The sequence below is a fragment of the Stigmatopora argus genome, chromosome 5, assembly GCF_051989625.1.
Source record: "Stigmatopora argus isolate UIUO_Sarg chromosome 5, RoL_Sarg_1.0, whole genome shotgun sequence".
NCBI lineage: Eukaryota > Metazoa > Chordata > Actinopteri > Syngnathiformes > Syngnathidae > Stigmatopora > Stigmatopora argus.
In genome coordinates, this window is record NC_135391.1 from 178,062 (window position 1) to 288,098 (window position 110,037).

General features: G+C 43.7%; 4 protein-coding genes and 1 long non-coding RNA gene across 8 annotated transcripts; 3 read left to right on the forward strand and 2 right to left on the reverse strand.

Annotated features, from left to right (window-relative positions):
- The first annotated feature begins 3,377 nt into the window (after positions 1 to 3,377).
- Positions 3,378 to 35,192, forward strand: LOC144073930 (uncharacterized). Its single transcript, XM_077599876.1, has 5 exons — positions 3,378 to 3,439; positions 6,730 to 6,867; positions 17,346 to 17,541; positions 29,279 to 29,408; positions 35,058 to 35,192. The coding sequence occupies exons 2-4, from the start codon at positions 6,748 to 6,750 to the stop codon at positions 29,401 to 29,403; spliced, it is 441 nt and encodes a 146-aa protein (XP_077456002.1). The 5' UTR covers positions 3,378 to 3,439; positions 6,730 to 6,747; the 3' UTR covers positions 29,404 to 29,408; positions 35,058 to 35,192.
- A 1,708-nt stretch (positions 35,193 to 36,900) lies between these two features.
- LOC144074527 (homeobox protein orthopedia-like) lies at positions 36,901 to 48,573 on the forward strand. Of its 2 annotated transcripts, XM_077600999.1 has the most exons (6): positions 36,901 to 37,048; positions 41,170 to 41,361; positions 41,442 to 41,853; positions 42,472 to 42,597; positions 42,900 to 43,354; positions 47,342 to 48,573. In XM_077600999.1, the coding sequence occupies exons 3-6, from the start codon at positions 41,706 to 41,708 to the stop codon at positions 47,903 to 47,905; spliced, it is 1,293 nt and encodes a 430-aa protein (XP_077457125.1). In that variant the 5' UTR covers positions 36,901 to 37,048; positions 41,170 to 41,361; positions 41,442 to 41,705; the 3' UTR covers positions 47,906 to 48,573. The 2 variants fall into 2 exon arrangements, with proteins under 2 accessions (XP_077457125.1, XP_077457126.1); XM_077601000.1 differs by having other exon boundaries at positions 41,170 to 41,853; positions 42,472 to 42,558.
- On the reverse strand, positions 46,642 to 91,075 carry LOC144074529 (uncharacterized). Its single transcript, XR_013300318.1, has 6 exons — positions 91,000 to 91,075; positions 88,300 to 88,434; positions 83,668 to 83,797; positions 82,574 to 82,617; positions 47,151 to 48,995; positions 46,642 to 47,064 (listed from the first exon to the last, which is right to left on the reverse strand). It is a non-coding gene; the product is annotated as an uncharacterized LOC144074529 (long non-coding RNA).
- On the forward strand, positions 87,518 to 89,935 carry LOC144074528 (corticotropin-releasing factor-binding protein-like). 2 transcript variants are annotated; one of them, XM_077601002.1, is made up of 7 exons: positions 87,518 to 87,656; positions 87,717 to 87,819; positions 88,263 to 88,432; positions 88,755 to 88,959; positions 89,049 to 89,203; positions 89,290 to 89,410; positions 89,607 to 89,935. In XM_077601002.1, the coding sequence occupies exons 1-7, from the start codon at positions 87,579 to 87,581 to the stop codon at positions 89,765 to 89,767; spliced, it is 993 nt and encodes a 330-aa protein (XP_077457128.1). In that variant the 5' UTR covers positions 87,518 to 87,578; the 3' UTR covers positions 89,768 to 89,935. The 2 variants fall into 2 exon arrangements, with proteins under 2 accessions (XP_077457128.1, XP_077457127.1); XM_077601001.1 differs by having other exon boundaries at positions 87,545 to 87,819.
- A 558-nt stretch (positions 91,076 to 91,633) lies between the features above and the next one.
- Positions 91,634 to 108,297, reverse strand: LOC144074106 (ras-specific guanine nucleotide-releasing factor 2). 2 transcript variants are annotated; one of them, XM_077600283.1, is made up of 29 exons: positions 107,589 to 108,297; positions 104,499 to 104,605; positions 104,006 to 104,153; positions 103,094 to 103,183; positions 102,895 to 103,031; positions 102,662 to 102,778; positions 102,511 to 102,590; positions 102,238 to 102,431; positions 102,020 to 102,129; positions 101,726 to 101,844; positions 101,328 to 101,488; positions 101,191 to 101,257; positions 100,960 to 101,096; positions 100,750 to 100,832; positions 99,806 to 100,054; positions 99,558 to 99,650; positions 97,704 to 98,068; positions 96,381 to 96,506; positions 96,070 to 96,156; positions 95,889 to 95,995; positions 95,660 to 95,772; positions 95,380 to 95,440; positions 94,635 to 94,738; positions 94,477 to 94,561; positions 93,938 to 94,135; positions 93,797 to 93,876; positions 93,617 to 93,734; positions 93,483 to 93,551; positions 91,634 to 93,366 (listed from the first exon to the last, which is right to left on the reverse strand). In XM_077600283.1, exons 1-29 carry the CDS (start codon positions 107,868 to 107,870, stop codon positions 93,274 to 93,276), a joined length of 3,780 nt encoding a protein of 1,259 aa, XP_077456409.1. In that variant the 5' UTR covers positions 107,871 to 108,297; the 3' UTR covers positions 91,634 to 93,273. The 2 variants fall into 2 exon arrangements, with proteins under 2 accessions (XP_077456409.1, XP_077456410.1); XM_077600284.1 differs by lacking the exon at positions 99,558 to 99,650.
- Positions 108,298 to 110,037: the final 1,740 nt, after the last annotated feature.

Genomic DNA, 110,037 nt, shown 5'->3' on the forward strand with positions numbered 1-110,037 from the left:
GGAGACCGCCGGCCGCGGCTTCCAAATCGAAGCGACTTTGCGCCACAAGTAAAATGTGTTCCCGCGCCACCTCACTCCAAGCAAAAGGCCCAAAATGTTGCCTGGCTGTGAAAAAAAAAGCGTGCTTTGTGAGCGCCGTCGCTGATTGAATTTATCGGCGAATGGATGTCGACTCGGAGCGGGCCAGATTGTTGTTGTCGTGGTCGGGATTGACGGAAAGAGCCGCTGCGGCTGATTGAAAGTGCCTTTTAGCTTGCTCTCGCTGTATATTTCATTTGGCAAAATGAAAGGGGACTTGGGGGAGGGTTTGGGGGGCCCGCCTTTGCCATCCCAGCCCGCCGTTTGCGTTTCCCGCCGCATGAATTGCGCCCCTTTCGGCTATTAATTGAATAATGCAAGGGCCCGTCCTCGCCGTCGTCGTTCGGAGCTCCCCGACGTTGGCCGTAAAAACGCAAGGAAGACGCGCTGGTAAAGCGGGGGCCCTTACACGGCCCCCCTAAAAAGAGGGCGGCTCATTTGGCCCGCCGTCGCTAGCTAGCCGTCTTTCAGTAAGTTCTTCTCCGAGCGGCCGAGTGTTGAGAAAAAAATTTAAAAAGCCAGCTGAGTGCCATTTTTCCAATCCCTATTTAATGGGACGCGTCTCATTCGCTCTTGTCGGCTAAAGGATATTTAGCCGGGCAGCCAGCCCTTCTACAATTCAATTCACCTTCCGCAAAGAGTAAAAAAGGAGCCCATTGGAATGTCCCTTTGTTTCTTTGGGCTGCAAAATTGGCGCAAGTGCGTCCGTGGCGCGTCCCCCAATCGATTTGCCCATTTGGAGGCCCTCTAATTTTTCACACAGTCGTCTCGGCCTCGCCCGATGCCATTTGTTTTTATTATCTGGGTGAATATGTTTGTCCGGGGATATCAATAATGGTAAAGAAAGCCATGACTCACTCGCGGGGAAAAGCGTCGGCGCGCGTCGGCGGCGGTGGCGGCGGCGGCGGAGGGGCCCCGACGCTCGCGACTCTTTGACGGATTTGTCAATGTAATTGCTGGAAAGCCGACGTAAACGCGCCTCGGCTGCTTCTGCGGCGGCGGTGGTGTGTGTGCGTGTGTGTGTGTGTGTGTGTGTGAGCGTGTGCGTGTGCGTGTGTGTGTGTGAGTGTGCGTGTGTGTGTGTGCGTGTGTGTGCGAGCGTGCGCGTGTTGGTGCGTGTTCTCCTATTACAGACAGTAATTACCGTCAGTCACCCTGTGTGTCCATAACAAGGCGGCATAATGCCCTAATCAAGCCTGGATTAATCCAACCCTCCCTCTAATCACTCTAAAAGTGATTTATATTGTTTTTCCTGTTCTGAACAAATGAAATCTGTAGCCCAAATGAATCCTGGCTTTTCATCACCGGAAAGTTAAAAAGCCAGTAAGCGTCACATTCTTGTCATTAAGATCACTTCTGAGGAGACGCACACGTACACACACACGTGCGTACACACACACACGCGCATACACACACACGCACGCACACACACGCACACACCTAGGCCGGCGTCGAAGCAAAATACGGCACGTAATGGAATATTCCATTAAGTCGGCACTCCAATAAGCATTAGTCGTCCGCCGAGAAAGGCTTTCAGACAAAGAAAATGAGGGTCATCAGGAGAATAACTCCAATTTGATGGCAGCGCTTTCCTCCGACGGAGTCGCTCCCGCTTAATCGTTTCCCGCCCCCCCCAAAAAAGCACCGGCTGATCAATTGCATTTGGCCAATTAGTCGCTCTACTTTTGGGGGCTAAATTAAGAGCGCAGGGCCCGGCAAAACGTGGTTGGGTGGGACGGGAAGCCCAAAGCCGCCCCCCTTTGCTATCGATCAATTATCGGGGTGAAAAACATAGGACGTACGTATACGTGATTGGCTGCAATTCATTTGTCAAATAGTGTCTGGGCGCAACGTGGCAATTTCTCGGTCCCGGGGATTCATTTGCGGAGAGCGCGCCTCCTATTTTTGCTTCCTTGCTTCTGGCTCTTCTGGCGCTTCTCGCACGCCTCCCGCTTTGTTGGGCGGCCATTGTTAAACAAATCAATTCCAACACAGGCTCACTTCCCACTGTTTTTTATTAGGAAGAAGCGAGGCCGAACACGAATTGTAACGGAGCCCTGAAATTTCCCCACCGCCGCCGCCGCCGCCGCCGCCGCTGCCGTTCTTCGCCTCTGTGCTCGGAATACAAAGGCGCTCGCGAGACGTGTACTTAACCGATGCAAATTGCGAGGCAATCTGGCCGCGCCGCCGCCGCCGCCGCCTTCCATATTCATTTCCGACGCCACGCCACGCCACTCCGGGCGACCCGCCCGCGTTCGCCCGCCTTCGGCCGGCCGGCAACCGTCCGGGGGTTAAGCCGACGGGAAAAGAAAATGGAGATTGGAGCGTGTCCGCCCGCCGTCTCTCTTTGGGCTTCCTTTTGGGCCTCACCCGTGTGAGAGCACGTTCCCCTCCGCGAGTCCCCCCCGCACCTCCCCAGCTCCAGCCCGCCACTCTCCTGCCCCTCGCCTTCCTTCCCCTGTTCTCTTCATGCTGCGTAATTCTCCCCTCGCAGAGTCTTGTTGCGCGGCGCCATGAATAATGCATGGGACGGGGACGGGGGCGCGTGTGAGAAATCCTCAATCTCACGCTCGGCTCCCGTCGGGCTCCCGCCCGCCCGCCGTTTACGGAGCCGGCGTCTCTATTACGGCCAAAGTGGCTCCGTGGCGTATGGCTTTTCTTTTTGGCCATTTGAGCTGCCATCGGCAGGGGTCCCAAAATCCCCTTCTCGATGGCGGACCCGCTCCCTCATTCATAGCCATTAAATGCCTCTCAAGTGGCCTAATTCCCGCATCCGATGCCAGCGGACTCGATTCCTGTTCACGGTTAGGCTCGGTGGGTAACGGTGGTCCGTGGAAGGCCTCCCCGAAGGCCCGCCCGAGTCCTCACGTGACGCGCGCGGGCATCCCGTCCCGTGGCCGGCGTGTCGGTTTGGAAAAGGTACCCGCCCCCCGGCCGCCGGCTTCTTGCAACGTACTCGTATTTTGACGGCGAAAAGCCCGAAAACAAATCAACGGACGCAAGTGACTGGCTCTCTTTCTCCCTCGGAGGATTTGGTACTTGAACGGGAGCGAGCGTCTACTAAGCGTGAGCGATGCCACGTAGACTGGAGTTTTATGAGGTGCGTACGCGCCGTAAAAGCAGCCGAGAGTTAAAGTGCTTTCCTAGCTAGCACGCTCAAAGCCATGTGTCAGCAGCAGAGCACTAAATCCAGCGGCGGTGCCGATGGCGGCCAATGGCGGACCGAAACCAATCCCCCCCACCCCCGAACGAACGCACGCCTTCTCCTCCTCTGATAGTCCATCATGGCTCCGTTTCAGGTGGCTGGGCCGAGTCCTTGAGGAGATCACGCGTCCATAGCAAGTACAGGACGAGCGCTCGTGTAAGAGCTTTGGAATGATTCCCCAGCTGCCCCTCCTGTGTTGTTTTTTTTTTTTTTCTTTCTCTGTCTCAAAGCCCCGCCACCCCCCCGTCAGACCATCATCCCGTCCTGGTCCGTTTCCTCCAAATGTCTCTACTATCCCAGCTTTCCTCCCGTTTTGTTTGTTTTCGCTTTCCAACTCGTTGGGCCTCGTCAATCATCCCTCGAATGGGTGCTCCGATGCCTCAGTTCGTGCTTAAAAAAAGCAATCCAGTAATCCCTCGCGTCTTCACTTTTCGGAAATTTACCACTTTGCGATTTTTTTCCCCCCACTATTAATTATAATTATTTTTTTAAAGTTCATAAAAATGTGAAAATCCACAAAAGGCACCACGGCGACACCGATCATTTTCAAAGGGTATATATGTGTGTATGCATTTATAAGTATATGTATATGTTGATGTATATATATGTGTATGTATTCACCTCCTAGCCACATGAGGTACAAGTGCATGCTACAGAGGATCACAATTTGTGGCCACTGACTGTTTTTTGGGTCACTTGAACAAACTCTCAATACTTGATGTCCACGGGGGAAATGGATTGGACGTCTGGCAACCCCCGATTTAGGCAAGCGCCCTGAGCAATCGCGTCATCAACATGTTTGGGCTCGCCACCGTAAAGCGGTAATGGCCGTGATGGTGGAATACTATCCCTAGCTTGGCGCCGCTTAAAATGCGTCAGTGTAGCAGGAAAGGAAAGGAAATGAAATGAAAGAAAGGGAAAGGCCTGGCATTTTTAATTCTTTTTTTGCCTTTTGCGAAAGCCCAAATGAATCACGCTAACGACCTGCGCGCCGTGGCGCTCTAAAATGAATACCTTAGCCGTGAAGATATAGGGCAAATAGGTGAGAACGGGGGGGAGCCAATGGGGGGTGGGTTATTTGAGCCGGCCGGCTATTGGCACAGGCGCGCACGTGCAGATCGCGCAGGGAGGGGGTTTCTCTGACGGGCAGGCTATTATCCCCGGCGTGGGCTCCCGTAATTGGCTATCTGGCCTTTTTTACAAATGTGGCTCTGCCCGACTGGCATATCAGCCCCCGTCCGGTCGAGCGTGTAGGGTCAGGGCTTAAACCCCCTAGCTATACGTGGAAGGGTCACCGGCACGTCCGTCACTCGCCCCCTTCACGCGCTAATTTCTACGGCGAGCGAGCGAGCGAGGCCGCTTTTTAACGGCGAGCGGCTGCTATTTTGGCCATTAGTCGGCTAATGGCGTCCGGACTATTCCGACGACGGCGAGCCGATGATGAAAGATTAGCTTAGCGTGGGTGGTCATTAGCGCGGGCTCGCCTTAAGGTCACGTTGTTTGACGAGCCGGACCGTCTCGCCCCCAGCTACGTCTGTGAGACGACATCCGTCGGATAAGGCGTTGTTTTGTGGTTTAAAAAAAATAAAAGGAGTCATTCCAGAAAGGATCGTTCGGCTCCCCTAATGGAGTCTATTTCAACTTGAATTTGAGAAGGCCGACAAGCGCTTGCCTATCACACCCTTGCGCCTTGTTAATCCTTAACCGAGGAATTAACCCTTATTAGCATTCTGGCAATATAGACCAGTCTTTCTTCACGCTCCCCATCTCGTGGCCTCCGCTTCCCCCCCCATCTACCGCAGGGGGCGACGTCTGGGGTCAGCGCTTCTGTCCGTCCTGCCACTTCCTTCCGCGTGGCATTCAGATTAGGGTGACCCCGGGGCGGCGCAATCAGCCGGCGGGCAAACCACCGTTAAAATGTCTCAAATGGCTACTTTTAGACCAAATTGCTGTTGTAAAAACAAAGTTAGCAGAACTGGCATTCGGAAGTGGCTGGAGTTTTGATGTCAAACAAAAACAATAAAATCCATTCCATGCCTTAAACTCCAAATTGAAAGTAAACGGGAGCTCTGTTAGAGTGACACTAAAGTGCTTTTTTTTTTTTTTGGTCTGGGTGTTCTTTGTCGTAACCTTGGCTGGCGGATTTGCATAGAAAGTGTCTAGAATGCCATTTTTCCAGCTATTACAGTGGCTCCTTTTCCGCTCTCATTTCAGACGTGGCGGACGGGATCCCATTTAAACCATCAATATTTAAATTTCCATCTCTAGGCCGTCCGCGGGAGAATTGCGCGGGCGCCGAGCTAGCGCCGCTATTTCGCAAATACAGTGTTTACCGGATTCCCGTGCCTCACGGTTCCGGACCGGAGGGTTCGATACCGGGCCCGTCGGGCCGCTCGCGTTCACGTAGAGCAGGGGTAGGGAACCTATGGCTCGGGAGCCACATGAGGCTCTTTGGATGGGTGCATCTGGCTCTTTGCTAACCTGTGAGCTAAAATATGGAAATTGCTGGTGACAGAACTGAGATATTACATCTAGAACTGATTTAATCTTCATTTTTTTGCAGTATACTCTTATGGAATGCATCCTCTCATTGATTAGCAACAGCATAAGAATCTTTTAAAAATATTCATTTTTTTCCACTTTAAAAGTGATGAAATTACAAAAAAATAATGGAAAAGGCACTCGTTTAGATGTATGTATTTTGACTTTTAAATTTGTAGTATGGCTCATCAAGGAATAACATTGGAAAATATGAATTGTTTGTGGCTCTCTTCGTCAAAAAGGTTCCCGACCCCTGACGTAGAGGTTTTTCTTTTTTCTTTTTTTTTTTTTGCTGTCGGACCGTCGCGGCTCGGATTGAAATGGTCCGAACGTCGCGACGGGAACGGACGGACGCCCGTCCGTCCCTCGCCGGACGCCGCGTCCACTCTTATTGCGCGCGACCTCTGTCTCGGCGCCTCGCCGTCTCGGATAACATTTTGACATTCCGCTCTCCTCCCCGAGACGAGGGCGAACGGGGGGCCCAATGATAAGGCTTCACTCACAATTAGCGGGCCGCGGCCGAGAGGCGAGAGGGGGAAATTGAACTGTCAGGGAGGAGAAGAGAGAGAAGAGAGAGAAGAAGAGAGAGGAGGGAGGAGAGGGAGGAGTGGGGGGGAGGGGGTGACCCCATCCGGCAAAATGGAGCCCGTCATAATTTGTTCATTTGCTGCCCATCAGCTTCTACCTTCCTCGCGTAACGCCGCCACGCCACGCTATGCTATATGCGCTGACCTTCCTGGCTAGCTTTTAGCCACTCGTCCCTGGCTTCGCACACTCCAGTGCTCTTGTTCATATCCCCCCAACCTCCCACCTCCCCTCCTCCCGCTTAGCGTCACCCCAGCGAGGCCTCCCTCCGTATTTCACAGCATGTACCCATTTGACGGCGTCTTATCTTTGTTTTTTAGGATCGATATCGACACCAGATGGATCCATTGGCGAGCGAGAGCGCCCAATGCAACCCCGAGAGCCAGCAAAAGGGAAAAATGAGAGTGGACGAGACCTCGGCTTACGGACGGATGGACGGACGGACGAAAGGACGCCTGGTAATGTTCATATTAAAGAAGCAGAGAGGCTTTTAGCACCTGTGTATTTAAATGTCAACTGCTGATGGGCCTTAATGTGATAATACGGCTGAGCGCAATTAGCTTGCGAGAAACAGGCGGCTTATTCTGGTCCACAATGATGAACACAAACTCCATCTCATTTTTTCTTTCCTACGTACGTTGATGTAATTACTCCACAAAAGCATTATGTCTGTAGGAAAAGGCAAAAAAGGGTTAAATGTAGGTTAAAAATGCCACCCTTGAACAGGCCTTCATTCGCAACGCTAAAAACTCGTACTGGGTGCAAGATCTGTCCCCGTGAAAAAGGTTTTAATGTTTGGAAATCAGTCCTGGTGTTCTCGTCCGTCTTTTATTCGAGTTACAGGTGCCAAAACGTATCAAATCGGCATTCGGTAATTTGTAGAGCGAGAAAAATACAATGGACACATTGAACTAGTCTGAGGATCATCATCATTTTGGCCAATGTCGACTTTGAGAAGCCAATTAAAGGTAGTAAGGACTTCCTGTGATGATCCGCTATTACATACGGGTGTCCATCTTGTCGTCGTACTGCTGCTCTTATCAAACGCAATTGACACCACTTGTAGTGCAGAGCAAACTTTTTTATTTTTTGGTCCCCCCAACCATCTTTCATATTCCGTGAGCATCGAGTGGCGCATTTCGACTTTGGTGCAACGCCGTTAATTGTATTTTGACTTCTTGCGCCTCTCCACCGTTGGTTTTGGCTAGCGGCGTTCGGGACGGGCCGCAATGGATTTGGGTTCTATCTATTGAAGCCATCTCTCCCATCTTCCTCCCTCTCGCCCGACAAAGTGAGTCAATTGCTATATGTCAGCAGAAGCGCGCCTGCATCAGTGTGTGCGTGTGTGTGTGTCCGTGCGTGTGTGTGTGTCCGTGCGTGCGTGCGTATGTACGTACGTGCGTGTGCTGGTGCGTGCGCGTGTGTGACAGCGAGGATACAGGTGTTGTTAGCAAGCTTTGAAGGTGACTGCTGGTCTCATCCATCAAAGGGGCTTTCCTCCGGCTGATCCCTAATGGATCCCCTCAATCAGAGGCGCTCACTGTCAGCCGCAGTCCACACAAAATGAGAAATCAGGCAAGTGGTCAAGGTTGGGGACTCGTAGAAAAGGGGACAAAGCGATAAAGAGCCGTCCGCTCGCCCGCTCGTGTCCGACGTGTCCATTAGCGCCCACGCCGGGCGGGGCCGCGCCTTTCCCGTCACCGCGCCGGCGCCGTCGGAGCGTCTGCCTGGCCACGCCGCGCCACGCCGCGCCGTCCCAATCTGGATGGAGTGCCGGCCCGCCCGCCCGCGCTTAGCCTCTCCCGTTAACTATTCCCGATAAATCAGCGTGGCCCGATAATGGGTAACAGACTGCGCCGAGCGTAGCCGAGCTTTTGATTGGCCGGGGCGCAATTTACAACGACGGCACAAATGGAAATGCTAAATGGGCGCCGCCTTGCCCGCACTCTTAAAAAATACTCCCGACTTAATGCGGCTATTGGCCGTTAACGCACTCCGCGTTGCCGTGGGTGAGCCATTAAAGTGGATGAAGGGAGTGCATTTTGAAAGGGAAGCGTCCTCCTCCCATTCATCGGCTCCTCGCCAGGCTAAATGGCGGGCGGCGGCCCCGACGTCCCTCGGCCGGGCGTCGCTCCCCCGCCAGCTAATGTATAGTGAAAGCGCCTCGCGGCTGATTGTCGGCGGCTCGCCGTTAAAAGCCCGACCCCTTTGTCGCTGCTGGCGGCGTTAATTGATTTGAGCCAACCCGAATCATCCGCCGCTTTCCTTTTGGAAAGCAAAGTCGGGCGGAGGGAGGGAGGCGGGCCGGTGTGAGGACGGCCGGCGTGAGGACGGCCGGCGCCAGGACGGCGTGCCATCTTCTGTTTCCCGGGCCGCGGCGCCCGCTGCCCGCTGTCCGTTCGGATCATATCCCATTGATTTTATGCAGATGATCACCTTTGTGCGTAGGCAGGCTTGATGGCGGTGGTAATTTACAGAAGAAAATCAATTACCCCTCTCGTCTGCAGGAGTAATTGTTTATTATTTTCCTATTAGACTGTGTTGATCAATGTTATGGAACCATTGCCCATGAATACCATCAACATAAATAGATTTGCCTCCGACATTAGTACTAGTTTACCTTTAATGGCTTATGCAATGTCAAAGCAATGCCATTGGGTTGCATCCAGGAGACACCTGCTGTGTGTGTGTGTTTGTGTGTTTTGTGTGTGTTTGTGTGTGTATGCATGCGTGCTGCCTCCTCTTTGCCTTTGTCTTCCGTCTCTGATAGCGACCTGTCCGTCCGTCCATCGAGCAGCACGCTAAGGAATCCCTTTGTCTTACATCTCATCTTTAGGCTTGCTTCATCTCAACGTGACGACAATATAGTACAGGGGTAGGGAACCTATGGCTCGGGAGCCATATGTGGCTCTTTCCATGGGTGCATATGGCTCTCCACTAACCTGTGAGGTAAAATAGGTAAATCACTGGTGAGAAAGCTGAGTCCCGAACGCACGAATAGAGCGTCACTGTGGCGTTGACACTACCTCTAGCACCACTTTAATCATAATTCAGTATTTTATGACTCTTCTCCATGCATGATATCATTGCTACTGATTTATTAGCGGCATAACAATGTTGTCAAGAGAATTTGGATAGTTTTTGTACTTCAAAAGTGGTGAAATGACCCAAAAATAAATCACACATTTTCATGTATTTTTACTTTTCAATTCAGAGTATGGCTCTCAAGGAATAACATTAGAAAATAGGAATTGTTTATGGCTCTCTCTGTCAAAAAGGTTCCCGACCCCTGATATAGCACATCGCTAGCTGTACCCACGCCATTGTGATGACAAGTAGGCTTTTTTGTGTTGTGGCAATGACGACATGGCCTATGTCCGATTATTATTATTATTATTATTATTATTATTATTGCTGTAATTGAGAACAAAAAGCACACACACCACACACAAAACAGAAGATTTGACAATGCTAGGTATCCGTTCTCCGTCAACTGTGTATGTCGTGCTTGGACAATCTAAAGTGGTGGTTGTTAGGAAGGTGATTTTCCATTTTGGCTCAGAGTTTTTCAAAAATTGGTCAGGGAATCTTACAACCCGACATAGCACCAGATCCCGTTGGTACACGGCCAAATTGGATTCTTGGGCCAACCATGAACCCGCCGGTATGTCTTTTAAGGCTCGCCGGCTGTTGTCACCTTGGTTGGGTTGCCCGTCTCGCGTGTTTTTGTTGTTGTTGTTGTTTTTTTTCCCCTGAATGTACCGCGAATGGTCCGCCGACGACCGGTCCCTCGTGCTCTGTCTGCAGAATTTCTCCGTGTCGAAGTACAGATTGATCTGGACGCAAACTAATGGCTATAACTCACTGAAGTAATTGTCCCGGCCCGCATAAGCGAGCCGGCGGTCCATCGAGCGGTCCGCCGATCGATAATCTGATCAGGTGAAGGTGGGAGAACGCAGTGGGGAGGCGAAGGAAGAGGGGAGGGAGGGAGGGAGGGAGGGAGGTAGCCGTCGGACGGATGGATGGATGCTTTGTAATGTGGAAAAATCAATTTGCGTCTCTCTGGATATGCCTTCAACTCTGTCCTCCACCATGCTGTCTTACTACAAAATGTCTCTCTTTTTTTTTGCTCCAAGGAGAACTATTTGAAGCGCGGGACGTACGGGGGCCACGCGTTCCATGAAATGCCGCATTACCGCATTAAGACGCACTTAAATCTCATGATACTTATATGATGACAATAAAGTATTCAATTGGATACACGTGACACTGAAAAGGAATTGATGCGCTTTGACAGTTTTTGCTCCCGTCTCTCGCAACTTTAACTCCTAGACTTGAGAAAATGAGGGAACATGCTGCCAAGTTTGGGTGAGAAAATGTCATCTCAGAAATGGTTCAAAGAATTGTCCAACCCGTTACCTTTACCAAACACATTTGGCAACAGATTCAACTTGAGTCCCCTTTTTCGTAGTAATAGTAGTTTTTACACACGTGAGGTTATTTTTGCGCAATACGCTAGGACAGGGGTCGGGAACCTTTTTGACAAAGAGAACCATAAACAATTCATATTTTCAAACATTATTCCTTGAGAGCCATAATAAGAATTTAAAAGTCAAAATACATGAAATGTGTGCAATTTATTAATCATTTCACCACTTTGGAAGTAAAAAAAAGTCTGAATTCTTTTGAGTACATTTTTTCACAGTTGCTAATCAATGAGTATCAATCAGAGTATGCATGCAGAAGAGTCTAATGAAGAAAAATTATGATTAAAAAGGTGCTAGAGATGGTGTCGGCGCCACATTGCCGGTGTGACGCTCCCATTGGTGTGTTCGGGACTTAGGTCTCTCACCAGTAGTTCCCATATTTTACCACAGGTTAGCGGAGAGCCATATACACCCATCAATAGAGCCACATATGGCTCCCGAGCCATAGGTTCCCTACCCCTGCGCTAGGAAGTACACTAATCGTTGGAATTGAAGACCCTGCGCTCACTCGTGCGAGGGGAACGTACACGGCATTTTTCTAATATAAATTTGTGTGCGGAAGAAATGATAGCTCTTGACGCAAGCTTATGTTTTCTAGCTAGTTCCTGGGAAAAGTGGCGCTCCCCAATCTAGACTTCGAATCCAGTCACAGAATTGATATAGTCAGGGGCGGTTTCTGTTATGAGCCATGTGGGCGAGTGCCCGGGGCTCCATCTATTTGGGGGCGCTTGAGAATGATATGACCGGCTGTCTAAATAATAATCTCAGATTTCCAGCCGTGTCGCCAAATTAGCCCCGTCCACTTCTGTATCATCCAGATATGAATCGATGGTGGATGGGGAGGAAAGCGCTGTACCCAACACAAATTTGCTGTTTTTTTTCTGGGAAGAGCAGGTACGGTCCACGATCCCCCCCTCGGCCCGCTTTTTGCCCCCCAAATACCCCGCCCCCGGCCCCCGCCCGCTTGGGCAGGCATCGCGATGAGCGCAGTTCCGGAGCGCCGGCCCTCCTTTCAGCATTCCCATTTGAGCCCCGCCCCCTTATGCTCCCTCGGTCCAATCTCCCCTTAACCTTCTCTTTCTTCTCTGCTTTTACCCCCTCTCATCCTCTTCCTCTCGCCGTGGTGGTTGATTGGGTGTCTGAGTGCTTGTGGCAGCTGTGTGTTGTGTGTAATAGAGCAGAGAGGCTAGCTTGAATGTGGCGGGGGGGCCGGGGAGGGAGGGGGGCGAATTTGTTTACGTGAGAGATGCATAGATGGAGATGGGTCTCCAGACGCCGTCGACGCCGCCTCGCTCTCGCGCTGGCTGTCGTGGCGCATTGGGGTCCTGACAGGAGATCTGAGATGGCCAAATATGCCAGATGCCGAACCGGGACGGGCCCAAATCCCCGAGCGGCCCCCGGACCGCCACGCGTGCGTGTTTACCCAGATTTGACGGGACGCGTGCGCCCGAGAGCGTGTTCCCTCGCCACCGCCGCTCAACTCCAGGCTCCATTAGCACTCAACGATGGAAAGACATATTTTCTTGTGATCCCGTCCGTCCCGTCCGTCCCTCCGTCGGTCCGCCCGTCCCATCCCAGTCATCTCTTCTCTAGCCCGCCGCCCGCCGCCCGCGTTTAAGTCTGCTCAGCGGTCCGTCCAGCCTCTCGGCTCCAAGAGGCATGTCGGCCCGCCTCCGAACAGCTCATTTAGCATTTTCAGCAGCGGCGAGGCCTTCCGCCGCGGGCCGACGTTTGCACTTTGTCCAAGTTAGTTTTGTCACTTCAATCTGGCGTCTTCTTTGTCTTGGCGTCACCGTAGAGCACGCGCGGACGTGGCTCCCGTGTTAAGACGGAGCGACCGCGGCAACTTTTGCATCGATGCGTTGCTTTCGGGCGGGCGGGTCGGGGGTACCGAGTCGAGCCTCCTGGAGAAAGTCTTTCTAGAAGGACGCCGACGGGTGAAATTGCCGTATTGGAGTGGCGGAATAACAATAGGACGTCGGTTTAATGGGCAGCGTCGAGCAAAACCAAAAGAAATCTCCTCTTTTGGATTTGCCATCATTGCTGACGCTTGGTTACTGCTTTGTGTGAAGCATATGTACATCGCACGGTGACACACCTGGTGACGATATCGGCTACGTTTGCCCTAAAAAGAAATATTTGTAAAACCGTTTTGCCTTTGTTGCCATTTGGTGGATGGTCCACAGTTTGAATGGGCGCTCAGTATTGGTTGTTTTTCCTGCCCATTTTAAAGCGTGTGTACGTCTCGCGTTACCTTACATTGGCCTTTTTCAGGTGCTTTTCTCCGCCCCCCCTCCCGACCTCCCATTTTGTGTTTGCTTAGCGCTCTGCCTAAGTGTTTGCCCGCGTGTAAATGAATGTTGATTGACTTTCGGCGGTCCCGCTGAGTGCTCCAAATGAGCCTATAGCGAGGAAAGGGTCCAAGTGCGAAAGAAAAAAGGAGAAGCCAAATGGCGCCACTCCACGACCGGTCGCCGCTCGAAGCCGTCGGTTACATTAGAGCGGCGTAATGAATGCTCTCCTCCGCTGATGGTGCCTTTTAATTCCTCCTCAATAGCCAATGTTTGTTCACATCTCTCGTCTGTTGAACTACGAGACGCTTTAATGAAGGAGGCCTCAGTGGGGCGGGGTAAACGCTGGAAGCCCCCCGCCCCCCAGCAGAAGGTGGCATCCATCATTCCATTTTCGGGAGCCGGACGAAATTAGCCGCTTTTGTGCGGCGGTCCCCGTAATTGGCCGACAAAGAAAAACAGGCTTTTGACACAAACACGCGTTGGCTCTTAAATGGGAGCAGCGCCTATCCGCTCTCGTTGGCTCTTACAATTTGAGCTCAACCCCCGGCGCCAAATGGCTTTTCATTCGGAATTGCGGTTGCCCAAATCTTTTTGGATGGCCTTTAACTTTTTGCCACCCACCGCCGATGGATTTGACCTCGCCGGCCTCCGTCCTTCGCCGGCGCCGCTTGGCCTCCGTGCTCCGCTGCGTATCCGATAACCTTGAGTATCGACAAAGCAAGGGCACCCGCTATATCTGCGTACGCGTGGGAATCAATGACGGCGAAAAGGGGGGAACCCCGACCCCCCACCACCAACGCAAACCCTCATCTTTCATCCGGAATAACCGATATCGTAAACAGACGCCCCTCATCAATCTCGGCCAGCGAGACGGGAGGGAGGCCGGCCTATTTCCCTCTTTCTGCAGACCCCGTGACATTTAGCCGACGGCCTTGCGACGTTTGCCACTTGACTCGCCGTCGTGGCTTTTCGTAGCGCTCAAATCGTAGGGCAGGGGTAGGGAACCTATGGCCCGGGAGCCATATGTGGCTCTTTCCATGGGTGCGTATGGCTCTCCACTAACCTGTGAGGTAAAATATGGAAATCAGTGGTGAGAGAGCTGAGTCCCGAACGCACTAATAGGAGCGTCACTGTGGCGTTGACACTACCTCTACCACCACTTTAATCATAATTTTGTTTTTTATGACTCTTCTGCATGCATGATATCATTGATACTGATTTATTAGCAACAGCATAACAATGTTGTCAAAAGAATTCTGAGACTTTTTGTACTTTAAAAGTGGTGAAATGACAACAAAAATCACACTGTTCATGTCTTTTTACTTTTCAATTCTGAGAATGGCTCTCAAGAAATAACATTAGAAAATATGAACCGTTTATGGCTCTCTCTGTCAAAAAGGTTTCCGACCCCTGTCGTAGAGCGTCAAAAGAGCGTCCCGACTCGGATACCATCGCGTAGAGCCCCGCCATGTGACCTCCGTACGCGCCGGTGGCCGTCCCGATCCGTCGGCAAATAACAGTCAGAGTCTATCAATCTATTAACGACGACGAAGCGGATAAAGATGCGAAAGGAGGGCTTAGCCCCTCCCCCTGACCGCGTCTATTTGAGAAGGGCTCGACGGCAGAGTGCCCACGATGGAGAATTGACTGACGGCGCCCATCCGTGAGCGTGCGGCGGCACGGGCGCGCGTTGTCGCGCCGGCGAAAAGAAGTCAAATGACACAACAACAATCAAATATCATTATGTCGCAATTAATCTGCATCGCGAGTCATTAGATCCTAATTCGGTATGAAAATGCTGAGCGCCAACCTTATCAACGTGTTGCATCCATCAAATTAGCACGTGATTGACGGCTGGCTTCAATGGAGACTTTTTCTATTGATTGTGTGTGTGTATGTGCACGTGTGCACTTCATTTTATGTAAAGATGAACTCACTTGTGTCTGTTGATAGTCATTAAGGGCGCTCCCTCCCGCTGGGGCAGCTGCCGGTACAGCCGGGTCGGGTTGCCATGGCAGGGGCGCGGACTCGGACTCGGGCTCGGACGCGGGCGTGATCTCTGCTAATTGTTGTAGACCGGAGCCCGTTTTGGCGTCAGCGGGGGGCCGCCCGGCGCACGCCCGGGCGCACCCGCTCCGTCGTCGCCGCCGCCGCCCAACTGAATGGAGCCATATGACGGCGGGTCACGCCCCGAGTGCCGTTGCCAAGATACGGCATCTCGCGGAGGGGCGGCGCCGCCCCCTCTGGGATTTGGCTGAATGGGCCGGACTGACAGGGGCTGAATGCTTGGGGGGGTGATGGAAGGGGGGGTCCTATTTGTCCCTAAATGCTTCTCAATAGACCCCCGATAATAGACTGGCCGTTCCCGCCCTCATCGGCCTCTCTGTGTCCGTCTCCATCTCGCTTTCCTTGGTATCATGTCTCCTTCTCCTCCTATCTGCTCCTCTGTCCCTCTCATTCGCATTCGCACTGGCATTTCCCCGTCGTCCGCCATACCGCTTGGCCGCGGATTTCCCTTTTCCGCCGGCGGAAGGTCGGCGAGGTGCCGTCGTAAACGGCGACTTTGCGCTTCTGACGTCATGGGTCTCACGCCCGTCGCTATTTGCCCCCTTTTGCAAGCGGCCGTGACCGGAGCGCCAGGAAGCGTCAAAATGGAAACGGAAGCTAGGAGATGTATTCACCACGTACTAAGTTGGTCGTTAGCGTGATTAGACGAACGCAGACATAGGAAAACAGAGCATTGGACAAAGTGACAAAAAGGGACAGGCGCTTGCTTCTCCGCCTCTCTCAGCAAAAAAGCCCAATCTAGTGGCGGTGGCGGTGGCGTTTGATGTGGGTGGACTTTGAAGGTTGCCAGCTTGTTAGTCAACTTGGCTGATCAATGAGAGAAAGGAGCTTCCTAATGGTGGAGCCGTGATCAAAAAAACAACGCAAGCAAGCCTGCAAGGCGTTGAAAGGACTCTGTTGTCATGGCGCTGAAAAGGAAGTGGCCGCGTTTTGATGGCCTGCCGCGTCTACTTGCTCCGTCAGAAGCCAAGACGTCAGTTAGTTAGCCCGGGCTCATTCATCACCGTCTCCCCTGCACGGGCAATGTTTTACAAAAGAATAACACGTCGGCGGGCACAACAGCGCCCATCCGTTATCACCCCCCGGCAAAGGCGCGACTCGGAGCCACGTCGTTTGGCCGCAAAGCCAACGACGACGTCGGAAATCCCCTCGGGCCCGTAGCGTCCGATGGTGGCGCCAAAGTTTGCGGTCCGAGTTTTGTCGTGGCGCAGAGTCCGGCGGAGACGGACCGAGTTGAGGACGAGCTGAATTACGGCGCTCCGAGGGCACTTTACGAGGACTATTATCTCTCGGTTAGTCTCGGTTTTATGTGCATTTTCTCTGGGCTGCTCCAGAAGCATCAATTTAATGCTTTCATAAAGCAAGGTTAGCTAGCAGTCAATCAAAGGCGGCGTCTCTCTCCTCCTCTCGGAGGCAAAGTCACCACGGCAAACGGCGAGAGGTGATGAAAGATGGCCGCCGACGCCGACGCCGCCTTTTTTACGACGTCTTTTAAAAGTCATTTAGAGCAAAAGTTTGGAGAGCGGCTGCCATAATACACACGCGCGCTCCGGCAAACAAATGCATCACGCGGCCCTTTTATGACTCCACGTTTGTCTTATTAGGCCGTCTTATGTTTTTTTTTGGGAGGGGTTTTAGTGGCAAGTTTATAGCCTGTCAACTTTTCATGATCTTTCTACATCAACAGCTGTTTTTTTTTTTCCTCCTTGGCTCGGAGGCACGTGCGCTCGTCCCTCTTATCGTTAACAAGCATCAATTTACGGGACTTTTTGGAGACGGGCGCTCACGGGCAGACGTCTTTTTATGTTTGGGGTGGGAGCGGGTTTTTTTTTTGCGCCAGGAGAGATTAGATACCAGATCGGAGTGCTGCTCAATTTGGCCTTGCGTGCATGAGAGAATTCTTTTGCGCCCGGGAAAAGAGGCTCCGAGCAAAAGTCCTACTTTGGCTTTTGTTTTGGATCAAATGAGAAAGATGAAAGTGGTGACACAATGCAGGGATTTTGCTCCACTCATTCCGGCTTAATTTATATAAAGGGGGGAACTTGCAAGACTTGTGAACTTGCGTCCTGTCCTCTCTCCTAATTGCAGCCCTCTCCATCTTCTTTTAGCCGCTGGGCCAGAGATGGATGGCGTCCAAGTCCAGTCGCTTTGCCATGGGAAGAAGAAGAAGAAGAAGAAGAAGAAGAAGAAGAAGAAGTGAAACAAAGCAAAAATGACATTGGCACCGTTGCAAGCAACCACCAGGGAACTTTTCTCCAAATCCGAATAAGAGCTCAAGTAAATAGTAAGTTCATTTATTTGCTTTCATTGAGCATCGTGCACTGACCTCAACACCGCACTAAATTGTTCATTTCCGATGCCACCGTCGATTAAAACCATTAAAATATTACCCTTGCCTCCCGATCCCTCTAAAAAACCAAATACATCTGGTCTGGTTTGAACCACGGGACCTTGGCTGAGCAAAATCCCCCGAAAAAGACGTAGTTTCACCCCGTCAAAGATGAATGTTCTCACCGAGTAAACGACCACGGTTGTCCATTCTGGACTCCAAACCTCTGTCCGTCTTGGGGACGTTTGTTGCCTTGGGGGCCAGGAGGCCCAAGTTGCGTTTCGAGGTTTCTCTCTGCCCCCAAAAATCAGAGATTTCTCACGCTTTTGACCCCGACGAGTTGCCGTGAGCCAAAAGGTCCGGACCGGCCTGGACGTGCGCATTGTTAAACAGAGATGAGCATAGACGGCGGGCGTGGGCTTATTTGATTTTTAAAAATAGGGCGGCTAGCTTTTCTCCTCCCGTGCGAGTGGCTGGCATCCATCTTTTCCATCTTGCTGTTTTTTTGCCTCGCGCTAACATCGCTGACTGTGTCATTTATTCACTTTTTCTTTTGCCTCAGCGTGTGTTTTTATTTGTCGCAGCGCATTATTCCCGCTGTGCCTGACGAGCTGGTGGAAATCAATTCAATTCTCTTTCTCTCTTTCTCTCTTTCGCTCTTTCTCTCTCTCTCTGTCTTTCGCTCTCTCGTTCCTTTTGCCGCAGCGGCTGGCGTTTTTTTTTGTTTGCTTCTGCCCGAGCCGTATTGGATCCAATTTGTTTCACATACGCTAAATGAAGAACAGAACCACTGAGATAACGTGAGGAAAGTTGCGGCGAAAGTGGGGGTCCGCGCCGATAGGAATCATTTGGAAAAGCTTTTTCGCTGTTAACGTCAGTCAAATCGTTTGATCGGATCGGGGCGCCGGAGGCCGACGGCGAGCCGTGACGTCGCCCCTCGTGTTTTATCGGTATTCCGTGGCTTAGACGCCACCGGGGCGCCCGCGGCGGTCGCCCCGAGCACTTTGCCCAGGAAACGTCTTGAATTGTGACTGATTTGAATGAGAAAGCCGCTGGACAAAAGGGCCAGAGGTAAAAGGTTTTTTTTTTCCTTCTTTTTCTTCTCCCCTTAACGCGCCACGCGCTAAAACAACTGTGAGCTTGAAGAGCGGCTCTCTGAAAGCCAGGTGTATCTCAAGCCCTTTGTGCTCATCCGCCTTTGCCAATTGGCGTGCGTGCATACGTGTGTGAGTGGCTCGCACGCACACGCACACACGTGGCGTCCTGGTGATTTATTCCAAGCGCGGGGCAGGTAAATTGAAGGCAGCCTTTCAGCTTGTTTTTTAGCCGCAGGTCTAATGAGAAGAGCCTTTTCCCCTCCGTCTCTCCAAACAATGCGCCGGTGTCTCTTAAGAGCCCTTCCGACCGTCCGTCCGTCCGTCCGTCCCTTGGTTCGCAGCCCAGTCAGTCAGTCCGTCAGTCATTTAGTCAGTCCACCCGCCCGTCAGTCAGACAGAAAGACGGCCACTCCACTTTAGACGGGCGGCCCGCAGTCGCGGCCACTTGGAAATGGCTCTTTGAGTTGTGTCCCCGCCCCGCTTCGCCCCGCTTCGCCCCGCTTCGCCCCGCTTCGCCTCGTCTCGCCTCGCCTCTAAATGAATGATTTATTGGCCGTCCACGAGGAGGCCCGGCTTAATGGAGAAAAGAAGCGGCGGAGGATGTTGTCGTTGTTTGTGGATGTTCTCTTTGAGGAGCTCCCCGCCCGGCCCTGGCGTCGTCACCCACGGTAAAGAAGTCCATTCGGCATGCGGCGTGCGGCGCAAAGGCCACGCAAAAGGAAACCCCCGCCATGGGCCGGCTGGAGTGGTGCATTGCCGGCGCTTTTGTTCTCCCAAAAGGGGGACATTGACACCCGCTCGTCCTTTGGCCTCCGCTTGTCATCCCGCTAATCCCACGGGATTTGAGCGGGGACCCAGCGGGGACCCGACGGGGGCCAAACGGGGGACGAGCCGGGGCTCCGCTTTGCCGCCGCCGCCGCCGCCGCGCTCCACTAAACGGGTGCTTTCTTCCAATTGACCCGCCTTTGTTGGCGGGGGGCCCCGCCTTTCAGCCGCCCTAATGATAAGTGACAGGCCGCTAATTGAAGCTCTTTAGGAAGCGATAATCAGACACACGCCTGAGCCCAATGTAGGCGAGCCGCCCCAAAGTATTATCTGTAAGAGCACTAGAAAGCATTCCAAAGTTGACTAACGGCAGAAATAATCTTTATTCTCCCGTTATATTCATAAATTGCGTCTTGCATAAAAAACAAAACGTAAACACGATCAAATTCCCGATGAAACGGTGCTATTTTGCAAGCATCGACGGTTCCGAGTGAGGCGACAAGACAAACGCTTGCAAAACCCCGACGAGCCGCTCTATGCAATCTGCAAGGTCGCAAGTGGAATTGCCGATGGCGACGGCGGCGGCGGCGGCGGCCAACGAGTCCTTTTGCCCGGCCAGAGTCAAACAATGAATTTTATGGGACATCTCCATTAGTAATGGAGCCAGAGTTGATTCCCCCCCCCCTGCCAGGCAGCCAGTTTGCCATCTGTGCTGGCCTCTCCATCTCCTCCCTAAAATAGGGAAGGAAACGTTGTAGCTGTTTGGGTTTTAGAGGCTAAATGATGTCGCTAATCACGGGCTTTTAGTGCCGTGGATTTATGGAGGGGACATCAATTGTTATGGGATGGCTCTTTACGCGGGGGTGGGGGCCTGCGCGCCCGCGCTTGTTTGCGTAGGTGTCGGAGGCGCTCGGCGCTCGCTCGGCGATGGCGGGGCTGCGGGCGGGCTTAAATAGCGCCATTATTTATGGTCTCCGAGCGGCCTCTCGGAACGGAACAGCGGCTCTCCAAATTGAAATATAGCTGAGTTTACCCTTCTGATTATGGCAGTAGTTTACTCCCCAAGCCCGAGGAGATCATTAAACAATGGCCGCCACCAGCGACTCAGCATCTCCTAATGGCTCGGCCCGCCGCCCCCCCCCCCCCCCCCCCCCCGTGCACGTGCAGACGCTGGAATTGCCGCCGACGGGCCCCCTTACGGGCCCCCGGCGGGCCCCCGGTGGGCCCCCGAGCGGCCCTTCCCCTTTCTTTCTTTCCTTCTGCGAATGGCAGAAGGTGGCTGACGAGCATGTTCGCTCCTTGTAAAAGGCCTTTCAGAATCCATCCCAATGGCTTCCATCCTTTTTTGCCGTAAAATACGATGTGATTAAAAAAAAAAGTCTCCTCAAGCGTTTAGAAATGGAGGTAGGCGGCCGCGAGAGTGCCTCTTTCTCGGTCCCTTTTGCAAGGATTGGAGACCTTTTTAGGGTATTTGCTGTAAATCCTCAAAGCTGCTTCTGATGGGGCTTTTATCCAAACTTCTTGTGAAGACAAAGGGTAGAAAGCGACATGGCAAATTTCAGGAAAAGCCCCCCTTTTGTCGTGGTTAAGGGCCGCTTGGCTGCGTCTTAAAGGCACACAGAAAGTTTGGGCCTTCAAAACAAATGTTGTACATTGGATTGAAAAGCTATCCATTGTACAGTGGTACCGCTACATACGAGCTGAATTGGTTCCTGGACTGAGCTCGTATGTCGATGTTCTCGTCACTCCAACCAACGTTTCCCATTGAAATGAACTCCAAACAAATGAATTTGTTCCAACCCTCTGAAAAAACACCAAAAACAGGATAATGGATTGGAAAAAAATGTTTTATTTCTTCTAATCGCCATCTATTAACAAAGTAAGACATAACTAGTGGTTCAACAGTAATAAAATGTGTTTAATAGAACTAAAATTAGACGGATTTTGCGGAGGGTACACAAAACTGAATTCTAGTTTTATTTGACATTTTTATACCTTCTGGCCGGGTTAGCTGTTTCTTTTTTTTCCTATTTCAAACGTGGGCCATTAAAACGCAAACTTTTGACCATTGAAGAGCGAGCGAGCGCTTCAAAGAAATTGAAGCATTGGACATATGACCCCATAAGATGTCCCATTAGACTAGGCATTTATTTAACAGGGCTGGGCAGACTAAAATAAGGGCAAAAGTGAGTACTTTGGTTTCAACCTCTAAAGAGGAAAGCTTTCCACAATACTAGTGTCCTGCAAGTGCAATCAGTGGATTGCTGTCAGGTGCTTCTTGTTTCAGCCCAACCCCCGCTGCTTCAAGTTTGTCAGTCAGCTCAGTCGCTGCTGGATGGATGGTTTGAACCAAAAGCTGCTCTCTCCCCACCCAGCCACCCACGTTGGCCCAACCCCCGTTGATTCAACTTAGTCACCTAAGTATGTGGCGGATGGCTTTGCAAAGCTACCCCGGCCTGCCTGCCTGGTTTGCACTGTCAAAGCCAGTTCTAGACTTTTTTGGACCTATTTCAAACGTAGGCCATCCAAGCGCAAACTTTTGACCATTGATGAGCGAGTGAGCACCTCAAAGAAATGGAAGCATTGGACATATGAAGGAAAACGTAGCATCCCATAAGACTAGGCATTAATTTAACAGTGCTGGGCAGACTAAAATAAGGGCAAAAATCAGTGCTTTGGTTTCAACCTCTAAAGAGGAAAGCTTTCTACAATACTAGTGTCCTGCAAGTGCAATCAGTGGATTGGCGTCAGGTGTTTCTCGTTTCAGCCCAACCCCCGCTAGTTCAAGTTTGCCAGCTTGTTTGGTGCTGTATGACTTGAACGTAAAACTACTCTCTCCCCACCCACCCACCCATGTTGGCCCAACCCCCGTTGATTCAACTTAGTCACCTAAGTATGTGGCGGATGGCTTTGCAAAGCCACCCCGGCCTGCCTGCCTGGTTTGCACTGTCAAAGCCAGTTCAAGACTTTTTTGGACCTATTTCAAACGTAGGCCATCAAAGTGCAAACTTTTGGCCATTGATGAGCGAGCGAGCGCTTCAAAGAAATGGAAGCATTGGACATATGACCCCATAAGATGTCCCATTAGACTAGGCATTTATTTAACAGGGCTGGGCAAAAGTGAGTGCTTTGGTTTCCACCTCTGCAAGCTCCGCCCAGTGCTCGTAGATATCTGTTCTACACCAAAGAGATGTGGCAAAAAAAGATAGTGCGCTTCAATGATAAACAGGCTCTCATGTCTTGGCCAACTGGCTTTTTCGAATTTTTTCTCGTATCTAGAGATCATTATTTGCTGGAAATTTTCCTCGTATCTCAAGCTGCTCGTATGTCGAGGTACCCCTCTACTGGCGTTCCAGACAAATGTATCGCGTAATAAAAGACAAGTCATTTGTTTGATGACATGCTCTTGAATAGATTTCCCCAAAGGAAGAGACGCCACTTTTGCCACTCCAGAAGCGGAACAGCTTCCTCAAGCAGGTTTTTCCCGAGCGTCCGTCACGCCGAGGGAGTCTGACGGACGTGTCGGAGCGGAGCGTCGCGCTCGTCTCGGGTCAAAACGGAATCGCCGCCGTCCCTTTCTAAAAGTAGCCGGCAAACGCCGACGTCGTTCCGCCCTTCCCTCGTCGACCTCTGGCGGTCGGGGGCGTCCGTCAAAGTCCTTCACGCGCCGCCGCTCCGATTACCGCAACATCTGTAACGTAAACAGCCGAGCGGGCTCGCCGGGGCTAACGGCCGTGACGGCCGAGTGACGGACGGCGGCGGCCCCCGGGCCGCTCGACAATGACGTTTGCGTCGGCCGCGCCGCGTACCGCCGCTTGTGCGTTAATGGGGAGCCGGCGGCTGATGTCACAAAATTAAACCCTGACCCGTGATTACTTTGGCCATTAGCCAAAAACCTTTTGCCGTCGCCGTGCCTCTCTGCGCATGCGCGGGGACGTCCATCACAAATTAGCATGCGCGTCGGCGCGCCGCTCGCCCGAGAACAGCCGGAGAATCCCGCCGGTTAATAATCGGCCTTATTCGGTAATGGCGGCGGGATAAGAGAAAAATAGGCGGTGGTGGCGGTGGTGGCGGCGGCTATGGAGGCGGGAGGGGAACCGTCTAACCCGGGCGGGGACAGGACTGGCCGAGGGGACGCCAGCCGCGGCCCAACTTTCGGGCGCATTCGTCGCATTCGCCGCTCGTCGCCGTCTGTCCCAACGCATTTACCTTAAGCCATCAGCACTCATTAAACGCCGGCTGGCGCCGGGAAACAAAAGGCGGCTGGGCTCGGCCCGGCCCGGCTAGCCAATACGCGGCGCCCGCACGTCAGCCAGACAGGCGGGCGGGCGGGCGGGCGGGCGAGCCAATTTTCCCACATATTTTTCTAATTTATGGATGGATAATAAATCAACATTAACGCTCGGACAAGCCGTTATACATCAGAGGGAGATGGCGGTGGCGGCGGCGTTAAAGCACCCCGGCACGTCCGCGCCGGGCCTTTGTTATCCGGGGCCGCCGTTTTTCTTCCTTTAATTTCCCCCTCCGAGTGGGTCGCCGGCGCAAACATTTTTAACGTGGCGGCGTCGGGCCGGCTGCTTTAAATATTAGCCTTTGGAAATAAGACTATTAGGATTTACCGCCGCGCCGATGGCGCTCTAAATGCTTCGTTAAGTTTAACGCTGTGAAATATGCGCACGTTTGCATTTTAATGCCCACCCACTGGCCTTTCCATCATGCGCTAGGTCACGGCCAATCCGCCGCCGCCACCGCCAACTTTTCCTCTGACTTTACGCCGGTACCGCCACTTAGTTAGTACTTACCAAATGCACTGGTTTCTAATGGGAAACACGACATAAAAAAATAAAATACAAATTAGGAAGTGTATTTACATTAGCTGGATGTTTAATTCCCTCCCTTTGACGTTTTGTAGCTTGTAGGTCAGGGGTTCGGGAACCTATGGCTCGAGAGCCACATGTGGCTCTTTTGATAGGTGCATCTGGCTCTTTGCTAACCTGTGAGCTAAAATATGGAAATTGCTGGTGACAGAACTGAGATATTACATCTAGAACTGCTTTAATCTTCATTTTTTTTGCATCCTCTCATTGATTAGCAATAGCATAAGAATCTTTTAAAAAACATTCATTTTTTTCCACTTTAAAAGTGGTGAAATTACTAAAAAAAAAAATGAAAAGGCACTCGTTTACATGTATGTATTTTGACTTTTAAATTCGTAGTATGGCTCACAAGGAATAACATACATTGGAAAATATGAATTGTTTGTGGCTCTCTTTGTCAAAAAGGTTCCCGACCCCTGTTGTAGGTTGTTTTTTTTTCCCCGTTGGAAGCTTTTCGTAACGTGAATATTTGGCACGTGGATGCATTGGTGAGTAGTGGTCGGTCGGTCGATCGGTCGGTCGGTCGGTGGGTCGGGGCAGTGGTGCAAACACGGGCGCTTCTTTGACGAGACTTTTCTACTTGGCCGAGGCGACGCTCCTCTGGTGGAGTTTGACGCATGGCGCCGCCAAGCTGGAGTTCCGCTCTCCAAATGATTAGGCCTAATCATTCATTAACCTCCATTAGACGGAGAGGAGGGCCAAGTCGACGCCTCACTACATTTTCCATCAAAGTATGCGCGCGCATCCCAACTATAGTATGCGAGCCGGGGCGAAACGTCGGGGTGCCGTCGTCCGCCGCCGTGGAACGGCGCGTCGTCATGTATTAGCGGCGAACGCAACTCGTGGCGGTGGCGGGCGGCCGGACTCATTAGAAGCTTGAAGGTTTATTTTAAAGGCTGGCGCCCTGCTGGCGCCCGCCTCGCTCCCAATTCGCCGGCCGCCATGTGCACGCGGTAATTACGCAAGTGAAGAGGAGCTTAGAGCTGATTTTTCATTCCCAGTTCTGCCCCTATAACTGAGGATCCAATCAATCTGCCGGCTATTAAGTTTGTTAATTGATAATGCATACTAATTAGGAGCGGCTCCGTTGCCACGGCGACGACGAGAGGTGATTTTAGGCCGGCGTCCAAACGGATTTTTATTCGACGGCGGACGCCATCGGGCCGCCACGAGCAAATGATTTTGGAAATTGAGCATTTGTTTTGATTTTAGGCGAACGAAAGACGTGGCCAATTCCAAAAGTATCATTTATTTCCCAAATGCGCCACGTGCCACGGAATGCGCCATACGCGCCACCGGCTGCCAACCAAAACGAAAAAAATTCACACCCCAGCAATTGCAATTCTTGTCAAATAAGTACATATATTTAACGAAGCTAAATATGCGGGATGGCGTTGGAGTAGCCCCCAAAAATCCAAAGTTCAAAATCCAGAGTTAAAGTGAGAAGGCTCCGCCCCCTGCGATCCATGCCCCTCCCCCTCCCCTCCCTCCCTCCCTCCCCACGGCCTGCTTCTATTAATACGAGCCATCCATTTGAAAAGGACAGAGACCTTTCAATTTCCAAGTAAAGAGTTTACCGCGTGCGTGTCTGAATGTTTTATTTGTGTTTGCTCACGCTCCCTTCTCTCCATTTGTTATCCCTGCCGGCCGCTAGACATGCGCGCATGCACACACACACACACACACACACACACACACACACACACACACACACACACACACACGCACGTTTTTGAAAAGTGAGTGTGCACACAAAGCATTCATCACCCTCCCTGACAGTGGGCCCCGCTTGAATGATTATCTGTGGGGTTCAAGGTCAAGGAGATGCAGCAGGTAAATGGGGTTTTGTGGGAGCGCTCGCCGCCGTTTGATCTCTCTCTTTTTTTTCACCGGGAGTGGGCGGGACCTTCTGGTGGGCAAAATAGGGCTGCGCCCACTTGGCCATTTTTCCATTATCGCGGCCATGTCTGGTCTACGTGAACCGCGATGTCTCGCGTCGATCCGTTATTTATTTCAAACTGTGCAGGGAGATGGGGGGGGGGGCGCAGGGCGGGGTCACCCCATCCGTGGCAAGCCCCTCCCCCGGCCCCGCCATTACCTGGCGATAAAGACCTTTAGACGGTTTGGGATACGCCGGGCTTTCACGGACGGAGATTTGCCATCCGTTCGGATCGTGACGCAAAGGTATCTCGAAACGCAAAATGAGCGAAAATGCGAGCTTTCTTTTGCTCGGCGCTGGGCTTGAACACATATTTGTTTCCCGGCTGGCGTGTCTGGCGGGGAGGGAGGTGGCTTGATGATGATGGTGGCGGCGGTGGCGGTGGTGGTGGCGGTGGTCGTGGTGGTGGTGGGGGTGGGGGTGGTGCTTTGGGCAGAGCAGCCAGCTGGGTTGGAGGGGTAATAAAGAAGGAGAATCAATAGGCCATGCAGTAGAGCCAAGGTGCTGCCATTTATCACAACGCCTCCCTGACTTCCATCATTCATCATGCCCAATGAGGCAGCAAATAGGAAAATGACTATTTGTATCAAACACATCTGCACTCATCCACCGAGGTATTTTATTCCCATTAAGCCCCAGAGTAGAATACGCCGCTTTTCTGCCGCTGCCTTTTGCGCCGGCATTTGTGTGTGTGTGTGTGTGTTTGTGCGCGTGCACGCAGCTATTGTATTTGTTCGGGCTTGTCGCCGGCCCCGGTTTGGTCGGCGAGCCGGGGTCCGGTCCGGTCGGGACGGGTCGGGCCTCCCCTCTGGCGTTCCGCTTGAGCCGGCTTGGCCAGCGATGCCGGTCCTCCCTTTTGTCCGGCGTTTAGCAGCTCTTTGAATTTAAGGCGGCCCCCCGTTACGAAGCCCACGTTCCTAGGCCCAACCGACGAGGGGCAGTTTTTGTCCGGGCTTTCCTTTCGACGAGCTCTCCGAATGAACCTTGTTTCCCATTTCACGGCAATTACGGTGAAATCAACGGCTTTTCTTCTTTGTTATTGAGCTGCAAAAGGGGCTAATCCGTTCAAAGTCAATTTGGAGGCAAGCGCCTTTCCCTTAATAGATGGCATAAAATATGTTTGTATTTGCTCTTGATTGTTTTGTAAATGGAACGCTCCCTCTCGATTAATTTGTTTGTTTTTTGGTTTATTTTTTTTCCCCCTCGAAGAAAGTCATCATGGCTAAACCAAGTGGAGAGTGTTGTTTATGTTAAATTGCAGCCCCGGTGAACGCTTTGTTTGGCGTGACGCGAATGTCAAAGGACCGAATCCATTTGGAGACGTAATGAAGTCACCGCTGGCGTTTCCGCCCCAGCGACGGCGATAGCTATCCACTCCGTTTGAACCCGCAGCCGACGGTGGCCAGCGGGACGTCCGTCGCCGTCGTCATCGGCGGCCAATGACTCGAGTCGTCCCCGGCTCGACGGAGGAGAACGTCTATTGAGAGTAGCAGCGGTCGCGATGTAGCAAAAGGCAAAGAAACATCCGGAACGTCCGCTTGACGACGAAACGACCGCGTTGAAAAGAGACTTTCCAAACGGCACGCTGCCACGTCCTGGTTGGGTGAGAGATTAGCGGCGCCAAAGCGAGGGAAGCGGCGGAAGGCGCCCGGGGAGAGCGAGCGAGCGCTAACGAACGAGCGCGCTCGCTCTGGCGCGACCGTCCCGTACTAATCTGGCGTTGAAGGAGAGCGCTAATGTAGCAAGGTCACTTGGCACATTCTCTCATCTCTCACGCATTCATCAGCTTGTGGCGCTCTGTGCTCGTATGTCCCCGCGACAGACTGGCGACCAGTTCCGGGTGTTGTCTGCCCTCCCCCGAGTCGGTGGCGGGGCAAAAACGACCGGGGCAAAAACGCTAGAACAGCTTCGTGGCTAGCGTGCGAAGCAGCTCATTGAAAAGGCACTCTACGTATATGTTGGCGTTTGATTTATTTAAAGGACAATACATATTTATGAATTAGGGTACGCTAGCGCACCAGGCATTGCGTTAAGGGGGCGCCCTGAGTTAACGCCATTTTTAACGCTAGCAGCCTGGCAGATCGTTAGCGATGGAAGAAATGTCTAAAATTGCCTTCTTTATTAGCAATGACATAGAACACTTCTCTTTCTCAATATCCGTCAGCGGGTGGCGATAAGGCATAATTAAGTTTGGCTGGCCAATCTGGATAAATGATCTAATAGAAATCTAATGACAAAATCAAAGGCTGCTTAATAAAAGACAATTTGCTGTTTGTTCGGCGACGCCGCCGGAATCGTTTGGCCCAATTTCCCGGGGCTGACCTTGCGCTAGCTAGCGAGCTAGCTAGCTAGAGGATATTTGTGTAGGAAGCTCAAATGCTAAAGCAGGCAGGCAGCCCCCCCCCCACCACACACACACACACTCATACACACACACACACACTTGCATTCTTCTCTTGTGCCGCAGAGGGCATAGCTTTGGCATTCATAAAATTCATAGAATTGTTCACAAATGGCTGAACACAATTTCCTCCCAATTTGCTCATTATGCAAATGCACCAAATATCAAATGCGGAGCAATTAGGGGCGGCCGCGGCTCGCGATTTTCCCCGGCTTGAGTCGTCGCCGCGGAAAGCTCGCCATAATGACGCGGCTAATTGGGAATATTTGCGACAGATACAACAAATTCCCCCGCAAATGACATTTGGTCCGCCGAGGCCCGGTCCCATCCGCCCCTAATTTCTCTTAGCTAATGAAAGGAAGTGAAAACTTGTCATGGCATTTGGGCTTTTGTAATGGGGAATCATCCAATCCGTGGAGCGCAAATTTGCGCCTATCTTGACTAATCCCTTTCAAAGGCACTTTATTTGTTTTGGAAATAGCGGTGGGTCCAAACAATTTGAGCCGCAAATAGGCGCTCGGACGTCTGGGCTTTTTCAGCAAAATGTCACCTTGAAAACTTGTGCTGCGACCGTCTTAACTCTCCTTATTTTTTTTGTATTCTTCCCCCGCAGGCCACGGCAACACACGCACATTTGCGCAGTCCTCACGGGCCACCGTACGCTCGGCATCGTCCAATCGGCAGCAGATGGCGCCGCTCCGACGCTCTCCTTGTGCTCTCCACGAATCCCCAGGTTGACGCAGGTGAGTCCAGCGCCATTTTTCTTTTCAACACCAGTTCAAAATGGGGCTAAAGTGACAACAAAAAAAGTTAGCAAGTGAGCGGGCATTAGGTGGCGCATGATGAAAACAATGTAGCAACAGCAACTGCTTTTAAAAAATGTGCTCATTTGGAATTGCGCCATCCGACGTTATTTGTGTTTTTTACGCTGTTTATGGAGAAAAAAAACATTGTAAGCGATAAAACACAAGTATCATTTACCGTATTTTCACGACTATTCGGCGCATCGTATTTTTAGCCAGTAACGAGTGCTATTTCTGTATTTTAAACACACAAAGCACGCACCGTTTTTTTAGACGGATTTATATTATATATTATATATGGATGAACATCGAAACGCAATAGCGCTGGCTACCGGAAGTAGCCTATTTCCGGGTTCCGGTGCGCAGTAACTGCTGGCAAATATAGTTCTTGCACGCTACACCCACACGCTAAAAACACGTTTTTAAAAAGGCAACGGAAGCAAAACTGAGTTGGGTTGTACTTTATTTAGACATTTTACAACTTACTCACGTCATCATCACCCACAAATCCATCAAAGTCCGCATTTTCTGTGTCCGAATTGAACAATTGCCTAAATGAGTCTTCCAAAACGCTGGTTCCCGCGGTTGTAGTTCTTAAGCCTCCGGGAATGACGGCAAGCTCCGAGTTATTATATATAATATATATATAGTTCGCAGTCTACCTTTGAATGCTCCGTTGAAGCCAACATCTAGCGGCAGGATTTCTTTTGTAAATCCAGCCGAAATGACGGCCAGCACCAAATTAGTGTGCTCGCCGTCATACTGAGTGTATTGAAGAACTCTATATCCCAGCAGTCACTGCGCAGTACTTTATCTACGGGAAAATAGTAGAGTCGGGGGCTGCTTTCCGTAGTTGTCCTATCGACTGATTTATGTTATTTTATGGTGATAACAATTTTAGTATTGGTCCATATATAAAGTGCACTGGCTTATACGGCGCCCTGTCTATTTTGGAGAAAATTTTAGACTTTTATGTGTGCCTTATAGTCGTGAAAATACGGTATGTATAATCTGGAGCACATTGCCCTCAAGATTGTAGCGGCATTCTGTACGCCGGCAACAATGGTGCACTCCTATTGTGACGCAATCCGTGTAGGAACTGTTTTCCCATGTGAATGGCTGTAAAATGAAGTTAAAAAAATGAAAAGCCAGCGCACGCCATCACTCATCCGTATCTACTGTAAGTCATTTGTGATCACTTTGAGCGCAAAGCATCCGAGCAGGTGCGGCCGGCCTAACCTCACCTCACCTCGCCTCACCTGGCCTTTCCTTTAAGAAGGGCCATTATATCTCTGCTGTTTACGCTATCAATCACTTACTTGGAGAGCTTGTCGCTTTTTCTGGATATCTCATTTTGCCACAACTAGCCTTTACAACCGGAGTGCAGATTTGTTAGCAAGTAGATAAACCCCCCCCAAAAAGTGCGCACGTGCGTACAGGTTGATGGATGACAGTGTCGGCCCCGGGGACAGGAAGTGGACCCGGGAAAGTATGCTCCTTTTCTTTCACTGGCTTTTTTTTTCACCCTTTGCGCTCAGTAGAAGAGCGGCTTCAGTTCGTCAGGGATGCCAAATAGGACTCGAATCTGTCGTGGGTTAGGCTTAGGCCAGGGGTAGGGAATCTATGGCTCGGGAGCCACATGTGGCTCTTTGGATGGGTGCATCTGGCTCTTTGCTAACCTGTGAGCTAAAATCTGGAAATCGCTGGTGACCGAACTGAGATATTACATCTAGAACTGCTTTAATCTTCATTTTTTGGGATAGTAGAGTCTTCAGGAATGCATCCTCTCATTGATTAGCAACAGCATAAGAATCTTTTAAAAATATTCATTTTTTCCACTTTAAAAGTGGTCAAATTACAAAAAAATTGAAAAGGCACTCGTTTAGATGTTTGTATTTTGACTTTTAAATTTGTAGTATGGCTCACAATGAATAAAATTGGAAAAAATGAATTGTTTGTGGCTCTCTTCGTCAAAAAGGTTCCCCACCCCTGGCTTAGGCTTTTTTTCCCATCCGGAACTGAAATCAGAAGCACCTGACTGCAATCAACCTGATTGCTGTGGCATACCAGATTGGTGAAGGGAAAAAAAAAGGTGTCTTCTTTATGGGTTGTATTGAAAAGCCTCCCTTTTTGTGAATAGTTTTCCCATCCGTGGATTATACAGACAGTATCCCTCCCCCTGATAGGAAGTGGTGCAATGTGTTCATTCAAGTCCTACACGGCAAATAAATCTCCACTTTTCCCGTTGACGGGAGCAACCATTCGGTCTCCCTTTCATAATTGGCGGCCGTTCCTTTTGTACACAGCACCCTATTTAAAGCACGCGCGAGCAACCCAGCGTGTGTGTGTGTGTGTGTATGTGTGTATGTGTGTATGTGTGTATACCTATTTGCTTGCCTGTGCGAGGGCTCTATGATGGCCTGTTAATTGTCTGACAGTGTTCCCACACACACCTCTGCTAATGTTTCACTTGTTATTCAGTGTGCGGCCTACACGTGCGTTCTAACCCCCACGCTCGCGCACACACGGACGGGCGCACGCAATCTCCCCCATCCTTTTGGTACGGGTTGTTCCGTTACAATAGCAGCCTCTCATTTGCTAATTAGCTTCAGGGCAACGAGCGGCCATCACGCTGTGACGTTTGACGGCCAAGCAATAAATAAGGACGTTCAATTAGGTACGCTTTTTACGTTTTGGATTGGATATCATCTCTGCTGCATCATAGTCTGCCATTTTATTTCTTCCCTTTTTATCATGTAGGCCACCTTCACATTCAAGCCATTTTTGCGCAAATGTATTTATTTAACAAAGCTTTGACATAAGACTATTTGTTTTCCCTCTTCATTTTAAAGCGGAACACATTTAAACGGACTAAAAGAAAGAAAGAAAGAGCAAACGACCTTGAGGCCCTCGCCCCAAAACATTTAGTTGATCATGATTCTTATTTCGGCACATCTTGGTTGTCCTATTTTGCTTAGCGTCAAGAATTCACAATCATGAAGACGTGACCAACAGAATAAACCTTTCATTATTTAATATACATTTTACATTCTTTTTTTTATTTGCACATTATAGTTACTTTGCAGGCACAAATTATTTAATACATATTCCAAATCAAAATGGAATGCATATTTATTCTTTTTTTTTTTACCCTGCCATTTTTGGGAATACTTTTAAATCTTTGCATCATTTGAAGCACCTCAAAGAGCATCCTCAAGTCCCACCGGGTGTGCAAAACATCTCCCGCTGTCCTGAGGGGGATACAAAAAAAACCTCGCACACACACACACACACACACACACACTAGCGCTAGCTAATAATCACAGAGGAGTTGGAGCCAATATTTTCTCCCGGATGCTGACAGACGCTGCTTGTAAGTCTCTCTTGTGCGAGAGCGTGCCGCCGCTCTCATTACACACGCTGATTAAAGCGTAGATTAGCCAGCAGTGGCCCCGCGCGCTCCTCGCCCACCGCGCGCTCAATATCAATTAGCCGCCGCGGCAAAAGCGGCGTGTCCGCAGACGCCGGCGCCTGGCGTGTGCGCTCGCAAAGCGGCCTGCCGACCTCCGTCCAAAAAAAGCAGAGGTGTCCCTATTCTCGCTGGGACGGAATGAAAAACACGGCTAGCGTGCAAACGCTTTTCAAAAATCAACGTAGCGTATTGTCCGATGTACGAGTGGCACTTAAAAAAAAAAATTCATCATTTGCCCGGTAACTCATTCTCCAATGCGTGCGACTTAGGGTTAGCTTATGCTAACAGATGCCTGATTAGCCTGTTGTTCTCCATTTTCCTATTGTTACTTGAACTTCATGTTTTTTCATCCAATGAAAAACGGCTTTTCCATCGGTATGAGAATTGCGTGACGTGATATCCGCTTCTATCGCAGAATCGATTGTTTTTACGGGGACAGCGTTCATTTTGTACACCCCGACTATAAAGATGATGATTGTAAACAATGATTATGGCTAAAATAGTTGAAGAAAGATTTGTAGCAGATGATGGACGGCGATACGGGCGGGTTGGACGTCCGTCTATTCCGCCGTTTCACTTTGGAAGGGCTTTCGGGAAAGCAACGCCATCTTTAATTTCAGCGTGTCTGCGTAAAATGAAAATACGGTGAAGGAAGGAGAGGCCGTAACGCCGACGGATGCGCCTCGGCGGCTCATTTCTATTCCAATCTCTATCATTTCACGCCTGTTCCGGCGCGCGGCTGTTTATCAAGGGTCACCGTGCCAAATGATTCAATTAGAAGTGGCCGCCTACGGCGCTGATTGGCTTTTTCCACACGGGACGACCTCCGGTGGCGGGCCGCCGTCGTAGAGCCCGGTGCGGAGCGATAGCCCCCGCCGACCTCCGACGAGCCGGCTCCCCCCTCTCCCCTCTCCCTTCCCCCGCCGTCTGGACGGACAGGCGGCCCAATTAAAAGTGGCCATCGATTATAGATAGCTGCCCGCTGGCAGAGCAGAGCATTTGCGAGCAGGTTGGATAGCGTGCCACTGCCAATACAGGCTGCGCCGTAGCCGCGCGCTAACCAGAGCTGACACCGCCGTATTAGGCGGGGGCCGGGTTAATTCGCCTGCACTTGGCCCCCGTGTCGGTCGGATCTGCCGGCGGCGCTCGGTCCGCCCCTCCCCGCCGCCCCTAAATGCCGATCATGGAGCGGCTTCCGGGCGGGCGGGCGGGTTTTCCGAGGCTTCTCCTCATCGATCCCCGATCGCCACGTTTTGACTGGTCCGCCGTCCATCTGAAAAGTTCCGCACTTGGGTCCCTTGCTCTTATCTGGGTAAACGTACATGTACTAAATCAGGGGTCGGGAACCTTTTGGATGGAAAGAGCCATAAACAATTCATATTTTTTAAATGTGAATCCTCGAGAGCCATGCTCCAAATTTAAAAGTCAACATACATGAAAATGTGTGCCTTTTTTAGTCACTTCACCACATTTAAAGTAGAAAAAGTCTCTGAATTATTTTGACAACGTTGTTACGTTGTTGCTAATCAATGAGTATCAATGAGAAAATCCATGCAAAAGAGTGTCATGAAAAATAAAATGATTATAAGGCGCTGGGGTAGTGTCAATGCTATAATACCAACGTAACGCTCCTTCCTATTCCTGCGCTTTCTCACCAGCAGTTTCCATATTTTAGCTCACAGGTTAGTGGAGAGCCATATGCACCCATCAAAAGAGCCATATGTGGCTCCCTAGCCATAGGTTCCCTACCCCCTTTGTACATAATCACTAAGCTGCTTAATTTCAGCCATTTCCATTTTAGCCGAGCCCCGAGAAAAGTTGGATATGATTGACAGGAGTCAAAGTGGGAGTGCCTTCCTTCCCCGGGAAAACAAATAATCCACTTTTATTTATTTTTTTCCCCCGGAGCATGTTTGAAAATGTTCAGCTCATTCAAGATGTATTTTTATTTTTTTAATAATCAATGCCCAAAAAATGCCAGGGCCAATGGCACACAGGCCTTATTTATTCAAATGTGTCTGTTTTAAATGTTTAAAAAAAAACCTAATTTTTTCAAACAAATTTTATTTTATCTCGATTATTTTTTTTTCACTCTTTCACACCGCTTATGTTCACAGGTCCAGTCGGGGTGCCGAAGCCGACGAAGGGCCATTTCCTATCGGTTTCTGGCCATTCTGGCGAATTGAAGAACGGCGACGGAGCTGAACAATTTGACGCGGGGAGAGAAGGCCGGTGCTGATTGGTCCGCAGGTAGGCTGTCATTGTGCTAAGCTATTTCCAATTAACTCCCCCCTCCCCCCTCCCCCTGTTTCCCAGCAAGCTGCTTTCCCATTAGTGTTGGGCAAACACGATGGCAGGTCCATTTAAAGAGTGGGCTCCACCCTCGGCGTGGTGAAAGAAAGAGAGGAGGGCTCCCCTAAACGCCTCCGTGGCGGGGCGGGGCCGGGGCCAGGAGCTTTACCTTAGCATATGCTAACTCTGACACGCGTCGGCTTGACGCGAGACAACAAAATGACTGGTAATTGACGTAAAATATGACAAAGCGTGGCGGTCTTTGCGAGGGAAGCGCGGCGCATTACGCCATATCAGCTGCGTAATGCGACTGATTAATGAAAGATCAAGCTGGCGCTCACTCAGCTGATTCTGTGAAAAATGAGTTTTGTGTTGTCGTTCCGACAAGCCGGCGAGCGGCGCCGGAAAGGACTATTAGCCGGGAATCATTATCAATAGCCATATTTTCAAACTCTATTACGGCAATCAGGCCGGAATTTATTCAATAGATTTAGTTCATTTGCTTGTAATTGATAAATAATCCAAATTTATCAATGTACTTGCACACATTTCACTAACAATCAGGGAAAACTGCCCCATTTACCAGCTGACTTGCTCCAAATTAGAACTAAATTGATGATCAATTAATCTTGGGAGGGGTAGAGCGCCGCCGCGTTTAGCGGAGGAGCGGCGGAAAAGTGGCCGAGGGAGGGAGGGAGGGGGGGACGAGGGAGAAAGGGAGGCGAGTAAAGCACATACCTCCCTCCCCACCCCCCAAAATGAAGCCAACAGAAAAGACAAGAATTGTCCCTTTGGAAATGAGGGCGCCGTAGCTAGCAAAATCCCCTCTTTTCCGACCAATAGGAATAGGATTGGCGCACCTCCGTCGCCAGACCTTTCCGCCCAATTCTGGAAAATGCCGGTTACAGAAACCATCGGCCATATCAACACTATAAATCAGGGGTCGGGAACCTTTTTGACAAAGAGAGCCACAAACAATTCATATTTTCCAATGTTATTCCTTGTGAGCCATACTACCAATTTAAAAGTCAAAATACATACATGTAAACGAGTGCCTTTTCATTTTTTTAAAATAATTTCACCACTTTTAAAGTGGAAAAAATGAATGTTTTTTAAAAGATTCTTATGCTATTGCTAATCAATGAGAGGATGCAAAAAAATGAAGATTAAAGCAGTTCTAGATGTAATATCTCAGTTCTGTCACCAGTGATTTCCATATTTTAGCTCACAGGTTAGCAAAGAGCCAGATGCACCCATCCAAAGAGCCACATGTGGCTCCCGAGCTATAGGTTCCCTACCCCTGCTGTAAATGAACAAATGATAAATGGCTCATTCCATAAATGGATGCCAGCCCAAAAAGCGACCCCCCCCCCCCTCAAATCCGGTTTCTGAGCACGAGACCAAATCTAAGAAATAAAATAACAGAAATGAAGGCTTGAAGAAATGTTTCCAGTAGCGATTGCTAAATCATTTTTGTTCTCCTGTTTTAGCCTCCCGCTGACCAAATGATATCTCAGAATCAAATCAAATCAAATTTCAAACCCATGTTTTTGGTTGTGTTGATTTCCGTTGCCGTCGCTTGGAATTGGACTGACATTTTTCGCTTAATAATAAGCATATTTTTTTGTGTTTTGGCAAAATAGGTGCACCCCCATCCGGCGACTGGAACCCGAGGCCTTAATCCAAGACTTCCAAAAGGCCAAGGCGGTCGGTTTATATCCGTCCATTCCGTAGTCTTCAAATAAATCGTCTGGATTGACGTGCATGTCGTACTTGTTCTTTGGATCACAATACTACGATCGTCTTATTTACACAAGTAAGTGCACTTTGTTTCTTGCACTAAAACACCACAGCTCGCTGGATCACGTGCTGCTAAGCACTTTAGTCCCCCCCCCTTTTTTTTAAAAACCTCACTTCATTTTTAATGTATATATTCATCTTTTTATGACTACTTATTTATGTGTGCACTTTATGGTGAAGCTTTACATCTGGTTGTAACGACAATAAAGGCATTCAATTCAACGGTGCCTTCTCGGCCCTGACGAACCAATCAAATGCTCTGCGAATAAAAGTTCCATAGATAACCCTTAAACATGATGACCATATTAAACACTTAAGCGATCCCATCATTCCCACAATTTGACTCCGTTTGCCAGAAAGGGTGCGCCGAGCCTTTTCGCTTTTTATTTGACGTTTGAAAGTTTCGGAAAATGTGCTCGTCTCCCTATTTTATGTTTCATTTTTGGGGGGGGAGTCGTTCGTATTGGTGGCTACGACCCCCAACCTTTAGCGTCCATGCTAACCGCACTTTAACGGCAAGCCGTCTCCATAAATCTGGTGAGAAATGTGCACTTTGCGTGCGGATTCTCATTTCTGGGGGATGCGCTCCAAGTTCCAAACGGACCTGCGTTTGGTGCCCTAACACTTGTATAAAATCAAATAGAAGCCAATTCAGCTCCTTTAAGTGTTCCGTTTAATCAAGTAAATGGGACGTTTCCAGAAGCGGCGGCGGCGGCGGCGGCGGCAAGAGGTCTGAATACTAAATAATACACTTCCGTATTGTGGGAATCGGGTCGTCCCCGATGAATGCCTGCCGCTTGCAATTATTTCCGAGGCTCGTCACGTGGGAAATCGGACGCTGATGTTTTGTCCTCGTCTCTTTCCATGAATATTCATGGCATGGTCGAGGAGAACCCGCGAGAGGCTTTTGCTTTCCCCGCTCTTTTTTAACGCCATAAGGCACGTTAATGCGTCATCTGTCGCGCCGCTTAGCCAAATCGTCGTCGGCGATAGATGGCCTCATCCGTTGACTCTGGGCCTTCCGGCTTCTAATGAAGCGAAGGCTGCCTGTTAGCACCACCGCATCCCGCATGTGCTGGCATTTCACCTTTATTTTCGTTAAAATGCCCTTTGTGACAAAAAATAGTTTTGTTTTTTTTTTAAATATCGATATGACATTCTCGTATCGATTCAAAAACGATCTGGAAATAAGTAGTATCTTGCCGTACTTCCACTCACGACCGCTAGTGGGCAGCAGGCAGCCGCCGTGCCCTGGCGTGTAGTAAGCGTGATTGGACGCGCGAAGGTGCTGTTTCCCAGCTCAAGTCCCATTTGAAATTTGACCAAATTCACTATTAGTAGTATACGTAATGCCTAAACAAAAACAAGTTTTATCTCATTTGAACAAGATATGTTTGTCTTTTAGCCCCGTGGTTGTTGGAATGTTGGAATGCTTCAATTAATGATTTGACCTGACATTTTCTGACATTATTGAGTGCTTCACATCCTTTAAGGCAGCGGTGGCCAAGTCCGGTCCTGGAGAGCCCCTATCATCTGGTCTGTTTCCATCCATATCTCCCTCCTTCCCTCCCTCTTCTAGCACACCTGAATCAAATGATCAACTCACCAGCAAGCTGTCCAGATGCTTGATACCGATCCAGATGATTTGATTCAGGTGTGTTGATATGGAAAACAGACCGTACGGAGACCAGATGGGGGCTCGCCAGGACCGGACGGAGTTGGCCACCCCTCCTTTAAGGTGTTTCTTTTTTCCCCTTAATTTAAGAAGTTTTGAAGCAAATGGGATTTAAGGGAGAAAATGAAGACCACATGTTGTTCAAACATAAAACATGTTTACTTTGGTGCTAAATGAGGTTTCAGAAATACGTGGATTGAAAAATGGCAATCATTGTTTTTGACTAGTATCAAACGGAATTGTGTTTGGAATGGTATGGCAATTGACACCACTAGTAAGAAATATTGCTTGAACTTTTTCTTTTTCTTTTGACTGTTACCGCTGTTGAATAAGCGTCCTTTTCTTGCTCCGAGCTTTGCGCCGTGGCTATTTTAAGAAACGGCTAGCGCGGCTTGGCGCCGCGGCCATGGCCCTCCGCGTGACACACTCCCGCTCTTCATCGTTAAGGAAATGGCTCTTGTTGGCTGATTATTTTATTTGGAGACCGTGATTACCGCCATGTGAAATAGATCACGCCGTCGCGGAGGGCGGCGGGCCTAATTGGGGCTGGGGATGCACGCGGCCGTGCAGCCCACTTGCCGGCGAGGGAAACCTGTCACGAGCCAGCCATCCATCCAGCCAGAGAAACGGCCCTGCCACATCAACGCAAATGCCATTTCAACCGTTTGTCCAGATGGAACAATCGATTTCCGCCGCTGCCGCCCCCCCTTAACCAAGTGAATGCATGTGCCTAAAAAGTGATAGACCTAATCCAACCCCCCAACACTTTATTTTCCTGTCTTTTTCTCATTCGGGTTATTCTGGAGGAGGAGAGAAAAAAATGGATTGAAACCATTTTGACAAAATGCAGCCAATTTGCGACAATTAAAAACAAAAAATGTTCTGTTTCGGTCCCCAAAACGCTTCCAAAAAATGGAATGTGAGGACATCTTTGGATCACTCACTGTCAGTCCTCACGGTTCAATTGGAAGTGATGCCTCAACTCTATTTACATGCTAACTTTAGCTTTAGCTGTTACTTGACTGAATTCTCTCTTGACGAGCACTTTTGCATCACGCAATTTAATTTTCACCTCTATCTCAATTTCTTCTACTTTATCCATTTTCTTAATTTTCTAAATATGTATGTCCACGTTTGTCACGGGGGAAAAGTGTAAAAACATGCACATATTTGCATTATTGTATTCTAGTACGCCTAACACAGTGCTGCATTTTTTTTGCATCCAAAAGTTGGTTTAATGATAACACATGGAAAAACAGGAAATCGTATATACTAATATTTGTTAATATTTGTCTATCCTGGCTATTTAATTTTCCCCCAAAGTGTAGCGATGTCAATCTTTGCAACGGAGCTTTAAAATTGCAACGCTTTGTTGTTTAGCATGGATTTCCTTTCCAAGTGTGTGTGCGTGGGTGTGTGTTGTGTGTGTGTGTGAGTGTGAGAAAGCCTCGCGTGCACTCAGATGCGCCGCATTAACCCGCGTGGACGGCGCGCGAGTCTTTCCAGTGTAAACGAGAAAGATTGATGTGCTTGGTCCAGTTAGAGAGGCTGAGTGAGACATAGAGGCCGTCCGTACAAGTGTCTGCCTCTTATTACCCCAATAAACTTGGATTCGGCAGCAGATATTGCCCAAGTGCGTGCGTGCGTGCGTGTGTGTGTGTTGGTGTGTTCACGTGTGACTTTCGCTTTCCTCCAGCCGAAACAAACATTTTTATTTGTTTGTTTTTGCTCATCGCACACGCCCTCCAAAAATACACAATTGAGGATCCTTTAAATGGCAAAATGTCCCCTCATTTCATGAGCATTATTTGGTTATTGTCGCTCGGACAAATTAACTAAAAACATAATTCGCTCCCACGTTACAATTACACCTCCTTATTTTCAATCCAATGTTAAATGTTATGGATGACATTGTTCATTATTGTACATCTCCGTGAATTAAGTAAATATTTAAAGGACTCTCTTGGATTATTATTATTATTATTATTATTATTATTATTATTATTAGTTACATTTTCAGATTTTAAATATTCAAGTTATTTGTCCCTTTAATTGTCCGTGTTGTTTTGGGAAATTCGCTTGTTAATAATGCTACAGCTGAGTAAATGTTTTTATGGGAGATTGAAACTGTAATGAATAGAATCAAAGCAAAACTAAATATATAACTGTAATATTTGGCCCGGGTCTGAGTTAGCCTTTTTAAAATAATAATAATAATCATTGTTATTAATATTATTAGTATTATTATTTTTGTTAATATTATTATTATTATCATTATTATTATTATTGTTATTATTATTGTTGTTGTTGCTGTTGTTGTCGGATTATTTCCCAACGTGTGTTATCTATACATATTTGTTCATTGTATTTGGGATAAAAATAATGAAGCTATTGAAAAAGGGAAGAGAAAGGCGGCTGGCATTAAATAGCATGCAATTAATGTGTCCATTTTTGTCTTGCAGCAAAAATTCCCCGAAGCAATTGAAGTGACAATTTGGATTTCGGTTACCGGATTTCCCCCGTGCTTTAGTGGTCTTGCAGCGCCTGTGAAATCCTAAGCCTCCCTCTTTGAATTTACGGCTTGTGAGGACGCCCCAAAATAATGAGGACGATCATCACCACGGCCTTTTATTTCCGGATGCCCCGATCTCTTCGTTCGTCCAACAATTCCTCCATTTGCTGCTTCTTTTATTGTTTTTTCTGTGTCTTTTGCACGCTCCCTGCATCCCGACAGATGGAGCGGCGTCGATCGGGCGCCTCCTTTGTCGTCCAGTCCGGTCGGTCCACTCCCGGCGGAGGAAACGGTGAAAAACGGGGGGAAACTGGGGGAGGAAAAAAAAAGGAAAATTCCTCCCAACCACCCACCCACCCACCACCTCCTCCCCACTCTTGCCGTGACGAGTCCCAGATCAATGCTCGTCCATTGTTTTAATTGCCGAGCGCGTTTAGGCTCGTGCGCGCGTGTGTGTGATTTTCTTGCAGGCAAAAGCGGCCCTAAATGCCTCCTAATTGGCAACACCTTGAGGAAAAGTCGATGGCAGTTAAAGCGGGCCGATCGGCGGATTCCACGTTCGCCGTCCATCTGTACTCCTTTATTTATTTACTTGGTCCATTTGTCTCCGCAAATCACCTGCCAGCCGAGACCGGTACGCCTATTTGTTTGTTTTTCTTTGCCGTGAGCGAACGAACGAATGAATGTATGTCGCCGTCTTTTTGGCCTCGCTTTCATTTGCTTTACGGAACCGATTTGACTTGTTCCGTTTATTTTTTTTACACGAGACGACAGCTCGTGGACGTCGACGGGCGTCCAAATCGTCAACAAGGCCGGTTTGATGGATTGGACGTCCGTCGATGTCAACGGATTGGACGTTAGTGCCGAACGAGTTAAACAAACAAGCGGCGGCGTTTTTTTAGGTGGAATAATTTGAGCATGAAAACGCTAATAAATGAGAGGATGCTACGACACAATTGAATTGTACTGAATTTTTATCCCCCCCCTCCCGCGTGCACGCGTTTACTTTAAAAAATAACATGCGCGCACACACATACACACGCACAGGTGGGCGGGTGGGGTTGGTTTTGTTGGCTTCCACATCCCGGCCTGTGATTGGTTGTGATTTGAGGAAGCCGACGGCGTCGCTCGACTAATAAGCGCCTCCCAGCCTTTCTAAGGGCCATTATAATGCAAGAGAGCTCCTTTTTTTAAGCACAAAGCGAATTTTGCTTCATTTACAACATCTATGCCCCTTGAATTGCCCCCAAAGTTTGCAGGAGCCTTGCGCCCGGACCTCTTTTCGCCCTGGAGCGCTACGCCATGCTCTCCCACGCCGACCTCCTGGATGCTCGGCTCGGTGAGTTCTCGGCTCTAAACCCGGGAGCTAAACTCCACTGTAAGACTTTAACTTCTTATTTATTTCATCATCTTGTGTGTGTGTGTGTGTGTGCGTGTGTCCATGCGCGTGCGTGCGAGTGTACGTGTGTGCATGCGTGTGCGTGTGTGCGTGTGGGCACGCGCCCACACACTGATCAATGGAGTGCATATTTAATGACGTACGAGTGTTTTGCCCGAATTAGGACTCATTTGACAGCATAAATGTGATTAAGACGGGCCAGCTAAATGAAGTTAATTTATTCTTTGGTCCTGATTTGTTTTGTTGGGGGGGGGCTTTATTGACAGTCTGCCTCCTCTCAGGGATGAAAGATGCGGCCGACCTACTGGGACACCGAGAGGCTCTCAAGTGTCGGCTGGGCGGAGGGGTGCCGGAGCCGGGACACCCGGGAGACATGGCCCCCGGCGGCGGTGGTGCCGACTCGGTGGTGGAGGGAGCCACGTTGCTGCCGGGCGAAGACATGGCGACGGTGGGCTCCAATTCGGCCGGTATTCCGGTGAACGGGAAGGAGCCCGACAAGCAGCAGCAGCAGCAGCAAACGGGCCAGCAGCAGCAGCAGCAACAACAACAGCAGCAACAACAACAGCAAAATTCCAGCAGCCAGGCCAGTCAACAAAAACAAAAACGCCACCGAACCCGCTTCACGCCGGCGCAACTGAACGAATTGGAACGAAGCTTCGCCAAGACTCACTACCCGGACATCTTCATGCGAGAGGAACTGGCGCTCAGGATCGGACTCACCGAATCCAGAGTTCAGGTCAGCCATTCTTCCTTCTTTTCACAAATACGTCATTTCGGATCACGAGAGAAAAATGGAAAAAAAATTACAAATCCATCCGTACAAAACTCAACTTCATTTCGTTGATTTTTACATTCGGCTAACCCTCGGATAAACTCCTCTGACGGACCAATGACGCTGCGTAAAATAGAAGTTAAATGACCAAGGTGTAATGAAATAATTATTTGTTTAAAAAAGAGTTTCGTGATTTTACTCGCCTTAACTCGGATTAAATATTGCAAAATTAACATGGCGAATAGGAGTTTAGGTGAAAAGGGAATATTTTATTGCAGCCTGCGAGAAAAAAAAATAGTTTCATTGCGCATCAGTTCATTTCGTCTATCTTTCCATCAGCTAAACTCGGATCAACTCCTCTGACTGATTTTTGTAAAAAGTAAACATGCGAACAGAAAAATATTTCATTACAACCTACAAAAAAAAATGGTTTGGAGACGCATCAGTGCCAATTTTTTTTTCAATTCGATCAAACTAAAATCCGTCTAAACTCCTCGAATTATGTATTGTAAAATAAACAGCCGAACATTATTTAAAATATGAGCTAAATGACTAAGAAACAAAATGACGTAAATGTTTCTGGCAAAAGGAAATGTAGTTTCGCTTTCATTTCGTTCATCTTTTCATCAAGCTAAAACTCAGAAAAAATCGGATTTAGTTTTATAAAATAACCATGCTAATATTGTATTAAATGCGAGTTAAACGTTTTAAGAAATTGTTTCATTGCAGCCAGCGAAAAAGAAAATAATAGTTTCGAAACGCATCAGTGCCAACCTCACCTTCATTTTTATTATTTTTCATTCAACTAAAATTCGCATTTACTTCTCGGATTTAGTTTTGTAAAAAAAAAAAAAAAAAAAAAGAACATTTTGCGCAATATGAGCTAATGCCTAAAGTGGACTAAAATCAAGATTAGTCTCATCGCAGCCTGCAAGAAAGAAATACAATCGTTTTTTTGTACAAATAAATATGCAATCATTATGTGAAATATTACCTAAATGACTAAGATTAAATAAAATAAAATTAAGGTTTCATTGCAGCCCGTAAGAAAGAAATAGAAGCTTTAAATCTTATTATACTTGTCTAATTATAATAAACACATTGAATTCAATTCAATACCGTTAGAATTCACTTTTATTTATTTATTTTTTCATCAAAGTCAGAACTCCTCCGATCGACTTTTGTAAAATAAATATGAGAGAATATATTGTGAAATATGAGCTAAATGACTAAGGTGGAAAAAAACAAGAAAATGTTTCATGGAATCCCCCAAAACTAAATTAAGTAAAATCATAAATGTTCATACAGAGGCACATTGCATTTAAAAAAAATATATCTAGCAAAGAGTACATGTTGCAATTTTCTAATCCAAGTGCAAACACAAATGGATTATTTCTCCTCAAAGGTTCACAAAAATAAGGAAAATTTCATTGAATTATGATGTCAATATTTGCACATTTGTCGCCGTCTTATCATACCCTGAAAACATAGCAATATATTTATAATATAATCATTTTCATTCCAAAGTAGACCAAAAATAAAACACTTTATTCCATTTGACGGTACTGAGATGTAAATTGTATTACACTTGAATTTTAGAAAAGGCTAGACATTAAAAAAAAAAATCAGTCATTGTTTAAAAAAAAGAGTTTATAAATAAATAGTAAATAAATCTTCCTCATTACGCCCGGACAACAATGAAACAAAACAATCAAATTGGGAAAAAAATCTTTCTTAAATGTAAACGTCAATTACAAATAAACGGCCACTCGGAGCTCTTCTTTATTAAATTGCGACTGCGCGCGAAGGAACGCCTAATTAAGCAAGTAATAAAAGCCAGTTAAAGCTTCGCCATAATTTGCTAAAATGGACGATGCCAGCCGCGCGCTCGCTAGCCTTCGCCCAAATAAATATTCCATCAACAAGCTCTTAATAGAATTCCAGGAGAATATCTATAGTAGTCGTTTTTTTTTTTCAGCGGGATGAAAGATTGCATTTTTCTTGGTGGTCGTCATGTAATAACCTCGGCTGCATGGTGCGTCACGCCTGGCTGCGTCCGCGCGCGAGCGATAGCGAGGTGATCACGCGCAACCTCGCCTCGCCTCGCTCGCATGATGAAATCTTTACGAGCGACGCCTTTTGTGTTGTCGCGCTGCAAAAACCTTCTTGTTTTTTTATTCGCGCTCGCCCAAGAGGAATTTAATCGGAGCTAACGGTAACGCATCCACCTGGTGGAAATGTTAACCGTCTCAAAAGTATTGCCCTACGAAATGGGGTCAAACATTTTGGATTGTATTTGTGGGCCAAAGTCAAATGAAAAATGTGCACTAAACAGGTCACAGTTTGCTTTTGCTAAAATCCTAGGTGCTGCTCAAAATATGGGATCTCATGTGCTAGTTGGGCTTATGGCATACTACCCTGAAAATGTCTGATCTTGGAAGCTAAGCGGGTTTGGCCCCGGTTAGTGCTTGGATGGGTGACTGCCTCCGAATAACAGGTGCTGTAAGCTCTTATGTGCTCTTTTGCGTGTAATGTTTGCCATTTCTATCTTTGCAGGTAAACAAATGCTCCCCACTTCAAAACAAAAGGCACTTTATGCTTGGACTCGGTCAGTCACCTAAGACAGGCTCCTTGGCTAAGTGGTTAGTGCGCCAGGTTCACAGCTACGGAGCGCTCTGGCCGCGTGGGTTCGCATCCCGGCCTCCAAATACCAGGTGATGTAAATTCTTATATTACCAAGGTTAGCCTTTGAGAAGCAGTGGGATCTCTAATTTATGCAGGATCTTTTGGGGGCCCATGGCCTAACTGGTTAGTGCGTCGCCTTCAGAGCCTCATGACTCTGCCTGCGTGGGTTCACATCCCAGTCGGTCCTGTGTGGAGTTTACCCTGCGATTGGCTGGCCACTGCTTCAGGGTTGGATTTTGGGTGCCCCTCCCCACGTCTGGTGGGGGGTTTGACACCAAGACTTTGGTACGCCCAAGGCCTTGGTGCACCCAAAATCCAACCCTAACACAGAAGCAGTGATCGCAGGGCAAAGTCCACAAAGGACCGACTGGGATGTGAACCCACGCGGCCAGAGGCACAAGGCTCCGAAGACGACGCACTCACCAGTTAGGCCACGGGCCCCCAATAGATCCAGTGTAAATTAGAGATCCCACTCAAAGACTAACCTTGGTAACATAAGAATTTACAGCACCTGGTATTTGGAGGCCGGGACGTGAACCCACGCAGCCAGAGGTCCATTGCTGTGAGGCCAACGCACTAACCACTTAGGCCACAGGGCCTGTCTTAGGTGCCCGAGTCCGAGCATACTCGTAACATGCAAAGTGCCTTTCTTTTGAAGTGAATGGCATTTCTTAGCCTGAAAAATAGAAATGCCAAACATTACACACATAAACATTATCAATCCATGGCTCACGCCCACCTCCCTGTCTTTAGCCAAAGGCAAGTGAGCACTCTAGCACTTGAGCTAATTCTCCTTGGTAACACAAGAGACTTAGAGCACTTGGTATTTCGAGGCCGGGATTGGAACCCACGTGGTCAGAGCTCCATCGCCGTGAGGACCAACGGACTAACCACTTAGGCCACGGGGCCCATCTTGGGGGACTTGGGAGTCTGAGCCTACTCCAACACGCAAAATGCATTTTCTTTTGACGTGAACAGCATTTGTTAACCTGAAAAGATAGAAATGGCAAATGTTACACACAAAAACTTGAAATTGGAGGTCATTCCGACGAATTTGGCAAAATGATTGGCCTACCAAATAGGTTCAGATTATGCTGCTTGAATGAAGAGGTCACCTTAAAATGGCGACAAACGCAAGGGTGTAACGTAGTTAGTTAGACAGAGGGCGATATTTTGACAGGTAAATGTAGACTCTCACGGATTGGGCGATGGTGCTTGACGACGTCTTTTATTGATCACTCCTTTTTTTTTTCTTTTCTTTTGCAGGTGTGGTTCCAGAACCGTCGCGCCAAGTGGAAGAAGCGGAAGAAGACGACCAACGTATTCCGCGCCCCGGGCACGCTGCTGCCCACGCCGGGCCTGCCGCCGCAGTTCTCGGCGGCGGCGGCCGCTGCCGCCATGGAGAACAGCCTGTGCTCCTTCCACGCCAACGACTCGCGTTGGGCCGCCGCCGGCATGCCGGGCGTGTCGCAGCTGCAGCTGCCGCCGGCGTTGGGTCGCCAGCCGGGGATGGCGCAGTCGCTGTCGCAGTGCAGCCTGGGCCACGGGCACGGGCACGGCCACGGGCACGCTCACGGCCACGGCCACGGGCCGCCGCCCAACTCCATGGGCCTCTCCAACGGCCTGTCGTCCAACGGCTCGGGCCTGCAGTCGCACATGTACCAGTCGCCTTTCCCCGGCATGTCGGCGTCGCTCTCGGGGCCGAGCAACGTGTCGGGCTCGCCGCAGCTGTGCGGCGGCTCCCCGGACAGTGACATGTGGCGAGGGACCAGCATCGCCTCGCTGCGGCGCAAGGCGCTCGAGCACACCGTCTCCATGAGCTTCACTTGAGACGTCGGTCGGCGCGGATCGGACGACGAGGGGGAGGAGGAGGAGGAGAGGTAACCAATAGGTGAAGGGGGGAAAAAAACAAAAACAAAATCAGAACCCCAACAACAACAACAACCACCACCACCACCCAGCTTCTATATACGTAACCCCATTATCGCCACACGCTCGCCCCGAAAAAAAAAATGAGGCTAGGACCTGGCCGGGCTTGATTTGTAATGTTGTGTTTGAGTGAACTTGTGTTATGACGTCCAACGGTTATTTATGAAATGGACACGGCCTCGTTTGCGCTCCCGTCAAGCCCGCATTTGCGGGCACGCATCACTCTGCATGCCTGGGGAGGGAGGGGGTGGGGTGGGAGGACCCCGGTATATATCTTTATCTCCTGGGTTATCTGGAAACTATTCTTTGATTGGACACGCGCACGCACGCGCTCACTACTTGGGAAAACAGCGATCTTTCTTCAGTCTAGGCCTAAACTCGGTTTTAGGGTGTTTTTTGTGTAGATAAAGGAAACATTCTGGTGTGCCATGTTTTAACTTATTGTATGTGCTATATTACTTGAGGCATTTCTTATTCAATGTTTGATCTTACATCCCCACGCATCACATGGACGGCTTTGTACCAATTTCAAAACACAACACACAAAAAATAAAAGCACTTTTAAAGCATTGTCTGATGTCTTACCATAAAGTCTGCTTGCGGTCCAGTTGATCATTAAGTTCTATCCTTTTTTTTTCTACTTCTTTAGCGCATGTTTAATCATTTCCTCTCTTGCTCTTTCTCTCTCATCAGTGCAGTGCACCAGAAATGGTCTAATGAGGAGCGGGTCGCATATTTCCACAAAGTCATTAACCCACGAGCGAGCCAGACTAATTGCGCTGTTGGGTTAATGCGACGGGGCACCTGCGGGTGACGAGCCCAACTCCAGGCGCCCGGCCGGCTTTTCAAACCGCCGCCTCGCCGTCCGTTCCATTTGTTCTAGCGTTGTGGTGCGCTGTCCTTTGGTGAGGTGGGAAGGGCAGCACCCGCATGACAAGTAAACGTTCCCTCTCCTGGCAGTTCTGCATAGACACGGATGGCGATTTGACCCCTAAAACGGAAGAGCAATTGTGGTTAGTATTTGTACAGTAAAGCTTTTTAAAAACTAAAAAAGACCATGTATAGTAAGGCTTTAAAAAAATAATCATAAGGCTTTTTTCCTCAAAAAACGACATAGTATAGTAAGGCTTTTTTCGTCAAAAAAACGACATAGTATAGTAAAGCTTTTTTCTTCCAAAAACGACATAGTATAGTAAGGCTTTTTTCCTCAAAAAAACGACATAGTATAGTAAGGCTTTTTTCTTCAAAAAACGACATAGTATAGTAAGGCTTTTTTCATCAAAAAACGACATAGTATAGTAAGGCTTTTTTACTTCAAAATACGACATAGTATAGTAAGGCTTTTATCCTTCAAAAAACGACATAGTATAGTAAGGCTTTTTTCATCAAAAAACGACATAGTATGGTAAGACTTTTTCCTCAAAAAAACGACATAGTATAGTAAGGCTTTTTTCCTCAAAAAACGACATAGTATAGTAAGGCTTTTTTCCTCAAAAAAACGACATAGTATAGTAAGGCTTTTTTCATCAAAAAACGACATAGTATAGTGAGACTTTTTTTCTCAAAAAACGAAATAGTATAGTAAGGCCTTTTTCTTCAAAAAACGATATACTATAGTAAGGCTTTTTTTCCTAAAAAAACGAAATAGTATAGTAAGCCTTTTTCTTCAAAAAACGATATACTATAGTAAGGCTTTTTTCCTCAAAAAATCGACATAGTATAGTAAGGCTTTTTTCCTTCAAAAAACGACATAGTATAGTAAGGCTTTTTTCCTTCAAAATACGACATAGTATAGTAAGGCTTTTTTCATCAAAAAACGACATAGTATAGTAAGACTTTTTCCTAAAAAAAAACGACATAGTATAGTAAGGCTTTTTTCCTAAAAAAAAACGACATAGTATAGTAAGGCTTTTTTCTTCAAAAAACGACATAGTATAGTAAGGCTTTTTTCATCAAAAAACGACATAGTATAGTAAGGCTGTTTTCCTTCAAAAAACGACATAGTATAGTAAGGCTTTTTCCTTCAAAATACGACATAGTATAGTAAGGCTTTTTTCCTTCAAAAAACAACATAGTATAGTAAGGCTTTTTTCTTCAAAAAACGACATAGTATAGTAAGGCTTTTTTCCTCAAAAAACGACATAGTATAGTAAGGCTTTTTTCCTCAAAAAAACGACATAGTATAGTAAGGCTTTTTTCATCAAAAAACGACATAGTATAGTGAGACTTTTTTTCTCAAAAAACGAAATAGTATAGTAAGGCCTTTTTCTTCAAAAAACGATATACTATAGTAAGGCTTTTTTTCCTAAAAAAACGAAATAGTATAGTAAGCCTTTTTCTTCAAAAAACGATATACTATAGTAAGGCTTTTTTCCTCAAAAAATCGACATAATATAGTAAGGCTTTTTTCCTTCAAAAAACGACATAGTATAGTAAGGCTTTTTTCCTTCAAAATACGACATAGTATAGTAAGGCTTTTTTCATCAAAAAACGACATAGTATAGTAAGACTTTTTCCTCAAAAAAAAACGACATAGTATAGTAAGGCTTTTTTCCTCAAAAACGACATAGTATAGTAAGGCTTTTTTCCTAAAAAAAAACGACATAGTATAGTAAGGCTTTTTTCTTCAAAAAACGACATAGTATAGTAAGGCTTTTTTCATCAAAAAACGACATAGTATAGTAAGGCTGTTTTCCTTCAAAAAACGACATAGTATAGTAAGGCTTTTTCCTTCAAAATACGACATAGTATAGTAAGGCTTTTTTCCTTCAAAAAACGACATAGTATAGTAAGGCTTTTTTCTTCAAAAAACGACATAGTATAGTAAGGCTTTTTTCTTCAAAAAACGACATAGTATAGTAAGGCTTTTTTCATCAAAAAACGACATAGTATAGTAAGACTTTCCTCAAAAAAACGACATAGTATAGTAAGGCTTTTTTCCTCAAAAAACGACATAGTATAGTAAGGCTTTTTTCCTCAAAAAAACGACATAGTATAGTAAGGCTTTTTTCATCAAAAAACGACATAGTATAGTAAGGCTTTTTCCCTTCAAAAAACGACATAGTATAGTAAGGCTTTTTCCCTTCAAAAAACGACATAGTATAGTAAGGCTTTTTTCCTCAAAAAACGACATAGTATAGTAAGGCTTTTTTCCTCAAAAAAACGACATAGTATAGTAAGGCTTTTTTCTTCAAAAAACGACATACTATAGTAAGGCTTTTTTCCTCAAAAAAACGACATAGTGTAGTAAGGCTTTTTTCCTCAAAAAACGACTTAGTATAGTAAGGCTTTTTTCCTTCAAAATACGACATAGTATAGTAAGGCTTTTTTCATCAAAAAACGACATAGTATAGTAAGACTTTTTCCTAAAAAAACGACATAGTATAGTAAGGCTTTTTTCCTCAAAAACGACATAGTATAGTAAGGCTTTTTTCCTTCAAAATACGATATAGTATAGTAAGGCTTTTTTCATCAAAAAACGACATAGTATAGTAAGACTTTTTCCTAAAAAAAACGACATAGTATAGTAAGGCTTTTTTCCTCAAAAACGACATAGTATAGTAAGGCTTTTTTCCTCAAAAAAACGACAGTATAGTAAGGCTTTTTTCTTCAAAAAACGACATAGTATAGTAAGGCTTTTTTCATCAAAAAACGACATAGTATAGTAAGGCTTTTTTCCTTCAAAAAACGACATAGTATAGTAAGGCTTTTTCCTTCAAAATACGACATAGTATAGTAAGGCTTTTTTCCTTCAAAATACGACATAGTATAGTAAGGCTTTTTTCATCAAAAAACGACATAGTATAGTAAGGCTTTTTCCCTTCAAAAAACGACATAGTATAGTAAGGCTTTTTTCCTCAAAAAACGACATAGTATAGTAAGGCTTTTTTCCTCAAAAAAACGACATAGTATAGTAAGGCTTTTTTCTTCAAAAAACGACATACTATAGTAAGGCTTTTTTCCTCAAAAAAACGACATAGTATAGTAAGGCTTTTTTCCTCAAAAAACGACTTAGTATAGTAAGGCTTTTTTCCTTCAAAATACGACATAGTATAGTAAGGCTTTTTTCATCAAAAAACGACATAGTATAGTAAGACTTTTTCCTAAAAAAAACGACATAGTGTAGTAAGGCTTTTTTCCACAAAAACGACATAGTATAGTAAGGCTTTTTTCCTTCAAAATACGACATAGTATAGTAAGGCTTTTTTCCTCAAAAACGACATAGTATAGTAAGGCTTTTTTCTTCAAAAAACGACATAGTATAGTAAGGCTTTTTTCATCAAAAAACGACATAGTATAGTAAGGCTTTTTTCCTTCAAAAAACGACATAGTATAGTAAGGCTTTTTCCTTCAAAATACGACATAGTATAGTAAGGCTTTTTTCCTTCAAAATACGACATAGTATAGTAAGGCTTTTTTCTTCAAAAAACGACATAGTATAGTAAGGCTTTTTTCTTCAAAAAACGACATAGTATAGTAAGGCTTTTTTCATCAAAAAACGACATAGTATAGTAAGACTTTCCTCAAAAAAACGACATAGTATGGTAAGGCTTTTTTCCTCAAAAAACGACATAGTATAGTAAGGCTTTTTTCCTAAAAAAAACGACATAGTATAGTAAGGCTTTTTTCATCAAAAAACGACATAGTATAGTAAGACTTTTTTCCTCAAAAAACGACATAGTATAGTAAGGCTTTTTCCCTCAAAAAACGACATAGTATAGTAAGGCTTTTTTCCTTCAAAAAACGACATAGTATAGAAAGGCTTTTTTCCTTCAAAATACGACATAGTATAGTAAGGCTTTTTTCTTCAAAAAACAACATAGTATAGTAAGGCTTTTTACTTCAAAAAACGACATAGTATAGTAAGGCTTTTTTCATCAAAAAACGACATAGTATAGTAAGGCTTTTTTCCTTCAAAAAACGACATAGTATAGTAAGGCTTTTTCCTTCAAAATACGACATAGTATAGTAAGGCTTTTTTCCTTCAAAATACGACATAGTATAGTAAGGCTTTTTTCATCAAAAAACGACATAGTATAGTAAGGCTTTTTCCCTTCAAAAAACGACATAGTATAGTAAGGCTTTTTTCCTCAAAAAACGACATAGTATAGTAAGGCTTTTTTCCTCAAAAAAACGACATAGTATAGTAAGGCTTTTTTCTTCAAAAAACGACATACTATAGTAAGGCTTTTTTCCTCAAAAAAAAACGACATAGTATAGTAAGGCTTTTTTCCTCAAAAAACGACTTAGTATAGTAAGGCTTTTTTCCTTCAAAATACGACATAGTATAGTAAGGCTTTTTTCATCAAAAAACGACATAGTATAGTAAGACTTTTTCCTAAAAAAAACGACATAGTGTAGTAAGGCTTTTTTCCACAAAAACGACATAGTATAGTAAGGCTTTTTTCCTTCAAAATACGACATAGTATAGTAAGGCTTTTTTCATCAAAAAACGACATAGTATAGTAAGACTTTTTCCTAAAAAAACGACATAGTATAGTAAGGCTTTTTTCCTCAAAAACGACATAGTATAGTAAGGCTTTTTTCTTCAAAAAACGACATAGTATAGTAAGGCTTTTTTCATCAAAAAACGACATAGTATAGTAAGGCTTTTTTCCTTCAAAAAACGACATAGTATAGTAAGGCTTTTTCCTTCAAAATACGACATAGTATAGTAAGGCTTTTTTCCTTCAAAATACGACATAGTATAGTAAGGCTTTTTTCTTCAAAAAACGACATAGTATAGTAAGGCTTTTTTCTTCAAAAAACGACATAGTATAGTAAGGCTTTTTTCATCAAAAAACGACATAGTATAGTAAGACTTTCCTCAAAAAAACGACATAGTATGGTAAGGCTTTTTTCCTCAAAAAACGACATAGTATAGTAAGGCTTTTTTCCTAAAAAAAACGACATAGTATAGTAAGGCTTTTTTCATCAAAAAACGACATAGTATAGTAAGACTTTTTTCCTCAAAAAACGACATAGTATAGTAAGGCTTTTTCCCTCAAAAAACGACATAGTATAGTAAGGCTTTTTTCCTTCAAAAAACGACATAGTATAGTAAGGCTTTTTTCCTTCAAAATACGACATAGTATAGTAAGGCTTTTTTCTTCAAAAAACAACATAGTATAGTAAGGCTTTTTACTTCAAAAAACGACATAGTATAGTAAGGCTTTTTTCATCAAAAAACGACATAGTATAGTAAGGCTTTTTTCCTCAAAAAACGACTTAGTATAGTAAGGCTTTTTCCCTTCAAAAAAACGACATAGTATAGTAAGGCTTTTTTCCTCAAAAAACGACATAGTATAGTAAGGCTTTTTTCCTTCAAAAAACGACATAGTATAGTAAGGCTTTTTTCCTTCAAAATACGACATAGTATAGTAAGGCTTTTTTCCTTCAAAATACGACATAGTATAGTAAGGCTTTTTTCATCAAAAAACGACATAGTATAGTAAGACTTTTTCCTAAAAAAAACGACATAGTATAGTAAGGCTTTTTTCCTCAAAAAACGACATAGTATAGTAAGGCTTTTTTCCTTCAAAAAACGACAAAGTATAGTAAGGCTTTTTTCATCAAAAAACGACATAGTATAGTAAGACTTTTTTCCTCAAAAAACGAAATAGTATAGTAAGGCCTTTTTCTTCAAAAAACGACCTACTATAGTAAGGCTTTTTTCCTCAAAAAACGACATAGTATAGTAAGGCTTTTTTCCTTCAAAAAACGACATAGTATAGTAAGGCTTTTTTCCTCAAAAAATGACATAGTATAGTAAGGTTTTTTTCCTCAAAAAACTACATAGTATAGTAAGGCTTTTTTCATCAAAAAACGACATAGTATAGTAAGACTTTTTCCTCAAAAAAAACGACATAGTATAGTAAGGCTTTTTTCCTCAAAATACGACATAGTATAGTAAGGCTTTTTTCCTTCAAAATACGACATAGTATAGTAAGGCTTTTTTCCTTCAAAAAACGACATAGTATAGTAAGGCTTTTTTCCTCAAAAAACGACAGTATAGTAAGGCTTTTTTCCTTCAAAAAACGACATAGTATAGTAAGGCTTTTTTCTTAAAAAACGACATAGTATAGTAAGGCTTTTTTCCTCAAAAAACGACATAGTATAGTAATGCTTTTTTCCTTCAAAAAACGACATAGTATAGTAAGGCTTTTTTCCTTCAAAATACGACATAGTATAGTAAGGCTTTTTTCTTCAAAAAACGACATAGTATAGTAAGGCTTTTTACTTCAAAAATCGACATAGTATAGTAAGGCTTTTTTCATCAAAAAACGACATAGTATAGTAAGGCTTTTTCCCTTCAAAAAACGACATAGTATAGTAAGGCTTTTTTCCTCAAAAAAACGACATAGTATAGTAAGGCTTTTTTCATCAAAAAACGACATAGTATAGTAAGACTTTCCTCAAAAAAACGACATAGTATAGTAAGGCTTTTTTCCTCAAAAAACGACATAGTATAGTAAGGCTTTTTTACTCAAAAAAACGACATAGTATAGTAAGGCTTTTTTACTCAAAAAAACGACATAGTATAGTAAGACTTTTTTCCTCAAAAAATGAAATAGTATAGTAAGGCCTTTTTCTTCAAAAAACGATATACTATAGTAAGGCTTTTTTCCTCAAAAAAACGACATAATATAGTAAGGCTTTTTTCCTCAAAAAACGACATAGTATAGTAAGGCTTTTTTCTTCAAAAAACGACATAGTATAGTAAGGCTTTTTTCATCAAAAAACGACATAGTATAGTAAGGCTTTTTTCCTCCAAAAAACGACATAGTATAGTAAGGCTTTTTTCCTCAAAAAACGACATAGTATAGTAAGACTTTTTTTCCTCAAAAAACGAAATAGTATAGTAAGGCTTTTTTCCTTCAAAAAAACGACATAGTATAGTAAGGCTTTTTTCCTCAAAAAACGACATAGTATAGTAAGGCTTTTTTCCTTCCAAAAACGACATAGTATAGTAAGGCTTTTTTCTTCAAAAAACGACATAGTATAGTAAGGCTTTTTTCATCAAAAAACGACATAGTATAGTAAGGCTTTTTTCCTTCAAAAACGACATAGTATAGTAAGGCTTTTTTCCTTCAAAATACGACATAGTATAGTAAGGCTTTTTTCATCAAAAAACGACATAGTATAGTAAGGCTTTTTTCTTCAAAAAACGACATAGTATAGTAAGGCTTTTTTCCTCAAAAAACGACAGTATAGTAAGGCTTTTTTCCTTCAAAAAACGACATAGTATAGTAAGGCTTTTTTCTTCAAAAAACGACATAGTATAGTAAGGCTTTTTTCCTCAAAAAACGACATAGTATAGTAAGGCTTTTTTCCTTCAAAAAACGACATAGTATAGTAAGGCTTTTTTCCTCAAAAAACGACATAGTATAGTAAGGCTTTTTTCATCAAAAAACGACATAGTATAGTAAGACTTTCCTCAAAAAAACGACATAGTATAGTAAGGCTTTTTTCCTCAAAAACGACATAGTATAGTAAGGCTTTTTTCCTCAAAAAAACGACATAGTATAGTAAGGCTTTTTTCTTCAAAAAACGACATAGTATAGTAAGGCTTTTTTCCTTCAAAATACGACATAGTATAGTAAGGCTTTTTTCATCAAAAAACGACATAGTATATGTTGGAGTAATCATTATTATAAATGTGTTTGCAATGCTTATTTAGGAATAGAAAGGTTTATTATAAACATGCTTACTATATTAATCAATATATTTGCTTATTAGGAATAGTAATGCTCATCCTGAATGTGTAACAATATATATGTGTTGAACGCTGTGCTTTTATGTTAGAGTTATTGGCATTAATAAAAGCCATTTTAATGCATGCCTTGCTAAAGTAAGGACTGTGGTTCACATCAAGAGGACAAGGAATGGCCATGGGCATGGAGAGGTCTCAAAACAATTGCTCTTGGGAACTGCGAACAGTTTTCGGCTTCGGAGGACTCACGACAGGTGCTCTTGGGAACTGAGGACTGTTTTCGGCTTCGGAAGATGGTCTCACAACAAGCGCTCTTGGGAACCATGGACTGTTTTGGGAAGCACCTCTTCACTGAAGGGTTCGCATCGAAACGCGCATGGGAAGATTCGACAGGACCTACAATTGTTTTGATAACTGTGCAAAATTGTTGTGAGACTCTACGAATGTTTAGACTTCTGTGGGGCATGGCGTTAAAATCTTATGAATAAATTAGCAAAAGGGACTTCGAGTTGTTAGAATGATCTTGACCGGACACGCGGGTGGATGTATTCTCTTCTTGCAAGAATTAAATCGAGATGTGACTACAGATGCCTTTTTGTTGAAAGCTGAATTTGGAGATACCTAAGGATAAACCTAACAGTATAGTAAGACTTTTTTCCTCAAAAAACGAAATAGTATAGTAAGGCCTTTTTCTTCAAAAAACGACATACTATAGTAAGGCTTTTTTCCTCAAAAAACGACATAGTATAGTAAGGCTTTGTTCCTTCAAAAAACGACATAGTATAGTAAGGCTTTTTTCCTCAAAAAACGACATAGCATAGCAAGGATTTTTTCCTTCAAAAAACGACATAGTATAGTAAGGCTTTTTTCATCAAAAAACGACATAGTATAGTAAGGCTTTTTTCCTTCAAAAAACGACATAGTATAGTAAGGCTTTTTTCATCAAAAAACGACATAGTATAGTAAGGCTTTTTTCTTCAAAAAACGACATAGTATAGTAAGGCTTTTTTCATCAAAAAAACGACATAGTATAGTAAGACTTTTTCCTCAAAAAAACGACATAGTATAGTAAGGCTTTTTTCCTTCAAAATACGACATAGTATAGTAAGGCTTTTTTCTTCAAAAAACGACATAGTATGGTAAGGCTTTTTTACCCAAAAAAACGACATAGTATAGTAAGGCTTTTTTCATCAAAAAACGACAGTATAGTAAGGCTTTTTTCCTTCAAAAAAATGACATAGTATAGTAAGGCTTTTTTCCTCAAAAAACGACATAGTATAGTAAGGCTTTTTTCGTCAAAAAACGACATAGTATAGTAAGGCTTTTTTCCTCAAAAAACGACATAGTATAGTAAGGCTTTTTTACCCCAAAAAACGACATAGTATAGTAAGGCTTCTTTCCTCAAAAAACGACATAGTATAGTAAGACTTTTTTCCTCAAAAAAAGACATGGTATAGTAAGGCCTTTTTCTTCTAAAAACGACTTAGTATAGTAAGGCTTTTTTCTTCAAAAAACGACATAGTATAATAAGGCTTTTTTCATCAAAAAACGACATAGTATAGTAAGGCTTTTTTCCTCAAAAAACGACATAGTATAGTAAGGCTTTTTTCGTCAAAAAACAACATAAAATAGTAAGGCTTTTTTCCTCAAAAAACGACATAGTATAGTAAGGCTTTTTTACCCCAAAAAACGACATAGTATAGTAAGGCTTCTTTCCTCAAAAAACGACATAGTATAGTAAGACTTTTTTCCTCAAAAAAAGACATGGTATAGTAAGGCCTTTTTCTTCTAAAAACGACTTAGTATAGTAAGGCTTTTTTCTTCAAAAAACGACATAGTATAATAAGGCTTTTTTCATCAAAAAACGACATAGTATAGTAAGGCTTTTTTCCTTCAAAAAACGACATAGTATAGTAAGGCTTTTTTCCTCAAAAAACGACATAGTATAGTAAGGCTTTTTTCCTCAAAAAACGACATAGTATAGTAAGGCTTTTTTCCTTCAAAAAACGACATAGTATAGTAAGGCTTTTTTCATCAAAAAACGACAGTATAGTAAGACTTTTTTCCTCAAAATACGACATAGTATAGTAAGGCTTTTATCTTCAAAAAACGACATAGTACAGCAAGGCTTTTTTCTTCAAAAAACGACATAGTATAGTAAGGCTTTTTTCATCAAAAAACGACATAGTATAGTAAGACTTTTTTCCTCAAAAAACGAAATAGTATAGTAAGGCCTTTTTCTTCAAAAAACGACATACTATAGAAAGGCTTTTTTCCTCAAAAAAACGACATAGTATAGTAAGGCTTTTTTCCTCAAAAAACGACATAGTATAGTGAGGCTTTTTTCCTTCAAAAAACGACATAGTATAGTAAGGCGTTTTTCCTCAAAAAACGACATAGTATAGTAAGGCTTTTTTCCTTCAAAAAACGACATAGTATAGCAAGGTTTTTTTCCTTCAAAATACGACATAGTATAGTAAGGCTTTTTTCTTCAAAAATGACATAGTATAGTAAAGCTTTTTTCCTAAAAAAAACGACATACTATAGTAAGGCTTTTTTCCTCAAAAAACGACATCGTATAGTAAGGCTTTTTTCCTCAAAAAACGACATAGTATAGTAAGGCTTTTTTCCTTCAAAAAACGACATAGTATAGTAAGGCTTTTTTCATCAAAAAACGACATAGTATAGTAAGACTTTTTTCCTCAAAAAACGACATAGTATAGTAAGGCCTTTTTCCTCAAAATACGACATACTATAGTAAGGCTTTTTTCCTCAAAAAAACGACATAGTATAGTAAGGCTTTTTTCCTCAAAAAACGACATAGTATAGTAAGGCTTTTTTCCTTCAAAAAACGACATAGTATAGTAAGGCGTTTTTCCTCAAAAAACGACATAGTATAGTAAGGCTTTTTTCCTTCAAAAAACGACATAGTATAGTAAGGCTTTTTTCCTTCAAAATGCGACATAGTATAGTAAGGCTTTTTTCTTCAAAAATGACATAGTATAGTAAGGCTTTTTTCTTCAAAAAACGACATAGTATAGTAAGGCTTTTTTCATCAAAAAAACAACATAGTATAGTAAGACTTTTTTCCTCAAAAAACGAAATAGTATAGTAAGGCCTTTTTCTTCAAAAAACGACATACTATAGTAAGGCTTTTTTCCTCAAAAAAACGACATAGTATAGTAAGGCTTTTTTCCTCAAAAAACGACATAGTATAGTAAGGCTTTTTTCCTTCAAAAAACGACATAGTATAGTAAGGCTTTTTTCATCAAAAAACGACATAGTATAGTAAGGCCTTTTTCCTCAAAATACGACATACTATAGTAAGGCTTTTTTCGTCAAAAAAACGACATAGTATAGTAAGGCTTTTTTCCTCAAAAAAAGACATGGTATAGTAAGGCCTTTTTCTTCTAAAAACGACTTAGTATAGTAAGGCTTTTTTCTTCAAAAAACGACATAGTATAATAAGGCTTTTTTCATCAAAAAACGACATAGTATAGTAAGGCTTTTTTCCTTCAAAAAACGACATAGTATAGTAAGGCTTTTTTCCTCAAAAAACGACATAGTATAGTAAGGCTTTTTTCCTCAAAAAACGACATAGTATAGTAAGGCTTTTTTCATCAAAAAACGACATAGTATAGTAAGACTTTTTTCCTCAAAATACGACATAGTATAGTAAGGCTTTTATCTTCAAAAAACGACATAGTACAGCAAGGCTTTTTTCTTCAAAAAACGACATAGTATAGTAAGGCTTTTTTCATCAAAAAACGACATAGTATAGTAAGACTTTTTTCCTCAAAAAACGAAATAGTATAGTAAGAACTTTTTCTTCAAAAAACGACATACTATAGAAAGGCTTTTTTCCTCAAAAAAACGACATAGTATAGTAAGGCTTTTTTCCTCAAAAAACGACATAGTATAGTGAGGCTTTTTTCCTTCAAAAAACGACATAGTATAGTAAGGCGTTTTTCCTCAAAAAACGACATAGTATAGTAAGGCTTTTTTCCTTCAAAAAACGACATAGTATAGTAAGGTTTTTTTCCTTCAAAATACGACATAGTATAGTAAGGCTTTTTTCTTTAAAAATGACATAGTATAGTAAAGCTTTTTTCCTCAAAAAAACGACATACTATAGTAAGGCTTTTTTCCTCAAAAAACGACATAGTATAGTAAGGCTTTTTTCCTCAAAAAACGACATAGTATAGTAAGGCTTTTTTCCTTCAAAAAACGACATAGTATAGTAAGGCTTTTTTCATCAAAAAACGACATAGTATAGTAAGACTTTTTTCCTCAAAAAACGACATAGTATAGTAAGGCCTTTTTCCTCAAAATACGACATACTATAGTAAGGCTTTTTTCCTCAAAAAAACGACATAGTATAGTAAGGCTTTTTTCCTCAAAAAACGACATAGTATAGTAAGGCTTTTTTCCTTCAAAAAACGACATAGTATAGTAAGGCGTTTTTCCTCAAAAAACGACATAGTATAGTAAGGCTTTTTTCCTTCAAAAAACGACATAGTATAGTAAGGCTTTTTTCCTTCAAAATGCGACATAGTATAGTAAGGCTTTTTTCTTCAAAAATGACATAGTATAGTAAGGCTTTTTTCTTCAAAAAACGACATAGTATAGTAAGGCTTTTTTCATCAAAAAAACAACATAGTATAGTAAGACTTTTTTCCTCAAAAAACGAAATAGTATAGTAAGGCCTTTTTCTTCAAAAAACGACATACTATAGTAAGGCTTTTTTCCTCAAAAAAACGACATAGTATAGTAAGGCTTTTTTCCTCAAAAAACGACATAGTATAGTAAGGCTTTTTTCCTTCAAAAAACGACATAGTATAGTAAGGCTTTTTTCATCAAAAAACGACATAGTATAGTAAGACTTTTTTCCTCAAAAAACGACATAGTATAGTAAGGCTTTTTTCGTCAAAAAAACGACATACTATAGTAAGGCTTTTTTCCTCAAAAAAAGACATGGTATAGTAAGGCCTTTTTCTTCTAAAAACGACTTAGTATAGTAAGGCTTTTTTCTTCAAAAAACGACATAGTATAATAAGGCTTTTTTCATCAAAAAACGACATAGTATAGTAAGGCTTTTTTCCTTCAAAAAACGACATAGTATAGTAAGGCTTTTTTCCTTCAAAAAACGACATAGTATAGTAAGGCTTTTTTCCTCAAAAAACGACATAGTATAGTAAGGCTTTTTTCCTCAAAAAACGACATAGTATAGTAAGGCTTTTTTCATCAAAAAACGACATAGTATAGTAAGACTTTTTTCCTCAAAATACGACATAGTATAGTAAGGCTTTTATCTTCAAAAAACGACATAGTACAGCAAGGCTTTTTTCTTCAAAAAACGACATAGTATAGTAAGGCTTTTTTCATCAAAAAACGACATAGTATAGTAAGACTTTTTTCCTCAAAAAACGAAATAGTATAGTAAGAACTTTTTCTTCAAAAAACGACATACTATAGAAAGGCTTTTTTCCTCAAAAAAACGACATAGTATAGTAAGGCTTTTTTCCTCAAAAAACGACATAGTATAGTGAGGCTTTTTTCCTTCAAAAAACGACATAGTATAGTAAGGCGTTTTTCCTCAAAAAACGACATAGTATAGTAAGGCTTTTTTCCTTCAAAAAACGACATAGTATAGTAAGGTTTTTTTCCTTCAAAATACGACATAGTATAGTAAGGCTTTTTTCTTCAAAAATGACATAGTATAGTAAAGCTTTTTTCCTCAAAAAAACGACATACTATAGTAAGGCTTTTTTCCTCAAAAAACGACATAGTATAGTAAGGCTTTTTTCCTCAAAAAACGACATAGTATAGTAAGGCTTTTTTCCTTCAAAAAACGACATAGTATAGTAAGGCTTTTTTCATCAAAAAACGACATAGTATAGTAAGACTTTTTTCCTCAAAAAACGACATAGTATAGTAAGGCCTTTTTCCTCAAAATACGACATACTATAGTAAGGCTTTTTTCCTCAAAAAAACGACATAGTATAGTAAGGCTTTTTTCCTCAAAAAACGACATAGTATAGTAAGGCTTTTTTCCTTCAAAAAACGACATAGTATAGTAAGGCGTTTTTCCTCAAAAAACGACATAGTATAGTAAGGCTTTTTTCCTTCAAAAAACGACATAGTATAGTAAGGCTTTTTTCCTTCAAAATGCGACATAGTATAGTAAGGCTTTTTTCTTCAAAAATGACATAGTATAGTAAGGCTTTTTTCTTCAAAAAACGACATAGTATAGTAAGGCTTTTTTCATCAAAAAAACAACATAGTATAGTAAGACTTTTTTCCTCAAAAAACGAAATAGTATAGTAAGGCCTTTTTCTTCAAAAAACGACATACTATAGTAAGGCTTTTTTCCTCAAAAAAACGACATAGTATAGTAAGGCTTTTTTCCTCAAAAAACGACATAGTATAGTAAGGCTTTTTTCCTTCAAAAAACGACATAGTATAGTAAGGCTTTTTTCATCAAAAAACGACATAGTATAGTAAGACTTTTTTCCTCAAAAAACGACATAGTATAGTAAGGCCTTTTTCCTCAAAATACGACATACTATAGTAAGGCTTTTTTCCTCAAAAAAAACGACATAGTATAGTAAGGCTTTTTTCCTCAAAAAACGACATAGTATAGTAAGGCTTTTTCCTTCAAAAAACGACATAGTATAGTAAAGCTTTTTTCCTCAAAAAACGACATAGTATAGTAAGGCTTTTTTCCTTCAAAAAAACGACATAGTATAGTAAGGCTTTTTTCCTCAAAAAACGACCCAGTATAGTAAGGCTTTTTTCCTTCAAAAAACGACATAGTATAGTAAGGCGTTTTTCCTCAAAAAACGACATAGTATAGTAAGGCTTTTTTCCTTCAAAATACGACATAGTATAGTAAGGCTTTTTTCTTCAAAAATGACATAGTATAGTAAAGCTTTTTTCCTCAAAAAAACGACATACTATAGTAAGGCTTTTTTCCTCAAAAAAACGACATAGTATAGTAAGGCTTTTTTCCTCAAAAAACGACATAGTATAGTAAGGCTTTTTTCCTTCAAAAAACGACATAGTATAGTAAGGCTTTTTTCATCAAAAAACGACATAGTATAGTAAGAATTTTTTCCTCAAAAAACGACATAGTATAGTAAGGCCTTTTTCCTCAAAATACGACATACTATAGTAAGGCTTTTTTCCTGGAAAAAACGACATAGTATAGTAAGGCTTTTTTCCTCAAAAAACGACATAGTATAGTAAGGCTTTTTTCCTTCAAAAAACGACATAGTATAGTAAGGCGTTTTTCCTCAAAAAACGACATAGTATAGTAAGGCTTTTTTCCTTCAAAAAACGACATAGTATAGTAAGGCTTTTTTCCTTCAAAATACGACATAATATAGTAAGGCTTTTTTCTTCAAAAATGACATAGTATAGTAAGGCTTTTTTCTTCAAAAAACGACATAGTATAGTGAGGCTTTTTTCTTCAAAAAACGACATAGTATAGTGAGGCTTTTTTCATCAAAAAACAACATAGTATAGTAAGACTTTTTTCCTCAAAAAACGAAATAGTATAGTAAGGCCTTTTTCTTCAAAAAACGACATACTATAGTAAGGCTTTTTTCCTCAAAAAAACGACATAGTATAGTAAGGCTTTTTTACTCAAAAAACGACATAGTATAGTAAGGCTTTTTTCCTCAAAAAACAACATAGTATAGTAAGGCTTTTTCCTTCAAAAAACGACATAGTATAGTAAAGCTTTTTTCCTCAAAAAACGACATAGTATAGTAAGGCTTTTTTCCTTCAAAAAAACGACATAGTATAGTAAGGCTTTTTTTCCTAAAAAAAACGACATAGTATAGTAAGGCTTTTTTCCTCAAAAAACGACATAGTATAGTAAGACTTTTTTCCTCAAAAAACGACATAGTATAGTAAGGCCTTTTTCTTCAAAAAACGACATAGTATAGTAAGGCTTTTTTTCATCAAAAAACGACATAGTATAGTAAGACTTTTTTCCTCAAAAAACGAAATAGTATAGTAAGGCCTTTTTCTTCAAAAAACGATATACTATAGTAAGGCTTTTTTCCTCAAAAAACGACATATTATATTAAGACTTTTTTCCTCAAAAAACGAAATAGTATAGTAAGGCCTTTTTCTTCAAAAAACGATATACTATAGTAAGGCTTTTTTCCTCAAAATACGACATAGTATAGTAAGGCTTTTTTCATCAAAAAACGACATAGTATAGTAAGGCTTTTTTCTTCAAAAAACGACATAGTATAGTAAGGCTTTTTTCATCAAAAAACGACATAGTATAGTAAGACTTTTTCCTAAAAAAAACGACATAGTATAGTAAGGCTTTTTTCCTCAAAAACGACATAGTATAGTAAGGCTTTTTTCCTCAAAAAAACGACATAGTATAGTAAGGTTTTTTTCCTCAAAAAACGACATAGTATAGTAAGGCTTTTTTTCCTTCAAAAAACGACATAGTATAGTAAGGCTTTTTTCCTCAAAAAACGACATAGTATAGTAAGGCTTTTTTCCTTCAAAAAACGACATAGTATAGTAAGGCTTTTTTCCTTCAAAATACGACATAGTATAGTAAGGCTTTTTTCCTTCAAAAAACGAAATAGTATAGTAAGGCCTTTTTCTTCAAAAAACGACATACTATAGTAAGGCTTTTTTCCTCAAAAAAACGACATAGTATAGTAAGGCTTTTTTCCTCAAAAAACGACATAGTATAGTAAGGCTTTTTTCCTTCAAAAAACGACATAGTATAGTAAGGCTTTTTTCATCAAAAAACGACATAGTATAGTAAGACTTTTTTCCTCAAAAAACGACATAGTATAGTAAGGCCTTTTTCCTCAAAATACGACATACTATAGTAAGGCTTTTTTCCTCAAAAAAACGACATAGTATAGTAAGGCTTTTTTCCTCAAAAAACGACATAGTATAGTAAGGCTTTTTCCTTCAAAAAACGACATAGTATAGTAAAGCTTTTTTCCTCAAAAAACGACATAGTATAGTAAGGCTTTTTTCCTTCAAAAAAACGACATAGTATAGTAAGGCTTTTTTCCTCAAAAAACGACATAGTATAGTAAGGCTTTTTTCCTTCAAAAAACGACATAGTATAGTAAGGCGTTTTTCCTCAAAAAACGACATAGTATAGTAAGGCTTTTTTCCTTCAAAATACGACATAGTATAGTAAGGCTTTTTTCTTCAAAAATGACATAGTATAGTAAAGCTTTTTTCCTCAAAAAAACGACATACTATAGTAAGGCTTTTTTCCTCAAAAAAACGACATAGTATAGTAAGGCTTTTTTCCTCAAAAAACGACTAATATAGTAAGGCTTTTTTCCTTCAAAAAACGACATAGTATAGTAAGGCTTTTTTCATCAAAAAACGACATAGTATAGTAAGAATTTTTTCCTCAAAAAATGACATAGTATAGTAAGGCCTTTTTCCTCAAAATACGACATACTATAGTAAGGCTTTTTTCCTGGAAAAAACGACATAGTATAGTAAGGCTTTTTTCCTCAAAAAACGACATAGTATAGTAAGGCTTTTTTCCTTCAAAAAACGACATAGTATAGTAAGGCGTTTTTCCTCAAAAAACGACATAGTATAGTAAGGCTTTTTTCCTTCAAAAAACGACATAGTATAGTAAGGCTTTTTTCCTTCAAAATACGACATAGTATAGTAAGGCTTTTTTCTTCAAAAATGACATAGTATAGTAAGGCTTTTTTCTTCAAAAAACGACATAGTATAGTAAGGCTTTTTTCATCAAAAAACAACATAGTATAGTAAGACTTTTTTCCTCAAAAAACGAAATAGTATAGTAAGGCCTTTTTCTTCAAAAAACGACATACTATAGTAAGGCTTTTTTCCTCAAAAAAACGACATAGTATAGTAAGGCTTTTTTACTCAAAAAACGACATAGTATAGTAAGGCTTTTTTCCTCAAAAAACAACATAGTATAGTAAGGCTTTTTCCTTCAAAAAACGACATAGTATAGTAAAGCTTTTTTCCTCAAAAAACGACATAGTATAGTAAGGCTTTTTTCCTTCAAAAAAACGACATAGTATAGTAAGGCTTTTTTTCCTAAAAAAAACGACATAGTATAGTAAGGCTTTTTTCCTCAAAAAACGACATAGTATAGTAAGGCTTTTTTCCTCAAAAAAACGACATAGTATAGTAAGGCTTTTTTACTCAAAAAACGACATAGTATAGTAAGGCTTTTTTCCTCAAAAAACAACATAGTATAGTAAGGCTTTTTCCTTCAAAAAACGACATAGTATAGTAAAGCTTTTTTCCTCAAAAAACGACATAGTATAGTAAGGCTTTTTTCCTTCAAAAAAACGACATAGTATAGTAAGGCTTTTTTTCCTAAAAAAAACGACATAGTATAGTAAGGCTTTTTTCCTCAAAAAACGACATAGTATAGTAAGACTTTTTTCCTCAAAAAACGACATAGTATAGTAAGGCCTTTTTCCTCAAAATACGACATACTATAGTAAGGCTTTTTTCCTAAAAAAAACGACATAGTATAGTAAGGCTTTTTTCCTCAAAAAACGACATAGTATAGTAAGGCTTTTTCCTTCAAAAAACGACATAGTATAGTAAAGCTTTTTTCCTCAAAAAACGACATAGTATAGTAAGGCTTTTTTCCTTCAAAAAAACGACATAGTATAGTAAGGCTTTTTTCCTCAAAAAACGACATAGTATAGTAAGGCTTTTTTCCTTCAAAAAACGACATAGTATAGTAAGGCGTTTTTCCTCAAAAAACGACATAGTATAGTAAGGCTTTTTTCCTTCAAAATACGACATAGTATAGTAAGGCTTTTTTCTTCAAAAATGACATAGTATAGTAAAGCTTTTTTCCTCAAAAAAACGACATACTATAGTAAGGCTTTTTTCCTCAAAAAAACGACATAGTATAGTAAGGCTTTTTTCCTCAAAAAACGACTAATATAGTAAGGCTTTTTTCCTTCAAAAAACGACATAGTATAGTAAGGCTTTTTTCATCAAAAAACGACATAGTATAGTAAGAATTTTTTCCTCAAAAAATGACATAGTATAGTAAGGCCTTTTTCCTCAAAATACGACATACTATAGTAAGGCTTTTTTCCTGGAAAAAACGACATAGTATAGTAAGGCTTTTTTCCTCAAAAAACGACATAGTATAGTAAGGCTTTTTTCCTTCAAAAAACGACATAGTATAGTAAGGCGTTTTTCCTCAAAAAACGACATAGTATAGTAAGGCTTTTTTCCTTCAAAAAACGACATAGTATAGTAAGGCTTTTTTCCTTCAAAATACGACATAGTATAGTAAGGCTTTTTTCTTCAAAAATGACATAGTATAGTAAGGCTTTTTTCTTCAAAAAACGACATAGTATAGTAAGGCTTTTTTCATCAAAAAACAACATAGTATAGTAAGACTTTTTTCCTCAAAAAACGAAATAGTATAGTAAGGCCTTTTTCTTCAAAAAACGACATACTATAGTAAGGCTTTTTTCCTCAAAAAAACGACATAGTATAGTAAGGCTTTTTTACTCAAAAAACGACATAGTATAGTAAGGCTTTTTTCCTCAAAAAACAACATAGTATAGTAAGGCTTTTTCCTTCAAAAAACGACATAGTATAGTAAAGCTTTTTTCCTCAAAAAACGACATAGTATAGTAAGGCTTTTTTCCTTCAAAAAAACGACATAGTATAGTAAGGCTTTTTTTCCTAAAAAAAACGACATAGTATAGTAAGGCTTTTTTCCTCAAAAAACGACATAGTATAGTAAGGCTTTTTTCCTCAAAAAAACGACATAGTATAGTAAGGCTTTTTTACTCAAAAAACGACATAGTATAGTAAGGCTTTTTTCCTCAAAAAACAACATAGTATAGTAAGGCTTTTTCCTTCAAAAAACGACATAGTATAGTAAAGCTTTTTTCCTCAAAAAACGACATAGTATAGTAAGGCTTTTTTCCTTCAAAAAAACGACATAGTATAGTAAGGCTTTTTTTCCTAAAAAAAACGACATAGTATAGTAAGGCTTTTTTCCTCAAAAAACGACATAGTATAGTAAGACTTTTTTCCTCAAAAAACGACATAGTATAGTAAGGCCTTTTTCTTCTAAAAACGACATAGTATAGTAAGGCTTTTTTTCATCAAAAAACGACATAGTATAGTAAGACTTTTTTCCTCAAAAAACGAAATAGTATAGTAAGGCCTTTTTCTTCAAAAAACGATATACTATAGTAAGGCTTTTTTCCTCAAAAAACGACATTATATTAAGACTTTTTTCCTCAAAAAACGAAATAGTATAGTAAGGCCTTTTTCTTCAAAAAACGATATACTATAGTAAGGCTTTTTTCCTCAAAATACGACATAGTATAGTAAGGCTTTTTTCATCAAAAAACGACATAGTATAGTAAGGCTTTTTTCTTCAAAAAACGACATAGTATAGTAAGGCTTTTTTCATCAAAAAACGACATAGTATAGTAAGACTTTTTCCTAAAAAAAACGACATAGTATAGTAAGGCTTTTTTCCTCAAAAACGACATAGTATAGTAAGGCTTTTTTCCTCAAAAAAACGACATAGTATAGTAAGGTTTTTTTCCTCAAAAAACGACATAGTATAGTAAGGCTTTTTTTCCTTCAAAAAACGACATAGTATAGTAAGGCTTTTTTCCTCAAAAAACGACATAGTATAGTAAGGCTTTTTTCCTTCAAAAAACGACATAGTATAGTAAGGCTTTTTTCCTTCAAAATACGACATAGTATAGTAAGGCTTTTTTCCTTCAAAAAACGACATAGTATAGTAAGGCTTTTTTCCTCAAAAAACGACAAAGTATAGTAAGGCTTTTTTCCTTCAAAAAACGACATAGTATAGTAAGGCTTTTTTCCTTCAAAATACGACATAGTATAGTAAGGCTTTTTTCATCAAAAAATGACATAGTATAGTAAGACTTTTTTCCTCAAAAAACGACATAGTATAGTAAGGCCTTTTTCTTCTAAAAACGACATAGTATAGTAAGGCTTTTTTCCTCAAAAAACGACATACTATAGTAAGGCTTTTTTCCTAAAAAAAACGACATAGTATAGTAAGGCTTTTTTTCCTCAAAAAACGACATAGTATAGTAAGGCTTTTTTCCTTCAAAAAACGACATAGTATAGTAAGACTTTTTTCCTCAAAATACGACATAGTATAGTTAGGCTTTTATCTTCAAAAAACGACATAGTATAGCAAGGCTTTTTTCTTCAAAAAACGACATAGTATAGTAAGGCTTTTTTCATCAAAAAACGACATAGTATAGTAAGACTTTTTTCCTCAAAAAACGAAATAGTATAGTAAGGCCTTTTTCTTCAAAAAACGACATACTATAGTAAGGCTTTTTTCCTAAAAAAAACGACATAGTATAGTAAGGCTTTTTTCCTCAAAAAACGACATAGTATAGTAAGGCTTTTATCCTTCAAAAAACGACATAGTATAGTAAGGCGTTTTTCCTCAAAAAACGACATAGTATAGTAAGGCTTTTTTCCTTCAAAAAACGACATAGTATAGTAAGGCTTTTTTCCTTCAAAATACGACATAGTATAGTAAGGCTTTTTTCTTCAAAAATGACATAGTATAGTAAAGCTTTTTTCTTCAAAAAACGACATAGTATAGTAAGGCTTTTTTCATCAAAAAACAACATAGTATAGTAAGACTTTTTTCCTCAAAAAACGAAATAGTATAGTAAGGCCTTTTTCTTCAAAAAACGACATACTATAGTAAGGCTTTTTTCTTCAAAAAAACGACATAGTATAGTAAGGCTTTTATCCTCAAAAAACAACATAGTATAGTAAGGCTTTTTTCCTTCAAAAAACGACATAGTATAGTAAGGCTTTTTTCATCAAAAAACGACATAGTATAGTAAGACTTTTTTCCTCAAAAAAACGACATAGTATAGTAAGGCCTTTTTCCTCAAAATACGACATACTATAGTAAGGCTTTTTTCCTCAAAAAAACGACATAGTATAGTAAGGCTTTTTTCCTCAAAAAACGACATAGTATAGTAAGGCTTTTTTCTTCAAAAAACGACATAGTATAGTAAGGCTTTTTTCATCAAAAAACGACATAGTATAGTAAGGCTTTTTCCTTCAAAAAGCGACATAGTATAGTAAAGCTTTTTTCCTCAAAAAACGACATAGTATATATAGTAAGGCTTTTTTCCTTCAAAAAACGACATAGTATAGTAAGGCTTTTTTTCCTAAAAAAAACGACATAGTATAGTAAGGCTTTTTTCCTCAAAAAACGACATAGTATAGTAAGACTTTTTTCCTCAAAAAACAACATAGTATAGTAAGGCCTTTTTCTTCTAAAAACGACATACTATAGTAAGGCTTTTTTCCTAAAAAAAAACGACATAGTATAGTAAGGCTTTTTTCCTCAAAAAATGACTTAGTATCGTAAGGCTTTTTTCTTCAAAAAACGACATAGTATAGTAAGGCTTTTTTCCTCAAAAAAATGACATAGTATAGTAAGGCTTTTTTCCTTCAAAATACGACATAGTATAGTAAGGCTTTTTTCTTCAAAAAACGACATAGTATAGTAAGGCTTTTTTCTTCAAAAAACGACATAGAATAGTAAGGCTTTTTTCATCAAAAAACGACATAGTATAGTAAGACTTTTTCCTCAAAAAAATACATAGTATAGTAAGGCTTTTTTCCTCAAAAAACGACATAGTATAGTAACGCTTTTTTCCTAAAAAAAAGACATAGTATAGTAAGGCTTTTTTCATCAAAAAACGACATAGTATAGTAAGACTTTTTTCCTCAAAAAACGAAATAGTATAGTAAGGCCTTTTTCTTCAAAAAACGATATACTATAGTAAGGCTTTTTTCCTCAAAAAAACGACATAGTATAGTAAGGCTTTTTTCCTCAAAAAATGACATAGTATAGTAAGGCTTTTTTCTTTCAAAAAACGACATAGTATAGAAAGGCTTTTTTCATCAAAAAACGACATAGTATAGTAAGACTTTTTTCCTCAAAAAACGAAATAGTATAGTAAGGCCTTTTTCTTCCAAAAACGACATACTATAGTAAGGCTTTTTTCCTCAAAAAAACGACATAGTATAGTAAGGCTTTTTTCCTTCAAAAAAACGACATAGTATAGTAAGGCCTTTTTTCCTCAAAATACGACATAGTATAGTAAGGCTTTTTTCATCAAAAAACGACATAGTATAGTAAGGCTTTTTTCATCAAAAAACGACTTAGTATAGTAAGGCTTTTTTCATCAAAAAACGACATAGTATAGTAAGACTTTTTCCTAAAAAAAACGACATAGTATAGTAAGGCTTTTTTCCTCAAAAACGACATAGTATAGTAAGGCTTTTTTCCTCAAAAAAACGACATAGTATAGTAAGGTTTTTTTCCTCAAAAAACGACATAGTATAGTAAGGCTTTTTTCCTTCAAAAAACGACATAGTATAGTAAGGCTTTTTTCCTCAAAAAACGACATAGTATAGTAAGGCTTTTTTCCTTCAAAAAACGACATAGTATAGTAAGGCCTTTTTCCTTCAAAATACGACATAGTATAGTAAGGCTTTTTTCCTTCAAAAAACGACATAGTATAGTAAGGCTTTTTTCCTCAAAAAATGACATAGTATAGTAAGGCTTTTTTCCTTCAAAATACGACATAGTATAGTAAGGCTTTTTTCTTCAAAAAACGACATAGTATGGTAAGGCTTTTTTCTTCAAAAAACGACATAGTATAGTAAGACTTTTTTCCTCAAAAAACGACATAGTATAGTAAGGCCTTTTTCTTCTAAAAACGACATACTATAGTAAGGCTTTTTTCCTCAAAAACGACATAGTATAGTAAGGCTTTTTTCATCAAAAAAACGACATAGTATAGTAAGGCTTTTTTCATCAAAAAAGACATAGTATAGTAAGACTTTTTTCCTCAAAAAACGACATACTATAGTAAGGCTTTTTTCCTCAAAAAAACGACATAGTATAGTAAGGCTTTTTTCCTTCAAAAAACGACATAGTATAGTAAGGCTTTTTTCATCAAAAAACGACATAGTATAGTAAGACTTTTTTCCTCAAAAAACGACATAGTATAGTAAGGCCTTTTTCCTCAAAATACGACATACTATAGTAAGGCTTTTTTCCTCAAAAAAACGACATAGTATAGTAAGGCTTTTTTCCTCAAAAAACGACATAGTATAGTAAGGCTTTTTTCCTAAAAAAAACGACATAGTATAGTAAGGTTTTTTTCCTCAAAAAACGACATAGTATAGTAAGGCTTTTTTCCTTCAAAAAACGACATAGTATAGTAAGGCTTTTTTCCTCAAAAAACGACATAGTATAGTAAGACTTTTTTCCTCAAAATACGACATAGTATAGTAAGACTTTTTTCCTCAAAATACGACATAGTATAGTAAGGCTTTTATCTTCAAAAAACGACATAGTATAGCAAGGCTTTTTTCTTCAAAAAACGACATAGTATAGTAAGGCTTTTTTCCTCAAAAAACGACATAGTATAGTAAGGCTTTTTTCCTTCAAAAAACGACATAGTATAGTAAGGCGTTTTTCCTCAAAAAACGACATAGTATAGTAAGGCTTTTTTCCTTCAAAAAACGACATAGTATAGTAAGGCTTTTGTCCTTCAAAAAACGACATACTATAGTAAGGCCTTTTTCCTCAAAATACGACATACTATAGTAAGGCTTTTTTCCTCAAAAAACGACATAGTATAGTAAGGCTTTTTTCCTCAAAAAACGACATAGTATAGTAAGACTTTTTTCCTCAAAAAACGACATAGTATAGTAAGGCCTTTTTCCTCAAAATACGACATACTATCGTAAGGCTTTTTTCCTCAAAAAAACGACATAGTATAGTAAGGCTTTTTTCCTCAAAAAACGACATAGTATAGTAAGGCTTTTTTCATCAAAAAACGACATAGTATAGTAAGGCTTTTTCCTTCAAAAACCGACATAGTATAGTTAAGCTTTTTTCCTCAAAAAACGACATAGTATAGTAAGGCTTTTTTCCTTCAAAAAACGACATAGTATAGTAAGGCTTTTTTTCCTAAAAAAAACGACATAGTATAGTAAGGCTTTTTTCCTCAAAAAACAACATAGTATAGTAAGACTTTTTTCCTCAAAAAACGACATAGTATAGTAAGGCTTTTTTCTTCAAAAAACGACATAGTATAGTAAGGCTTTTTTCCTCAAAAAACGACATAGTATAGTAAGGCTTTTTTCTTCAAAAAACGACATAGTATAGTAAGGCTTTTTTCTTCAAAAAACGACATAGTATAGTAAGACTTTTTCCTCAAAAAAACGACATAGTATAGTATGGCTTTTTTCCTCAAAAAACGACATAGTATAGTAAGGCTTTTTTCCTCAAAAAACGACATAGTATAGTAAGGCTTTTTTCTTCAAAAAACGACATAGTATAGTAAGGCTTTTTTCCTCAAAAAAACGACATAGTATAGTAAGGCTTTTTTCTTCAAAAAACGACATAGTATAGTAAGGCTTTTTTCTTCAAAAAACGACATAGTATAGTAAGACTTTTTCCTCAAAAAAACGACATAGTATAGTAAGGCTTTTTTCCTCAAAAAACGACATAGTATAGTAAGGCTTTTTTCCTCAAAAAACGACATAGTATAGTAAGGCTTTTTTCATCAAAAAACGACATAGTATAGTAAGACTTTTTTCCTCAAAAAACGAAATAGTATAGTAAGGCCTTTTTCTTCAAAAAACGATATACTATAGTAAGGCTTTTTTCCTCAAAAAAACGACATAGTATAGTAAGGCTTTTTTCCTCAAAAACCGACATAGTATAGTAAGGCTTTTTTCTTTCAAAAAACGACATAGTATAGAAAGGCTTTTTTCATCAAAAAACGACATAGTATAGTAAGACTTTTTTCCTCAAAAAACGAAATAGTATAGTAAGGCTTTTTTCCTAAAAAAAACGACATAGTATAGTAAGGCTTTTTTCCTCAAAAAACGACATAGTATAGTAAGGCTTTTTTCCTTCAAAAAACGACATAGTATAGTAAGGCTTTTTTCATCAAAAAACGACATAGTATAGTAAGACTTTTTTCCTCAAAATACGACATAGTATAGTAAGGCTTTTTTCTTCAAAAATGACATAGTATAGTAAAGCTTTTTTCTTCAAAAAACGACATAGTATAGTAAGGCTTTTTTCTTCAAAAAACAACATAGTATAGTAAGACATTTTTCCTCAAAAAACGAAATAGTATAGTAAGGCCTTTTTCTTCAAAAAACGACATACTATAGTAAGGCTTTTTTCCTCAAAAAAACGACATAGTATAGTAAGGCTTTTTTCCTTCAAAAAACGACATAGTATAGTAAGGCTTTTTTCATCAAAAAACGACATAGTATAGTAAGACTTTTTTCCTCAAAAAACGACATAGTATAGTAAGGCCTTTTTCCTCAAAATACGACATACTATAGTAAGGCTTTTTTCCTCAAAAAAACGACATAGTATAGTAAGGCCTTTTTCCTCAAAATACGACATACTATAGTAAGGCTTTTTTCCTCAAAAAAACGACATAGTATAGTAAGGCTTTTTTCCTCAAAAAACGATATAGTATAGTAAGGCTTTTTTCCTAAAAAAAACGACATAGTATAGTAAGGTTTTTTTCCTCAAAAAACGACATAGTATAGTAAGGCTTTTTTCCTTCAAAATACGACATAGTATAGTAAGGCTTTTTTCCTTCAAAATACGACATAGTATAGTAAGGCTTTTTTCTTCAAAAAACGACATAGTATGGTAAGGCTTTTTTCTTCAAAAAACGACAGTGTAGTAAGGCTTTTTTCATCAAAAAACGACATAGTATAGTAAGACTTTTTTCCTCAAAAAACGACATAGTATAGTAAGGCCTTTTTCTTCTAAAAACGACATAGTATAGTAAGGCTTTTTTCCTCAAAAAAAACGACATAGTATAGTAAGGCTTTTTTCATCAAAAAAGACATAGTATAATAAGACTTTTTTCCTCAAAAAACGACATACTATAGTAAGGCTTTTTTCCTAAAAAAAACGACATAGTATAGTAAGGCTTTTTTCCTCAAAAAATGACATAGTATAGTAAGGCTTTTTTCCTTCAAAAAACGACATAGTATAGTAAGGCTTTTTTCATCAAAAAACGACATAGTATAGTAAGACTTTTTTCCTCAAAATACGACGTAGTATAGTAAGGCTTTTATCTTCAAAAAACGACATAGTATAGCAAGGCTTTTTTCTTCAAAAAACGACATAGTATAGTAAGGCTTTTTTCATCAAAAAACGACATAGTATAGTAAGACTTTTTTCCACAAAAAACGAAATAGTATAGTAAGGCCTTTTTCTTCAAAAAACGACATACTATAGTAAGGCTTTTTTCCTCAAAAAAACGACATAGTATAGTAAGGCTTTTTTCCTCAAAAAACGACATAGTATAGTAAGGCTTTTTTCCTTCAAAAAACGACATAGTATAGTAAGGCGTTTTTCCTCAAAAAACGACATAGTATAGTAAGGCGTTTTTCCTTCAAAAAACGACATAGTATAGTAAGGCTTTTTTCCTTCAAAAAACGACATAGTATAGTAAGGCTTTTTTCCTTCAAAATACGACATAGTATAGTAAGGCTTTTTTCTTCAAAAATGACATAGTATAGTAAAGCTTTTTTCTTCAAAAAACGACATAGTATAGTAAGGCTTTTTTCATCAAAAAACAACATAGTATAGTAAGACTTTTTTCCTCAAAAAACGAAATAGTATAGTAAGGCCTTTTTCTTCAAAAAACGACATACTATAGTAAGGCTTTTTTCCTCAAAAAAACGACATAGTATAGTAAGGCCTTTTTCCTCAAAAAACGACATAGTATAGTAAGGCTTTTTTCCTTCAAAAAACGACATAGTATAGTAAGGCTTTTTTCATCAAAAAACGACATAGTATAGTAAGACTTTTTTCCTCAAAAAACGACATAGTATAGTAAGGCTTTTTTCCTCAAAAAACGATATAGTATAGTAAGGCTTTTTTCCTAAAAAAAACGACATAGTATAGTAAGGTTTTTTTCCTCAAAAAACGACATAGTATAGTAAGGCTTTTTTCCTTCAAAATACGACATAGTATAGTAAGGCTTTTTTCCTTCAAAATACGACATAGTATAGTAAGGCTTTTTTCTTCAAAAAACGACATAGTATGGTAAGGCTTTTTTCTTCAAAAAACGACAGTGTAGTAAGGCTTTTTTCATCAAAAAACGACATAGTATAGTAAGACTTTTTTCCTCAAAAAACGACATAGTATAGTAAGGCCTTTTTCTTCTAAAAACGACATAGTATAGTAAGGCTTTTTTCCTCAAAAAAAACGACATAGTATAGTAAGGCTTTTTTCATCAAAAAAGACATAGTATAATAAGACTTTTTTCCTCAAAAAACGACATACTATAGTAAGGCTTTTTTCCTAAAAAAACGACATAGTATAGTAAGGCTTTTTTCCTCAAAAAATGACATAGTATAGTAAGGCTTTTTTCCTTCAAAAAACGACATAGTATAGTAAGGCTTTTTTCATCAAAAAACGACATAGTATAGTAAGACTTTTTTCCTCAAAATACGACGTAGTATAGTAAGGCTTTTATCTTCAAAAAACGACATAGTATAGCAAGGCTTTTTTCTTCAAAAAACGACATAGTATAGTAAGGCTTTTTTCATCAAAAAACGACATAGTATAGTAAGACTTTTTTCCTCAAAAAACGAAATAGTATAGTAAGGCCTTTTTCTTCAAAAAACGACATACTATAGTAAGGCTTTTTTCCTCAAAAAAACGACATAGTATAGTAAGGCTTTTTTCCTCAAAAAACGACATAGTATAGTAAGGCTTTTTTCCTTCAAAAAACGACATAGTATAGTAAGGCGTTTTTCCTCAAAAAACGACATAGTATAGTAAGGCGTTTTTCCTTCAAAAAACGACATAGTATAGTAAGGCTTTTTTCCTTCAAAAAACGACATAGTATAGTAAGGCTTTTTTCCTTCAAAATACGACATAGTATAGTAAGGCTTTTTTCTTCAAAAATGACATAGTATAGTAAAGCTTTTTTCTTCAAAAAACGACATAGTATAGTAAGGCTTTTTTCATCAAAAAACAACATAGTATAGTAAGACTTTTTTCCTCAAAAAACGAAATAGTATAGTAAGGCCTTTTTCTTCAAAAAACGACATACTATAGTAAGGCTTTTTTCCTCAAAAAAACGACATAGTATAGTAAGGCCTTTTTCCTCAAAAAACGACATAGTATAGTAAGGCTTTTTTCCTTCAAAAAACGACATAGTATAGTAAGGCTTTTTTCATCAAAAAACGACATAGTATAGTAAGACTTTTTTCCTCAAAAAACGACATAGTATAGTAAGGCCTTTTTCCTAAAAATACGACATACTATAGTAAGGCTTTTTTCCTCAAAAAAACGACATAGTATAGTAAGGCTTTTTTCCTCAAAAAACGACATAGTATAGTAAGGCTTTTTTCATCAAAAAACGACATAGTATAGTAAGGCTTTTTTCATCAAAAAACGACATAGTATAGTAAGGCTTTTTTCATCAAAAAACGACATAGTATAGTAAGACTTTTTCCTAAAAAAAACGACATAGTATAGTAAGGCTTTTTTCCTCAAAAACGACATAGTACAGTAAGGCTTTTTTCCTCAAAAAAACGACATAGCATAGTAAGGTTTTTTTCCTCAAAAAACGACATAGTATAGTAAGGCTTTTTTCCTTCAAAAAACGACATAGTATAGTAAGGCTTTTTTCCTCAAAAAACGACATAGTATAGTAAGGCTTTTTTCCTTCAAAAAACGACATAGTATAGTAAGGCTTTTTTCCTTCAAAAAACGACATAGTATAGTAAGGCTTTTTTCCTCAAAAAACGACAAAGTATAGTAAGGCTTTTTTCCTTCAAAAAACGACATAGTATAGTAAGGCTTTTTTCTTCAAAAAACGACATAGTATGGTAAGGCTTTTTTCTTCAAAAAACGACAGTGTAGTAAGGCTTTTTTCATCAAAAAACGACATAGTATAGTAAGACTTTTTTCCTCAAAAAACGACATAGTATAGTAAGGCCTTTTTCTTCTAAAAACGACATAGTATAGTAAGGCTTTTTTTCTTCAAAAAACGACATAGTATAGTAAGGCTTTTTTCATCAAAAAACGACATAGTATAGTAAGACTTTTTTCCTCAAAAAACGACATAGTATAGTAAGGCCTTTTTCTTCTAAAAACGACATACTATAGTAAGGATTTTTTCCTCAAAAAAGACATAGTATAATAAGACTTTTTTCCTCAAAAAACGACATAGTATAGTAAGGCTTTTTTCCTTCAAAAAACGACATAGTATAGTAAGGCTTTTTTCCTCAAAAAACGACAAAGTATAGTAAGGCTTTTTTCCTTCAAAAAACGACATAGTATAGTAAGGCTTTTTTCTTCAAAAAACGACATAGTATGGTAAGGCTTTTTTCTTCAAAAAACGACAGTGTAGTAAGGCTTTTTTCATCAAAAAACGACATAGTATAGTAAGACTTTTTTTCTCAAAAAACGACATAGTATAGTAAGGCCTTTTTCTTCTAAAAACGACATAGTATAGTAAGGCTTTTTTTCTTCAAAAAACGACATAGTATAGTAAGGCTTTTTTCATCAAAAAACGACATAGTATAGTAAGACTTTTTTCCTCAAAAAACGACATAGTATAGTAAGGCCTTTTTCTTCTAAAAACGACATACTATAGTAAGGATTTTTTCCTCAAAAAAGACATAGTATAATAAGACTTTTTTCCTCAAAAAACGACATACTATAGTAAGGCTTTTTTCCTAAAAAAAACGACATAGTATAGTAAGGCTTTTTTCCTCAAAAAACGACATAGTATAGTAAGGCTTTTTTCCTTCAAAAAACGACATAGTATAGTAAGGCTTTTTTCATCAAAAAACGACATAGTATAGTAAGACTTTTTTCCTCAAAATACGACGTAGTATAGTAAGGCTTTTATCTTCAAAAAACGACATAGTATAGCAAGGCTTTTTTCCTCAAAAAACCGACATAGTATAGTAAGGCTTTTTTCCTCAAAAAACGACATAGTATAGTAAGGCTTTTTTCCTTCAAAAAACGACATAGTATAGTAAGGCGTTTTTCCTCAAAAAACGACATAGTATAGTAAGGCTTTTTTCCTTCAAAAAACGACATAGTATAGTAAGGCTTTTTTCCTTCAAAATACGACATAGTATAGTAAGGCTTTTTTCTTCAAAAATGACATAGTATAGTAAAGCTTTTTTCTTCAAAAAACGACATAGTATAGTAAGGCTTTTTTCATCAAAAAACAACATAGTATAGTAAGACTTTTTTCCTCAAAAAACGAAATAGTATAGTAAGGCCTTTTTCTTCAAAAAACGACATACTATAGTAAGGCTTTTTTCCTCAAAAAAACGACATAGTATAGTAAGGCTTTTTTCCTCAAAAAAACGACATAGTATAGTAAGGCTTTTTTCATCAAAAAACGACATAGTATAGTAAGACTTTTTCCTAAAAAAAACGACATAGTATAGTAAGGCTTTTTTCCTCAAAAACGACATAGTATAGTAAGGCTTTTTTCCTCAAAAAAACGACATAGTATAGTAAGGCTTTTTTCCTCAAAAAACGAAATAGAATAGTAAGGCCTTTTTCTTCAAAAAACGACATACTATAGTAAGGCTTTTTTCCTCAAAAAAACGACATAGTATAGTAAGGCTTTTTTCCTCAAAAAACGACAAAGTATAGTAAGGCTTTTTTCCTTCAAAAAACGACATAGTATAGTAAGGCTTTTTTCATCAAAAAACGACATAGTATAGTAAGACTTTTTTCCTCAAAAAACGACATAGTATAGTAAGGCCTTTTTCCTAAAAATACGACATACTATAGTAAGGCTTTTTTCCTCAAAAAAACGACATAGTATAGTAAGGCTTTTTTCCTCAAAAAACGACATAGTATAGTAAGGCTTTTTTCTTCAAAAAACGACATAGTATAGTAAGGCTTTTTTCATCAAAAAACGACATAGTATAGTAAGACTTTTTTCATCAAAAAACGAAATAGTATAGTAAGGCCTTTTTCTTCAAAAAACAACATACTATAGTAAGGCTTTTTTCCTCAAAAAACGACATAGTATAGTAAGGCTTTTTTCCTTCAAAAAACGACATAGTATAGTAAGGCTTTTTTCATCAAAAAACGACATAGTATAGTAAGACTTTTTTCCTCAAAAAACGACATAGTATAGTAAGGCCTTTTTCCTCAAAATACGACATACTATAGTAAGGCTTTTTTCCTTCAAAAAACGACATAGTATAGTAAGGCTTTTTTCATCAAAAAACGACATTTATACATAGACACTGAGGTTAAATTGTACCTGGAAAAAAATGCTCTCAATATACGACATAGTATAACGGGCAAATTGGCCCTGAATGCTTTTTGAACCCAAATTGTCCAGTTAGGAGGCCTACTCCAAGATTTTGGTGCCAACCGTTCAGCAAAACAATAAGAAAACGTACGCAATCCTCCGCATCAAAGCATCGGGAATGGCAACGGTCTCATTAACATTCGCTTAACCGCGCTTCTCTCGGCAATTGTGATGGGCCAAAGGTTCGAGTGGCGTGAATGGTGGGCCAAGCCACGCGTGAATGTGTGTGTGTGTGTGTGTGTGTGTGTGTATGTGTGGGGACAACGCCTCACCACAACAAAAGGACTAATTAGCAATCAATTACTGGCGTGTTTCTGTTCTGCACCTTTTATATGGTTAGAGTGGCGAGCTGGTTACTGCTTGCTTCCTTCAGATGGCCCATTCACACACGCACGCACACCCACCCACATACACCCACACACACCCACACACCTGCTCCTTTTGTGGGTGTGTGTGCACTACAACCGGATGAGTGTTTGGATACAAGCAGCGGGACCTCGACTTACGCATGCTTCTGCCTGAAAATATTCAGCTTACGAATAAAAAAATAAAAAAAATCGGTCCAAGATACGAAAAAAAAAAGTTACAAAACGTCAAAGAAAGTCAAAGATCCGCTAGTATACTTTTATCGTACAATGATAAAACGGATGCATTTTAAGTGGCGCTGGATTTGCATACAAGCAGTTAACGAATTCAGTGCCATCGAGAGCGGGAGTCGCATTTGGACGGGGAGGAACGCTGGTGATGACTTGCAGAGAAATGCATAAATAAAATGGGAGAAATTGGCACGCGGGTGTCACACGCACACTTGGGGGCCCCGAGAGAGGGCCTCTCGCGCACGCAAACAAGTTTGCATTTCAACAAGCCACATCCATCATCATCAACACTCACATCTGCTCGCTGCCTCGGCTTTAAATCTCGCAGTAAAAAAAAAAAGACGGGGAAAAAAATAAAACCCTCCTCCGTAGCTGCATCTTTCTCCCTCCCTCCCTCCCTCTTCATCTCCGGTCACCTCTCGTAACTCCCACTCCAGCCCGCTCTTGGATCTACATGGAGGGGTTTGCAAGCGTGGCGTGTGTGTGTGTGAGTTGTGGTCGTCCGCTTCCTTAGAATCAATATTTAATGATGATGTTATCAGTGGTTTTATGTGTAATTTAGCCCGCGTCAGTATGAATGAGACGCTGTCAGATTTATGGCACGCCGCATTTATTTTGCCTTAATGGCTGCACAAAAGCAAAGCCCGATGGATCGGCGTCAATTCTACGCGTGTGTGTCGCCGGCGCCAGGGACGGCTTTTACGGGGGGCTCCTTTGATTGGGGCCTTTTTACCACAACGCCATTTCAAAAAGAAAGAGTAAGGAAAGTTTCAGTGATCCAAAATAGCCCTCCGAATATCAATAGAGTGGAACTTGTACTTACGAAATGAGTTGCTTTCATGAGTACTTTCTTCATTTGGAGTTTTCCTAAGAAGACACAAATTTGACATTGAATTAGCGACAGAAAAGTAGCAAAAACACAAAACGAGCTACGAGTTTCGGTAGCAAAAATTGGTGATTCTTAATGATCCCATTGACTTTGATTTACTTTGTACTTTGTGCTTTTTGCTTTGTTGTTCTGCGGCCTTTGACTGTATTGTCTAACTTATAACTATGCCTTTTCTTGCTACTGTCACAATGAAATTTCCCAAATACGGGATGAATAAAGTCATCCAATCCAATCCAATTCTCAAGGCTACCCCCCCTCTAAAATCCTTAAAAATGATCAAAAGTATGCCACTTTTGTATGAAATATTTGTGGCCAAAAAAAGGAAAAGAAAAACATTCATTCCTTATCTGAAAGCCCTTAAAAGGGTCGCCAGGGGTGCTGGAGCCTATCCTATCTTAGACACACCGAACGGGCGAAAGCATTGGTAAGCTGACGGCCATCGCTAAACGCCATTTTGAAAGTGGCGAGGCGAGAAAACAAGAGTTTGACGTGACATTTGTTAGCGCGCTGCCTCTCATGGATTTCCCCGAGCGAACGCAATCCATCAAACGGCGGGCGCTTTTGATATTTGTCCCTGCGCCGGTCGGCAAAGGCCATAATTATGACGGCGTATTCCGCTGGCTTTTTCTCCCGATAACAAGTCATTTTTAATCCAATTAGGGCCCTCTAACGTGAGAGGCATAATACGGCGGCCCCGGGGACACATGAGAGAATATGCAGGACATTTATCCCGACAGTCAATATTGAATTTCTCAGCAAGCAGCTGTGGCTGCTCTCGCTGACATTCTCCACCTCTGCACGGTGATCCGTCCTGATTAAAGCGGCTTTTCTACTTCATCAACATTCATTACGCCACCCAGCCGTGCGTGGCCACGCGGGCCGCCGCCGCCGGTAAACTTACGCGCTCTCCCTTACTGTACTTTTTTTGTCGGGAGCTCGCGCGACGTCGCATTGTCGTCGTCGTCAAAGCTCTCGGCCGACAAAAACTTTCCTTGAGTGGTGGAATTGTGAAATTTCAAATGGCTCACCATTCGCTAGATTTGGACCGGCGGTGATTCCTCAAATCGTCGTCGTCAATGATTGAAGTCCAACCCACGATGGGAATAACGACGGTGAGATGCCGAGGTGTAAAGAACACACACTGTTGTCAGCACAGCCCTAAAAAAGAAAAAAAAATATTTCAGAGAAGAGTCGTGAGGACACGAAGGGGGGAATAACTTATTGTAAAAATACGTGCCTCGCAAGGAACTGTAAAATATTACAAAAACGAGGGTAGAGAATGTCTAAGTGATGGCAAGCTAGCAGTCAGTCAAAGCGTAAAAACGGGTTCCGTCCAAAACATCTTTTAAAGAGGCATGGCTCAACGGCGCCATCTTGTGGCGGCTCGCGGAAAGTCACCCCAACACGGAATCCTTAGATCAGGGGTCGGGAGGGAACCTTTTTGAAAGAGAGAGCCATAAACAATTCTTATTTTCTAATGTTATTGCTAAAGAGCCATTTCCAGAATTTAAAAGTAAAAATGTATGAAAATGTGCATTTTTTTTTTCTGTCATTTCACCACTTTTTAATCACAAAAAGTCTCTGATTTCTTTTGACAACATTGTTATGATGTTGCTAATCAATCAGTATTAATGAGATGAGTCATGAAAAACTGAATTATGATTAAAGTGGTATTAGAGCTATTCTTAACGCCACAGTGTCGACGTGACGCTCCTATTGGTGCGTTCGGGACTCGGCTCTCTCACTGGTGATTTTCATATTTGACCTCACAGGTTAGTGGAGAGCCATATGCACCCATGGAAAGAGCCACATATGGCTCCCGAGCCGTAGGTTCCCTACCCCTGCCTTAGATGAAACGCGTAAACATGTTTGATTTCTTTTGTACTTTGGACGCGGACAAACTGCTGCCATATTGGAGCCGATTGCAGTCGATACGATTTACGCCGAGCGCCCTGAATCACTGTCGTGGATTACGCGCTGCAATCAATGTTAATTAACTCGGACGAGACGAGCAGGTTGGCGCTGAAAAGAAGCACGATGACGTTGGAAGGTACACCTGCAAATCCCAGGCTTCCTCAACTTTCATTTACCTGAACAAATGAGCAAATGGGTGGGAAGAATGAGAGAAACAAATAAGAAGAGTGGCAGCAGGAGACCTCCCCTGAAGTTGTGGGCCGGGAGTTCATTAAAGCAAGACGGCGTTAGCCATCGCTCTTCATTAACACCTTTTCAACTAAGCACGTTTGGGAGGCTAAAAATCCATGCTGAGCTCTTCTCCGCTCATCTCTCTCTGTCCGGCTCGTCCAAACAGGGAGGGTCGCCTCATTACGACCACCCGGACGGCGACGGCTCAAGATACATGACGCGTGCGCACCCCGAGTTAGCAATCATCCAGCCCTTGGTTCCCACGGACGGCGACGGACGATCGCTAGCCGGCCCCTCGCAGTCGAAATGGAATAGACGAAGGCCGAGCTCATACGTACTTTGCCGTAGGGAAATGTATAATAATATGAAATAAAATAACCCGACAGACGTGTAAATGTCGTCGATGGCGCTAAAACATTAGCGTGCGATGAAATGTTCGGAGCGAATAATCTGGGAACTTTGAAAGCGGTCTGCTCAGTATATTTATGTATACCGTATTTTCACGACTATAAGGCGCGCATAAAAGTCAAAAAATTTCTCCAAAATAAACAGGGCGCCGTATAATCCAGTGCGCTTTATATATGGACCAATACTAAAATTGTTATCACCATAAAATAAAATAAATCAGTCGATAGGACAACTACGGAAAGCAGCCCCCGACTCTACTATTTTCCCGTAGATAAAGTACTGCGCAGTGACTGCTGGGATATAGAGTTCTTAATACACCCAGTTCTTCAATACAGTTAGTATGAGGTCGCGCGAGCACACTCATTTGGTGCTGGCCGTCATTTCGGCTGTATTTACAAAAGAAATCCTGCCGCTAAATGTTGGCGTCAACAGAGCATTCAAAGCTAGACTGTGAACTATGTATATATATTATATATAATAACTCGGAGCTTGCCGTCATTCCCGGAGGCTTGAGAACTACAACCGCGGGCGTTTTGGAAGACTCATTTGGGCAATTGTTTCATTCGGACACAGAAAATGAGGACTTTGATGGATTTGTGGGTGATGATGACGTGAGTAAGTTGTAAAATGTCTAAATAAAGTACAACCCAACGCAGTTTTGCTTCCGTTGCCTTTTTAAAAACGTCTTTTTAGCGTGTGGGTGTAGCGTGCAACAACTATATTTGCCAGCAGTCACTGCGCACCGGAACCCGGAAATAGGCTACTTCCGGTAGCCAGCGCTATTGCGTTTCGATGTTCATCCATATATAATATATATATGCGTCTAAAAAAACGGTGCGTACTTTGTGTGTCTAAAATACAGAAATAGCACTCGTTACTGACACTGCGCTGTAAAATCCGATGCGCCGAATAGTCGTGAAAATACGGTACATATTTTTTGGGGGGGTTAAGTGTGGAGGAAAGCTGAATGGAAAGTTTTTCCTTGTGGCCACCAGAGGGCAGCACTAGCTACCATTCGGATTACTGCGTTTATTTTTCATACCCTAAACCCAATTTGTCTTGCGAGTATCTATCTGGTGGAGTCACAGTCAATTGGACAGCGTTGAATAATACGGGGACGTTGCCTCTACCTTATTGGCTGCCGTCGAGAGCGGGAGATGTCCAATCCATTGGAAACGGGACGGCTAGCGCCGAATTCCCGAGTTCTCCGATTTCCATTCCCATCTTTTTTCCTTTGTTCTCGTTTGAGACGATCATTCATTTCCCAGCGTCCTTTTTCGTCTACCTACGCGGAAGCAAAGTGTGTTTAGCGTGATCTTTGCTCCGTTGGCAACTTTAACAATGACATCAATAAATGGGCAAAGACATCCTCCGCGCACACGGCTTGAAAAAGAACGGCAATTAATTCTCATTGCCCCCCCCGCGGCCTTGAATTGAAGGTAATGCACCCCGAATAGGTCAGTGCGCACCGAGGGGAGAATGCCATCCTAGTTGCTCTTTCGCGTCTTTCTTATTTTGGGAGCCGGCCGTGTGGCATCGCAAGTGCATGGCAAGGGAAATGTCAACACTTATTAGGCGATACTTTTAATGCTACAAAAAGTACTTTGTGTGTACGCGTGTATTTTAGACTGAATGGGAGCAAGCGTGTCGTCCCAAACACTTTGCTCGTCTAGTTTGACCTTTCACGATGGCCGCGTGGACTTTTACAATTAGCCTCATCTCAGTGTATTGGATGTAGTAATCTACCGTGTCTTTTTCCCTTAAGCAAAGCAATTACATTAATACTATAATAATACTTTGTGGCGATCGATAGGTTCCCAGACCTGAGACCAATGGGGGAATAACCGCAATGCATTTTTAGGGTGCCTGTTTAATATTATATTTGGACACTGCACTATAATTTAACTCCCGAACATAGACGGACACTGCCCTCTAGTGGTCAGTGAAAGCATCACCAGAGAAGCCGCTCTCTACTTCCCAAAGTCTTGGTCTCTGTCTGGATCTCGTAATGGCCCAGGAATTCTGGTCTAATGGCTATTCCGAGCAAAAATCTATCTTTCGTTTTCAACCTCTGTCTTCACTTGAACGTCTTTTCTATCAATCTGTCTAGTAGTTTTGGCACAATTTGACATGGAAAATGTGCCCCTGACTGCGCTCCAATCACACGCACTTACTTCATTACTCTTCCAATCACGAGTCCGTCCCGTTCATGGACGTAAGTCATCTGCGTAGAGCGCAATGACAGTTTGACCCACTGGCGTGTGCGTGCGTCAGGGTAGGTGGTGCCAGATGCCGCGCGCGCCCTATAAAAGCGGGCACGGCGCATTCGGTCGGCAGTCTCCTCCCCCCTTCTACCCTCCGACAGCGAGCGACCCGTGGCGGTGGCATGTTTCGGCCAGCGCAACTTCTGCTGCTGCTGCTCTTCTCGCTAACATACCAGATGACGGGGAGCCGCCACATCCGCGTAAGAGCCGCTTTACAAAACACGGGATGGCTCGCCCCGTCCTCAAACGTGCGCACGCAGGACGCGGGTGAGGGCGAGGACAACGTCTCGGCCGAATCCCGTTGGCTTCTGGCTTTGGAGCGGGAGAAACAATCGGAAGACTTTATTTTCCAACGACCCCTCAGTAAGTGGCTCGACCGTGAAGCGTCGGTGATTTGTAATGTTTTTTCCTCACTTTAAAGTGACCCAAGAATGGGCGAAAGCGCCCAAATTGAAGTCACCTCGTCATTTTGCCGCCTGCAACAGAATAGCCTTATCTTGAGCGTCTTTCAATTGTTTTGCTGAGGAAAACGAGGATAGCATTGGCCCTTTGGTCAAACCAAGCACTGCCAAAAATGACAATTTTCACTCGTTGCTATCTGTAGTTTGTGCAATTGGTCAGGCCAATGAACCACGACACCCGTGTATATTAACCTAATTTATGAACGAACTGGAATCGCCTCAGAAACTGTCAAAGGGAGGACCGAGTCACGTTTGGGTGTGCTTTTGGAATGGTTTTTAGGGCGGGCGGGGGTAAGATTAGGGGCAGGTTGAAACGTGGTCCTAAATTTATTTTCTAACTATCAGGATGCTTGGACATGTTGGCCACCGAAGGCCACTTTACCTTCACGGCGTCGGCGGAGGAGGAGGAGGAGCGACCGACGTGCGCCACCTTCATCATCGGCGAGCCCGGCGAGGTCGTCGGCCTGAAGCTCTCCGACGTCAACGTGGACTGCGATGCGGGCGATTTCATCAAGGTCTAATAGAAACATTCAAATACAGTTATGGTTTAGTCTGGTTGAACTTTGAAGAGCCATGCATTTGCTAACTCTACGTCAAATACCTTTTCTAATCTTAAACAGCGCTTTGAAGTAAAGTACTACTCTCAATCGTTAGATCCAAAACTGTCAGTGTGGAAAATACCAATATCAAATGGAGGTTTTTTGTGAAGAGTATATTTTAGAGGAGAGCAAAAAATAATCACTATCCTGTGCAGAATTTGAACTTTGGAAGTTGGACATTTTTCTTCACCTTTAGTCACCGTTAGTGCATTTTTGACGGCCACTCGCATGCTTTCAGATATTTGACGGCTGGGTTCTGCAGGGGGAGAACTTCCCCAGCAGTCAGGACCACCCGCTGCCTCTGCACCGACGCTACACGGACATCTGCTCCTCCTCTTCGGGGGCCGTCCGCTCGTCTCAGAACGTGGCCGCCGTCTTTTTCCGCGTCCGCCGCCCCGGCGGCGGCTTCACCCTGGCCGTGGAGAAACTGCACAACCCTTGGCGTGAGCTGGGACCGGACCGAACCACCCGGCGACGGAAAGCGTCTTTGCGTTCAAAGTATGCGCTGATGCCCCAAATGCGTGCGTTTCAGCGTGCAACATCGTGTCTCAGAGCCCGGAGGGCAGCTTCACCATGGTGCTGCCCCATCAGAACAGAAACTGCAGCTTCTCCGTCATTTACCCGGTGGAGATAGAGGTGACGCAGCTGGCCTTGGAGGAGGACCAAAGCAATCAGCTCAGGCCCAGGGTCAGGCAGGCCTTTTTTTCTTAGGATTTCTATTCCATATGACGACGTCGCCCCCTTCCTTCAAGCGTTTGTTTGTCTGGCCTTAGTGGAGGTCGTCCTCCGGATGTTTGGGTTCGGGTGACTACCTGGAGCTCCTGGGAGGAAACGGCGTCGACACGTCCCGCATGTTTCCAGTGGCCGCTCTGTGTTTCCCTCTCAGTAGACCGGGTAAGTGCTGCGTTCGTTCCGAGGTGGCCTTTGTGAGGGTGAGTGCTCTCAATAAACGGAAATGGAATGTTTTGGGAGTCTTGCGCTCCTCTTCTGTGGCGTTTGCACCATCTCCTCGTCCCCTTTCGGGATGTTCGGGGGGGTTCCGCAAGGTCTCGAGGCTTTATTCATTCCTCCCTCGTCCACGGTTCCTCAGCCCAGATAAAAATGGCTTGCGACAACTCCGTGGTGAGGCTGGTGTCCAGCGGCAACTACGTCAACCGAGTGTCTTTCCGCTACCGACTGCTCCCGCCCCGGCGACCGTCCGCGACGCACCGGAACGGCCTGGACGTGGACGACGTGTGCAACGCGGAATAAGATGTCAAATGACGTCAAATCTGTCGATACGTGCACATGGCTACGCCGTCCAGAAGTATTTTGGTTTATTCCTTGGTCAATCCTGCATAACATTCTTATGTCCCGTGTTTGTACTATGTTGCCTTGATCAGTCCAAAAAAATACAGCAACTATGCATGACAAAACAGACTCTAAAATCTCCTTGTTTGAATTTCAAGCTTGTATTCGAAAAATTATTTGAGATGATTTGGCGTATTTGCGTGATTTTTTTCGCTGCGTTTTAAAAGATCGTGTTCTTCTAAAATAATCACGCGCACACCAAGTGAAAATATCGGATGGTAAATTACACTGCCCAAAGAATACACAATGAAGACGAAAATAATAGATATAGATTATAGACAATGAGAGATAGGGAGGAAAAAAAACATAAGACGCAATTGGATATTGGTCGCAAGGCCACCCAGCCAAACTAGGGGGAAAAATGTGAATTAAAGTCCAGGCAAAACACTACTCAGAAATCTAATTTTAGCAGAGACGACGAGGAGGGAGAGTTTTTCTCCGCGTTCCATTAAAAACATGTCTGAGGACATCAGCGTCTGGGTTTTAATGAGCTCTAATCGGCCGTGTGCCCCCTCACAGCATTAAGGAAAACAGTTTATGATGGGAATTAAGGCGCATGTTTTCATATTGCGGGTTGACCTCGGTCAAAGCGGGCGACCCATCCTCCTCTTCGGCACGTGCGCTCCAATCCATCCATCCCCACGGACGTTTCTGTTAACGTTTAGCCTTTCATTTCCTCCTCACGGACACGTCGCCTCCAAACTGCTCAACGGGGATAATTCAATTACCGGCCGGACGTGGTTTTCGCTTGACGGCCCGCAATTTTCACTTTTGATTATTAGAGGATGAATTGCACTTGGAGGCTAGCGAGGAGGGGCGACACGGGAGGGGGGCTTCACACTCTTTGCCTGTCCTCTCCTCCTTAGTCTCCAGCAATGCGTAGACCTGAACCATCGTTGGAAGGACGACACGGCCACGTACTCGCAAGCCAGGACGTGCCATACTTGTATTGACCTATTAACGTTAGCTAATAGCTCATGTGCACGTTTCACCCGATAAGTCAAACGTCCTGTGACGTGAAAACAACAAAGAAAAAAACATAGCACTTTTCGGCACGAGCACAACTAAAGCAGAAAATATTTATACAATAAAATGTAGGTCGAAAACATGAATAAAATGATCATTTTGCTTACCTGTAGTGTTTGATGACAGCGAGGCCAATTTGTGTGCAAATTTTCTTCCGAGCATGCGCAGAACAGACACGGTCGCATAACCCCGACGCACAATTATACGTCATACGTGTTATTTGTGTGCCGAGATAAGCCATCGTCCACAACGATTCTAAAAATGAAAAGGCTCGCAAGACACTCGATATTTGTGAGGAGGAACTAAAAAGATATTGAACTGTGACTGATCTCATCTGTGTATTATAAGTTGATTTGTCCTTGAAATATAATAATTTAAGAAAACGCTGCCGTCCAATTGACAGCCGTATCATTTTTGAATCTTCCTCCCATGAAAACAATCTGAATTGGATATTTTCCAAATTGACTTGTGAAATATTTCCGTGGTGGATATTTGCTATGAAACAATCAATCTGGTGTGCCAGTTTACACGCCGATGGTGTTGGGACAAATTAACTCCCTCAATTGCTCCACCCAACGTTCTAGTGCGTAATACCAAAAATAAAATCATGTGTCATTTAAGACAATAAACGCCTGGAGGACTGCCATTGGGCGGCTGGTGCAAAAAGGTTGGAAGAGTGAAGAATGTAGCTTGTGGAATGTGTCCAAAAGTCGGTGAATGTTTGGCGAAAACTCCAAGACGTAAGGCATGTTGATTTATTTTCCCCCGGGACAGCGAGTAGCGAGTGGAAAATGCAGACGGAGATAAATAAGAGATCTTAAGCAAACGTACAAAGAGAGACTTTTACACGACAAACACAGCATCCAGTTGCCCCCCGCCAGCAGATAGTAGCTACAGTAGTACAACTGGCACTTGGAATGGCAAAGTGCTGTGCAAAAAGCACAACGGGCTTGTTTAGGACTCCTGACAGATGCACACAGAGAAAGAAGACGTTCATTTGGAAAAGAAAAGCAAAGGGACCAAACCAGTAAGACATGCACAACATGCATTTGTTGTGTACATGCAGGAAAAGCTATTCGTTCGGCATAGGAGCAATACAGAAAATACCGGTTGGATTATTCAAATGCTACATTTAAAAAACAAAATAAAACATTCAACCCCCTTTTCTCTGTATTTTCACAACAACAAAAGCTGGCTCCACAATGGAAACCCGAAACAGTCCGTTTTTAAGAGCACAACTTGCAAAATCTTTCTCACCCATGTCGTGTGGAGTCCTATTTTACCAGGAAACAGTCATAAAAACAACAAACATTGACAAACGTCATCACTGAAGCGAAGCCACATTTGAAAGATTTTGCCCGGTTTTACGCGTCACAAAGTGGCAGTAAAAACGTGGATTCAAAATGCACAATCACCGCACAAGCTTTTTGGAGCAGATCTCCTTACGAACAGGAGAGGGCGCTATTGGCATATCGATTGTGGCACGAACATGCTAACCAAAAGCGCATTCAAGGAGCATTGTTTTTTTTAATCGAATGTGGATTCATGATTGATGTATTAGATGACCAATCTTTTTTTAAGTATAACTTTACCAGTAATTTTCCAAAATAGCTATCGTTATATTAGAATGACCATCAATTAACATTAATAGCACAAATCCTAGTATTTCATGTATAAATAAATTATAATTAAATAGAATTTGATTAAAAAAATACTTCCAATCAATGTTTACTACTGGCCCTGACTTGTTTTGCCTAGCAAACTTTCAACATACACTTTTGTCTTTGGGCTAATGAGAGAAGAAGTCAGTGTACCGTTGAGGAAAATGACAAACGCACAGTGGACGGCGGTAGATATCCAGTTTGTGAGATTCCGTGGAAGGAAGCCAAGCATCGCGGTTGGCCCAATCCAATGCGTTGGCTGTCCGTTGCCATGGTTGAGGCACGGAAGCCTTAGAAGGAGCCCGGACGCAGATGAAGCCCAAGGCCGTTTCTAGGAGGACACTTAAGAGTCCAAAGTGAAATCATGCAAATTCAGGCCAAAGCATTTCTCAGCGGCAGGCGGGCGGTTGAGGGCGGGGCTCTTGCACAAGGACGAGGGAGGGAGGCGGCAACACGACGACACGCACGCTGACGGGCAAATGCTCTCCGGCGGTCCCGCCCTCTTTTGATGCTACATTTCAATGGATCCTCTCTCTCCCTTCCACCGGGCGAGCGGGCGGCGGCGGCGGCGGCGGCATTGGCGGCGCGGTACACCCTTGGCTCAAAACCCAGTGTCCTCCACGTCGTCTTCGGGGACCGTGGCTCGCTTTTCCCGGGTTTCCTCGCCAGCCAATCTCTCAAGATGACGCGCTCGTCCGGACCGAGTTGGGCGGGCGGCGATCAGGCCGGGAGCCTGGGTTCGATCTTCAGCGAGAGGTCGTAGAGGGTGTCCTCGTCCATGATCAGAGTCTTATCCAGGAGGTACTGGGTCACCTGCCAGGTAAGCACAATGAAGCCAACGGGGTGGAAGATCTGCGAGCGGGCGGTGGCGGCCGAAGGATCTTGGAAAGTGGCTTTTGGCTAAGAGGTCGGCGGCCGATAAGAAGTACCTTGACTTGATGCTCTATCCGGTAGGGCGTCTGCTGGAACTGCCGGATCTCTCTGATAATGTGTGAAATCTAGAAAGAGATGGGTATCAGGCCAGCGGACGAAGAGACGGCGGGCGGCGTGGCGCTCCTCGTACCATTCTCATTTTGGAAAAGTTGACGAGCCCTTCCTCGGTGAAGTTGGGCGTTCCCTCCTCGATGAAGGCCAAGTCCGTCAGGTACATTCCCAAGTAGGGCACGCACGGGGGGTTGCAACTGAAAGCCAAAAGCGGTTTAGAGCGGCGGCGTGACGGAAAGATCGCCGTGACGGGGCTCACTTTTTCAAGGTCTCCCTCAGATTTTTGAAGCGTCCCTCGGAGGACACCGTTTTCTGCAGTTTGTCCATCAGCGCTCTGGTCTAGAGACGGAACAGCCAATCAGCGTGTTCGGAGCCCACTCCTTTCAACTTGTTTTTCTACCTGTTTGCCGATTTTAGCCCAGGTCTTTTTCAGCCGGTAGATGGCGCTGCGATTGAGCGCCGAGGTGATCTCCAGGACGCCGTTGTAGTTGTTGAGGCAGCGGCAGATGTCGGCCACGGCTACCCACTTCTCGATGGAGCTGGCCCGGGAGCCCACGTCCGTGTGGGTCATGATCTGGGACGCCACCAGGTTGCTCATCTAGGAACGACAAAAAGACAAAAACTTTGGCAAGTTCAAATGAATTGAACAAATCTCAATTTCTCCATGCTCCATGATGAAGAAAGTTGCAAATTAAATTTAAAAAAGGCACGAAACAGCTGTTTCGACAAACAGTGGTCAAATAGGAGAACGACACTATCATGCCAATTTCAAAATAAAATATACAGGAAGCGTATGCACGTTTCGGGGGATTTGACGTTGGGTGACTTGAATTTCTTTGGGAACTAAATTTTCCCATTGAAGTCACCTGAATATTTCCCAAAGACCCCCACATGTACTCATTTTGTTTTGGCGGGTCAACCTTTTCGCAGTCTACTCACGTCGTTGAAATGTTGACTGGTTTTCATGATGTAGGGGGTCCTCTCGGTCTTGTCGAACTTCATCCAGCCTTGGCCTAGGAACTCTCTGAAAGACCACAAAATGAGGCCACGACGGCGACGGGGAACGCCGCGCCCCGACGACGCCGGCCGGCACCGACTCGTAAGGGATGCTCCTGAAGACGATGTGATCCAGCAACGTGATCTGCTCGGCTAGCTCTATTGCAGACAGTGACTCGAAACACTCCGCCTTCGGACAGTCTGCCTGAATGCGCACACACACACAAAGACACACACAAACTATTGCCAGCCATGCTATTCACCCGTACAATAACCGTGGTTGGCCGCCATTGACGTCAACGGCCCCAAAGGGCGACGCTTGAATAAATTCACCTTACGGTCGCTTGACATTTTTATCTCCTAAGAGGTTTGGAGAATATTTTTGATGTCGTCCCTTTGCTGGGAACGCGACAAGGGAAATTAAAGGCGTGTATAGTACTCCTGTGGACGAGGGATGTTCTTTAGGCCTCACGAGTGGCCCTCGTAAAACACGGGATTTCAATAGAATACAAACAATTGTTCCGTTCCGGGGGGTAAAAAAGTACCCTATTTTCACGACTATAAGGCGCACATAAAAGTCTTCAATTTTCTCCAAAATAGACAGGGTGCCTTATAATCCAGGTGCGCTTTATATATGGACCAATACTAAAATTGTTATCATACCTGTCAACCTCTGCCGATAACTGCCCTTATAAATGATTATGATTCCCCTTACAAACCCCCCAAAAACCTTACAAACACCGTACGACTCATAATCATTTATAAGGGCAGTTATCGGCAGAGGTTGACAGGTATGCGAATAGTCGTGAAAATACGGTAGCTTACAAGTCGAAGCGAGAGGCTCACCATTTGCAAGATATCTTCGATCCTCAGCTGGGCGTCGTCTTGCTCATCTAGAGAGAGGGCGCTGACAAACACAAAAAAACAAGGGGCTTCAAATATTATGTTATTCATCAAAGGCGGAACATTTTTTGACCACAGCACTACCAAAAAAAATCATCTCCAGTTTGGCCGGACAGGCTCAGGGAGTCCGTTCACGTGACAACACATTGTGTGTACGGTGCGCCCAATCAAAGGGAATGTCGCACGTCCTGGTGTTGCCAAGATGAAAGCGGCGTGCGCTTACTTGAGTATGTTGGCGGTGGCTTTCCTCTCCTGAGGCAGGAGGTCCGGGTCTCGGAGGACTTCCTCCAGGAGGCACATCACCGACATTTTCAGTTCTCCGTTCAGTTCAAAGTCCTCAACAACAACAACAACGACAAAAACAATTAGAAATAATAAAAGCGCTGGCTTAAAAATGGCTTTAATATTTGCACCATGAAATAAAATAAAAGAAGAAGCTAATGCTAACACACCTGAGAGTGCTTGGAGACCCAGTGGCGCAGCACGTTGAGAACTCGGTTGGTGGCGGCACGGCGGATGATGAATTCCTTATCGCAAGTTCTTTCCGAGTTGTTGAACACTGTTACGAGGAAGACGGAGAGGGTCAAGCGTCGGGAACGCCGTGGAGCGCGACCAACGGCGGCGCCCGCCCACCTGCCGGCGCGCCGTGCCCCGCCGCCGCCGTGGCGATGGCAAAAGCTGACACGGGGGAAACGGCGCAGCGTGAGCATTCCGACTGGGCTGTGGGAGGGGGAGGAGGAGCGGGGGGTCACAGGCCAAATGAGGAAATGACCGGGCGGCCGGCTAGAGGGGGTGCTGGAGCCAATCCCAGCCGACGACGGGCGGCAAGATTTTTGTCACGACGTGATTTGTGAGTGACGACGTCCCGCATGCTCCGTTCGACAGGACGCGTCCGTCTTTCAAACGGAAGACTTTTTCCGTGGCAAAAGCAGACGCATTCTTACATCCGGGCGGCCTGAAGCGGAGGTGTCGCGGCGTGGACGGGGAGCGGCACGGGGACACGTCTCCGGCTTCGCTTCCTTGAGGAGATTCGGGGATGATTTTCTCCAGCGACACCGACTCCAAGACGGCTGGAAGAAAGGACGACGTTTGACTGACTGGAGAAAACCATTTCATCAGACATTTTTTTAGATGAAAATCAAATACCCGACGGAAAGAAAATGCATTTCTTCTTTAGAAAGGATACTTTGAGCATTGTTCACGCTATTACATGAAAAAAAATGCATCTTAGCTTCTAATAAATTCAAGTTACAAACCCATTGGGACCAATTCATTTCGTAAGAAGAGGCTGCCCTCTGACCTTTTATTTTTATTTTTTTACAAATATCAAGTGGAAACATGCCCTCCCACCACGTGTGACGACCAATCATACCCAGGTTTAGGGGTACTCGGATGATTCGCCTCAAGACGTTTTGCCGACGGACGTTTGACAGACGGACAGGTCGCCGAATGGATGTTCCGCCGAACGGAGGTTTCGCCGAAACGGGATTGGCGCGCTCGCCCCGTCCCCGGATCATGTGTGGACAAGTTTTTCAACCTCGGCCCGCGGGCCAGATGCGGCCCGTTAGGATTTTTAATCCGGCCCGCCGCCGGCGTTGTCCAAATGATAGTAAAAATCAATGATTCATTTCCCTTTGCCGCTCATCACTCTTAATTTATGAGTCTACTGTCAATGGCAGCCCTGGAATAAGCACTCTTGGGCGGGCAGATGTAGCAGAACCGAGCCGTAAAATGACAGCAATCGGGTCAAATCCATCCTAAAACAGCATTTAATGATGAAATACAAATACTGGAGCTTAGAACCGAGCCTAGGGAAGTGAATTCCTCGGTAAAATGTCGCGATGGAGGCAAAAAAAAACGTTTATATACGTCCATTCGCCAAACGGCTCAAAATGCTCTCAAAATTTGGTCAAATCCAGCCGGAAACAGCGTTTAATGATTAAATACAAATACTAGTATGAGAGTGATGAGCGGCAAAGGGAAATGAATCATTGATTTTTACTATCATTTGGACAACGCCGGCGGCGGGCCGGATTAAAAATCCTAACGGGCCGTATATGTCAAACATCCGTCGGCGAAACGTCTTTAGGCGAATCATCCGGTCACAGGGTTTAGGCAATTTAGCATTGAAGTAGCCTAGCATGCATATTTTTGGAGAGTGGGAGGAAAGTGGAGTACCCGGAGAAAAGCCACGCGAGCGGCGAGGAGAACACGAGAACTCCAACCATGCAGAGCGGCGCTTCGGCGTCCGTCGGTCATGGGCTCACCTCTGCGTATGCTCCGTCTCAGTTTGCCGCCGAAAGGCTCCATCTTGGGCGCGTCGTCGCCTTCGCCGCCCGGGTCGGGAGACGGGGCCGTGGCCCGTTCCGCCGCCGGGGAGACGGCGCCCGGCGACGGGGGCGCCGAGGCGGGGCCGGCCACGGGCGAGCGGCACCCTTGGTGGTTGGTCTCGGCCCGCCCGCCCACGGGCGAGTGCAGGGAGAGCTTGCGCACGTGCACGGGCGACGACGTGCGGGAGGAGATGGAGAGGGGCGGCGGCGAGGAGAACTTGCGACACAGGTGAGGAGATTTCTCGCCGCCGTGCTCGCCGCCTCGGCTGTTCTGGTTGCTGGCGAAGAACAGTTCCAAGGACCTGCGACGAAGAAAGAAGCAAATGCAGAACGTAGTCACAAACGGGCTCTTTTTCTACAACTCCCAAGCTATAGAATCGCTACGAATGAGCGGCTTTTCTTTCAAATCTTTTGAATTGATTCTATTCTCACATGAATGACAGACACAAAATTCCCTCTCTTAAGAAGTGTTAGGGTTATCATTATACATTTGCTTGAAATATAATCATTATATATATAAATAGCAAGATAGCGAGAGAGCGAGAGAGAGAGAGCGAGAGAGAGACAGATATATATATATATATATATATATATATATATATATATATATATATATGCTTGCCATGAAGAACGATTTGCTTTATTTTTAGAGTTATTGACATTAATAAAAGGCATTTTAATACATCTCTTGCAAAAGTAATGACTATGGTTCGCATCAAGAGAACTGTAAATTGTTTTGAGAAGCATCGGCTTCACATCAAAACTCTCTTGGGAAGATTCGGAGGACTGGAAATTGTTAGGAGACTCTCGATTGTTTAGACTACTGTGATGCATGTTGTTAAATCTTAGGAAATATATTAGCAAGAGAGACATGGAGTGGTAAGAATGATCTTGCAAGAAACCCGCTTATAAGTCAGATGTCTTTTCTATTTCAAGGTGAATTTGGGAATACCTACTGGTCAACCTATCAGAAGAGATTATTGGCTAAACGTTGCACGTCAATAATTAAAAAGGCATTGCATGGATCCCCGGTGGACGCTCAAGAGACGGAAGGAAATCGATCGGAAGAGGAAAAAGGGCGGTGTGAAAAGGTGGAACACAAACAGGAAATCTTTAGCCTCAGCCTTGAGAAGCGACACAATCGGATGCCGTGATTTGTGCATCCGGAGCAACGAATCACGCAATAAAGGGGGAAGAAAAGGCCGTCTTCCTCGGACGCAAAACGCCTTTCTTTTGCCCGTGAGTGGCCGGGTCCCCCGACCTGAAGCACATAGAGAATGGATGGCAGCCACAAGGTGGCTATCGGAAGTCTCGATCCGAGCTTAGGGCACCATTCCATTAAATAGATTGTTTTTCTTTTCTCGATTGCATCTGCATTTTGGGTCGGCGACGCGGTCCAAGGACCTAATTGACGGCAACCTCTACGGACGGGCTTTTTCTTTCCGTCGGAAACGGTCGCCGCCGTGGCCCAAAGAAAAGGCAGCCGGAGAGGAACGACGAGGCCAAATGAAATGACGCCGCCTGGCCCAGGTGAAGTGAAAAGAGTAGAAGGTTATTTTGGGCCCACGAGCGAATGACGAGGACCTTTCACGAGAGGGAACGGAACGCGTCGTGCCCAAGTCATCGAGGCTCGCTTCTCCGCTCAGGCTGAAACTAGACGACGTCGGGAGGAAGGGGGGAAAAAGTGGGCGAGGTCGGGAAAGAGGCGAGGACGAGGAGGAGGAGGAGGAGGAGGAAAGGGCGAAGAGGCAGAGACGGACGGACTGACTGAAGAGGAGCCGGTCAGTTTACTTGGTCGGATCCGCCGCTATCTTCTTGATCTTCAGAGTGTAGTCGGGACAGATGGATGAGATGGACAGACGCTCAAACGAGAGGCACGGCGCCCTGCCGTCGGGACGCGGCGTGGACACAAAGAAAGGTCAAAATAGGCGGAGGACGGCGCCGGAAAAGTTGCGATCGGGTCGGCGACCCAAGCAGACGCGGTAAAACCAGCGGAAACGAACGGACACGGGCTAAGGAAAAAGGACTCGTCGGGAGACCTGACGGGAATGGAGGAGAAGGGCTTCTTGTAGATGTCGGCCAGCTTGTCCATGACCACGGCGGCGGCGGTGAAGATCCTGTACGTGTGCAGGAAGGTGTTGAGGAAGTCGATGGAGAGGAAGCGCAGGTCGGTCAGCCTCTCCAGCAGGCGCTCCACGCTGGCGTAGCGGATCTGCGGGACCTTGCAGGAGTTCAGCGTCTTGCTGAAGCAAATGTCAACGTCGTCTTTATGGAGACGCGCATCGGATCTGATGACGTAGCACACAAACACACACACACAAACACAAAAGCCAGGGTGATTGCTCCCGCTGGAACGGGTCAAGCCGGTTCAAATGGCGCCCCCCGTTGGCAACAAATCCAAAAGGAGGCCTTTTGGAAGTACAGACGCTCCCCTACTTAGGAACGAGTTAGGTTCCGAGTGATTATTCATAAGTTGAATTTGTTTGTAAGTTGATTCAGTGATATATTTTGTATTATAATTGATGTTTAAGGCCTATATAAGTATATTGAAGGTTTATATAAGTTCATTTGTATGTTTAAGGCTTGTATAAGTAACATGCATTGGTTTGTACTAAAAAACATTTAATAAAATGGAGAGAATATGTACAGTACTGTATAGAGAGAGAGAGAGAGAGATTTATGTATTAGAAACTGGCCGAAAGAAGCGATCTAACGACGATTGCACAGTTTTCTTCTTTTTTTCATCATAAATGATGCGGTAGCAGTGTATAGCATCATTCAATAGATTTGCAAACTTTGTGCAACGTTCAATATTTGGGTCCTGCTGCTCCATCTTTATGTTTATAAATGGTACTGACGGTCGAACGATTTAAGTTCAAGAGACGTTTCAAAGGTCATCCCACAAAGGCGCTGGATGTTTTGCGGCATGCGCATGCAGAGATGGCCGTGTCTGGCCACCACCGCTTCCTCTTGGCGCACTTACTTGATCATGTGAGGCACGGTGACTTTGGAGTTCTCCTCAAAGACGCTGGTCATCAGGCCGTTGCAGCGGATGTTATCGATACACTGGCGGAAGAAGAAAGACGTGGTGAAGGTGGAAAGCGCCATTTCTTCTTTTCCAAACGAGTGCAAACTAGCCCCGCGGGCATGCGCTCCCGTTTTTACGTATTCCCCGGGCGAGCGTTGGCGCTACCTGGCTAATATCGCTGGTCCACGCCGCCTTCTCCTGCCGCGAGGGCGCCAGCAAGACCACGGTGAAGGAAGCCCCGTCGGCCGGCTCCACCACCAGCTTGAAGTCCAGCTGGCCGAACACTTGACCTCCGACCTTGGCTGGAGAAAAACATCATCTGTTGGAAACCGGGAACAGAGCGGTTCCCAACTTCTGGCCTTTGGCCCAATTCGGCGACCAAAGCGCCGCGCTCACCCTCTTCGTCCGCGGCGTCCGCTTCCTCGATGAGCGTGCAGTCTATGAGGGACAGGACGCCGCCTTGCTGCGCTCGGAGAAGTGCGGCGGTCAAGAGTCGGTGTCGGCGCCACGGATAAGGGGAGCGGTCGGCTCACCTTGAGGAGGTGCAGCTTGCCGCCCGAGCTTCGCGTGCACACCAGGAAGTGTTTGGTGAAGAGGAAGCACTGCCTCTCCCCTTCCTTCTTGAGGGAGAGCGAGCCCAGTCGCACCTTGCTCAGCTTGCCCCGCTCCACCGACGGCAGCTGGATCAGAGAGCCTGAACGCCGCCAAACAATGGGCCGATTGTTTGATTAATTAATATTAATATTAATTCCGTGTCTTTCATGCATTTTTTCCACTTTCAAATTATCCTGCGGGCCTGATCGAACCTCCTTGTGGGCCGGTTCCGGCCCGCCGGCCGTATGTTTGACACCCCTGCTACAGACTCACTTGCCTGCACTCGCGTACTCTCTCTCTCTCTCTCTCTCTCTCTCTCTCTCTCTCGATCGCTCACCCTGCCTGACGAAGGTCTGGCTGGTGTCCAGCAGGATGTCGCAGCCCTCCACGATGGTCCTCTCGATGGCCAGATTCTTTCGAATATTCTCCGTCTCGCTCACCTCGTCGTGCATGACTCTGGCCAAAGGCATCCGTTGTCATTTTCATTGCGTTCAACATAAATGACAACGCCAAAAATATTTCCGGACTAAATGCGGCATATTTGGGAAGGCCATATTTTGTTGGATCGGCAACCCAGAACTAACATCCAATAGAACAACGGGTGCGACTTATAGTCCGGAAAATACTGTACCTGGACAGCTCCTCCAGTTTGGACTTGGCGAACTCCAGGCTCTTGCGCTCCACGTGCTCGTGCGGCGTGTGCGCCAACAGCTCGTGCAGCGTGATGATGTAGCGAGGGATCTGGCCGGTGAGGAGAAGGAGGAGAAGGAGGAGGAAGAGGAGGAAGAGGAAAGGAGCCGTAAGGGTTAGGGAGCACGGTCCATCGTCTACGATGCTAGCGAGACCCACCTGGAACATGGGGTAGGTGAGGAAGGTCTCCAGCATCCTCCCCTCGCAGGCGGCGTTGGACTCGTACTGTTTGAGCAGCTTGTCGAAGTCTCGGTTCTGCTTGCAGTTGGCCAGGACCTGCAGGCTGTACTGATGGTTCCTCACAAACTCTTGGTAGATGTTCAGCATGGGCAGCAAGATGTCAAAGAGGTCGGCTGGAAAGGACGCCACGGGTTTTAGGCTTAGCCCAAAACCTCGGGACCCATCCCCCCCCACCTCGGAGCGACCTCTCACCCAGCACCAGAGTGGGCCAGTTGGCGATCCGGGCCTTCAGGCCCTGGTGGAAAATCTCGTGCAGGAACATGATGGTCTCGCTGGAACGAGCGGGTATGCCGTGGGTCAGCCGGTCAGAATGAAAATGCCTGGGGTGGGGGGCGCCGCCCACCTGTTGAGGAAGACGCTGCTGACGTCGTCGTGGCTGATGGGGGGCTTCTTGGAGCTGGCGGCCATCCTCAGCGGTCGCAGGAAGCAGTTGACCAGGATGTACAGCTGGTGGACGTACCTGTCGTCAAGAGGGTGCAATGACCACCTGGTTGGCTCCCCAAAAAGTCACGCCGGGTGACGACGATACATCTACAGTTCAAAGAAATGGCGGCGGCGCAAAATACAAAGACGTACTCCGTCTCCGCCTCCACCATGTTAAAGACGATCTGGTTCCTCTTCCTCATGCTCTCGGCGTGAGGAGAGCAGATGTAATCCTGCACGATCAGCTTCCACTTCCTGCGGCAGAGCCAGCCCCGCATGAAGCTCTGCACCTGAATTCGGACACCGCCGTCAATCTCTAGCGGGGGAAAAAGGACGCCCGGCGGAGGCTGACCTTCTTGATCTTTTTGATGTCCGGGTCTTCCGTTTCGTGCTGGACGTGGTAAGGTCTCATGCGCTCCTTGGTTTTGGTCAGAGCGATGATCTGCCGACACAAATGGTCTTGCCAAAAAAAGAAAGGAATGGACTGGAAAGATCCCACACGTTTGCTGGGGGTGAAGTCGTGTGCGTTTTGGATGAGAAAAGCACCTCCCACAGGGGGAGGAGCTACCTCAGGTATGGGCAAACTACGGCCCGCGGGCCATATACGGCCCATTAGGCTTTTTAATCCGGCCTGCCGACATTGTCCAAATTAGTATAGTAAAAATCAATGACCTCATTCATTTCCCCTTTCCCATGCAATACCCTCGTTTCCCCGATAGATGGCGCATTAACTCCAGATTTTGATGCATGCACTGGCAAAAAAGGGAGAACAACAACACAGTTCCCACTGAAATGTGAGTTTCTCTACTGTTAAAAATAGCAACTTGCACATGTACGCACAGCAGCAGTACAGTATCTTAATCAACATGCCGCTCATCACTCTCAATGGAAAGACTGCTTTCTTTCGTTGATTAATAATATGTTCTTAATGTTGAAAGTAAATTTTCACCTTCAATTGTGTCTTTTTTCTTATATTTCAATCCCCAGGTTTGATAAATGACATTGCGTGTCCAAATGTTCCTGGCCCGGCCCCTCTGTCAAATTTTAGTATCCATTCTGGCCCGCAAGTCAAAAAGTTTGCCCACCCCTGAGCTACTACCTTCACCACCACGTAACATCAAGAGAGTGAGCCAAAGCTGGCTAATATTAGAAGGTCATAGCGCTCGCTGTCCCAAGAGGGGATGCTTTGACATTTTGCCCATATTTGTGGCTAAGCGCCGCGACGTAAGCGTCCCGTCCGAAAACTGTGGTGGTGGAACGGTACCTCCGCTTTGAGCCTCTCGATCTCCGTGTCCTGGTCCTCCAGTTGCGTGCGCAGCTGATTGGCCGCCACTTTCTCCGTCTCCACGATCTGCACCAGGTGGATGTACTTCTGCATCAGCACTTCTCGTTCCAGGACGATGTCGGAATAACTGAAACGTGACCGAGAGGTGCCGGCGTGAGAAGTCGCGTGGCCGCCGAAAGCCACGCGAGCGACGCGAAACGACGTGCCAGGCGCTGGCGGAAATAAGGGCGCATTGGTGCCAGCTCAACCTCAGCTGGCACTTTTGGGGGGCCCAAAAGATCAACTCATGACTGACACAGATACATACAAGTAGACTAGACGGCAGTGCCACGTATTAAGGTGGCAACTTTCGGCACGGTTCGACCTCGGCCGCATTCTCCAAACGCAGCGCTTTCGTTCTCCCGAGATACGTAGGAAAATACATACGGCGGGGTGAGTTTTCCAGGTCCTTGTTTCTTGGCGTGCTGCGTACCTGGCCTGCTGAATGGCCTCCACCCATTGGTCGCAATCCAGCTCCTCCTCCGTGCGCAGCTCCAGAGGCTTCTGGCCGTCGTGGCCGAACACCACCAGGAAGTAGTGCTGCGGGTGCAAATGAGAAGAGGGGCAACGTTGGAGCTCGGCAAAATACGGCGGCGCCATTTCAACGAACTGGGCAGAGGAAGGTAGATGCTGGGTGAGCTGAGCGCTCACAGCGCCAGGCTTCGTCGGTATTAGCGGCGGAAAGAAGCACTACTCGGAAAAAAATACAAAATGGAACTTACGAACATTTTTCGACATAAACCCAATTTGCAGACATGTTCGTATGTACCGTTGTTCGTAACTGGAATGTTCGTAAGTAGGGGAGCGTCTGTACCAAGATAATCCAAGTTACGAACGGCAGGTTGAGTAGCACGCTAAGCGCCGGCCGATTGCAGGAGAACAAAGTCTTTTTGTGAAAGGGCTCAGTGTCCCTGCTCTTCAAATGAAGACAGACAGAAGGAACTCACTCACTCACTCACTCACGCACAAACTCACTCACCGGCCTAGAGAAGGAGGGTGCGCGTACAGTAAGTGGCGTCGCGCGAAGCTGGGATCGCTCTTAGCAAAAGAGCGTCTATTTTTAAAGAAGACGCTGCCACAAAACCGAGAGCCGGGCTCTTTTCTCTTCCTTTTGCCTGGCACGTCGGCCCTCGTCCCACTCCGCCTCCTCTCCATCCCGCCGTGCCTCCGTGCTTTCATCCTTTTGTGTCCAAGTGAGGATTCAGTGGAGCACGAAGGAGGGACGGAGGAAGGACTTTTTTTGCCCCCGGGAGGAGGACGGACGCTGTCGCAAAGACGCATACCTGTACGAGTCGTACGGTGTTTGTAAGGTTTTTTGGGAGTTTGTAAGGGGAATCAATGATCATTTATAAGGGCAGTTATCGGCAGAGGTTGACAGGTATGAAGACGGGACGCTCGTTCACTGGGATTCCGGCCTCTCCGCCGCGTCGGGACATGGACGCCAAGGGCCGCAGACGGGGGGAGCCGTCACGTAATAGTATTTGTTTGGCGCAGGTTTTCAAAATGGTCTGGAACAGAATGGTATGCGTTTCCACGGCAACTTTTCTTCCCGTGGCACGAAGCCAAGATGCCTTTCCATTTCGAGCCCTCGCAAAAAGCAAAGAGAATTTACTGAAAGTGGATGAAATGATTTCATTCATTTTCTCACCCTCACCATGGTCGCGGGGGTGCTGGAGCCTGTGCCAGCTCACGACAGGCACCGGGCGGAGTGACAGCCAGGGTTAGATAGTTTGGAGTTTTATTTTTTCCACTTCACATCATTTGAAAAGTTGACGTGCGTACGTTTACTCAGCTGCCACTCGCCACTCCATTGGAAAATATCTTTCCATTTCTTCTTCATTTTAAGAGCATAATAGACTATTCTCTTCAGTTTTTGTACATCAATACAAATATATGATATTATTTACATACAAAATGGTTATATACGTATTTTGATCATTTTTAAGGGTTTTAGGATTGTGGTAAAACTAATGTACTCCTGGAACCAATCCATTTCGGAAGCAGGGGTAAGAGCGTACGTACTTTTTTTTCGGACGCGCCTCACGCCAAGAAGAAATCCATGGCTTTGGCGCCATCTACATGCCGGCAATGCATCTGGTGGCGAGGCGAGGCAAACTGCGCAATCCTTACGGAAGCGCACTCACGTTGAATGAGCAGCGGCATGGTCGCTGTGGAAACCGTTGAGACCGGCGTTAAAGCACTCGTAGCATTTCAAGGGTTTGTATCTTTGTGAGAGGACGCCACCGAACGGGGAAGGCTGCCTGCCGGCCTGCCCGCCCGCCCACCGCTCACCGTGGGGGCGGTGACTTGACTTTGCGGCAAAACAAGTGACAGAAAGATAGCCGAGACACCGGACTAGCTTCCCTCGGAGCTCGACCGCCGCCATTCATTCCTCCAACTCGGAAAAACGTGACGCTAGATTGTAACCGGTGGGGGTCTGACACCGTACGTGCAGTGTGTTTGTGTGCGGCCCAATGTGGGCTTGCGGCTCGGGGCGCGTTGGAAATAGCCTCAATTAAGCAACACAGCTGGAGTAGGAGCGTATGTCTCGCCGACCGGCAGAAGAGAGAACGTGACGTGGAATAAAAAAGAAGAAAACGTATTGCGTTCAACGTCTTCATTGGACAAAATAGGTCCAACTTTTGGGCCTAACAATAAACTTCTGAAAGTTGTGTTTGAGGAGTGGGCAGTTGTGCAGGCTCCGAGTAACTGTCGGAATTGAGGACACTAGCCCAACCCAAACACAGGACAAAGTAATCCGTTTGGAAAAAAAATCAGAGCGCCGTGCTTTGCCACTCCGAAAGAGACCCAGATGGGTCATTTTTTTTCCCCCAAATCTGAAACGCTTCCAGAGAATCCAACTAATCCCGTGGCCTATAACCACACAAAAAAACAGATTCCTTTTCCAACTGGGATGCCTATTTACGAGCAAATACGGCACAGTACGATGTGGAGCCAACGCTGGCCAATCCAATAGTATCCTGTTTTTGGTGTTTTTTCAGAGGGCTGGAAGGAATTCATTTGATTTCCATTCATTTCAATGGAAAACGTCCGCTCGAGTGACGAGAATCTCGTCATACGAGCTCAGTTCCGGAACGGATTAAGCTCGTATCTCGAGGTACCACTGTATAGTGGAAATTCAATTGAGAGTCAACGACCCACGGCGGCCACCTAAAAGCGGGTGATGTAACGAAGCGGCGCGCTTGGGTTGGATTTATTGTTAGCATGGGTGGGTACAGAGGGGGCGGGGCAAAATAGGAGCAAAAGTGACCTGGTCATCAAGAAGCCAGGTCACTGGAAGGTTAGTCTCACATTCTAGCAATTAAGGGAGAACTAGCGTGCAGATTTGCGGGTTCTTAGGAATGGAATTTGTTCAATTGGTCGGAGGAAGGAGCCCGTTTCTTCCAGAACGCAACGGACGGATCGTTGTTTTTGGACAAGCTGGATCCGGTCCACGGCGGTGGACCGGCCGGATCTATCTCCGTACTCGGAAAGGACGAAAGGCTGCGAACTGATACATCACCTGCTTGTCCAGGGCTTCCTTGCCGGCGGCGGACATTTTGGAGGCTGGCGCGGGGGCGCGCTCGCAGGTGCAGCCCTCCAACAGGTAAATCCCGGCGGGGCGGGCGCTCTGCTCGTGCTCGAAGTAAAAGAGGACATTCTGGTAGAGGGCGAAGAACTTGTCGTGCCAGCGGCTGTTCTCGGCCGTCTTCTTGCTCAGGTAGCCGCGTTTGGTGCCCTCCTTGCGCGCCACCACCGACAGGAAGAGCGCGTGGCCCTCGTTGTAGCGCACGCTCTTTTGCATCGTCGGGTGTCGTTAGCGGGCGTTAAAGCGGGCGGGCGAATGAACGAACGGACGGACGCACGCTCAAATCGCTTCTTCTTCTTCTTCTTGTTCTTGTTGTTGTTGTTTTCTCGTACCTCAAGGCTCGGACGCCGTCCTCGCGCGTAAAAGTTGTCCGGCCGTCCGACACGCCTCTCCCGGGGACGGGGACCGGGACGACGAGCACCACGGCGAGCACCACCACGACGAAGAAGAAGAAGAAGACGACGACATGGAGGAGGACGGCAAAAAAGAGGAATCCATGGCGACTCTTGAGCGCGGCAGAGGCGGACACAAAAGAGATCAACGCTAATCGGCTTTTGCCTCTGGTCAATCCCGAGCGAGCTCGGCCGACCGGCCGGCGCAGACACGCGTAGCCGACACGTAACTGGCGCGCACGCACGCATGCACGCGCACGCGGGCCCAGGCACCCGCCCTTTCCCTTCTCCTGGTGCGCGCCTCCCCCCCTCCCCCTCCCCCTCCCCCTCCCCCTCCCCCTCCCCCTCCCCTCCCGCAGAGGCGCAACGTCCGTCCATTTCTAGACAATCAAATGCTTTACAGAAAGAAAGCACTTATTGTTGCCTTATTCTTCCCTTTCTCTACTAGCGGACAACCACTTGTGTTTGTTGTTGTTGAAATGACCCTCATTTTAGCCTGCTTTGGACGAGGACAATTGGGATAGTCGGAGTCTCTGCAGACCTTTAATGTGCCCCATGGGAATTCAGTTGAGTTGGTCTCCTCCCATCGTGCGGCTTTCTATTGTTTTGTTCATTAGGAGACCACAATGTCAACATTTGTCAAAGAGTGGCATCCGCATCACTTTGTAAAACGCGGTCGGGTGCAGATTTACGTCCATCGATGAAGTACAGACGCTCCCCTACTTACGAACGAGTTAGGTTCCGAGCGATTGTTCATAAGTTGAATTTGTTTGTAAGTTGATTCAGTGCTATATTTTGTATTATAATTTATGTTTAAGGCCTATATAAGTATATTGAAGGTTTATATAAGTGCATTTGTATGTTTAAGGCTTGTATAAGTAACACGCATTGGTTTGTACTGAAAAAAATATAATAATAAAATGGAGAGAATATATACAGTACTGTATACATACATTAGAGAGAGATTTACTAGAAACTGGTCGAAAGAAGCGATCTCACGACGATTGCAGTTTTCTTCTTTTTTTCATCATAAATGATGCGGTAGCAGTGTATGGCATCATTCAATTGATTTGCAAACTTTGTGCAACCTTCAATATTTGGGTCCTGCTGCTCCATCTTTATGTTTAGAAATGGTACTGACGGTCGAACGATTCAAGTTGTATTCACCTGCAACGCTCACCACTTTCATCAAGCTTCGCTATTATTGCCACTTTGGTTTCAAATGAAATGGCTTGCCTCTTCCTTGCAACTCCCTCAATAGAAGCCTTTCACTTTTTACCAACCATATTGAATAATGGATGCACGAGATATTTAATGATAAAAATGAAAAAGGTTGTTTGCGCACTGGAGATACGTTCACGCACTTCCGCATTGCAACGAATTGGACAGAAGAAGGTAGATGCTGGGTGAGCTGAGCCCTCACAGCGCCAGGCGTCGGTCGGTATTAGCGGCGGAAAGAAGCACTACTCGGAAAAAGGCGCGCAATACAAAATCCAACTTACGAACATTTTTCGACATAAACGCAATTTGCAGACATGTTCGTATGTACCGTTGTTCGTAAGTCGTATGTTCGTAAGTAGGGGAGCGTCTGTATACGTGCGTTGAGCAATATTTAAGGTGTGGCAATCCAGGTACGCTCATCCGACAGGTTTCACCCGGTGATTGGCCGCCGCTATTCCTTCTGGTGGGAATTGAGCGGGAAACAACAACAGTGACTCGTTATCGGGACCCCAAGCCGTCGTCCAATCAAGCACGCAGCAAGCGTCAACCATCTGCTTCCTCCAAAAGTGCAGCATCAATGTTGAATACAGCCATTGTCGCCACACGCTCGCAACGTGAAAAATGGAAATGACGAGGGCCCAAAAGAGTTTCTTCTTCCGTGTCCTTTTAGCTCCTCCTTCCGTCCGTCCGTCAGTGATAACATTGCACAACTTTAAGTGGGATCAAATGTGATGTGGAACTTTGAAGGAAGATTTTTTTCTGGAGAGATA

What these genes read in the sequence shown, in the direction of transcription:
- LOC144073930 (XM_077599876.1), top strand. Translation starts at nt 6,748, where the DNA reads ATGGATCCATTGGCGAGCGAGAGCGCCCAATGCAACCCCGAGAGCCAG. An exon ending in GACGGACGAAAGGACGCCTG is followed by an intron (nt 6,868 to 17,345) that starts GTAATGTTCATA and finishes TCCTAATTGCAG; the next exon opens with CCCTCTCCATCTTCTTTTAG. An exon ending in AATAAGAGCTCAAGTAAATA is followed by an intron (nt 17,542 to 29,278) that starts GTAAGTTCATTT and finishes CTTCCCCCGCAG; the next exon opens with GCCACGGCAACACACGCACA.
- LOC144074527 (XM_077600999.1), top strand. Translation starts at nt 41,706, where the DNA reads ATGCCTCCTAATTGGCAACACCTTGAGGAAAAGTCGATGGCAGTTAAA. An exon ending in CCCGGGAGCTAAACTCCACT is followed by an intron (nt 42,598 to 42,899) that starts GTAAGACTTTAA and finishes GCCTCCTCTCAG; the next exon opens with GGATGAAAGATGCGGCCGAC. An exon ending in TCACCGAATCCAGAGTTCAG is followed by an intron (nt 43,355 to 47,341) that starts GTCAGCCATTCT and finishes TTTCTTTTGCAG; the next exon opens with GTGTGGTTCCAGAACCGTCG.
- LOC144074528 (XM_077601001.1), top strand. Translation starts at nt 87,579, where the DNA reads ATGTTTCGGCCAGCGCAACTTCTGCTGCTGCTGCTCTTCTCGCTAACA. An exon ending in GAAACTGCACAACCCTTGGC is followed by an intron (nt 88,960 to 89,048) that starts GTGAGCTGGGAC and finishes CGTGCGTTTCAG; the next exon opens with CGTGCAACATCGTGTCTCAG. An exon ending in TTTCCCTCTCAGTAGACCGG is followed by an intron (nt 89,411 to 89,606) that starts GTAAGTGCTGCG and finishes ACGGTTCCTCAG; the next exon opens with CCCAGATAAAAATGGCTTGC.
- LOC144074106 (XM_077600283.1), bottom strand. Translation starts at nt 107,870, where the DNA reads ATGCAAAAGAGCGTGCGCTACAACGAGGGCCACGCGCTCTTCCTGTCG. An exon ending in GGGGCACGGCGCGCCGGCAG is followed by an intron (nt 95,996 to 96,069) that starts GTGGGCGGGCGC and finishes TCCTCGTAACAG; the next exon opens with TGTTCAACAACTCGGAAAGA. An exon ending in GGGTCTCCAAGCACTCTCAG is followed by an intron (nt 95,773 to 95,888) that starts GTGTGTTAGCAT and finishes GTTGTTGTTGAG; the next exon opens with GACTTTGAACTGAACGGAGA.